The 120,340-nt window shown below is 41.3% G+C and overlaps 5 protein-coding genes across 5 annotated transcripts; 4 read left to right on the top strand and 1 right to left on the bottom strand.

Moving 5' to 3' along the window:
- The first annotated feature begins 38,038 nt into the window (after positions 1-38,038).
- c13h5orf22 (chromosome 13 C5orf22 homolog) lies at positions 38,039-49,784 on the top strand. The gene is made up of 10 exons (XM_061084371.1): positions 38,039-38,287; positions 41,747-41,892; positions 43,681-43,830; positions 43,968-44,101; positions 45,769-46,088; positions 46,451-46,513; positions 46,701-46,822; positions 47,878-47,944; positions 48,603-48,742; positions 48,862-49,784. Exons 1-10 carry the CDS (start codon positions 38,219-38,221, stop codon positions 49,016-49,018), a joined length of 1,368 nt encoding a protein of 455 aa, XP_060940354.1. The 5' UTR covers positions 38,039-38,218; the 3' UTR covers positions 49,019-49,784.
- Positions 49,785-54,564: 4,780 nt separating this feature from the next.
- LOC133017778 (uncharacterized) lies at positions 54,565-61,497 on the top strand. Its single transcript, XM_061083963.1, has 7 exons — positions 54,565-54,715; positions 57,907-58,051; positions 58,154-58,249; positions 58,633-58,777; positions 59,410-59,555; positions 59,716-59,855; positions 60,676-61,497. Exons 1-7 carry the CDS (start codon positions 54,616-54,618, stop codon positions 60,822-60,824), a joined length of 921 nt encoding a protein of 306 aa, XP_060939946.1. The 5' UTR covers positions 54,565-54,615; the 3' UTR covers positions 60,825-61,497.
- A 3,098-nt stretch (positions 61,498-64,595) lies between these two features.
- LOC133017789 (actin-related protein 2/3 complex subunit 5-A-like) lies at positions 64,596-70,333 on the top strand. The gene is made up of 4 exons (XM_061083984.1): positions 64,596-64,841; positions 66,252-66,325; positions 66,731-66,907; positions 69,645-70,333. The coding sequence occupies exons 1-4, from the start codon at positions 64,703-64,705 to the stop codon at positions 69,705-69,707; spliced, it is 453 nt and encodes a 150-aa protein (XP_060939967.1). The 5' UTR covers positions 64,596-64,702; the 3' UTR covers positions 69,708-70,333.
- Positions 70,334-73,672: 3,339 nt separating this feature from the next.
- rnf2 (ring finger protein 2) lies at positions 73,673-83,193 on the bottom strand. Its single transcript, XM_061083823.1, has 9 exons — positions 83,146-83,193; positions 80,789-80,885; positions 80,134-80,294; positions 78,937-79,019; positions 78,668-78,800; positions 78,478-78,577; positions 77,996-78,168; positions 77,465-77,654; positions 73,673-75,470 (listed from the first exon to the last, which is right to left on the bottom strand). Exons 2-9 carry the CDS (start codon positions 80,873-80,875, stop codon positions 75,369-75,371), a joined length of 1,029 nt encoding a protein of 342 aa, XP_060939806.1. The 5' UTR covers positions 80,876-80,885; positions 83,146-83,193; the 3' UTR covers positions 73,673-75,368.
- A 2,543-nt stretch (positions 83,194-85,736) lies between these two features.
- si:ch211-267e7.3 (ADAMTS-like protein 2) lies at positions 85,737-111,200 on the top strand. The gene is made up of 19 exons (XM_061083686.1): positions 85,737-85,829; positions 96,850-96,953; positions 102,440-102,512; positions 102,717-102,819; positions 103,220-103,365; positions 103,560-103,683; positions 104,250-104,330; positions 104,527-104,702; positions 104,834-105,245; positions 105,711-105,779; positions 105,965-106,304; positions 107,163-107,263; positions 107,488-107,614; positions 108,534-108,747; positions 109,653-109,808; positions 109,993-110,163; positions 110,315-110,491; positions 110,703-110,864; positions 111,048-111,200. The coding sequence occupies exons 1-19, from the start codon at positions 85,737-85,739 to the stop codon at positions 111,198-111,200; spliced, it is 2,982 nt and encodes a 993-aa protein (XP_060939669.1).
- The last annotated feature ends 9,140 nt before the right edge of the window (positions 111,201-120,340 follow it).

Genomic DNA, 120,340 nt, shown 5'->3' on the forward strand with positions numbered 1-120,340 from the left:
GCTGCAGTTTGCTCCAGATGTGTTTTGTGACTGTGGTCTGCTCTGAAGGCTTGATACAAAAATGTCCACATATTTTTCTTTTATTGTAATTCATTCTTTTTTGTACCAAATATTTATAGGACACAATAATGACATTCCTGGAGGGAAAAAATCGAAAACAACCTTCAGCTTCACTGTTTTTTCATGTATTTTGGAGGTGTAAAACTTGCTGTAGGCAGTCTACTGTCTGTATATGATGATGTATTATCAAGTTGTTTAATTTTATCAAAATAAACTTTTACAGTTAAAATGTTAGATTTTTCGGGGGATGAATAACAGCCGCAGGAAAGCATTTTCATCCTTCTTACATCTGTCTCCTCTGCTCACCTTGCTCATTAAAATAGTCTGTTTATAAAAAAGAGAAATTAAATCTCCACTGAGAAGAAAAAATATCCCTGTTATGAAGCTTTATGTAAGATTCCTCATGCATCTTCTTAACGCTTTAAAGTGCAATATGTAACGGCCACTAAAACTGGAAGAGAAATTCTGGTTTCCTCTAGATAATATAGTGTCTTAACCAAACAAAAGAAGGGACACACAATAAACCAGGTGGAACTCAATGTTTCCTGTGTCCCTTGGCTCAATATCATCCAGTTAGGCCATTTGTGAGAGATTACATACACAACTCACAGAGAGCAGTGGCAACAGATTGGAGATCTGTTTTAGCAACTTATTTTGTCCACTGAGTGATTTGTGCACATACTTGTATCTCTTCATCCATTTCTCTCCGTGACACTAGAATGTTCTTCTTTTCTTATTTTTGAATAACTATATACTTACCTTTTAAGAGAACAACCCCCAAAACCCCCACCTATGTGGTGACAGGAGAGCCTCCTGCTCCTGGAGCAAACTCTCTCTCCTAAGTCCACACACTCCTCAAGCTGCCTGTGACACAGTGAACCAGAGCTTACTCTCCACCCTCAGAGGAATGACTGTGTCAGTCTCTCTCTGTTCGCATCCCACCTGACAAGTCTCTCTGACTCAGTGACATGAGAAGTAACTACAGGAGTTCCACAAGACTCTGTCCTTTGCCCTCTCCTCTTCTTCCACTACACAATAGAAATTAGTGCTGTCATATACTCTTGTGGCTTCTACCACTGCCTGATGCTGATGACACCGCTATTCTTGTCACCCCTGCTATTCTTGTTGTGGGCAACACAAGGTCCTCTTTTTTCATCCATCTTCACAGCAGGCTCATGTCTTTAAAAAAACCTTAAGCACTTGTATTATAGCACTGAACATGCTTTAATACATTGTAATTTAGCATAATTCAGTTCTGTTCCCATGATGGCTGTCATGCAGCTTTGTTTTGACATTTGTCTAAAGATTATAAAATACAAACACACAAATACGTACAACTACATTCACAATAATGCCAGAATGACTGTGTAGACGGCCTGGTCTACACAGCAGTCTTTTATATTTCTTTAACCACGTCCTTATTGTTGCACAGTTACCTTTAACCAGCTCCACTTCATGCAGCTCAGCCGGCTGCATAGCTAACTTTTGTGCTTACTTGCCTCCACGCAGTATATCCTGAGATAGATCGGCTCGAGGAGGATCATTTAAAAGAAGAACACAATTTTCTGCCGCATTTGATTTGGCCCTAGTTATGCCCCTGTGACGCAAATTGGTCGTCAAATGCAGCACCTGAAGGCTGGGCCCTTGAAATAGGACACAGCTACAATCTCTGTTAACCCAAACACATCTGAAACCCATATCCTATGATTTTAATGTATACTGAACAAGTATATGCTGGTGTAAACAGAAAGTAGATTTTGTCACTGCTTCTGTTCATCCAGACTCAACTTAAACAGAATTCAGCTGAAATAGAATTGAAAGCAAAACAGAGGCTGCAGGGTTTCTAAAGGTCTCCTTGTTAGCAGATGGAAAACCTGAGAAGAGTGGACACCAGGTGAAAACATAGCAACACTTTAAATCTGAAATGAATTAGTCTGATAGTGAGCTGCTGGGACAGTGTTGTTTCATTTATTTTTCTTCTGATGGTATCATCTTTAAAGAGAAGCCTTAGTACTTGCATTCTTAAAAATACATACAAAACTCCACATGAGCATGTTTTTTTCAGTAAATGAAACTGAGAGATGAATAAATAACCAACATGGTTGGATAAAACAGAATCACATGAAAGATTCACTCTTCTTATTCTGAAAAAAAATGTGGTGAAACAGCCAAGGCTCTTGAAAAGACATGGGGTTAGGTTGTTGAGGTCGGGGTCCATTTGAATTTATATACATAATATAAATTATGTAAACAATTTTTTCAATGGCCGGATTTTAAACCTTTATCCCTGTTCTACTCACTGTGTACCGTCTGTATGCAGCCGATGGACAGCAGACTGAGAGGAGAGCCTGTGTGTGTGTGTGTGTGTGTGTGTGTGTGTGTGTGTGTGTGTGTGTGTGTGTGTGTGTGTGTGTGTGTGTGTGTGTGTGTGTGTGTGTGTGTGTGTGTGTGTGTGTGTGTGTGTGTGTGTGTGTGCATGCGTGGGTGGTTACCCAGTAGCAGCGTTAGTGATGACAGCTGTAACTTTACCATGCTACGAGTACACAGCGTGCCTCCATTAGTGCTTCATACATTTCCTCAATGTTAATCTTTGATGGGAATGTCATGCAAGGAGATAGAAAGTGACTGTCAAACTCACAAACCCTGCACGAAGACTACTCCAGGAAACCAGATTGTCTGAGAGGGACGCACGCAGCAAAAGAAGGAGTCAGATCCTCTACAAACCAAGTAACACTGGGACATGACCGTAGACTGCATTCGAAAAATAATTAAAAGTAGGGATTTATAACTTTTGACTTTTTCACTGGGAGAGTGGGCCAGGAATGAGTAGGAGGAAGAAGAAAGAAAGATTTAGTCCAGGAGGACTGGGACACATCATGGTCAAAGCAGGCTGCTGCAGAGGGGTCACAAAGAACCGTGATATCCTGAATAAAAAACCATATGGCCCAGTTTACATCTACTAGGTACTACTAAGTAAATAAGCAAGTAAAAGTTTTCAAAAAGCAGGGTTACAGAGTGCCTCTGTCTTAATGTGATCACAGACTTGACCATCTGCTGCATGGCTCCTTCTTCTTTATGACTCTGGCTCTGTGATTTGGCTCATTGTCCTGCGGCAGAATGAATGTGGCTGAGAAGTCGTCTCCACAAGGGGACTGTGTGATAGACAAGAAAAGTGGCTGAAACTTGTACACTGCATGTTATTTCTGTGGAAACATCATTTTTTAACATATGATTTTTATATGAATGAACAGGAGGAAGAGGTTTAAACATAAAGCCCAATTTTCTTTGAAACTGTCTTCTTGGACATGCCCAGTTAATACAGGCACGATTAAAATGCAGGTCTATATATCTCCCTTAATGATCCTTTTCTTTATTATATTAAAAGATGAAATGTATTTATATAACGTGTTTGTTTTAGGATTGGATCCAGGGTGCGTGTCATTTTCCCAGTCGAAAGGACTAACAGATTAACAGCAGCTTGTGATGTAATTCATTTGGTGAATGATGTAAGATAATGTAATTGTTGTGTTATCCATGCACAATGAGTTTCAGCCTGATTCATTCATTTTTAAATGAAATGTCTTAAAAGAAGATCAGAGATCATCAGCACATCATCTCTGTGAGACTGCAATCCATGTGTGGGTCAAATAAAGAAAACATCAGCATTAGTTAGGGAGGTCAGATATATCTGTCAGCCAATGTGAGTCGGCCTCCCACTGCAAACAATTTATTTACACGTGTACTGATTATGCAAATGTAAAATAGCAACTTTATATGCCTTTCACAGAGCGACAGATACATTTGAGTTACTGAAGGTAGTGGAACAGGAATTGACACAATCTGCTTTTATAACTGTTCGGACCCCTGGGCGTCCGTTTTGAATATGCTGAATTCATCTGTTGTGTCATTTTTCAGCATGCAGAGACAACATATTTTTCTAAAGTGCTACATTTATTAACAGAAGCAGAGTCTACAGGGGGTGGGCCTGGGGGCTTGTGTGTGAAGTTGTGAACAAAGTGCCCCCGTGTCACATCAGAGACTGTCACAGCAGGTTTACATCCACACTGCTGTCTGTGGTTAGGTTGAGACAATGGGCTGTGTGGTCTGTTTGACTTCTACGTCAACCCTCAATTCATCGGCGAAAACTGGAAATGTCTCAGAGTGCCCTGCGTGTCAGAAAATGACAACACCTGATAGCATGCTAATTTGGACAAAATACAAAGTGCAGCTGAGGATGATGGGAATATGTTTCGGTCATAAACCAAAATTACAGTTGATCCAGGGGGAATATGAACCTAATATCATGGAAGATCCTCCGACAATGGTTCAGACCTTTCGGCCCGGGTGAAAGTGGTTCAGTTGTCATGTTGTGTGTAGTGAAGTGTAGTGTATTAAAAAGACTGTCCTAACTTTATGAACACTGCTACAGGTTCGGCTCACTGCAATGATTCCTTGATGCCTTCTTGATGTGTTAAAAATGTAAGTGATTGAAAAAATCCACATCCCTCATCATCCACTGGGCTGGTTTCTTATAAGTTCAACCGTGTAAAATAGAAGTCTGCTAGATATCATTTTGTTTAGACTATGATTAAAGCTCCATCTGCTACATATTTTTAAATGAACAGAGGTCCCGATGCTGACCAGTGTGTTGGACCACACTGATAGATGATAATTATTATCAGACAAAGTCTTGTAGAGATGAATGATGAGGAAATGGAGGAAAAGCTAAAGCAGATGTGATAAAAAATGAAATAGAGGAATAGAAATATTAGACAAAGACAGTATAGTCAAAGCAGAGACGAAGAAGAAGGAATGTGAGATGAAATGACAGACAGATGAGAGAGTAAATCACAACCTTAATCTTATAATTTAAGACTCAATATTTAATCAGACATCTTCTAATTAATAACAAACCTTTTAATAATACTTTCCAATGATTAGAGGATTATCCTTTGCTTTGATTATTATAACCTCCAAACATATACACAATTAGATTTTTCTGATTAATCCCCAGCTCCCTCCTTTGTCTTATTGGGGCTCACACTCAGAGCTTTTCTTAACATGGCATAGTTCAAACACGGAGCTGCAAGTCAATTCAGTACATTGAACACAGCGTTGAGATCTAAAATGGTCACTTAGTCGCCTGTTGTGTGACGCACAGCCTTGGTTCTCCTCACTCACTGGGTACTGAGGCTGCCCCGTAAGTGTCTCATCAGTCAGAACCCCCTTATTCTGGTGGAGTTTGTTGTTCATTATTTGTCAGTCAGTGTGCAGCCACTTCCATGCGCCAAACTGTTCCCTGTTCATGCTGCTCTGCAGGGGGAATTCATTCCACTACATCAGGTCGTCCTGTCTGCTCAGTGCAGACGTGGACCTGGACCCAGGGTGAGGCTGAGTGAGGTGGAGGCAGCTGCCCAGGCAGACTCTGATAACATTGTCAACTGCCTCCTCTTTAGATGTTTGTGCTCTAGATAGCCCACATTGAGTCTGGTGTCAGATAACGTATGTTGTGAGTTTGAGGTGATGAACAGCTCGCAGCAACTTAAAGTGTCATTATCAAGAGCATGTGGCATCAAGCATTTCTTGATTTAAATAGCGTTTGTATTTATATATATATATATATGTCTATAAACTTAATCAAGAGGACTCCTCTGTGCAGATTCATCAACACACAATGTGTCCTGCTGCCTTCAGACGGCTGCTGGGATTTAATGAAGGAGACACTGTTCAACACAACTACTGGCTGAAAATGTAAATTACATTTTAAGCCTTATTTCATAATTGGTGCATATTTACTCGCAGAGTTTTCTGTATTAAATGAAATCAGCACATTTTACAGTGTGACATTGTGCCACTCACAGAAGCCATTTCCATCAAAATATCAACTGCTCTTCTCCCACCTGAGCACCGCCCCCACTCAGATACCAGGGACAGAGGATTCCACGGTCAAGACCAGCCACTTGTCACTAAATCTGCTGCTGTTTGTTGCTGGGCAGAAAGTGAACAGTGAAACCATCATGAGAGCTGTAGAAACAAAGTAGACAACTGTATTCAAATCAATTATAGTCAGTTTCTACATTATCACCAGGAATTTAACAGAGCAAGGGTCACACCTTATAACTTAATTGGTCCCATAGTGAGAACTGTCTTTTGACAGGAAGAAACCTCCAACAGAGCTACATACAAGGATCTATAGAGAGAAAGCATGCAGGCTAAATATACATCAGGTGTTATATGGTATTATGAGTGAGCAATTTGTGATGAGGAGTAGAGACAATCATATGTTGCAAGTACTTAAATTTTGAAATTATTTGCAAGCCAAAAAAAGATTTGTTTAAGCAAACAAAAGCCTATTCTGTACTCAATCAATGTTTGCATGTTTATCATTAACCATATTAAGGTGCAATAATCACCCCTCTCATGCAGTTTTACTTATATACACACACACACTCTTGCTTTATGCACTGTCAGTCCGCTGCACACTCACATAGTCTCTTCCTCCCTCTTGTGCACCCTCAACTTTTCCTGCACACAAGCTTAACCTGGCACTGGGTAACATTTGTGCCATAAAATAAACCCGTCACAGAAGGTAAATTCTGATTCCTCTCTCGTGTCCAATCACAGCTCTTCCACAAAAGGGTGGAGGAATGGGATTAATACATGATAATGTCTCAGCTCCTTTCAGCAATGGAAGCTAAATGGAAGGTGTTGTTTCCTAAAACTAGCAGTGATGTCTGGACTGAATTGTGGAGCTGAAGAGGAAACTGGGTTTGTTCTTGTTTTCTACAGAGCTGGTGATCATTCTCTGTAATTTGGTTAAATCATCTGAAATGCATGCAGTTCTTCATTGGTTCAGTGCACCTCCCTGGAATGTAGGTTCATATCAGACCCTTAACGTGGGTTAATGATTATGCAAATAAAATGGGTAAACTCAATTTGTGTAAGCCCGTCCTCTATGTCCCTGCTCATTAATAATAAGGCAGCTTAATGCACACATAAGCACACAGATTATCACCCAATCACAAACCATCTGCATAACCAAACAGTGGAGTGGAGCGTGGAACTGTTAATCAAAAGACTATCCATGCATCTCCACACCCTCTGATTGAGGGCTCTTCTGGAAGTGGGAGAGAAAAGAGGAAATGAAGGTGAGAAGGGAGGTCGAGGGTGGTGCATACTGGAAGATGGAGATGTAGGGGATGTGTGAGAGTGCGCTGATATTCTCAGTCAATTCCAATAAAGATGTCACAAAGACGACACTTGAAGGGACGCAGGTCTGACACGTTTCCTTTTGTGTGAAATTGTGAAGTTAAGCGTGAAACTGAGGAGACTGTTACAGTGACAGAGCCGTGAAGCTTCTGTTATCATGGGAAAAACAAAACAGACTCTGGATGTGAGCTTCTGTGGCTTGATGTGCATATTGTCACGGGTATGGTGAGGACCCAAATGCAGCACAGGCAGACGAGATCTTAATTGGTAATGAACTTTATTTTTCACTGCAGTCTAAAACAGTTCTTAACAGTGGCAGGGTGAAAAGTCTTTGTTCCCAGTGATCTTCAGCGAGATCCGGCAAGGAGTGAGTCTGGTGTTGCTGAGTGGAGGCAAGGTCCACAGCAGGAGGATTACCTAGATGCAGACAGGTTCAGTGGTGAGCTGTGTAGCAGGCCGGAGCAGGTAGCAAGCAGGTAGCAAGCAGGTGGCAGGCAGGTAGCAGGCAGGTAGCAGGCAGATAGCAGGCAGATAGCAGGTAGGTAGCAGGTAGCAGGCCGGAGCAGGTAGCAGGCAGGTAGCAGGTAGCAGGCCGGAGCAGGTAGCAGGCAGATAACAGGTAGCAGGCCGGAGAGAGAAATGCTGGAGGTCAGGCATTTACGCAAGACAATCTGGCACTGAAGCAGAGACAGGAGCAGGCTTATATGCAGCCAGGGCTGTCACAGGTGTGGAGAGTTGGCCTGATGAGGGGGCGTGGCTAACAGGTAGAGTGGAGCAGAGACAGAGGAGTGGAAAAATACCAGCAGACAGGAGATGAGCAGACTGTGACAGAACCCCCCCCTCAAGGGACGGCTCTCGACGTCCCAAGACGAATGGACCAAACCGGGTGGGAGGCGGGGGCCTGGAGGAGGGCTAATACTCGTCCGAGAGCCCAGTGTCCATCTCCAAGACCCTGGTCCCGGGGAGACTGTCGTCGCTGTCGTTTGGGGACTCCGACGGAGGATGTGGTCTGGGAGGTGGCCTGGTTCTGGACGTCTGGGTGGGGTTGCGTCGATGGAAATCCCTGATGATGGTGCGGTCCAAGATGTTCCTCCCAGGAACCCAGAACCTTTCTTCAGGGCCGTAACCCTCCCAGTCCACCAAGTACTGGAATCCCCTCCCACGCCGGCGAGACTGCAGGATACGACGGACAGTGTAGGCGGGACCTCCATCAATGAGGCGAGGAGGCGGTGGAGGTGGTGTGGCAGGAACCAGGGCGCTCTCTTGGACCGGTTTAACCTTGGAGACATGAAACGTGGGATGAACCCGCATGGATCTAGGGAGTTTGAGCCTCACTGCCACTGGGTTGACGATCTCCTGGATCTCGAACGGGCCGATGAAGCGAGGAGCCAGTTTCTTGGATTCCACCCGGAGGGGAAGATCACGGGTGGAAAGCCAAACTTTCTGACCCGGCTGGTAGTCTGGGGCCTTGGAGCGGTGGCGATTGGCGGCCGCGGTGTAGCGGTCAGCGGCCCGGAGTAGAGCCGCCCTGGCTCGGGTCCAAGTCCTGCGACAACGGCGGATGAAGTCCTGGACAGAGGGGCAGGATGTTTCTTTCTCAAGTGCCGGAAAAAGCGGTGGTTGGAACCCATAGGTGCACTCAAAGGGGGAGAGACCGGTGGCGGAGCTGGTCAAGGTGTTGTGGGCGTATTCTACCCATAGAAGCTGTTCGGACCAAGAAGTAGGGTCTTGAGACGTCATGCAGCGTAGTGCCGTTTCCATCTCCTGATTCTTGCGTTCGGTCTGGCCGTTGGACTGGGGGTGGTACCCCGAGGACAGGCTGACGGTGGCTCCCAGGAGCGAGCAGAACTCCCTCCAGAATACTGAGGCGAACTGGGGACCCCGATCAGAGACCACGTCCACTGGGATGCCATGGAGACGGATGACGTGGAGGAGGAGTAGTTTAGCCGTCTCTTTGGCAGATGGGAGTTTGGGCAGGGGCACGAAATGTGCCATCTTGCTGAACCTATCTACCACCGTCAGGATAGTAGTGTTGCCGCTGGATGGTGGTAGACCGGTGACAAAGTCCAAAGAAATGTGCGACCAGGGACGATGAGGCACAGGCAGAGGATGTAGAAGACCGGCAGGGGCATGATGAGCCGGCTTGTGCTGGTTGCAGGTGGGACAGGCATTGACGAACCCCCGAATGTCCTCATCCAGTGACGTCCACCAGAACCGGCGCCGCACCACGTCCTTGGTCCGTTGGATCCCTGGATGACAGGTAAGTTGAGAGCTGTGGGCCCATTGTAGAACCTCGGACCGGAGGTCAGGCGGGACGAACAGACAGTTGGGAGGGCAAGCACTTGGTCCGGGCTGGTCTTGGGCGGCGACCCTGACCTTCTCCTCTATCTCCCAGGTGAGTGTGGCCACCAGACGGGAAGAAGGCAGGATAGTGTCTGGGTCGGTCCTGTCCCCCTCCTTTTCCGAGAACTGACGGGACAGGGCATCGGGCTTGACGTTGCGGGACCCCGGTCGATAGGAGAGGGAAAAGTTGAAGCGGGTCAGGAAGAGTGCCCATCGAGCCTGGCGGGAGTTCAGTCTTTTGGCGGACTGGAGGTACTCAAGGTTTTTATGGTCAGTCCATACCAGAAACGGCAGTTTAGTCCCCTCGAGCCAGTGTCGCCACTCTTCTAAAGCCAACTTGACGGCGAGGAGCTCTCGGTTTCCAATGTCATAATTCCTCTCTGCCGGGGTCAAACGTCGGGAATAGAATGCGCAGGGGTGCAACCTCTGGTCGGAGGCTGCTCTCTGGGACAAGACAGCCCCCACTCCCGAGTCGGAAGCGTCCACCTCGACCACGAACTGCCGTTCAGGGTCCGGTATTTGGAGGATGGGGGCCGAGGTGAATCGTGTCTTCAGGGCCAGAAAAGAGTCATTGGCGGCCGTGGACCAGAGAAACGGAACCTTGGAGGTGGTAAGAGCTGTGAGGGGGGCCGCCACCGAACTGTAGCCCCTGATGAACTTCCGGTAGAAGTTGGCGAAGCCCAGGAAACGTTGCAGCTGCTTGCGGGAATCAGGGGCGGGCCAAGTGGTGACGGCAGAAACCTTGGCTGAGTCCATCTCCACGGTCCCTCTCCCTACAACGTACCCCAGGAAGGAGACAGACGAGACGTGAAACTCACACTTCTCGGCCTTGATGAACAGGGAGTTTTCCAGCAGACGTTGGAGGACCTTCTGGACGTGATGTACATGTTCCTCTCTGGAGCGGGAGAAGATCAGAATGTCATCAAGGTACACGAAGACGACCTTGTTGAGCATGTCCCTGAGCACGTCGTTGACCAGAGCCTGGAAGACAGCAGGAGCGTTGGTGAGGCCGAAGGGCATCACCAGGTACTCGTAGTGACCAGTGGGGGTATTGAACGCCGTCTTCCACTCGTCCCCCTCGCAGATCCGGACCAGGTGGTAGGCGTTGCGCAGGTCAAGCTTGGTGAATATGGTGGCCCCCTCTAGGAGCTCGAAAGCTGAGGAGATGAGAGGCAGGGGGTACCGGTTCTTGATGGTAATGTCATTCAATCCACGATAATCAATGCAGGGGCGGAGTGTCTTGTCTTTCTTCTCCACGAAGAAGAAACCTGCTCCAGCCGGAGACGAGGAAGGGCGGATGATGCCTGCCGCTAGACCGTCATTGATATATGTCTCCATCGCCCCCCTCTCAGGAACAGACAGGGAATACAGGCGTCCTCTGGGCGGCGTGGCACCGGGCTGGAGGTTGATGGCACAGTCATAGGGCCGATGTGGGGGCAGGGAGGTTGCCTTGGCCTTACTGAAGACCTCCCTGAAGTCCAGATACTCAGCCGGGACCCCCAGCACATCGGTAGAAGAACTGGTCGTGGCAGAAGGTCGTGGTGTGGCGGCTTGCTTGAGGCAGACCTGGTGACACGATGAACTCCACCCCAGGATCGCCCCTGTGGTCCAATCAAGGTGTGGATTGTGACGTCGGAGCCATGGGAACCCCAGAAGGAGAGGATGACGAGGAGAGTGCAGGATGTGAAACTGGAGTGTTTCATGGTGGTTCCCGGAAATTAACATCCGTATAGGCACTGTCAGGTGGGTCACAGTTCCCAGAAGTCGGCCATCCAGAGCGTTGGTGGAAACTGGAGCTGGCAGGGGAATCTGACCGACACCCAGCTGCAGAGCTAGGTTAGAGTCCATAATGTTGGCATCAGAGCCAGAGTCAATGAGGGTGGCGAGGGTCTGGGATCCCTCAGGCAGTAGCAGGCGGACCTGGCACAGGGATCGTGGGCTGGAGGAGGAGCTAGATGTATGACTCACCAGGAACTCCTTCCTTCCTGATGAGCCCGACCTTTTAGCGGGCACCTGGAAATAAAGTGTCCCGCTTGGCCACAATACAGGCAGAGGCTCCCCTCGCGGCGTCTCCTCCTCTCTTCTGGAGTTAGACTGGCCCGACCCACCTGCATGGGTTCAGGCTCCCCTGAATACCGGCAGCCAGAAAGCATCGATACGTCGGAAGCCGCTGGTGAAGGGGCGGGCTGGCGTCGTCCTGCGAGCCCCTGATGTTTCTCCCGCTGTCTCGCTTGAATGCGACGGTCGATGCGGGACGCCAGCTCAATGATGCCGTCGACAGTGGTGGGAAGGTCGTATGAAATCAGTTCGTCTTTAATGTAGTCAGCGAGCCCCATCAGGAATGCGTCGCACTGGGCAGCCTGGTTCCACTCACTGGAGCTAGCCTGGGTGCGGAAGTGGATGGAGTAATCGGCCACTGAACGAGACCCTTGCTTCAGACCCAGAAGCCCTCCAGAAGCGTCCGGACCTCGGGAAGCTTCTCCGAACACTTTGCGGAGCTCAGCGGCGAAGGCTTGGAAAGTGGAGCACGCAGGAGTGCGACGCTCCCACTCGGCTGTTCCCCACAGCCGAGCGCGCCCCGTCAGATGATTCACGGTGAACGCCACCCTGGCGTCTTCCGAAGCGAAGGTGTGGGGCTGGAGGGCAAACAGGATGGAACAGTTCGTGAGGAACGGGCGGCAGCCCTCCGCGTCTCCGGCGTAGCGTTCAGGAACCCCCACACGAGGCTCCGAGGCGGAAGCAGAGGCAGCCGGGACTGGTAGAGGCTGGACTGGTTCTGGAGGCAGAGGGACAGCTTGAGCAAAAGCTGCGGCGAGTTGTTGGACCTGCGAGGCTAGCAAGGTAAACGCCTGCTCCTGCTTAGTCACCGCCAGTCGAACATCTGCTGAGTTCGAAAGCAGCAGCGCCTCGTGGTGCTGGAGCATCGCCTCTACCTTCTCCAGGCGATCCATCGGCGTGTGCGCTGGGTCCATGTCTGGCCAGATTGTACTGTCACGGGTATGGTGAGGACCCAAATGCAGCACAGGCAGACGAGATCTTAATTGGTAATGAACTTTATTTTTCACTGCAGTCTAAAACAGTTCTTAACAGTGGCAGGGTGAAAAGTCTTTGTTCCCAGTGATCTTCAGCGAGATCCGGCAAGGAGTGAGTCTGGTGTTGCTGAGTGGAGGCAAGGTCCACAGCAGGAGGATTACCTAGATGCAGACAGGTTCAGTGGTGAGCTGTGTAGCAGGCCGGAGCAGGTAGCAAGCAGGTAGCAAGCAGGTGGCAGGCAGGTAGCAGGCAGGTAGCAGGCAGATAGCAGGCAGATAGCAGGTAGGTAGCAGGTAGCAGGCCGGAGCAGGTAGCAGGCAGGTAGCAGGTAGCAGGCCGGAGCAGGTAGCAGGCAGATAACAGGTAGCAGGCCGGAGAGAGAAATGCTGGAGGTCAGGCATTTACGCAAGACAATCTGGCACTGAAGCAGAGACAGGAGCAGGCTTATATGCAGCCAGGGCTGTCACAGGTGTGGAGAGTTGGCCTGATGAGGGGGCGTGGCTAACAGGTAGAGTGGAGCAGAGACAGAGGAGTGGAAAAATACCAGCAGACAGGAGATGAGCAGACTGTGACAGATATTCTACCATTATTTACAATAACCCCCCCAATGTATTTGTCATTGCTGCTTCTTTCATCTCTATCAGACATTATCTTTTGTACAAATACTTAAAGCATTGACACACTTTTTCTGCAAATCACTGGTCAGTCAGGAACACTTTGTCATGATTTAACCATTGATGGTACAATGGGAATACAGTTATGCTTTTTGTGGATGGCTCCATTCTTTGGATGTCCCCTAGATTAGCGAAGCAGCATGCTAAGATAAAACATGGAACACGTGCAAAGTCCCCTGGTAGGCATAAGCAGGCGATATACATTTGTTCAAGATGAACATCAATTACCAGAACCATGTTTGGACTGAGTGCTAAAAGGTGGAGACTGGGGTGGTGGAGGCAAGTTGCCGGCAGCATGAGTGGCAGTTTAGCTGAGCAGGGATCAGTAAGGGGGAGGACGTATTTAAAGGAACTGCTTTGTTAAGAGAATGGGATGTGATTGGTGGGTGACTGATGAGCACCCACAAACCTTTCAGAAGCTGACAGCTTACAACAGCTTAGCGCATGACTCTGTGTCCTGCATGAACCGACACGATGCTTTGTTGTAATTACTGTTATTTTGTTGATGGCTCTTTATGAGGTTTCTACGTTCTTTACCCTGTTAAATGTTTTGTTTGTAGTTGTCCCTTAAGACCGGAGCATGCTTCTGCGTTGTCAGGGGCCCGCAAGAACGCAGTTGTAACGCAGGACTCGTTCTCATTCATGGTTTTCCAACCGTTGCGCGTGTTGCCATGCAATTCCCCGCCAGAACACTATGCGGAGTAATGTTTTTTGTCGAAGTCGGCTCTTCTTCGTGTGTTGCACGAAGAGGAGCGATTTATTTACATCGCCACGGCGGCTCCGCAGAGCCTTTTTCTGGCGGAAAAATCCGCCGGTCAGTGATGGGTTATACTAGTGGACATAGTTTCGGATCTCTTCTGCCAAGTGCTCTTCTATTTGGTCCATATTCGTTCTTCTAAATCTTCCGTGGTTTCCGGGCATGAACCGGAAATGCGACTCCGGAAATGATGTAGTCAGCAGACCAATCACAGCCCTTGCGGGCGGGTGATGCTTGCGGGGCTTTGCCGTCTAGTTAGAAAAATTGGCCGACGCACGTAAGAAGGGCTACGATAGCACATAAGGGGCCCGTGAGAGCTCTTGCGCTTCCGGGCCCGTGAAAACGCAGAAGCATGCTCCAGCCTTTACTCTTGTTGAGGATTAACGGCAGAGGATGTCGTATCTTGTTAAGCTCTATGAGACAAATTGTGATTTATGAAAATAGGTTATAAAACCAATAATCTTTGATTGATTGATTGTTGCTCCTGGACTTCCTGGTCCTCGTATTCACCCACAATTATCCAAAGACTGTAAACTCTGATTCCAGTCTCCCTGTTCAACATGCCGAGGTGTCCTTGGGCAAGACACTGAGCTGCAAATTGTCTCTGACAGCTGTGGCGTTCTCATAGAGAAAGTGCTGTACATAGATGTATGAATGTGTGTGACTGGGTGAAATAAAAATGGGTGGCAAAGACTGTACTGTAGCACTTAGAGGCGACCTCAAGACTAGAAAAGCTATATATAAATAAGATAATTTACCATTTTTACCATAAACTACCTCTGAGATCTGTTCCTCTTCACCAAAAATCATTCATTACTTTTTACAACTTCTTAATCTGCGTTTGAACGTAAAAGTTGCCTCAGTGGCTGATTCCAACGTTAGGGTCCAAAGAAAAGAGAATCCAAACAGAACAGCGTACTAAAGCAGTTGCTCTGCGGGGATTTGTCATGAAAATGGTACAGTCCTCCTCCTGACTGCTGAGATTTAAAAAAAACAGGAAGAGGACGATCTGAAGCATAACTTCATAGAAGACTCAGTGGATGGTCGTCTCTCTGGTGAGATCCTTTTTGAATCACATTCACCACAGATGGCGTGAGAGACAGAGCCACTGAGACTGAGGCTGACGAGTCCAGTAAACAGTTAGAACCTGCTGGGTGTATTGGCTCCATCAAAGACCGGTTCTCAGAACAGTATGAAGAGAAGTGTCTCTCATTGCTCATCAAGGTTTTCTTGACTACATGAGCAGAGCTGCTTTGGAGAATATCTTCCAGGATCCAAGTAAACGGATGAGGTAGATTTCAGTACTTTTGGCAAACTGCTCGGGTAAAAGGAAGTATTAGCCATAAGAGAAATAGTTTCTTGCCCACCGTCACTTGGAATGTAGACTGGAGGAGATGGGTATCAAACCTCCGACCTGATAATTTGAAGACGTCCCCACCTCCTTACCCTCTGAATTACAGCTGTGCCCAAAACAGTATGAAGTATGAACACACTGCACCAATAAGTAAAGACAGTATTTTATTAAATTTTTTCTTGCTTGTTGTGTCCGATATAAATGTTATAATTATTGCTTTTATTAGTCAATCAATCAATCAAGTTTATTTGTATAGCCCACATTCACAAATAACAATTCGTCTCATAGGGCTTTAACATTGTGTGACATCCTCTGTCCTTAACCCTCAGCAAGAGTAAGGAAAAACTACTAAAAACCCTTTTCACAGGTAAAAATATGTAGAAACCTCAGAGAGAGCCACAGGTGAGGGATCCCTCTCTCAGGACGGACAGAAGTGCAATAGATGTCAGGTGTAAGAAAACATCATCAGGATTTTTAGCAGCATCGATGAGGGTAAACATTTTTCAATACTATGTGTCAGGCAGTCCCGCTGCAATCACAGTCTCTGGCCAGCAGCCAGCAAGACCACGATCCAGCATCAGGATGGGATCCACTATAATCCACAGTCATTGTCCACCGCCGCCAGTTAGAATCCATTATCAGCTGCCGCCTCTGTCGTGGTCCCTCATCATCCGATGCCAACGCGACAAAGGATCCTCCATTACAACGACGATCAGCTGGCACGATACAGAATCCACCGAACTGGATCCACCATTGCGATCTCTGACGCGCGATCCACAATCATAATCCATGGTGTGGCCACAGCTGTGGCCCTGCATCCGCGGGCGCTAAGGCACAGAAACTCCGGGAAAGGGGTCAAGTTAGTAACATGTACTGATCAGATAAGAATTATCTTGATGTGATAAATATGGAGAAAAGGAAGGAGAAGCAGGAAAGAGAAGCTCCGTGTGTCTTGTGTCATAAATTCCCTGTGCGTCTTAGCATCATCAGGGGTTTTTGCCATTTAATCAATTTTGGAACATCGCACTAATTACCTCTAACTATAAGCTTTATCAAAAAGGAAGGTTTTGAGTCTACTTTTAAACGAACAGAGCGTGTCTGCTTCCCTAACTGAAAGTGAGAGATTATTCCACAGGAGTGGAGCTTGATGGCTAAAAGCTCTGGCTCCTACTCTACTTTTAGAGACTTTAGGGACGACAAGTAAACCGGAGTTCTGGGATCGGAGTGCTCTAGTAGGTTGATATGGAACTAACATCTCTTTAAGGTAAAGAGGTGCCATATCATTAAGGGCCTTGAAGGTGAGGAGGAGAATTTTAAATTCTATTCTTGATTTTACAGGAAGCCAGTGTAGCGATGCTAATACTGGAGAAATGTGCTCTCTTTTCTTAGTTCTCGTCAGGACACGTGCTGCGGCATTTTGGACCAGCTGCAGAGTCTTTAACGACTTACTGCTGGAGCCTGATAATAGTGAATTACAGTAGTCCAGTCTCGATGTAACAAAGGCGTGGACTAGTTTTTCTGCATCTTTTTGCGAAAGAACATGTCTGATTTTTGAGATATTACGCAAGTGGAAAAACGCGGTCCTAGAAATTACTTTTAAGTGACTATTAAAGGACAAATCAGGATCGAAGATCACTCCCAAGTTCCTGACTGTGTCATTGGAAGCAAGGGCAATGTCATCTAGCGCAGCTATATCATTAGATAATGTATCTCTAAGGTGTTTAGGGCCGGGTATTATAACCTCTGTTTTATCTGAGTTTAATAAGAGAAAATTGCGGGTCATCCAGGTTTTTATGTCCTTGAGACATGCTCGAAGTTTAGTTAATTGATTACTTTGATCAGGTTTTATTGACAAATATAACTGGGTGTCATCCGCATAGCAGTGGAAATTTACCGAGTGTGTCCTGATAATGTTTCCTAGTGGAAGCATATTAGTAGTAGTAGAAGCAGTGATCAGGGGATAATCAGAAGAGAGAGAAGTGAGAGGTTCCATTATTAAAGGAGCGTTCACTATCGGTGATTGAGTGAGAAGATATAGAAAAAAAATGTCATCATAATGTAGAACACCAATGTAAAACAGTTCTTTTTTGTTATTGTGTTTTTTTATTGGGGTACTTGGTGAGAAAACTAAATCAAAACATGTCAAAAAAGGGAGAAAAGCTAAACATACTTAACACAACAGATATAAAAGTATTGTCTATAGATATATTATGCAATAAAAAGCAGAGTGGCTTCTTTAGGGAAATAAACAGATGCAGTTGGAGCCTGGAACAAATCTTAAGCATATAGCAAAGTTTCATATCTTCATCTTTTTTTTACTTTACTCAATGACATTTCCGAAACAGGACTTTTATTGTCACCATTGATCAGTGCACACACCCACAGTGCCATGGCCTTCAGTGTAACATCAGTAACTGCTTCTCCCTCTAGCTAATAAATGTCATCACTTTCATTATTGTCAGACCCCTACACAGGGTATGATCATCCACTCTTATCTGCTTGTCTTACTTATTGTTTTTACCAAAGATGTCACATTAAAAGATTTCTGCTATTAACTTGTCAGCATAACTGATAGAAGCAATAATTACAGATTACAGTGGATCATCACTGTCACTGGACAGATAAATAGCTTGGTGCATTAAAGCTCCTCTCATCAGTGACTGAGAGCCTCGACATCCAGCTGTCAGCAGCTGGGAGACACAGCGTGTTACTATGAAAGCTTATTGGAAGATGGCTGAAGAAACACAACCTGGGATGACAACTATGTGGCTGCAGAGCTATAACCGTCATCACCAGTGCTCACAGGCCTGAAGTAAAAACCAGTGACTCCTAATTACAGTCAGAAGAAGCGCCATAGCATCATGCTATAAAGAATCATGGGACTATGAATCTCTGGAGTGTACAAAATTGTTTGAATTTACACAGTCATGACGTTCTTGTGTTTGAAACTTGAAACCTTTAATTTGAACGTCACAGATGTAAGTGAGTTTTTCAATTACACTGACCTTACACACACTTATCTCAGGACAGAGTGGAGCAGCACTGTCGCCCTCTCACACACTTTGACCGCTGCTCTCATTTGAGGGAAATCAAACAACTGTGACTGATTGGAGCGTGGGAGGTGACTGTGGAGCTGGAGCTCAGATGGCTTGTCTGCAGGGCGCAGAGAGGAGAGGGTTCAATACAGCCGCTGTGACTTTCTTTTTGAAGGCAGTAATTACATCTCATCACGTCCACTCCACATCACGCACCTCACTCTGCTAAAACACACCTTTATGCTCCGCTCCAGTCGCCCCATCGATTGAGACCAACTGAACGCGTGTGGCCATCAAAGGCGGAGTGTTGCTGAGCCTAAAAATAGGTTGGTTTTTCTGCACTAATTTGACATCACTTTTAGTGAAATGCGAATGAAGCACACCTACAGTATCAGCCAGAATCAAACAACAGATCTTTCCACTATAAAACAGACTCCTAAATGTGATTATTTCTGTGCCCTCTTACTTCAAAATAAAGATAAATACAGTGCACACAAACCGTGTGTAGATCTGCCAGTGATGCAAAGCAGATCAGAGCAGGTCTTTGTGCTCTGAGCTCATGTGTAAGCCCTCAATCTGATTCTGATACAGGGAAAACAAGATCTGAGGTTTGTAATGGGATAAGATGATCTATTTGAGCCTAAAAGCCAGAACGCCACATGTGATACTTTATTTAGCACCAATTCACACACTGCTGCTAAATTAGATTTGGGATGTACTGTATTCCTGTCGTTCCCTCTATTTGTCTTGGTACCACATGCAAATTAAACCCACAAACATTACGTTCCCAGAATCAGAGATGCAGACAGTTTGTAACTCGTCTCTTTTTCAGGACAAAATCAAAAACAACCGTATCCCTGGTGACACGCTCAGCACGTTCAGTACAAAGACCAAGGACAGTTCTTTATGCTGTCTCTTAAATGGTCTGTATTTAAATAGCACCTTTCTAGTCTTTATGACCATTCAAAGCACTTCACAGTACAGTTTTGCCATTCACCGGTTCACATACACATTCATACAGAGCTTATATGTGCAGCACTTGCACATGAACACGTCTCTATCATCTCCATCACATACTGCTGGCACAGCCATCAGGGGCAATTTGGGGTTCAGTATCTTGCCCAAGGCACGGAGTATGGGGGAGACTGGGATTGAACCACCAAGCTTCTGGTTAGAGGATGACCCGCTCTACATCCTGAGGCCATTTAATAGTACACTGTGGCAAAGGACCATGCCACGGGGCTCTCCCACACACAGCCAGAGACACAACTGGTTCTTTTCAGCATCTTTTATTCTCGACACAGCACACACGAGCAAACCAAAAGTCAAAATTCAACATAAAGCAGCCAGCAGTTTCTGCTGGTGTCTGGCTTTGCCGACCGCTTTGCTGCCCCCCCCACCCAATTTTTTCTGAAATTGTAACAATTCCGGGGGTAACAGAGACTCAAACGCTGTCACTTTAACACTGTGACACTGGAGCAGTTTCAGAAGAGTAAGGGCTTGTCCAAATTCACCCCTACCCCTTTGTTTTCACGTGTGGCCATAAAGGAGTTGTGTTGTACCATTTCTCTATGTGATCTACGGGTAGTGGCCATCTTAGTCTTTCAAACACCCCTATAACCATAGTGTATTCAGACCACCCTCAAAACCAAGGGGTAGACTGAAATTCACTGATGCTTCACAAGCAAAGATACCGAATCAACATGGCACCTGCTACAGGTAAAATGCTCACACATGTCAGTTTGAAAAATTTGCAATATGTCCAGGACTTTTTTTTTATCCACTAGAAATTCAGTGGCAAATGTAAATGCAATTGAATCGCTGTGACAAGAGTCAAAACGAGCACATAAACAGTCTGAGTGAGAGTAACGAGTAACTGTCCTATATAAGAAGTTTGACAAATTGTCAAGTCGCAACTTTTCAGTGCGGGGCAGAAGTTTCAATGGACAGGACTGATGTTACATTGAAATAACCGCTGACTGACCGTATTGATCCATGGATCAATTTGTCCTGTCTGTCCTGCAGGAACTACCTAATGCTTCAAGCTTGTTTCCATCTGCTGCAGGCAGCTGTTTTTTAGAGAAAAAGGCTCTGGTACACCCACTGTGCACTACCTGATCAGCACCACCTAACAAGTTAAAGAGCAGCTGTGGAACATTGTGGAGCATTTGGCAGACATTCTTTTAAGTGGCTGGTGAAGATCAAAACTGAGCCAAAAGACAGTGGATATAAGACTGCAAGTGCCATGCTGCATTATTCACAGTTCTGCCACAATTGAAAATATTAAAATTAAAAAGCTCAACTGAAAAAATCAATATTCTGATCAACTTAAATGTCCCGTGTGTAAGATTTAGGTAAAAGGGATCTATCGGCAGAAATTGAATATAAAATAATTCCTTACCCTAGAATGAGCTCTTAATATTTACATCAGGAGTGGGTCCACTCTTCAGAGGGCCACCATGTTGTTTACATTAGCGCAGTCTGGACAACCTAAACACCAAACTGAAGGCTACCATCAGGTATAGCCTTCAATTTTGGAAGAGGAGGGTGAGGTGAGGTGTATACAGCTGCAACATGCAACTTCACCACTAGATGTCACTAAATCCTACACACTAAACCTTTAACACACCAGAATAAAAGATCACTCTTCTTCACCAGATGATTTGAACTCTTAAATTACTGCTGATGTGCCACATGCAAACACACCTTCTAACTAATTTTAGACACATGTATTAATACTGCTGCCTGCCACAGATAATTCAGGAAGTAAAAGAAAAGAAGCCTATGTTCAGTCTGTTGGTCAGAGAGGGTCAATGTCTCAAACTGTGAGAGCAACGCTGTAATGAGGGAGACACAGTAGATGATCAAGACATTTTCCACAGGAGCTGGAGAGGACAACAAACACAGTGAATGTTTGTTTTTACATTTATCAGGTGGAATCCAAATAGATTGTAAGGTTGCAGTTGTTTGTTTTACTAAATGTGACAACAGGCTTTTCCCTTAAATAAACCCAAACAAAAGTACTTTGTGTAGTGATCAGCAGGAAGAACTGTAAATATAAATATATAAATAATTTTGGAATTTTTTTTCAAACATGTAATTGGTTTTGGTTTAAATTAGTTATTTTATGTGGTTTTCTATGTTTCTGGAATATGTGTTGTTGGGGGAAATTTGTATCAACACATTATTTATTAGATTGGATTTGATTCAACCCAGGTGCATTTGAGGCTCTCTCATCTTGTACTCCTTCTGATTTCCAGGAAAAAAGAGCAATATTACATTCCATTAAATTATGATTTTAAAGCAATTCTTAAAGAAAAACAAGAATGGATTCATCTGATAATTTGCTAATAACACCCCTATCAAAATATGTGAGGCTTGAAGGACTCTGAGGAGAAACACGGGCATTTAAAAGGAAGTCCACAAGCAAGTTGAAAGAGAAAAACAAATCTCTGATTCGAGTGCACCAAATCTGGACTTTAAAGACCAGTAATGGTATCTGCTTTTAGATTCCCCACACTGGAAGACACTGTTTGTGTGTGTGTGTGTGTGTGTGTGTGTGTGTGTGTGTGTGTGTGTGTGTGTGTGTGTGTGTGTGTGTGTGTGTGTGTGTGTGTGTGTGTGTGTGTGTGTGTGTGTGTGTGTGTGTGTGTGTGTGTGTCTGTGTGTGTGTGTGTATGTGTCTGAGGCCAGTGGCTTCCCCTCTTCATGTACCTTTCTGAATTCTTCATACCCCTTTACACTCCCTGTGCTACTGTTAAATAATAGATACCAGCTCCTGCACTGACTGTTCCAACTCTCTCCACAGCTGTTCATCAACACAACCCATTTACTGCTGTGGAGCCTCAGAGTCCTGTTGGGAAACATTTTTTGATGCAAAGCAGCATGTTATGTGCAAAATATAACTGGTGAGCACAAAATGAGGCAGCGCTTGTTGCCTTATTATGCTCAGAGTCTGTAACATCCCTCTTACGACAGAGAACTTCAGACCTCTGAATCCTCTCAACACTTCCTTACTCAGGCTAAATGAAGGAAAGCCTCCTTCAGGGAGACCGAATCAGATGCATTAGTCGGGCAGCTGGTTGCCATCACCAGCCACTCTATTTACCTTGTTTAAACTCGCTGCTTCAATCATTCATTAGTCAACTGCACACTGGAGGAGCTGAGGACCGAACCACCAAACTTCTGGTTACTGTAAGATCCAGTCTACCTCCGGAGTCACAGCATACAGAACAGCTAAGGTTCAATGTATTCTTCATAGACATATTCACAGAGATGTTAGAAAACAAGCCCACAGGTCGGTTGTACAAGCAGCTTTCTGCAACCCATGGTTTACGTTATATTGTTAGATGATCTCCAGTGGCTGCAGCAAAGGAGAAAGTCTGGTGACATTATATAAAGATATTTATGAATATAAGTGCAGTGTCAGCTGAACCTTTCTGTTTGGTATGGGCTATTTGCTTGGCCTGTAGTAGTGCTGGTTTAGGCTGTACTAGGACCCTGATGCTGCTCCAACGCGACTACACCAACAGCTGTTCACCTGTTGATCAGCATTGTGTTTGGCAAGAGCTTGCATGTTTGTAAGTCCTACTTCAGCTGTAAAGAAAATCATTTTAAAAAATAAAAGAAAGTATATTACACAAAAATATACTACTTCTAAAACTAACAACTCAAACAGCAGTATACAAGTAAAATGAAAAGTGTACATCCTCCACACAGCTCTGGATAGTAAAAAAAAACATCCAGTGAGGGATAGATTACCATGTCTCAACATTCAATAAGACAATCAATATTGTCATCAGCCATCAGTAGTTTCACCTGTGTCTTGTTAACTGTGTGTATTTAGTGTCTGTGTTCCCCTTTGTGTTTATCCCTTTGTTTCATTGGATCCGTCCGCGTGTGGCATCTGCATTTGGGCCCTCACCTGTGTTCAACCATAACAGTATGAACTAGTCAACCATGGACCCAGTAGGTGCTTTCCCGAAGGATGAACTTTATTATTTAACATACGCACTTAGTATCTAAGTAGAATACAAGTGGGATTATGGTAAAGAATATAAAAGCTGCTCTGCGTCTATAATCTGTTTACAAGAGAGACGCTCATTGCCTGAATGATGAAAAAAATATATCAGATTCCCTGCCAATCTTCCACTAAACCAACCAAAAGCCCAGTATCTCCAAACCTCCAGCTAGTCTTTGTGTCCAGCCTGATAGCATCCTGCATACTGTTGATCGGACTGTGATCTAAGAACCGGACTTGAATAAGCAGTCAACTTTTTCTGGAGCATGTTTGGTCGACGCTCCCAGACATCTTGGGGATGAAGCCCCTGGAAGAAGGTCTGGGCTACGAAGGAAACAATTCTCCAAGTAACGGCAGCTTTACAGCCGCCAATCATGAGCTCAGCCCCAGGTTTCTTTCAGCCATTCCAAGCTTCAGTCTCAGGTTTCCAGTGCCTATGGTCCAAGCCAAAGTCACAGACTTGCAAGATGATAAATGTTCTGAAGTCTTACATTAACGGGACGGTCTCTATCTCTGTGATATGCAACAACATTCTGTGAAAAATGTAGACAATAACTGATGAGAAGCATTTAAAAAAACAGATGGTGCAGCTGGAGTTATTAAACGTCTTTGTCTGTGAAATTGAGGCAATACCTGAGAACGGTGTACTGAGTGACACACCAACAATACATTGTATTTTAGCGGCCTGCCTCTATTCATACTTTCTACCTTTTATAACGCCTTTATTGACAGTGAGCATTTCCCTGCGTGGAAAAATTGGCATATTGGTCAAAGAAACATGTGACAAAGTGCAACTGAAACAGACTCAGTGATATGGAAGTGAAGTCGCTGAAGTCTCTACTCTGCATTCATATTATAATATTAATTCCATATGTCTATCATGTTCTCTAAATTGTTTGTTCACTGTGAGGTGTGACTGTGTCTATTTGAATTACACAATTTCTTTCAGTGTTTATCACAAACAATTAAAGACTATATAATTGTTCTGGATGTAAATGTAGTAGAAACGTATTTACCAACGATTAACGGTTATCACCTCACACACACAATATAACAGTGGAAAAACATACCTTGGTCCCAGCTACATCCCTAAGTACAAGTTGCTCTGAAGCAAGTACAGACGTGTATCTGAATTAAATGTAAATAGGATGGAGAACTGAGAAATGTAAATGAAACCAGCATAAACTGGACTCCTTCTTATATCCTATTTGTGTAGCTCCTTGATAATAGTGCAGCACTGTGAGGAAAAAGGTGCACAGGGTCTATCTTGTTTTGATGCAATACAGGAGGAAACTGTGACCTTGAAATCCATGTATTTCATCACAACACAGCAGGAAATAAACAGTTCTGAAAGGTAGCATAAAACAAAACCATTAACTGCACTGTATTCTATTTGAGTTCTCCATTAAAGTAATCGATTATTTAATTTAACACAGAGGAATGTTGCTCTATCTGGCAGGTTATTGTGAGACAACAAATGAATTTAATCTTCATCTAATTTTTTGCGTTTCCTCTGTCCTTTCCTCTTTTGATTAACAACTAACCATTCTTTTTATCTGGCCTTATTTTTTCCCCACAGTTTCATTCGGAGAAAAACCTCCGTTCAGCGATATACAGTAAAGCAGACTGAGTAAAAATACTGATTTGCTCATGTTTTTAATGTGCTTCTATTGAGCGTGCTGTACAATAGGAGTCCAAAGTGTAAATCCCAGTAAATAGTGTTCTATTTGCAGCTGTATGAGGTTAATGGGGTTGAGGTGACAAATGATCAAGCAGCAGTGAACTGACTCTTGCTGCTGTCAGACATGCACTCCGCAGATCCTCCGTATCTTCTGTGGAGGAGGTGTATGTGCAGAGAACCTCGTGCTGTGTTGTGCATGTGTGAAAGGCAAACAATGGGTAAACTCCAGTGCCTATTGTGCACATGTCATGTCTGAAAAATGGCTTTTGTTTGTTAAGCAACAAAGTGCATGTCAGGAGGACACAAGTGAAGACACTGTTTCATTTCCCATGTGAATCCCATATTTGATATATTCCACGACTTTGACTATTTGTTTTTTAACCATGGTGACAAAGGTCATTAAGCCTTAAGGAAATACTTATGTTAAATCAAACCACAAGCTTTTCTTAACCCAAATCAATTTTATCCAGGCCATTTTCATTAGTTTGTTTTTAAATGATTATTTTTAACCACAATTCAAAAGCAATGTCGGATTTTTATTAGTTAATTTTCAGTAAATTTTTATTTATTATTACTTTTGTCAGTTTCAAGTTAATTCAGTGACCATTGTGGGTTTTTCTTTTTTTAACGGAAGGGTACCAACAATTTTGTCTTTTTGTCTACATGTGTATATCTGATCAGATCATGGAACGGAGATGATGAGAAAACAGCCAAGAATCACTTCATTTTATTAGGTTATATATAGATAATAGATTAAACTGTATGAATGGAATAGACGGTTGATAGTCAACTAATGTCGTTTCCTTGTTAGAGATGATAGATAACGCTTTATTTCCATTCTTACTACAAGGAGCTGTGTGTGGTACAGCCTTATCTTTGATATGTGCTGCACTTAAGTATCTAGTTGTATAATATCTTTAACTAAAAGGAAGTTGTCTGGCAAAAAAGGCTCCACAAAAGACTGAGCAAAGTAATAAGGGAAGGTAACTCATATTAATATCAATATTTTTAACAACTTCCTCTGAGAGATTCTAGTGATAAAAGTGAGGGGAACAAAAAAATTAATTTTGAAAAGTGAGTGGAAAAGGTCACTGCAAAGCACAGATGTGAATATAGTCAAGGTTTCAATATTCGTCTCACGCTCCCTTTTTATTCTTCACTCAGCCGCCACCCTCACTTTTCATGTGAACTGTGAATAACACTGAAGGCTGCTGAATGCTTGGGAAAGTGTTTGCCATTATCCCCATTTGAACAAGAAATCACATCAAGGATAGACAGAAATGCAAAGGCTAAAACTGACAGAGAGATATCACTGGAGAGAGTTCGTGGATACAACCAGGAAAATGGCAAGTTGTTCATTTATGGCAGTTTGAAACAAAATTTCAGCATCAAGAGAATGAATATGACATTCGCCAGGTGGACAACTAATGTTGCTCTGTTTCTACTGACAAAATCAGTTCATCCAGCATTTATTCAAAAATAAATAAATAAATAGATAGACATGTTAAATTAGATGATGCCACTTGGACCTGCTCAAGGGCAAACATCATTATTTATTGTCCGTTTTCACATTGAACAGGAAGGTTTATGAATAATACTATTTTCTCATTTCAAGTAACTCTAAAAAAAATGTAAGAAAACTTAAATTAAGTTTCCTCCTTTTCTTCTATGTGTTAACTCACTTAACAGTCAAACAACTGCAGGATATTGGTTTTGAACCGTCCATTAGAAGAATTAAGATGTAGGAGTTTGTCCAGTCTTGAAAAAATCATTTTTTGCCATCTACTATTTCATTCACTGCTAAATCAGTAGACAAATGGCTAGAGAAGCTTTGCCAGAACATTCTGACAAAAGTTGTCAATTTTCAAAATCAGCCATCAGTTATAGGTCTGGGTCCGGATCACAGTTCGCCTGTTAGTGAACCCTGCTCTGGTGCATACACACTTCAAATTCAAATCAATCAATAAAGAGCCCATTTTCACAAATCACAGGTTGTCTCAAAGGGCTTAACAAGGTGCGATATCCTCTGTCCTTAACCCTCAGCAAGAGTAAGGAAAAACTAACAGGAAAAAAAGCTTTTAACTGGGGGAAAAAACGTAGAAACCTCAAAGAGCCACATGTGAGGGATCCCTCTCACACGACGGGCAAACGTGCAAAAGATGCCACCTATAGCAGAGCACATCATAATAATAACAATATTAACAAAATGTCGAGGTGTATCAAGGTTTTGTCATCAATGGTAGAATATGTGAGGAGGTTATATTGTAGATCTGGGCAATCCAGTGGTAATCATAATCCACGTTCAGCTGCCACAACAATCAACATTCACTATCTACGATCCATCACGATCACCATCCACAAGTCACCATCATGATATCCACCACCACAATGTACCATCTTCACACCTCAGCCTAAAAACACTTTGGTAGGCCCACTTCCAAACCAAGGCCTGAACATATCTTATCAAGATTTATATTGAAATTCTTTGATAGTCAGGTTTAGCTAAGCCCCTTTGCAAAGATATTTTGATTGATGTTGGCCATGTTTTTTCCCCCAATCATGCTTATCCATGGTAGAGATTCTAAAAGTCTAAATTAAAATCAAGGAAAACATAAAAATGTAGAGCATTGATATTTAATAGCTACACCACACATATCGTATATCCAAAAAATACATCTTACAATCTAATTTTACAGTATCATAATAAATTATGAGTATATAGTGTAAATAATGATACACTCATAGTGTATCGTTATTTACACTCTATATATTTCATTATTTACTGAATATTTGCAGAGATGGCACTGCATCTCTGCAGCATCTTACAGAGGACATTTCTAGAGTCATATTTACCATCATCACCTGTATTCAACACAAGGTGACTGTTCACATAATGCGGCCTTGGCTTCGTCTGTCAAACACGACTAAATTCTACCCATTATCTGACTCAGATCAGAATGTATCAGGAATCAAAGATACCATTGTACCTTGTTAAGTGTCAGGACAACTGAACAAGAGAATAGAAATTATGGAAAATTGTCTACTTTCTAGAGAGCTGTCTGTCAGCACTGTAATCATTAACAACGATAGGTGAATAAAAATGTCTTTGTCCCCTGTGCTTGCTTTTTGTTTGCAGACACTGAAAAGGTTTTCCTTCAGTCCTTGGTCCCCTGAGATCTGTGACACTCTGTTGTCTGACGAGGACTGCTGCTCTCTGAACCACTGGCTAAACACGTTCACACATCCAATGTGCTGTGTTCACAGCTGCTCTGGTGTAGCCACATAGAAAATTGACTCTGATCAGCCAGGCCTGAAAAGGGTGCAGAAGTTGAGATGTGTCCAAAAACGCAGGTCTCCTTGAGGCTGTCTGTCACCATCCAAGCCAAGCTTTTATTGATTTGTGGTATTATCTTTCATGCTTCACCTGGCATCTGTGGGGCATGGTCAAGTGTAAAACACAGAAACTAAAACTGACATACAGACATCCGGACACACGCAGGTCCTCTAACACTTTGAATCCTTATCCTGTCTTTTCAAGCTTCTGGAAGAAGTCTTCATGCTAAATATGGAAACTGCCCTAAAACAAACACAGCCTAATGTCTGTCGCTGCCTAACACAAAGTCTTGACATTGTTATTGGCATAAGAAGCACATATTCACATGCAAACGTATACTCAAAATAATGCACACTATGAATACATATAAAGGCATGTGCAAGGTCAAAGTATACCCCCCAACCTTCCCACCCACACATTGCAGAAACTATTGTGCTAGTAGTGAGTGGGCTGCACAGCCTAAAGCTGTTTGTGCATCCTCAGGCCACAGCCATCCCTAACACTGATAAACCAAACCTCAACTTCAAAAGCACAACCACTGAAACATTCACACAAATGTACTTGGCAAAAAAAAAACACTCATAAAGAAACTTTGAGGAAATGTCCAAGGAATATCTGCATTGGAAATGTTTATTTTGTTATTTTGCTTCACATTCATTCAGTCATCCAGGACATTCTGTCCTCTGCTGCAGGCCACTGAGAAGAAGCACGCTGGGGCTCCGTTTGCAGCCTAATATGATGTTGAGGTTGTAAGAATGAGTTGTTTGGGGAAAGAGTGAGAGCTGGGAATCATTTGAGATGTTTGATTTAAAGTCTTGTGGGCAGTGACTCCTCAGTGCAGCAGTGGTATTTATTGAGTGTGCTTCAGCCAAGACTGTTGAGCTCTTCCTCACACTACAGACCACCTGCATCTCTCCACACCTTTATCTGTGATGTCTGCGATGCCTCACATCACATTCACCACTGACATGAAGTTCAACACACCCAAAACGTTCACTTAGCCTCACATTGGCTGTACCTGTACTACGACGCGGATGTCTCGGATAAGCAGATGAGAGAAGCAATGCAATATCTGTCAGTCAACTTGGGAAAAGTGACCTTCAAAGGGAAATGTAAGTAAAGATCACATAAGTTAAATAAAAAGAAACTGTTGTATTAATGGTTATGTTTAAAACAAGGTTCAGGGTATGATGTGAATAAACAAAAATTGTATTAAGCTTATCATTTTTGTATTAGTCTGATGATGAATTTGATGCAGTTAAGTAATGTCAGTCTGTTCTGTTCAGACTGTGCTGATAAGAGGAGTTGGTGTAGAAGTTATTCTGACTGAAATGTTCTTTTATGATCATGAGACATATTTAACAGGGCTTGTGTCATTTTTTAATAAAAGACATCAGAGGCTTTAGTCTTTATTTCTCCTCATGCTGTTCTGAGTTGTACTGATAGAATAAGTTAAAAGCATCAACACTGTCACAAATGTTGTCACAATCAGGATCAGAATCTTTGATGAAGAGTTCATATGAAGCTATAATAGTTAGCATGTATTTATTTAGTCTGATAAAGTCTCCCTTTGTATGTTAGATGCTCTGATTTAAAACCAAACGTGGACACATGAAAGGTCTGGAACAGTGAAACCATTGCACTCATCTATAAAAATATCTGTTACTCTTTATAGAAAGAGCAGTTTCCCAACTCCACCAGCACATCCAACCATGAGCTCAATGAACCCCTTCAATCCAGTTTCCAACCCAACCACAGCACAGAGACAACCCTCATTAAAATCACCAACGATATCCTCATCGCTGCTGACTGCGGCCACATCAGTATCCTCATCCTCCTTGACCTCTCTGCTAGCTTCAACCCAGTGTCCCATACCATCCTCCTCAACCGCCTATCCAAACACCTCGACCTTACTGGAACAGCTCTCACCTAGTTCCAATCTTACCTCTCCAACAGGAAACAGTTCATCGCCCTCAAAGGTTCTATTGCCACTCCAAGCCCTGGTCAACCAAGGTGTGCCGCAAGGCTCATTGCTGGGCCCCCTTCTTTTCACCATCTACTTGATCCCACTTGGTTGTATCATCCATCAACATGGCCTTAATTTCCACTCCTATGTTGACGACACCCAGCTCTATCTAAGCACTCATCCAACCGCTCAGCTTGGACGTCTGCTCCATCATGCCGTCCCCCGAGGTCCACAACCTGGATGTCATTCGTGACTCCACCTGTAATGGAGCCCTGTCCAGTGTACCAGACACAATCCTGAACAGACTTCAATATGTACGCCTTAATCGACCTGTAAGCCAGTTTGGAATCAAGTTTCCTCAAATCCGCAAGCAGAAAGCTTCAAGACTAGATCTCCTCGTCTGTATTGGACACTCTGTCTGGACCTGAATCATAACCAATATTGGAAGTGATTAAAACTCTTTATTGTCTCTGTCTCCTGGTTTTCATCCTTGTGAGTCCACATGAAAACTATAACCTTAACAATGGCACAACCACACAGATAAAAGTTGCTTGTAATTGTTTTGCTTGTAATTGTTCTTGTCTTATGAAGTTGCAGTGTGTTGAGTTCTAAGGGCCTCTGTACGTATCTGCCAGGCACCCAGACACTCAACACTGCCGTCTAGTTTCAGACAGAAATAAATTCCCTTCATGTTGCTTGCATGCAACACAATCACGTTCCTAGGAGATCTGATGCAGAGGGAATTAAAACTAAGACAACCACTGTGCTTCATCCAGATCAACCTGACTGTTGAGGTTCATCTGCAGCAAAGTGCAGCAAAAGAGATAATATGCATGATATACAATGTCTACACAAGGAGGAATAGCATGAGCAGCATGTTAGCAAAACAGCAGCATTCAGACAACACTGAATAGTAGGTCCCTGGCACTTTTGAAGCCCAGTATTATTTGAGCGTTCACATACTCAGAAGTTCCCCAAGTTGTGAAGTCATTGTTCTGACTCTGATGTGTTCATGTGCTTTGAAGGCAGAATGTGAGGAAAAACATGGAGGCTGTAAACAAAAAGTGTTGTATTTATTTGTTTAGAGCATTTAAACAAATGCCTTGACAGCACCTACCAAAATAAATATATGTAAAGAAATATGATTTTTTTGTGAAAGGCATATAAATAATTTTAATAATTTAAACCTCAGAAAAAGGTCTGTATTGAGTGGTTTTCGGCACTTGTGAGAGATGGTCATGCATTTTGCAAGCGACAGAAAACACTTGTCTAGTTCACATTAGAAGCTGCTATTTTAGAGCTGATTGTAAATTTATGATCATTGGTTTATAGGTGCTGACGTCAGGAACTCACCCACTCAGAATTTTTCACTGACTTTCTAAGTTGTTGTTCCTACTTGAACTGCGGTTCATGTGAATTGTCCATGCTGATTAGTTAGACACCACACAATTCCTAAATGTGTAAAGGGCACAAAAACTAAAAATTGAAACACAAGCTTTTTTGTTGCTTGTGAAGCTGGCTTAATTAATATAGTGTATTTGTGCCATGCGATGGACGACTTAAAAATCCCTTTCTTTGTAGATAGACATAGTCAACACTCACCACTGACACAAAACGTAAAACAAAAGCCATCTTGAGAACTAAAGTTGGATCGTGCCCAACCAGTAATTAAGGCCAGACTGTGATTGTTTTACATATTGCACTCGCTGCTGTATAACTTTGAGAGGAAAACAAATCTTGACATCTTGCAAACCGAAAACATAATTACACACTTCACCTTCATTAATAAGGTCTTGTGCAATCAGTCACAGATCAAATTAATACTCCACACTAAGAGTGGGCAGCCCCAATCCATCTGACCTTATCTTGTTGAACTCATTACTTTATAATTGGATTGGTAAAAACTGCTGGCATCATCAGTAACAGTACAAATAGAAAACAGAAATATACCATCTGCCTTTAAATGTGCAGTAGAGGGGGCATAAAGTTTCCTCCAAGTGGATTGATTCTCCTGTGGAATCATCACCCACTTTCAGTTCGGGAGGCAGACATCATCTGTACGTTTAAGAGTAAGCTTAAAACCTCCCTTTGCGATAAAGCTTATAGTTAGAGCCGGCAATTCACTTTTTTATACTGTAAAAATATCATTTCATAATGAACCTAGCAAATCAGATTGTATTTTTCTATCTATATAAGCTTTAAATATTGTCTATAATAAATAGGAGGCAAGAGATAACTTGTCAAATGTGTTTTTAAACAATGCTTGACGTCATTTTCAGACATTCTGTGACTTCACTTGTTATGTGATGTCAGGTGAAAGGGAATAGTTTTGTGATCAATAAAAGCTTTAAGATTGTGTCTCTAGTCCTATTACTTGCTGAGATATCTTGGAAATGTGTTGTTTGGACAATATTTTGAGATACCCTCCGACCGATATTGGAGAAAATCCATACTTGTTTTGCTAAGATCAACACACACACACACACACACACACACACACACACACACACACACACACACACACACACAGAGAAAGCACTAAGGGTAACTCAGGTTATAGTGTTCAGAGGCTATAGGTCAATTTACACTGCTGCTGTTTGTTTGTAGTGTTCAGTGTTTCAGTTTAGTAGCTGAACAATCACTTATATCGATCATCTTTTTTTATATATATAATTTCAGACATCCATCCATTAATTTATTCATCAAACAACTATTTGCCCATTACTTGTTTTGTATTGTTTTGTCACTTCAGCTATTCCGCACCTCTTTATCAGGGAATGTAATGATTCTGAACCTGGTTGCATATTTACATTAAAACCACACCCAGTTTGTCTCTCCTCGTGTCTCATTGAGATGGGTTGAGACGGCATCTCCAGTGGAGGAAAGTGTCAGAGAGAGTGAGGAGAGCAGAATGTTTCAGAATTCATTGCAATGAATACTGAAACGCAATTTTGCAACGTCACTTTCTCAAGGTCTTAACCATGTGTATCTGTCAATCCTCTCAGTCGCCTCAGCCCCGCCTGTCCAGTTTTAATCGTGGGAGACATTAGAGCAAAGAGGAGAATGATGCTACATTGACAAGTGTGTGTGTGGATTCATCGTCTTCACCCAGCAAGCACCCTCCACCCCCACCCCCACTCACTCTGTTGGAGTTTACTGACCAGATGAAAAAGCTGTCACTGCCGCTGGGCCCCAATGTGCTCCCTGCCCTGCTCTCCTCTAATTCCCCCCCGACCACCCGCAATCTGCCTTCACCAGTTTTGACACAAACGTCACAGGCGTCTCCATGGGGAATTGCTATGCTGGTCAGAATAGAAAAAAAGACTGTGTCAAAAAGCTGAGCCATCCACAGGCCTAACAAATATTCCTGTGTCAAAAAGTCCCGGCACTTCCACACACCAGGACCTGCCATAACTTACCCCGCTTCTTCACTGACAGAATTCAGAAAGACAGACAAGCAGTCAATGCCTCCATATCAGATTTAGAATTATGTTGCGTCTGTGTCCATTTTAAATCAACTGAAGCAGCTTTACACAACTTGATCCCATTAACCAGAACATCTTGGAGGACATTATAGAACATCGGAAATACTCCTTATGAGCCTTGAAAATCTGCCAACAAAAATGATTCTAATTCTGCAGATGACATTCCATTCTGGGGACTACAACCCAGACAAGCTCTGAGATGGCATATTGAAAAATTGGATGTGCCAGAATTGTTTTTTAATTAACCAAAGACAAAACCAAAGTCATTTTTTGGAGACAAGGAAAAAGATTCTTCGATTGGGTTACAAACCACAAACCAAGACAGAAATCTTGTGTTTTCATGCACTCAAACTTACATTTTATCAGACACATTTGCGTAATTGACACAATTATCCTTAAGAACATTTTGAGATTTAAGGGACCTATCTTTCAGCAAGAAAAACCCTTCCATGCTTTTGTCTTCAGTCACCTTCACAACTGTCATGGTGTGTATATAAGTCACCTGAATAAAATTGAACAGTTAATAAGTAAAAAACAAAGCAGTGTGCCTTTTTCCAGAATTCCTGGATCCGCTCCATTAATCAAACCCACCCCGAAGCTTGGATTCTTCCTTGTCCATTTCCCCACCCTTTCACAATGTTTCAATAAAGTCGGTTCAGGAGTTTTTGTGTTATCCTGCAAAAAGACAGACAAGCAGCAATGGAAATATAATCGCCTTGGCAGAGGTAACAGCACAGGGAACGGTACTATAGTGAAATTACTGACTTGTGGATAATTCAGTGAAGCTGCAACATTCAGTGTTTGACTACATTCATAAAGACAGCTGCAAGTGTAAATTTTAATTAAAATAATCAAAATTGATTAAAAAAGCTGCAAGTCTGAGTTTTTCCTCCTTTCTTAATCAAAGGAGTAAATATGTAATGAAATAAATTGTGTCATATTCGAGCTGTGCAGGTCACATTGAACCTAGACCTTAGATTTTCTTATTTGAAAAAACACGTATCCTGGTATGTCTCTCTAACCAGAGGTGACAGCACAAACATTGCACTGGCATACAAAGAGTGAAGCAGCCAAGGACTCCATTGAAATCAGTCCCTTTGAACTCTGATGCCTGATGTTATTTTGTGAGGGAAAAATTATTCAGGAATTTCCAAATCGCTGTCGCTCTATTCACTTCCAATCTAATGCAATCAGCAAAGCCAAGTATATCCCTGCTTTCATCCTTTTGATCAGAAGGAAAAACAATTTACACTTTTTCATTTCAGAGGCAGTGTGAAATGAAAGCAGAATGAAGGAGAGTCAGTGGAAAGGGCAAAAGACAGAGAGAGATTGGAAACAGTGGGGTGTTAGCGAATGGATGAAAAGCACTGAGCAAATTTCATTAAAGTGATCCATCATAAATGTGCTCAATACACACACACACACACACACACACTCATCTACACAGAATTACATGCCTCAAAGAGCTTCTCCAAGAGCAACTAGAAGCTGATAACAGTCAGTTTTAGTTTAGTCGACAGATTAAACATGAGCTTCAAGCCAACAGAGGACATGTAAGTGTCACCATAAAAAATAACTGTTGGGACGCCCCCTGGTGAAGGAGCTCCCTTTGAATTACTTCTATAATTGTATAACCATACCCTGAGGAGTAATAAAGTGCATTTTACAATTTTATAATGATGATGACCACTTGGTAAATCTTAAAAAAAGTTTGTATTCGTTGATTGTGATATACAAAGGGAAATTAATGGCAACAGTTGTTTGGTCATCCAATATTTACCAATTTTATTGCTTATCTTTTTGTCACTTTCTCTTTAATTGTGAGAAGGATCCAAAAATATCCTGCACATCATAAACGTATTTATTGAATCTTTGGGGAAACATTCTGGTCTTGCTACAGCCAGTTTGCTGATTCCATCCATGCACTACTTGAACAATTTCTATAATAAAAGATAATTAAGAACTGGGTGGAGACAGAGACACAAATGCTGACTAATGCAAATACAGCAGGGGAATGAATTTGCAAGGTGGTAGTTTCTACTGAATAAATAATATACATAGTCAAATCTGTATTTTGTGGATTCTTCAGTGAAAATGTGGCATTATTTCTTTATTACAGGATTATTGCTGATGAAGCTTTTCAATGCAGAGAAAAAAAACACATTTAGCACCACTGAATGGTGGAGACAGAAAACACGAAATCTGGGCATATAAAGCTCTAATCAATAGAACTGCTTGACATTGAAGACAGACAATAGAGAAATTAAATCTTATTTTGGAATGCGAAAATACCCAATCATATAGTAAGCATTATTTCTGAGACGAGGTATTTTTCTTACAGTCCTCCTTTCTATTTGCTCCCATTACTATCTTTCTTTCGTCAATAGCAAATTTCCTGTGTTTTTGTTCTTTCTCTTTTGTCTTCCCAATCTCTCTTCCAGCCCTACACCAACTATGTTGCTATACTATTAATCTTTATTTTTTCTCTTTCGTTCCTCCACGCTCCACTCCTTCCCTCTTCTGTCTGTGTTGCTACCTCCACTCATCGTCCTGCTGTCATCTCCTATGGGCTGTGGTCCAAACCGAAAGGATAGGATGGGAGAGATCAAAGCCTCCCGTTGCTCTCAGAGGCCACCAAGATCAAAGGGTGGATATATGAGCAGAGTCTCTCTCACACACATAGATACACACATAATGAATAAATCCCATCAAACATCTATACAGGAACACTGGTCCAACGGATAGAGTTGGTCTGAGGAAAACCTTTTAGGAGCTGAGTCATTTTTGTGTTGGAAGAGTTATTGATAACACAATCTAATAGGAAACTTTTTTTTTTTTTCTAGATTAAAGAAAATATTCACCTAAATTGGATATATTATCAGTAAAATCTCCTCTGTGTTTTTATCATGCAGTGTCACCTTTAGGATGACACATATGAGAATAAATAATTATTTTATTACAAATGTCACCGTTCTGCAGGCATGGTTTCCTGTTTACGATACCAATGCCTAACCATTTGGCCACCAAGTTTTGTTTCCTGTAATTTGCACCAGGAGGAACCCAGGGCCCACTAGACCAACGCAAGGTATTTTAATAGCTCTGAAGATTAGCTAGAAGAAGAAAAGAAATAGCTAACAGCAGTCAGGGTACCGCTAGCTATGACATGAAGGTCTTTGCGACCCTCTAAGAACGTATCTCCAGACCATCATTGACCCACTGACAAACCGGTCATGCTGGATGATGTCACAGGCAGCTTAGGGTTCACCACGGTGACTCCAGACTCTTTCACGCCTGTCACATGTTCTCAGTGTGAACCTGCTCTCATCTGTGAAGAGAACCGGGCACCAGTGGCCGTCCTGCCAATTTTGGTGTTCTCTGGCGAAAGCCAAATGAGCTGCACGGTGCTGCGAGCACAGGTCCCACTAGAGGACGGCAGGCCTCCTGCCACCCTCATGGAGTCTGTCTCTGACAGTTTGGTCAAAAACATGCACACCAGTAAACTGCTGCAGCTCATTTTGTAGAGCTCTGGCAGTGCTCCTCCTGTTCACACAAAAGCAGAGAAGAATCAGGAAGGAAAAGGAGGAGCAATCTCCTGTAGCCATCACTTGTAAAACATTCCCTTGTTTGGGGGTGTCATACTTTTGCCTCTTAATTGCAACTGTTGTCACTTTAATTTGCATCAAAGCAGGGAAAATTGATTCACAATCCCTTGTGCTTTTTTAAAAAAAAAATATATATAAAAAATATACTATATATATATAGTATTACATAAGTAATACTCGTAAACAACATGACTACAAAAAAACGTTTAAATGATGTTGCTTCATCATGCTACATGTATTTTCAGTGTATTTTACAGAGTGATTCATGTACATTTACTGTCTCTAAATCTGTAAATGGTTAAACAGTTTCTATTCTATAATGCGTCAAGCTTTTAAAATAGATGTAATCAACCTTGCGTTATCCATGTATTGTCATCTTTATCATATTAAAGCTTTAACCCGCACGGAATGTTTGTTTTCATTCCGCTCCTTGTTTCTGCACGGATATAAAAACAATCAGTGTCATTTCCGGGGTATGTGTTAGCTCGCTCGTGCAGGTCGCACCGTGTCAGCAGCTGGTTTTATGACCTGTCGCTGTGTGTGTGTGTGTCACCGTGTCTGTCACTCTGTGTGTGTGTGCTGTAGGAGGACATAACACAACCGTTATTACCTGAAGTCACGTGTATCGGTAACATCAGTGTGAGCGGAAGTTCCCTTCTGTCAAAATGAGCCGTGCACCGCTAAAGAGGGTCTACAAGGATCTGCCGGTGTGGATCGTGGAGGACCACAACGACGTAAGACTGCACTGTTGTGTCTGCTGAACATGTACAGCTAGTTGTTTGTCTGTGTGTGTGTGCATACCCAGATTGCTACAACGTTAGCTGAACAAACACATTAAAAACATTCTGTATAGGAAGGTGGATTCCTCTGACCACAAACTACCCAGAGAAACATTCCCACACTGCATGATATTTACCATGATGATGACTTTTGTTATTGATATTATCATGTTGCTACACATCACCTTCAGTGATCCTAATAATCTTTGTTCTGAATAGCACCCTTCATACAAGTGTGTATCTCAAAGTGCTTTGCAAGAAATAAAACACACACAAGTGTTGCACATGGACATAGACTGAATGAACATAAAACATAGAAATACCAGAGCAAAGGTAACACAAGATGCAAAATAAAATATATTATTTAAATGAATAAAGTCAACTAGAAACGGTAGAGCACATACCTCCACAAAGCCAATGTAGCAGTCCCCTTCAATTCAATCAAGCTGCACAAGACTGTTCACACTCAGAGATATCCCTTCTCTAAATACAAATATAAAGTGTACATGTAATGTACAAAATTAAAGAAAAAAATTGCATCATTGCTCAAGTCTGAGGGTATCAGACAAGTCGGAGTGAGTCAAAGGCTGAAGTGAAGAGAGAAGTATTTAGCTTTCTGTTAATTATGTGTAGTGAGCTGACTTCTCTGGTTTCTATAGGCACTGTGACTCTTACTTTTGGTGAGAAACAGACAAAGGCTGCATTCCAGATATGGGAAACTCCAATAAACCAGCCCCAGATGATGAGTAGCTTGCTCTCAGACCCTGAAATCAATTGTAAATGCAACAGGAAACCAGCACAGAGCAGCTCAAGCTTTATGTGCACATTTTCATTTTGCGTTATAATAAGTTGTGCATTATCTTTTGCCTTTGACCAGAATGCTATCCTGTGTTTGGGGTGAGATGATGTCGTGTCGGTTCCTGACACCACTGCTCCTCCTTCATTTCAGCTGTCCCTCAAACTTTAGGTCACATTGCACCACCTGCTTGTCTCTGGAGGTCTGGTTAGGTTCCCCCTTGCTCCCCTAGGTGAATTTAGTTCTCAATATTCTTAATGATTCAAATAAGAAAAGAGATGCAGTAATTATCTGTTGTCCATCCATTCATCAATTAGTTGATTAGGAACCAAAATTAGCAACTACTGAAGGAATTGTTTAATTCAGGTCTTTAATTTAGATTAACCAGCACACCAAACGGGAAGATTTTATTGCCTTTATTTGATTTTTATGTTTAAAAAATATACCTCACATTCTACTCTGGGTACCTGAGATGGCAATTTTCAACATCTCCTGGCGCAATGAATACACGATTAATCAAGAAAAAACGTATCTTAATAATGAAAATAATTGTTAGTGGTGGCCCTGGTGAGGAAGATCCAGATTTCTAATCAGATAAGTTTGAAATAATCACAGTGGTCCTGAGAGTGTTGTGGAAGATAAAAATAATCTGTAACCAACTCATTCTGTGCCAAAAGTCTGCAGCAGTTTGGGCTGTGGGCCAGATTTCTCCTCAAGATCAGAGGTAAATCATCATGGGCCTCCAGTAATCTCTCTGCAGACTTATTTTATCAACCTCTGCAACTAAGTGCCAATATTTGCTCTGGCAAAGTGCAGCTTATATATTGTATTGTTTTCTTTTCTGTGTCTTTGTAGTGCTGGTAACATGGTCATTACTGCTGCACTAACACTATGGTTGGCTGTTTTAACATTTCATCTGTAGCAGTAACAGAAATTGTAAATATTAACAATTGCTATTTGACATTCAAGAATCCCTAATGTATTTTTGACTGGCAGCACTAACGATCCTAATTAAATATATCTACAATTCACTTTTCTTGAAACTTGATAATGACTAGTCAACTTTTACCAGTAACTTCTATTCAGACTCATTTATGGATAACTCTATGCAGAAGGGCACTCCATCAAGGCCCAACAGTTTTTGTTTGGATGTGCACCAAATTGCATACATTCAATATCAGTCCTCTAATCGTGCCTGTTTTTTTCATCAAGATCCATGAATTATTCACTGAGAGATCAACAAAAATGTTTTAAAAAACTCACCTGATCTCACAATGCTTGAGAAAATGAAAAAGTTGGAGTGGCTGTGTTCCTTTTAGATCACAATTACTCTTACATAACAGATATCATCAATTAAATGATGTATCTTTAAAATTCAGCTCTGATTAATCCAAATTTAAATATGAATCAATCAGCACACAATTATTCTGTTTAATACTTTAACTGAAAATGGAATTTCAGACATCCAATTAAATTTCACATCTAGACCTGTATTTCAAAGATATGATAGGGGCACTACTAATAAGTGAAAGTTACATTTTTATTAGTATCTTATATTTATTATCTTCAGTTCTTTTTGGCACTAGTTGTAATTGACTTTTGCATATCAAAAACGACATTTCTGCTCAACTAATATGCAAACAATTGACATAAACACGGGCTTAAAACACGTCGTAAATGACCTTGTTTCAAGTTAAATATGAATGTCGGGGCTTACGGACACTTGGATGACACCATAGGAGCAGTATGGAGACATCTTTTTTTATGTCTGATGATTAGTCCCTAATGTCTTTAGTTGTATTGGATTCAGCTGGTACTCTGTTTACCCCTGAAACTCCAGAAGTGTTTTGTTGACTCATTCACTTCACCCACCCCTCCATCAGCATAGTGGTGAATAGATAATGAGTGAATTATCATTTTTGGGTGAACTATTCCTTTAATATCTGTTAAGCCTGCCCACTGTGTACCCAGCCTCTCAACCAGCGTCAGTTGGGACTGGCTCCAGTTCCCTCTCAAAGGATTCATGTTTTTATCCCATGCTTTGATGGAAAAGTATATGCAATTTAGGGAACATATCCAAAATGGTCTGTTGATATGTCAGATTTTGAAGTTGTTCCTGAAATGGAAATTACATTTAAGCTAGTTACAATCTTCTCACTAGTGAAAAGGGAAGTTGTCATTTAATTTATTTGAATGAATAAGTGAAATATATCTATATTTGTGTATTTGCCCTTCACAACCCTCAAAGGATAAGCATAATGGAATGGTCTATAACATTGTGACTAATAAGTACAGGACATGTGAAGATATATATTGTAATGTGCCTGAATTGCTTTAAGAGATATCTTAATCACATTCCATTTGTGTTAAGAACTTAGTTAGGGCTATTAAGTCCTTCATATTCAATATTAAACAGCTCAACAAAAAGTCAACAAAAGCATAACTTTTGGTTTTGTAAGTATAAAAGTTCTAAATTGACTCATAGTTTGAATGATATTTCTCATTAAATGTCTCCATGAAAAGTTTCGAAGAATAATTTTAATTTAACATATGTATAATCAATGTCGAATAATATAATCAAATTATTTTAATGGCTTATTTCATTGTGTCTTGAATAGGTGGTGTGTCACATCTACCGTGCCATTGCATCGAGGCACCTCCCAGACAAGAACATAAAGATGGTTCATTTGGACTCTCATCCGGATCTACTTATCCCTGTCAACATGCCCGCTGACACAGTCTTTGATAAGGAGAGTCTGCTCAGGTAGGATCAGTTTGGAACATGCTGCATTTAACAATCCATCTCAGTTCATTCTCTCTCACTGCCATGAGCTGTAAAAGAGGGCTACGTGGTTTGGACAGAGCACTCACACTGTGGGCTTGAATTGGAAATAAGTGCATGTTATTTATAGGTCTTCATATACTCAGCTGACTGTGGTGGTTTCCTCTTTGATCATACCTGGCTGTGTTTTCACAAACCAAAGAGCCACTGCTGTTCTCCCTGATCACAGGAACCCCAAGCATCACAATAGATCATCATTCTCTCAAACTAATAATTACTTTCTATGAAGGAAGTGTCTCTCTGAATATGTTTAAGCAAAAGTTTACTGGTTGAAGATGAGATCAGAGAAGGCAGAGCTCAAAGATGAGTGTGGTCCATTGCCAGCTTTGTGCTCATTCACATATTGACTGAATGTTTATGGCTGTGATTGAACAATAACATGTTGTGTTGATGCCTACACAATATTAAATTCTACATTATTACACGGGTACTCAGTAATCACCCATAAAGTATAGAACAAAGACACAACAACTCCTAAAAGTGAGGCCAAATAGTCTTACTTGCCCAAACTGCCTTTCATGAGATCTCTAACCACACACATGCACATGGAAGATGATTCTCAAAATAACTCCTCAGTGGTAGTTTCACTACAGTAGGTAGTGTCTCCAGGACTACATTTTGCCTTGATGACACACGCACACATATACACAACCCAAGCGTGTGTAGCCCCTTACCCTAACCTAGGGTAGCATGGCTGCATCCATACTAACCTAAACCAAGTCTAAACCCTCAAACAGTCCTCTGAAAAAGTGAGGCCCGATCAAATTGTCCTCAATCTGTAATGTCTATGCTTAAAATGGTCCTCACAAAGGTACCGATAACCTTCCTATAACCTATTCATCTGGATATCTTCTTTGCCATAATATAATCATATATAAAAAAAACGACATAGATATAAAGTTACCTTGTGTCCCATGCTCCTCTTAACAGACTGTCCCCTAACCCTAACCCTATATTCAAGTCTTAACCCTTTGAAAGTGGGTCAGTGAGTGAGGACTGTTCCCAAAATGCCCTCGCTCCGTAGGTTCTCGGTTCAAAATGGTCCTAACAAAGATATCTGTACAAGTGCAAACGCGTACACATACAGCTGGAATTGATTTCAATTACTAGGTGAGAATTATAGCTGCTAATAATGTCCTCATAGGGCCAATTCAAGTGTGTTTAGGGGCAACAAATTTTGCCACTGATTGTAGAAAAGATTTCTTTCATGAGCTGTATGTCACAGCCACAGCAACGGCCACAGCTGTAGTGTTAGCTGTGGCTGTGCCGAAAAACAGGCCGCATCAATGGGCCACATTACAAAAAACTACCTTCCTGTGGTTTTTAGAGCCCCAACCTGCTCGTTCCTTTCACCTCAAACAGTGTCTTCTCCTCACGCCTGTCCCCCCGGCTGTGGAGCTACGCCTATCAGTGTGAAAATCCCTAATCCACAATAATGGGTCTCTCTGAACATTTTTCATGTCACTTTTTGTTTTTCCAAGCACCACAAACAAAGTTTCATTCACCTCTGTTGTACATGGTTGTGGGTGGAGAGAGAGATACCTTAAACCTGCAGTATCACAGTTGGACTGCTGTCCTTTATGGCTGTTTGCCTCTCACCAAGTAATTCTAAGACACTACTTGCTCCAGTGTCTTGCAGCAGTGCACAGGTGTGTGTTGGAGCATGACAATTGGCATTTGGTGTAATATTTCCTCTTTTTTCCCCTCCAGTGAGTTGAGTATAGAAAACTGGATAATGCCCATGGTGTATGCCGGCCATCTGTCCTGGGTAGCATGGCTGCATCCATACTGGGCCCAGCAGATCCGAGAGGGAGAGCACAGGATGTCTGTGGGCAGAGACTCATCCACCACCACCATCAGGTAGGGTTACACATCAACACAAACATCCTGGATTTCTTCATAAAGCTGTCATGATTTTACTTTTAGCATAATCTTTATTAACCTTCTCCCCATGTCTGTGTCTCTGTGTCTGTCTTGGTCCTCTCCTGTCTGTGCAGAGTGACCAGTACAGACGACTACTTCCTCAGTGATGGTCTTTATGTTTGTGAGGAGCAGCTGGAAAACTCTAAACCTCTCGGACTGAATGTGGTCAAAGTCAATCCGGTCAAAGCAGGTCATTCATTACTCACAGGTTTGTACCTGGAGTATATTGTGGGAAGATGTACAAGAGATGAGGAGGTGATGTGTTCAATTGATACATTTGATGATTGAGCAGATTTTTGGAAAGTGTTGAATCTCCAACCATTACACTCAAAGGTCCTTTCTTAAATGGACCTTTTTTTAGTTTGTTATGTTATTAAGAGATCACCCGTGGTTGATCACATCAGATTTTCTTTTTGGCTGAATATTCAGATATTTCTAAACCATACATGTCAGTCTCACAGGGACCGGAGTTGTATGTGACACTGTGGTGTCCCCTCTTAATGATTATGAACAGGAGATGCATGTACTCAATAGATTTGGTCCTGTGAAAGACTGAAACCCTTCTGATCAGTGCAGGCTGATAAGTGCTAAATATTGTTTTTGCTAAAAGTAAACGTACACAGCACAATTTCATGTGCGCCCAACTGACAGGTACACAGAGAGGGCAGGTGTTGTGCTGAGGACTGCCCGCCTGCTGAGGACAGTATAAACTTTATGGATTTTTTTGACCACAGAGAGAGAACAACATCAGGGCAAAGAGCGCTGCACACAGGTTTGCAGTGAATCAACGGTATAAACACAAAGTTAGAAATCTTTGATGTTATCCGGAGAGATGTAAAAGAATACATCAGATCATCATGAATCTGGAGGGGGGAACAAAGCAATTTAGGTAATTAATGGGAAATGCTGTTTTTGTTTTTGAATGCCTTTTGCTAAATGAAAGCTGGCCAATGTGCTTCACCTCAAAGTTTGATACACAAGGAAGATATATTTCCTAAAATTTCGTGAGCAATCTGTGAAAACTCCACTCCATGCAACTGAAATAGTGTAGGCTACAGAATTGTTCTATGCTGTTAAAGATATATTCTCACTGTGCATGGTCTTCAGCGTTGAACCGTCCTGTTTTCCAACCCATTCTAAAACAGTGGTAGCTGTTGTCCTCTTTCTTCTCATAGTAAATAAAAGCAATGTGCCTTTATGTCACCCACTCTTATCACTCAGACAATGTGTTACTTTGATTATTTTAAACCCTCTTTTGTGAATCCCAAAATAAAAGCAAAATATTGAGAAAATAAACTATGGTAGCATTTATACTGCATGCATTATATTGTCCAGGTTATTGAGGTGTTATGACCATCCCCTTTATATATATATATTTATAAAAAAAATCTTTGTTATGTATTATTATTCCTTTTTTATCAATTCACTTTTGATTATGCAATTCAATTTTATTTTATAGTGCCAAATCATAAAATGCATTATCTCAATGCACTTTACATAGAGGGTCAAGACCTTAAAAATTATAGAGAAACCCAACAGTTCCCACAATGAGCAGCACTTTGGCGACTCTAGAGAGAAAAAACTGCCTCATTAGCTGAAAAATTGCTCTAGCAGAACCAGTCTCAATGTGGTCAGCCATCTGCCTTGACCGAAATGGGTAAAAGAGGGAAGAGATCAGAGAGAGATAGGCGGGAGAGGAAGGAAGATGGTTACTCTCCTTTTATTTTGATTCTTCCTTATGTTCATCTTTTCTCTTTCTCCCCTGTGTCCTATCATTCCTTTATCATATCTTTGGTTCATCCAGCCCACTAAGGAGGAAGGAAAGGTGTTGATCTTACACAGCCTTATGCTGCCTCTTCTCACCTTTCATTTCAGACAAGAAAACCCAGGAGGACACAGAGGGGTTGTTCATGAAGAGACGAAGGACAGAGTGTAGTAAGACAGGCGAAGCCAGCTCCTCTGAGACCCAGTCGACTGCCACAGTCCTGCCAGCAGAGGGCAGCAACATCGTTACAGAAGTGTCCAGCGCTCGGACACGCTTGGGAGATGATCCTGATGATGATGAAGAGGAAGGATCAACCAGTTATGTTGTCAAGAGAATATCTCCATGTCTAGGTGAGACAGAGCCATACATCCTGGACATTGATTTGGATTTCTTCTCCTGTAAGAATCCCTTCAAGGAAATGTATACACAGGTACGTTGGTTGACTCCACTCTATAATGCATTCCACAGCTCTGCAACATACTTTTTTTGTAGACATGTGTTCAATTGCAGAGAGTTTTTACTGCCACTTTTAATTTTGAAACTTTTTTTAATTAGGTTTGATGAAAGTAACTTTTTTAACAGCGTTACCAGGACACTGGAATTTCAGTTAGAATTGACTTAATAAGGATCTCACACAGGGATGGATCCTGATTCTGTATCACCACAAAACACTTTTGGAGTAATAACAAAAGTGGTCTTATTCTCCCAAGGGCGCGAGGCGAGATCAGCGAGAACTTTATTCTTAATTTGACTTTGTCTGTTTGTCTGACTCTGTCTTGTCCCTGTGTCCAGGAAGAATATGCCATCATGAAGGAGCTCTATCGCTTCACAGGACCCAGCCCTGATGCTGATAAGGTCAGACACGCTTTTATTTCTTAATGGCCACACTCTTTCAGGTGAACACACATTGTACACACATTGTCCTATTTCAGGAACCTTACCACAATGACTGAACAGAAGAATTTTTTTTGTGTTTGTTTAGTGTAGATAATTAACATGAGTTGTATGTGTACAGATATACTGTGTGTGTGTGTGTGTCTAGGAGGAGCTTGATGACTGTGTGTACCGTCGTATACATCAGTTAGAGGATCTGGAAGCAGCATTTGCAGATTTTCTACAGGACGATGGAGAAGAGACAGTTAAATTTTGGGCTGGTAACCCCGGGTAAAGCTTCTCTGGATTCACTTTACTGTTATACCACGCTGCATTATTGAATACTTTGTAATCACAATTAAACACATGTGGAATTGTTTCAAATGTACATAAAATGTACCCTAAATTTGAAGCTAATGTAATTCTTAATAGGTACCCACATCAAATGGGGTTGACCATCATTTGGGGAGTACTCAGCTTGCGAATACAATTGATATCAATATATGGCTTTAAGAGCTGTGTGGGAAAAGGGCTTATGTATAAACACCTCACAGCTTTTCTTACTAACACCTTTTATGTTGAAGAGTCTCCACATTCACCAGATGAGGGGAAACAAACTTTAATTTTGCCATTACATGTCAGACAGTAAAGCTGATGGAATTCAGCAGGAGGAGTCTGCCCTCATGCCTTTCTCACAGGATGTAAAAAAACACAGAGCCCTTATGCAGGAGAAGCACAGACACACATGACATGATTAGTATTGTAAATGTCTATTCACTTTAGACAATAAATGTCAAAGATTTCAGACCTCTGGAAATGTAATTGAGTAGAACACCGTTCAGTTATTAATATTACTAATGACTCCTGTGCTTTGTATCAAAATGTCTGCTGTGAAGAGGGCCTCTATAGTAATCATCTTACGTTTGGGGTGAAAGTCGTCCAGCTCCGACAGCTGCAACAAAAGGAACCAGTGGAAATATGATCTGTTAACACCCATCAAACTAAGTGAAAACGTGTGTGGCTGGATCACGGTGCAGTGGGAGGATTGTGCATTGACTATTCTCTTTGTCTAACAGACACTCAGGTTCCTTGTTCATAATAATGGTTTTCATAAAAAGTAATAATAATAATCATACTAATTTTACATCATAACTCAGTGAGTCATTACTGTCACTCAGTGAGAGCTCAAAGTAGTGCACTTGTAATGGTGGGAATTTCTCAGAGCATTAGGTATATAGATCTTGAAACCATTATAAGAATTCAGTCACTCCGATAAAATGACAGAAGATTGGGGTTGGATTCTGGACGAGGTCAGAGTGTGTGATCTGATTGCTTTGTGTTTTCAGAATGGCTTCATTAGCCCAACTGGTTATCAGTTTGAAGTCAAGAAACCCGAAGCCCGACTACGAGATGGTAAGAATAAGGTCAATGAACTGTTCTGTGATCTGCTCTGTGAAGGTGCAAATGCTGCAGCAGCCACCACGACATATCAAAGTCATAGCTGTAGTATTCTTAAACGATTATGCTGTGTTATTATACTGTGTAAAGGTACAAACACACCCATCAATTGTTTATTTTACCCAATGACATGAGTGTGCTTTCTTTTAAAAAGAAAAAATGTAAACCATTGAAGTCTTTCAGCTGGATCTGATCTTACTGACTAATCCGTTGAGAATGTTTTATTATTTATTTCACTTTTGACCTCAGAAGCACTGTAACTCATATATTTCTGCACGTATATGGTAGAATCTTCAAGCTGCTTTAAAGTGATTTGTTAGCCTTCAATTCTTCATTAATAATTATTATTTATATCATTGTATTTTTTTATTATTATTATTTGTGGTTTGGAGTGAAATATGTTGACAGCTATCGGATGGATTGCAATGAAATTTGCCTAATGATTTTGTTGATCCTCAGGCACACTTCACTATCAGCTCATTATTTATAAGCAGATACATGCAGCATAATAATATTTCCATGTCTTGTTCCTCTACCCTGACTCTCGCTTTTTTCCTCCCTTCCCGTCTGATCTGATCTCCGTCTCCTGTCCACCCCACCTGTTCTCTCTCAGGTCCATCAGGCGGGGTTAACCTGTGACACTGTTGAGCTGCCTCACCACATCAGCACTGAGGAAGAGATCGACAGACTCATCACAGCTGTACAGCTGTTTCTCACACCTCTGCCCAGACCTACACTGGTCACTGTGTCCAGGTAAATGACACCACACACGAGCTATAGTTGGATTTTTTTTAATCAAGCCGATCTTGGAAATAGTTGTAGTTGAGGAAGCGAGGTTAAATGTGTTTGTTTATGTGTGTGTCTGTTTTCAGGTCCAGTCTAGATGAATACTGCCCAGTAGAACAGGTGGATTCAGTCCAGAGCAGAATGCTGGCTGTACTGGAGGCACTGTATGGTCCATTGGACTTACACAAAGACTATAAACACAGCAGCACAGAGACTCAGCACTGCCAACCACAGGCCTCTTAACAAACACAAACCTACACGTGTCACTCTCAGATGTTGTGCATGTTCGTATGATAAAGACAATCACAGGAAAAATGACACATCAGATGCTGCTGCACTGAGTCATACGTGTTGAGATGTGTTTTGTCCAATAGGTGTCACTTTGAGGCACTTTGTAATGTAGTATTATTTGAAGTGGCCAGAGAAGTTGATCATCCTGGATTTAGTTTTTGCAGAACTTATAGTTTCTGTGCACAGAAAAAAACAAATAACTGTGAAAATACATGTTAAAAGATAACTGGTCATATTCTGTTTTTTCCTCATAGTAGACAAATCCCATGTGGAGACCAAAAGCTGCCCTGATCGTTACTACTAACAAGAACTGTGTATGTATCAAAGCCTATTTCATGTTATTCCTCTGTGCCTAGAGCTTCCTTGTTGTGTAAAACATCAGTGCGCGACAATGTTGCACTGGGTAACATGCTCTTTCATCACTGTGAACACAAATACTGTAGTGTATTTTGACACACACAGTCCTGCTGTTGGAAACACTAGCAGCAACATGTATTCATCTGCCATTGAGAATAGTGTCCAACAGATGCTGCATTTCCTCCTGTCTGAGTCAAGTTTGCTAAAAACTGCAGAGCCAGCTGTTAAGGGAAATTACTGAGCCTTTTTACCTTTTAAAACAGGTTTCCAGCTTCATTCATTCATATTTGTCATACCTCTCTGTCTATAACAGTAACGTCTGTGCAGTTTTGTTCTGTTAAACTGTATTAAACTCATTTGAATATGGACCACGGCGATCATCCTTGTTTTCTTTCACTGATGCCGTAGTGATACTCTCCCTGTTCTGCTTCTTTGTTGTGCAAATGTCAAAACAATGATGAGATTCTCCGAAGCAGCCGCGTAAACCAGATTTGTATTCTTCACTGGGAGAAGTGATGGGCTCGAAAACTGGCCCGTTCATTTCTGAATCCTCCTTTAACCTTCTCTAAACTATCACCAGATGTGTGAAGTATTTAAGGCCGAGTTTTATGTGAAGAAATTCCTCAGCTGGCTTTAATATCTCAGGCCACAACTTCAGCTGCAACACAATAAAACACCCCAGCTCTGCTCCATGAGACTGGGGATTTGCCATTGCCACAAGAAATACAATTAATGTAAGTTTTTCCAAACACATTTTAGTTGTCCTACTTTATCAAACATGATTGATATTGATCATCTAGGACAGTAATTTGAGTTCTTCAAAGGGGGGAATATGCACTAAGGGACTTCCTGAAGTAAAAAAGATAAACTAAACAGATGTAACATGTGGTCTACAGTTGTCAGACAGGAGTTAATGGTTAATCCAGTCTGTCCCTGTCTGTTTAAACTGATCTGGTCTGGTTAGTTAACTAGCACATAATCAGTTTGCTATGTAAGCGAAATGGAGATGATCCAAATAGCACAGAAGAAGTCCTGTGGTCTGCAGCCACTGGTTTCACCAAACATCTGGAGACGGCAATGGGAATTCGAGGATGATGATGGTCTCTAGCCCCAATAGAAAGACTAATCTGTTTTTGTTGTGTTTGCCTGCTGTTGATTGAATTAGAAAAAAATTTATGTATATTATAGTTACTTTATTTGGGTTACGGTTCTCTATGAAAAGAAATATGGCGTTTATAAATCAATATGAATGAATGAAATTTCTATGAATAATACACATGTTCTTATTCATTTTCCTTGTCATTGGTGATTAAATCTTTTTTAAAGCATGAAGCAATAGTCCCAGATTACCATGTGACCTGTTGGGATTTTAAATTTTAGCTTGTCTGTGTGTGTGTGTCTGAAAATGTTTATAGAACTGAAACTCTAAACAATAAAGCAGGAGGGGGGGCATGAACAGTTTGGGCCAGATATTACGCCGTCATACAAATGATTTATAAATAATCGTTGCTGCTTGGTGTTAATCATGAATCTTTTACTTTACTCATTTCTAACTTTTGATATTAAAGCGTAATTCCCTTAGCTTCATTCGACATCACAAAGAGTTCAAGCAGCTGATAAGTTCTGGAGGTCGGACAGAGTGACATTGTTGACATTGTTTTGATAAAGCAGGAACACAATATTCTTTACACCAACAACACCACTGGCCCACAATACGTCGGCCGAGTCAAGGCTAGTTTATGAGACACAACATCGAACTGTCATGGTAGGAACAGTTTGCCTAGCAACTATCAGAGGAGGCGGGAGATTTGGAGTGGCTCCTGTTCACTTCCATATTCCAATGCCAAGAAGGGGGGACTACGCCTGCGCACTATCGAGGAAGAACCAAGGAGGACTTCCCCTCGTTACTGACCAATCCTGTTCTATCTACTGTTATAAAATATTACAGACGCCGGCTGTTTGATGCGTTTTTGATGCGACTCGAGACTTCCCCGGGACTGCTAGAGTGCCGGGGTAGTGTGTTGGATGCCCATTGTTTTGCTGTAAACTTGTCATACCTTTTCATTGCTTTTTAATAAATACTTGAATTAGACCAGTCCTTCATAAACGAACACGCAACTACAGACCCAGATTATCAAATTCATTCTTTCTGGCACAAAGAACACCAAAAGCTGTGTCATGTCTCCTCTGAGTACGATATCTCCGATCTTTCTTCTGGTGTTGTAAGAAAACATCTTAAGGATTACAGAAAGGTATAATGTGTTGATCTAATGTGCAAAACAGATATTGGAATAAATCGTAGAAGTCAACTTGCTAAAAGTTCACCCCCTCGTAACAATTTCTCAATTACTAGAGAGCCCTTTATTTATTATTGTAAAATTTCCCACTCAGTACATATGTTGGTAACAGTTATTTTGAATAAAGGGAATCTTTATCAATCCCTTTGTTCATATGATTAATATATACATAGTGATAAAGCTCTCGTCGTTGATATTGGTACTGGCCTCAGAACGGTCTGGGTCAGCCACTACTCAGTGACCACTGAAAACAAATTAGTCTTTGAAACAGAAAGTCAATATGTCAGTGCTGTCCCTATAGCAGGAGAAACATATTCATACTGCCTGTTTCCCAACTAGATCTAACAAGAGCAGAAGTGAGATCTTGTGAAAGTGTGTGTGAACAGGAATGTAATACAAACCAATCACAAGTGCAGTCTCAGTGCTACACTGGAGAAACTAATCTAATTTAATTTAATCTTAATATTGAGCTACTGAGAAAAAATACTGTTCTTTCATTAAAAAACAATATGTTGTGAATGTAATTATGTGACGTCTCTGAATGATCAAAGCTGTTAGTGTAGACTGCTCTTTGTGAAAGCAGAAGACCGCCCAATGGGACTGATGACTACGTCTCGTAAATGTTTTTTTTCCTTTTTTCTTTTTTCCTTTTTAAAGCTTGCTGATGGCGTATCAAGGCAGCAGAGGGAAAAGTTTGGAGCAGATTTATGATCAAAGTGAGGCATGTTGACAAGAATAGCTTTTTGCGAATGCAAGAATGCTCTTTACGTGGAGGCACTGATGGTTTGGCAGCTCCAATGGATTCCGGGAGTAAATTTAAGGAAATCGTGCAGGAACCCATCAACGTAGTCTTGGTTGAGGCCAAAATTATTATACCAACAATTGATCAAATGTTAGAAAAGTTTACAGCTCCCTTCAGCTCTGTGTAGCATTTTAGCTTCTTTTAGCTCTCTGTTGGTCTTTTGGCCTCAGATCAACCCAGTTTGCCGCAGCAGCAGTGTTCTGAAAAACATCTGTGATAAACCCACTGTAGTGCAAACAACTCACCCAACTCCACACAGCAGACAGACAAACGTTAGCGACTATAGCTGGTGGAAATTGTGCAGCATTTAGCCACTTAACACTCATACTGGTGCTAGGAGGAACGTACAAATTGTATTTGATTTCATCAGATGGAAACATGGCTCCATATGAATGCTTATGTTGAATTGTAATGTTGACCACCACAACAACATGTTTCACTTGACTAACTGACTAACTTAATCCAATTTCCCCAAGTGGCCATAAAATCAATTACTGTCACTTTAAGTTAGCGCACATTTCATTAAAAACTATAATTAGACCAAAATATTGTAACAAATGGTGAGACGGTCACTCTGTTTGGACTGTTGTGTTTATGTTAATTGATTTGTGTAGTTTTTACATTTATGTTTTCAGGATAGTTTACATTTTTCAGGATGGTTTTGATTTGAGTTTATATTTTACTTCCAAACAATCCTGTTCAACAGTAAAAAGAAAAGAAAAAAACTCCAGGAGAATCTTATAGAGTATTTGAAGAACAGTCAAGTGTAATCTTTGTGTCTTAAGAGAGAGCGTTTTCATATTAATGCTTTATCTGACTTGTGAAAAAACTGACCTCACATAAGCAATAGACAGAGCAACAGAATTATGAGTCTGTACATGTCGACAACAGAGAGAACGCTGGAAGCTGTAGACTCAGACTGACCTTTCTCTTAGAGGTCACATATAAATGGATGGCAAGACTGTGCTGTGAAGAGCTTTGAGTGGCCATCAAAACTAGAAAAGTGCTACGTAAATACAGATAATTTACAATTACTGTGCTGGATTTCACCTTTTGTTCAATATTTATGCTCCTACAGCCTCATGTAGCTCAAAGCCTTCACATGTTTGGGAGTACTAGTACCCATGATGTGTAAAAACAATAGTGTGTCCCTGTAATATTTGTAGTATTTTAAATTAGTTGCCTTTCCTGCATTTTACTATATAGACTATAGCAAAGAACAGTCCATGGCTGGAAAACAGATACTATTAAACACAAAGTATTTTCTCTGCTGAGAAGTAGTTAGTAACCCCTAACCCTAACCCAACAGTGTGTTAGTTGCTTCTTAACATAAACACATAACTCTGTACTTTTCAGGTCACATTGTTGAGCTACATGGGAGAATTTACAGCTCATGTGTTTGCAATGTAGTTTTTTCATTAAAGGTTCAGTGTGTAGAATTGATTGCCATCTAGTGGTGAAGTGTCATGTTGTATCTGAATAACCCTGAGCTCACCCTCCCCTTCCAAACAGGAAAAGGAACCTGTGGTAGCCTTCAGTTGTCATAAAAACTCAAAAGGTGTTTAGTTTGTCCAGTCTGGGCTACTGTAAAAAAACATGGCGGCCCCACCATAGAGAGGACCCACTCTCTGTAAATATAAAGTATTTCAATTTGAAGGGCCCAATCTAGGAAAACCTCACCAGGATTATTTATATAACATTTCTACCAATAGATCCCTTTCCTAAATCTTACACACTGGACCTTTAGACAAACTGTTTGTATTTTCACAACTTTCCTCCTGAGGGCGCTTGTCCCTGTCCAATACTTTTGCATCAGAACCATAGCCTGTATATAAAAAAGCTCAGAACCTACAACGTATTCAACAGTTTTCCTCCATGTATCGTTGATTATAGTTTGATAAACAACTATGAAAATAAAGAGTTGAGCTGTTGTGAAAACAAATACTTTCTGCCTGGGGGCGTTTACGTAGAGCACGTGAAGGCATCGCTTGGTCAACGTGCGTGTCAGTGTTGCTCCGCCCTCACTGCCACTGACAGTGAGACCGTCACATACAGTCAGTGAAACACAGCAGCGCAGCACGGACGCAGTCACCATGAAGCCCATCAGCCTGTTCAGGATCCTTGTCATTCTCCTGTGTGCGGTGGTTTTTGTCGGAGTTTTGATTGTGAACGCTTTGGCCGGAGCGGGAAAGGGTGAGTTCAATGTCCCTCAGTCAGAACCAGCGTTAACTTCGCTGCTGGGTGTAAAGTTCTTTAAACTCCATTTGAAGGTGTTGAATAAGTCAGCTCGTCGAGCAGGAAGGTTTCCTGTCGGTTGTGGTTATGAAAGCGTGTTTTCACTGAGCGTCACTCCTGTGGGAAAGATGCTCAGCTGCAGGTCATTATGTCACAGCCCATGTTACTCAACAAACAATGTAAACAATGGCCGTTCTTTCCATGGCTGTCCATATGTAAGTCAGCATGGTATCCAGCAGGAACAAGCCACGGTTATAAAAACACGCAGTGGAAAAAGCTGTTTTTGTTTTCGAGCTGACGCGACAACTTTCCCACTTAAATATTCACAAACACATGTTTTCTAACTCCCCTCTCACTATTAGTGTTAATTTAGCAGTATACTATTATTTAAAGTCTACAAACTTTGTTCCTAACGGTTACGTCTGGAGTTTATCCTGCCATGTCTAAAATAAATAAATAAATAAATAAGTAACGGCATCGACTCCAGAAGAAATCACTGTTCGGGTCTTACTGAAAACTTCTTTAAACCAAACACATAGTTCCAGTCAAGTCAGCCGTGGTTCTGTTGTCTCCATAGCCACGGGTGCCCTTTGACAGGAGGAAAAAAACAAACATTTAAAAATGTATTATAAATAGTCTCAATAGGGTGTGGCTCAAAAACCCGTTTCCAAACTGCACTTTCACTGCTTCCCCTCAGTGCCTCAGCTCTGCTGGAGCCACTTCTGCCTTATTCCAGTCTCTTCTCCTGCCACATCGTCCCCACGGTTCCGATGAGTCATTTCCTGTAGGAGCTGCGGTCAGGATAATAGTGTCGCTAATGTGCAACTTAACAGTGGTGGAATCTAACTAAATACTTTTACTCAAGTACAGTAGTCATCCTCATTTTGATATACTTGCACTTTACAAATGTTATCCATTGAATTTTTCCCCCAAACATCTTCTCCACTGCTTCTTAGTTGGAAATATTATCTTGCCGTCTTCCATACATCGTTCAGAATAAGATTTTTTAAAAGTCCACAAAATGGAATTAGATTAGATTAAATTTAGGCTCCCTGTCTTTTTTATTTGTTGCATATTTGTACAAAACAGTTTTTCCCTTCCCACGGTATTCATCCCACCCTTCCTGTGACTCACTGGCTTGGAAACTGCTAGACTAAGCCATATAATTACATATGAGTGTTAACTTTGATACTTTAAACACATTTCTGATCATATTTCTCTCCGTATTCTGCTGTAGGATTTTGAATGAAGGCCTTTAGTTGTAATAGAAAGTTTATTTATAATTTTTTATTTTACTTTTACTCCATTAAATTATCTTTTTGCTACTTTTGATACTATTGTCAGTACTGTTTCTGGAGTGCAGTTTCCCTGGTACATGGTGTCATGGGACCACAGTAATGTTTTGCTTTCTTAATCTCTGCACACAAATGAATAGTGTTTGTTTTTCTCCTCATACCTGCCATTCTCTGTAACAGTGATAACATTGTGTTGTTGATTTCACATTTCACCAACTGAGGAGCCACAACATTGTAGATGATCTGTGTGTTTTTTAATAATGCAGCCATGAAAAATACTTGCAACTACAAAGTAAGAGTTCAGAATGATGACCCTGATCAACCCCAACATTACAGCAGATATCTTAATGTGGCTGATGGCTGTATGGTAACATTGTGCTCTTTAATCCTGCTGAAATAGTTGTCTTCCTTAAATGACACCCCATAATTATTTTTCACAGTTTATGCATAGCTCTTTGTCCCATTCAAAAATCTTAATATAACAGCATACGTCATTTTCTAAATAACTGTGTGCCTGGAACCTTGAAGCAGCAGTTTGTTTGGCTCGTTTCTATGTCAACATGACACACAGCTGTTTTTCTCATTTTGGTGTCCAACACTCATATAGAGATGCACTGGTATGATACTGAGACAACAGCTGATGGGTGTTGTGACAATAAGGCAAATCTGTTCAATACATATCATGTTATTGATTAAATCTCTGACAGTTTGACAGTATCAACTTTATTCCATCAGTTGTTAGTCACTAGCCCGGTGTTAGTTTACAGGATGAGTCCATGGTGAGGAGACAGTTTGCTTGTAAATCCCCAGCATATGTTTATATGAGCGACAATACTAGGACTATCATCCTAATAGGGTTAATATCAGAATATTTGTGTCCATGTACACAAACCCACTGGCCCCAGTGTAACACTGGTCACTCTGTTTTAAACGTAACACATCCATGTAACTCGGTCCATTAAGGTCCTCATCAACAGAAGGACAACTGAACACTGCATCATATCAACCCAGCAGTCACGCAACAACATCACAAGCATTAGAGGCAACGTGCAGCCTTTAATAACCCAATAGAATTAGTCTGATTCACAAAAATCATTCACATCTTGGAGGGAGATAAAAAAAATAGGCTAAGCAGTTATGAAGCCATTTCATGCTTGTTACTACAGCACGGTCTATGGCTACTACTTCTACATGATAAACAATAATTCAGTACATTTATTTATATGCATTTTAACTGTAATATTTTGATAATGCTCCACACATATACAGACCCCAGTCTCTTCCACACAGTGAGGCATGTAGTTTAATTAAACATACGGAAAGGATTTTTAAAACTCATTTTAATATTGCCACTTTTTTGTAAACTGCAACAGCTATAGAAAATAAGCTTTTTTTTATAAATGTCTACACGTCTGCGGTCGGGTTGGACAACCGGGGAGGTCCGACTGAAAGAGCAGGGCTAGGGTTGGTGTATGATCGGGACTAGAACAAAATTATAATGTTGTCATATTATAGTTATCAATCATACAGAAATAAAAATGTGCCTTTCCTCATGGCTATGAATCATCCAAACATCTGTCGGTGTTTCTTTCCCATGACAACCAGACCAAAACAATTTTCGACAGGAGACAGTTGAAACACTACCGCTTTTGTCCACAGGGGCGCCAAAATCAAGAAAAATGAAAGGTTCCTTGTATGAGATTTAAACAATGATACTGTATGAAAGAGCCTGTCTGGTTGTACAGAGCCGTGACCTCATCCCTGTTCAGCTTGTACTAGTTAAACTGGAACGGCAATGGTAAATATTTTCAGACAATGTTAGTGTTCTCTCTAATGCTCATTACTGTTTTCCAGCATTTTTCAGTTCCAATGTTGGTAACGTGTCAGCCCGCTATGAGACAGGAATCACTCCAGCCGGCTGGACCTTCTCCATCTGGGGGGTTATCTATACCTGGCTCACCCTCATGGTCATATACATCACCTGCTATGTCTTCAGAGGGTAAGCTCCCAGCCGGTCACACTCAATATTTACTCATGTTCCCTCAACCTGTGTGATAGGAGCCATCACTCATGAAACTGATCCTGCTCTTTCTGTTAATAGAGCCTGGGCTCAGTGTCTGCTGCCCTATGCCTTCTATTTCTGTTGGCTGTCCAACATGGTGATGAATGTGGCATGGCTGCTGCTGTGGGACAGAGAGTAAGTCTAGTGTTCCTACCTATAAGTTCATTCATTAGCACAGAAACAAAGATTGATTTCAAATATAAGTATTAATGGTGGACTTGGGCGCTGTGTATGCAGGGGGAAGATAAAATGATTCTTAAGACAAAAATATTTTTCAGTATCACATTATTAACGTGTCATCATTAATACAAAACTTTATTTACAAGAATGAATTAAAGTAACTGTTTATTTTTCTTATTTTTACGAAAACAATTGATCTACTTGTATATATCTGACTGTAAGAAGAAGTTAATGAGTATTCCAGGCAGAAATAACTCATTAACATGTTCTGTTGCAATAAACATTTAATATTACACATTTATGGTTCCTCTTTTAGTTTCTCTCTCTTTGTCTTGCAGGCTGATGCTGGCGTCTCTGGTTGTTTTAACCCTGATTTCGATTACCAACTACAGCGCTTTGTTCTTCTGTTGCTTTGCCACTGATTTCTATGGACTCTGGTTAAAGACATACCATCGCAAAGACCTGGCCTGTCTCTACATACTGGTACACACAAATGTGGCTTGAATTCAGATTAGAGTTCTTCACCAACCTGAAAAGACCTGGAAATGTTCTATGGGAACCCGACCCAGACCCATCTATCATTTGAAAGCCGGGAACGTGCATAACTAGAAAACACTCTAACCTGACCAGGGGGACATGGACCCGATGGGCACCAGATCCACTCTGTGATTGCTTTAACAAGTTACCGTCAATTCACAGTGTGTCAAAACCAGACTTTGTGTCTTACCTAGTGTAACGTTATCAGCCTCCTCCCCTGTGCCTGGCCGTGATACATTGAGTATATCCTCCAATGTTTCGTAACATACATCCAGGTCCTCTGTTATTCCTCCTCCGTGATTGAAATGGCAACATGGCGAATTTAATCCTCGTGATTTCAGATTTCAATTTATTGTCACTGTGACGAGCACGGCTCATTTACCATCATCTTTGCGGTTTTGATGCAGTATTATAAAAATAGCTTGGCATTACAAATAATATTAAAGAGACCTGACCGACTACAAAACGTGAATGCGAACTGTAAGGGGTCGGGTCGGTGAAGACTTCTAATTCAGGTATATTGGGTCTGTCTGCTGTGTATATATGTTCACTTTGTGCTTGTAAATGTTTATGTTCAGTGCCAGAATGGTTTGGCTCTGTACACCACATGGACGTGCATCGCCTCTCTGATCAACTTCTCAGTGGTTCTCCAGCTGTGGGGTGTAGACAAGAGCACAGCAGCCTCCGCCTCGCTGTGCCTCCTGTTTGGAGAGGTGGCTGCTTGGTAAGCCTTATTTAGGCGAGAGCATTTCACAAGTCGGAGATGAGAAGAGTGATCACATTTTAATTTACTTCTTTCATTTGATCTTTGAGCATGCATCCATCACATAGATTCTTTTTTTATGTAGATGCTGGATATTAAGAAAAGCTCTGTCTGTGTGTAGGTTCATCCTTGAGAACTGGGTGCTGGACCGTTGGGTGCGTAACATCCTCACAGTGTACCCTGTGGTGATTGTGGCGCTGATCGGAAACATCGTCAAACATTTCAACCCAGTGGATCCCACTATAAATTCTATCTTCATGGGTGAGTTTAACTTTAACATCGAGATTATTCACTTTTCACTCATTCTGGCGGATTCTAACAAGCTCTCCCCTTCCCAGCTGACATGTGTAACAGTCCAGAGTAAACAGATTACAGTCAGACGGGGCAAAAATATAAATCCTTATCCACACCCACCCAATCTTTGTAAGGTGTCTGTAATTAAGCTTGAAAACAGAGAGCACAGACCTCTGCAAAGGCTTAAGCCCGGTTCACACTCGCTGTGCAGCATGTATTGGTTGTGAAATCGTGTTAGAGCAGCCACACTGCCTCACGCTCTCCTAGATAGTCGGAGTCTTGCCATTTTATCTGTGTGCTGCACTCCATTTACCGTAAAATAGATATAATGATCTATCACCAAAGTTTCAGTGTCTATCTGTTGAATATGTCCCAAACATAAATACTTGCAACCGGTACTCAACCTGCTTTTATTCAAGGAAACGCAATAGTCGTACCAGAAACCTAACGTAGCAGCTCCACAGCAGACAAGAGACGAGAAGTATGAGAAGCATGCACCTGCACTTTGTTTGACCATGTTAAAGAAAGTGAAAATGTATTAATGGATCCGTCTTATTAGGACCTGCTATAAAATGTAAAGGGTTATTTCTTGAGTCATGCCCCACCCCTCCACAAAATTCAATGGAAATCTGTTAAGTAGTTTTTACTTTATCCTATTGTCAAAAATAGGATAACGCAAACACACGTGCAACACATCATTTCTGTATTTATACCTAAGGATAACTTGAGTCCTTGTGATCGTCCCAATCACCCTGTGGGTCTTTTTTTTCTCCTTGTGTCCTGTCAGTTATTCTGCTGGTGGTGGTGTGTGTCCTGCTGGTGTCCCGTGTCTTCACAGTCATCTGGAGGAACAGGTGGAGGCCTCTCCACTCCCCAGGCTCAGCACGGGTGATGGTGTCACCTCTCGACAGCAGAAAATTCAGGATCTTCTCTTAAACCAGGAGGACCTGTCCCCCCTGCAGACCCTCAGCTCTCAGCCCAGACACACTGTCTCCTCTCACACAGCTGTGCTTTAAACACTCTAAAATACTAACAAACTACTTTGACTGTTTACCACTTACATTATTATTGTTCATATGCAAAGCACCTTTTACTGAATGACTTAATTACCATGTTTTGTATTGCTATTTGAAGGCAGTCTTATTTTTACATCAATGGCTTTTATAATTTTGTACCTACACAGTGGCTGTCAATATGTTTGTTTTTCGATAGTATAATTTGACTAAGAAGACGCTTTGAATTCAGTCTGATTAACTAAGTAAGACCCTGTTGCTTTATACAACAGGGGACAGACCTGATTTGTCTCCCTCCAACTCATTGTCTGCTTTCATTATGCAGCTTCTCCCATGTGCAATGAGTGCTCTTCATTCCGACGGATTATGAACTGCCTCTTGGTTCCTCACACGGCTTAGCACTTTATTATTATCTTTTCGTTGTCTTGCTGTTTTCTTTGCTTTTATCATATAACATGGATTTTACTCTAAGAGTGTGCATTGTACCCACACTGTTGGTTTTTTTAAGAAGAAGAAATGCTCATGTTCCACATTCTTTTATTTTTATGCTGCAAATAAAATTTCCTCATGAGGGACAATAAAGCTTAAGAACAACACTGATTGTTAAAACTTGCAAAGAAAATGTTGATCTTATGATCTAATCACTCTTACCTGATTGGTGGAGCTTGACCTGGAGCACTGAGTGTTGATTTAACTTCAAGCAGTTATATGGACTTAAATCTAAATGTACCTTTTAAATCTTAACTAACAGATTAACACCTTGAGACTAGAAACCTGTGAGTTTTAAACAGACAACAGCAGTGCAAGGATTCCTCTTCACACTGAGTCTGTTTCAGAGACGCTGCAAGAAAACAGGATCTTAGCCCTGGGCTCCATGGACTCTGCTGAGTCCTGGTCTACAAGACCGAGTGAGACTGAAGTTGTTATGTATTTAATCTCAGCTGTTACTGGAACAAACTTAAGAGATCAAACTTCTGTAATACTTATCTACATTTATATATACAGTATATTCTTATATGCAGATGAGGCAACTAAATGTTTCTCTTCCCAGCAGCATCTGTGTGGGAGTTAAAAATATAGTTTTATTGATTTCATTGCATAGCTGTTAGTGAGCTTCACTCCACATAATGAGGGGCCGTGTTTTACTTGAGTCCACTGTCATTTCACATTATTGTTGTGAGAACTCGGCTCTGGTCTTCAGCTTTGCTGGTGGATTAGACGGAACAACATTCTCTCTCGTTTCTGTTGGTGCGATCTTTGACAAGACCTTACAGCAAATTTCCTGTAGTTGATTTGTCAATGGACACAGGTGTCATATCTCCCTAGTGTTGAGGATGGAGACTGGTAGTGGGCGATTCTCTAGCAAGGGGAGGGAGTAATGATGAAAGAAATGCTGGTGATTCATGTGAGTGAGAGCTGCTCCAGCTCAGTGTGTGTCTTCCTCAGCTCAGTGATCCCAGACCTCGCCTGTTGTTCCAGAATCTGATCTCAGGATAAGGGTATGAAGGATCAGAAGTGCAAAAGTATTAGGCACCTCATTAGTGAATAATAAGTACACAAGAAAAAGTTAACTATAATAAATTTGTTTACAAATCAAATATATTTATGATTTGATATCTTAATGAGTAATAAGAAATTATAAAAAGGAGTACATTTTTTAATGAATCCATCAAATCTAATTAAAAAAGGGATTTACAGCAACAACGGATAACAGCCAATAAGTACATCATTTAAAAAGACAGATAACTGGAGGGAGGAGTGTGTGTGTGTGTGTGTGTGTGTGTGTGTGTGTGTGTGTGTGTGTGTGTGTGTGTGTGTGTGTGTGTGTGTGTGTGTGTGTGTGTGTGTGTGTGTGTGTGTGTGTGTGTGTGTGTGTGTGTGTGTGTGTGTGTGTGTTCGTGTGTGTTCGTGTGTGTTCGTGTGTGTTCGTTCAGTTCTGGAAATAGTATGGCAGGATTGAATGGATTTTTAATTATAGTCGAATGAAAAACAGGACCACCAGATTCACAACGAATGAAAAGCCTGATTCATTCGTGATGAGCCTGAACTGCCACAGGTTGTTAACAACATAAAGTAAGGAGCAGGTAACTAAGACGTTAACTAAAATACGTGGTATTCTTCAAACTAACAATTTATGGTTGAATAAAGCTCGCACCAGTTTGATCTGTTTGACCTATGACTCATCTATCATCACCTTATTACCACCGTCATGGCAACCACTGTTGCAGCCAAACACCGTATGGAACTGACTACGTGTCCGTTTCATTGCTAACGAATACAATTGTTTATAAGAATCAATTATAACCAGAAGGGCCCCTGATCATACTTGGTCAAGTGGCCATCTGCAGGCAGATGTACAATAATGAATGAGCAGCGAGCCGAGGTTTCAAAAGCAAAGAAAAGGTCCATGAACAGGGAGGTGTCATGCAGATGTAGTTCAACAGAAATGAAAGATTTGGCAGGAAAATGTCAACAACTTGTGTTCCTTCTGACCTGCTGTCCTGTTTCTAACTACATTCTGTGGGCTGAGCTTATCTGGTCGGATTGAATTAACATTAACGTTTTCTAAATGTGAGCTTCATTAATGTGTTTTGCATTTGTTCTGTGCTGAAATTGAGTTTAGTGTAAAATTTGTCAAGTCAAGAAGTGTGTGTTATTGTGTCAAGCACATGGGGCTTTCAACACAGTGACACCACCAACAGCTCCAAGTCTTCACAAATGGAGTTTGATTACTTTTGGATTTGAATCCTCGTCAGTGTACTGACACGTACATTCAGGTTGTCTCTTTAATGTGGAGCCCTTTGCGTGCTGATGTGATTTAACACATTATCGTCCTGAGAGAGGGATCCCTCACATGTGGCTCTCTCTGAGGTTTCTACATATTTTTACCTGTGAAAAGGGTTTTTAGTAGTTTTTCCTTACTCTTGTTGAGGGTTAAGGACAGAGGATGTCACACAATGTTAAAGCCCCATGAGACGAATTGTTATTTGTGAATGTGGGCTATACAAATAAAACTTGATTGATTGATTGATTGATCTTTGTTGCTGCTCGTTATTTAGTTTGCTTTGCTTTCCTGCCCTCCAGTGGTCATAACTACTTAATGCAGGTGTCATACCATTTATGTTGTCTATATAAGACTTGTATTGATGAGCATATGGATTTGGCTTTATCCTATACTTTTTTGCTTTTATTTATTTATGATAGTTTGTGCATTATGGAAATGTTGTATTATGTTTGTAGTGGATGTACAGTACAGCTACATATCTTAAAACATCTCAATAGATACAAATATGGTTCAAATCCACCTGATGTTAGCTTTCAACCAAATGAGGAAAGTACAGCCGTGACTTTTGTCGTATGATTAATGGAGTTAGTTAGTCAGATAAATCAGTAAATCACTGCACGTTCAAAATAAGAGTATGAGATAAGAGATTTGTCCCTAATCACTGGATGCATCTTGATCATTTTAAATTGGATATTTTTCCATACTCGAGATTGCTCTGTATGTAAATACCAACAGTGAAAATGCACAGTTACCTTGAAGGAAAACTAGTATTAGTACCAACTCAATACTGTATAACCACAAGTAGACTTTAACAGACTGCACCACTACTCACTCCTCACCAGTAGGTGGCGGTAAAACAGTAGTACCCTGGTTTAGAAACGATCAACGAAGCCGAAGAAGAATCCTCAGAGCAGGAAGTGAAGTAGCGGTAGGTGGACACTGGACAGCTCAGCTGCTAATATCTGCTGTCCTGAAAGCCTGTTTCTCCCCGAATAGCATATCCTTCTGCGTCCATCATGTCCAAAAGTTCACTGTCAGACCGCTTCAGGAAAGTGGACGTGGATGAGTACGACGAGAACAAGTTTGTGGACGAGGAGGAGGGAGGAGAGAACCAGGGCGGCCCGGACGACGCCGAAGTGGACGGTCTGCTCAGACAATATCCTTCTAGTTAGTAGATGTGTTAATGTGCATGAAGCCAGTTTTCCACTCAGGATCAGGACCGGTCTCCTCCCAGTGACTGGGACCGAGCCGCTGGCGTCGTGCAGCCAGCTGGCGGCCCGTAGGAGGCCCGGCGGCCACTGGGCCACTCCGGTGTATTTATGCATATTCTGATACATCGGAGTGACATCCACCATGTGCGGTGAGGTGAGTGAGTCGTGGCTGGAATGTGTTGGATTCACTCTGACCAGGTAGCTGCACATTTCCGTGTTGAACGTGGTTTCCGGGTGTGAGTTGACAGGAGGAGGGTGTGGTCGCTCTGTCGTCAGTGTAGCGAGAGAGTTGTACTCTGAGTTCTTGTACTACACAATGTGTACTGACCTGTGTACTATTATCAATTGTACTATGGTGATCACACATCAGCCCAGTCAGTCAGATCACTCAATTCTAATGAGTTCAAATAAGGTCTATGCACCTTTCCTATTCCTATTAACTATAATGTACTAATACTTTACTATACTGGTGATGCATATTATACTTCATCGTAGGTGTACTTTACAACCTTTTTGCACGTACTGTACTATACTATCAATATATTGTACTAGACTAGTACAATAACTATACTATATTATGAATATATTATAACAGTTTAATATACTAGAGTAATATAACTTTACTATAATGTGACTACTATAATTATAATACACTAACACTATACAGTATGATAACTACTATACTACTACAGTATACCATTCTATCATTCACTACTGTTCTGTAACTATATTATATTGTACTGTCATATCATATTAATCTGCAATATACTATACTATAGTGTATTATACCTCACTAATATACTATATTGTATAATAATATAATTATATCTAACTAAGATTAGATAAAATTATCTTATTTGTTTCACTATGTGGGGGGGGGGCATGTACATAAGTGTAGTAAACATAAACATGAGGAAATATGAAAATTAGAAATAGTACATACTTTGTAAATAAATGTTGTATTAAGTTGAACCTGAGTGTGATATATTAGGTGCTTGTGGTGTATTGGGAACAGAGCAGATTGTACAGCAGCAGGAAGGAACCACCTGTGATATCTCTCCTTCCTCACTGTGGGTGGATCAACCTGTGACTGAGGCAGTTCTCTGTGCTGCTCTCCTCTGTCCCACCACCTCCACTGAGTCCATCACCAGCTTCCCTCCTCTCCACTCTCTCCCTGTTTGCTGTCCAGATGCTGCTACTCCAGCAGACCACTCACAATGTACCAATGTTCCTTCATTCTGCTGTGGCATTGTATAGGGAAACTCTTTATTTTTTTTATTTAGCAGAAAAGGGAAATGCACATGTATCTCACACCTGTGTGTAGAAAGTCTGTAGTCCTTAACTGCTGTTTGCAAGGGGAACATGACTGGTGCTCTCCACGCTGTGCTGAAGAACCCACCAATCAACTCCAAGAACCAGAACGCCAAGGTATCAGTCTTAGTTTTTGCACAGTATCTTTGTGTGTCTACAGCAATACTCTCACTGGGTGATATTAGATGAGGTATTACTTTCTCTGTGATCTGATATTCCTCTCCTCCTCTTCTCTTCCTCCTTGCTGTTCATCAATTAAGCAAACTGAAGTTTTATGAACTTTTACTATGATGAATCAAAGGTTTTTACTGTATAACAAGATGAAATTACCATAATATTAATTTGTATCTTAAAACAAGACTGAAAAGTTTCAGAACACACACACACACAGAATATTTGAAACATCACGTACACAAGCCTGTCTGTCAGCTCTGCAGTCAGCAGAGTTCTTATGTGACTGAAGAGCGAGACAGATGAGTCATTAACCTGTGAGTTGTGTGACTCTGTCCTCCCTCTGTGTAGGACCGAGCTGAGCTGCTGGTGGTCAGAGTTCTGAGCAGTTTCAAGAGCAGTGACATAGAGAAAGCTGTCGCATCACTGGACAAAGCAGGAGTGGACCTGTTGATGAAATACATCTATAGAGGCTTCGAGAAACCCTCTGACAACAGCAGCGCTGTGCTGCTGCAGTGGCACGAAAGGGTATGCAGTTGATATATAATACATTTAAAATGAAATCATGCAGTGAATCAAAATTAATTTCATATTTTGTTGAATTTTTTAAGTGAAATATAATAAATCCACCCCTGCAGAAAACACATTTCAAAATGTCCTTAACACACTCATACTATGTAGATGATAGATAGATGTATACTTTATTAATCCCGTGGGAAATTGAGGTCATCCAGTAGCTTATACACTTATACACCTCACCGCAGGGGCGGCTCCTGGCATAGGCGAAGTAGGCGGTTGCCTAGGGCGCAAAATGCCGAGAGGGCGGCACAAGGGACTGATTTATCATGACGTGACACATGCAATATAAACCAAAACATTCACATCACAACATCATCTTCTAAACCCGGGGACGCACCGGAGATAGAAGCGCAGCGAGGCGCCACGAAAGCTGTCCGCTTCCTTTCCGCGCCCATGTTAAATAATTGGGCTGTTCGCACCGGCAGCGTTGTGCCGGGAAGCTGCGGGCAGCGCCGCGGCCGGCTCGCGATCTGCAGCGATGGTTCCGGGGTCTGTTCTATTTTTTTCGCTCGCTGCGAGCAAATCGGGCCGGAAAACACACTGAAAATTGATATATTTCAAACGATCTATCATGTCACTACAGATATGATGTCGGAAATGGCAACAGAGTTGTAAGTGCTGTTGTGGCGATCTCAGGGTATTCTGCCGTGACTTTAATCCAGGACACCGGCAGAGTTGTTTTCTCAAACATACTTTAAGGCCGCCGTCATTTGCAATCTCGGGCAGCTGATCTTTTCCTTAAACAGACCTGCTGGATTCACCTGGTTTGTTGACAAATGGGTCCGACAAATACCGTGCTGGTTTGTGGTCAGCGAAAAAGTGACGTGACCGAGACGAGCGTCTTGACATGCATAAAGCATGAGTCATAACGCAGAGGATCCGGTAATTTTTCAAAATAAAACGGTTTTATTTTGGAAAAACTACCGGATAATAGATAAAACAGAAAACATTTAAATGTTTATTCTTTCTGTGCGGCCCGGTACCAAATGACCCACAAATGGGCCTGTTGCCCTGTTGATTACAATAAATAGGTCTAAAAAATATATGTATTGTGTTTGACTGTCCAGTACTGTTCATATTCATTACATTTAAAAAGCAGACATAAAGGTAACTTAAAAGTTACTTTCCCTAGTAACTAATTACTTTTGATATACAGTAACTGGTGGGGTAAATCAATTACTTTTAAAAGAAGTGACTAGTAACTGTAACTAATTACTAATTTTCAGTAACTTGCCAAACACTGCTTAATCCACACATTTGTCAGTTGTGTCTAAACAGACAGAAACACACAAGCACATACTCTCTTGTGTGTGTGTGTGGGGAGGCGTGTTAGACTGTGGTAAGAGTTGAAGATGAGTCAAAAAAGGATTAAATTATCAGGTGCACGATTCAGAAAGCGCAGCAAAGTAGGGGAGGAGAAGAAAGAACAATATAGAGGTAGAATCACCCCAATTCATCATTAATGTTTATTTTTGTCGACATGACATGATATGCTGTCAGTACAGCTGAGTTCAGACTTTTTATATTTTTATTATATATTTTTATTATTTTTTATAGCTTACAATTTTGTCTGCCTGTGTGTGCATCTGTATACAGTCCAAAAGTTCTTGGGGATGCATGACAATTTGCGTGTGTATGTTGGGGGGGGCGCCATTCTGAAACCCCGCCTAGGGCGCCAACATTGCCAGGGCCGGCCCTGCCTCACCGACATACATACATAAATCACATATAAATAGGGAGAACATATTACAGTTACAGGAATGGGTCTGACCCTATGGTACAGAATGCAAGGATTGTGTCAGTGTCCAGTATGAAAGTGTTCTTGTGCTGCTGGAGTGGATAGTACAAAAAGTTCTGTGAGAGTTCTGTGTAGTGGGTGGTGGACATTGTCCAAGATAGTCAGCAACCTACTCAGGGTCCTACTCTCCGTCACTGTTGTGAGGCAGTCCAGTATTAAGTCAACTAAAAACCTGGGTCTCATGGTCACAGCTGTTGGCTCAGTAGATGAATGTATGAAATCCAGCATCACAGTGAAATACTTGAGTCTAGCCACAAACAGAAAAAAATCCAGTTTGACAGAGCTCCACTGTGGCCCACATATCTAAAGCAAATTGGTGGTTTGCTCTCCTGAAATTTGCAATGGTCAGTTCATGACCGGTAGATGGTATAAAATCTGTGGGACGACCTCAGAGTTCTGCAGTCTGACCTCTAAGTACATAAATGAGACAGAGGCTCTGTGTGGACAGTCCATCAAAATGATGTGATGTACAGCGGCTGTGGCTGAGGGGTAGAGCGGTTGTCCTTCAACCAGAAGGTCGGCCGTTTAATCCCAGTCCTCCCCACTTCAATGCTCCTCATCCTCATAGAAAGAAAGAAGAAAAAGTGCTGCTAATAGATGCACTGTATGAATTTGTGTGTGAATGGTAAGCTGTAATGTAAATGTAAAGCACTTTGGTCATCAAGAATAGAAAAGCGCTATGTAATATATCAAAATACAATCCATTTCCCATTTACATATACAAGACATTGATTAAATGTAAATCCACAAAGAAAAGGTAAACATGCTTGTCTCTCAGAGAGAAGAACGGTGGTTACCTCGGTGCTTCATCTGTATACAAATACATTTCCCCATTGTTTTTGTTACACTGCATCTAATGTGTGCGCGTGTGTGTGTGTGTGTCCTCAGGCTCTGGCAGTGGGAGGAGTGGGCTCCATAGTCAGAGTGCTGACTGCCAGGAAGACTGTCTGATCTTCCAACATGGTCCATGAGTAAACGGACGTCAAACTGTTGACTGAGACACGTCTCCTCTTTCTCTGCTTTGGGACACGATTAGCCTTTTGTTTTCATACTGGAACGGAGTGTCTTCCTGATCCAGTTCTCTCCTCCTTTTTTCTGCACTCACTATTTTCAGTCACACCTCTGGGGTTTGGATGTGCTGGCAGTCAGACAGGGAGGTGCTGGCACCTCACACTGTCTGTGTCTGCCAGCCGTGCAGAGAGAAGACACAAGTCTGTCCAAAGCAGCGCCTCGCTCCTTTCAAACTGCTTCACAGCTGCTCTGCTGCCTCCGCTGGCTGCTCACTGCAACATCTCCTCCTCATCTCTCCTCCCCTCCTCCCTCTCGGGCCTCTGACTCATCCAGGTTGAGGAAATGGAAAAGACTCTTCTTGGCCGGACTGTCATGGACTGGTGACCTGTCCAGGGCGTTTCCCTGCCTTTTTTGCCCAGTGCATGCTGGGTTGTTTTCCCCCTAACATTCTAACTTCTGAACATCTTTGTTCATTGACTTTTTTTCTACTTAGACCATCTCCACATTGCTTATATTGTTTCTTTTTATACCTGAAATAAAAGACAAAATAATGTACTACATCTAAATTTTGTCTGATTGTATTCTTGTCTGATAATGAGAAAACCTTCCTCTGCCCGCCGTCTCACTTTGTCTCATAATTTGCTACTGACAGAGAAAAGACCAGGTTGGCAGCATGAAATAAATTCATTGAGACAGCAGCTGAAGTATCTGTTGAGTCAGTTTTGATGCTGGCAGGGTGGAAGAGCATTAGAGCAAACACAGTAGCTGTGTGGTTTTAGCTGCTTCAGGTGTACATTTCACATCAGGTCCTGTTGAATCAGTCAGGTTCTTTTAAACCTTGTTGTGGTTGTGAAAAGTGATGGCTTAGTGAACATGATATTAGCAGGGGACGGCTAAAAGCAGTTCTAAAAGACATAACTATACAATACAGTGTTGTAGCAACAGTCAGGAAATGATGAATATGAAAAAGATCCTACAGGAGTCCCTTAAGCCGACTTAAAGTGTGTTACACACAATTTACAAACGCAATGTAACATTTACAAATGTGCTAAATGATTTATGTGTTTCTTGGGGGACTGACGTATGTGTTCCAAGCCACAAATATCAAGCAATAAACACATATAAAACTAGAATGGCACTCAGTGGAGCGCATACCAACGAGACCCTACAGTCTCCTCAAGCTTCACCAAATTTCACACACTCATGGATATCAGTGCCCTCCATGTACCTGATGTTTTTCATAATGGTCCATGGGGAAAATGGGTACTAACGCACCATCTTGCAATGTTAAAGTACAACAAAATCCTTCCAAGTGTTGTGGACATCTGTTCAGCAGTTTGTGCTGTCTTGCTTAAAAACAGCAAGATGGTTATTATTCTACCAACTCATCACACCCTGAGAAAATAGTATTATACGTACAGGTTTTTGAAAAATGATCTTGTATAAGCAAATATCTAAAAGTATTAAAGATGGTTTATGACCGCTCAAGGCGCTCTAGGGTACACACTCATCCAGTATAACACAGGAGGCACTGCACAGGTGTCAGGAGAAATTTGGGGTTGAATATCTTGACAAACGTCACTTGCACGTCACTGGGTTCGAACTCCTGGACAACCCGCTCTTCCTCCTGAGCGACAGCCGGCCCTAAAACAGGTCACATCTGCTACAATTGCAGGTACTCGTGTCCAGCACTCCTTGTAAAGAAAAAGTACCACTAATATCTAAAATTATAATATCTATAATAAGTTAAACTACACATTTATTTCATCACCACACCCATAAAGTCTCATACATATTTTGACCTTTTCCCTCAAGGCCGTGTGTTCATTAGTATGTCTCTTGTGCACACAGCATCTGTGACTGATATTTTCCATGTTTCATTTTGTCTGCAGCTCAGTGCAGTGAACTGAGCCATGTCAGAACTCTCCTGAAGCAATGATCTAAATTTCCTTTAGAACTAAAAGCCTTTAAATGGACTATTTCATAAACCACCACATGCTTCATATTCCATTGTTCATATGATAAATGTTTTCTTCATTTAATTCACTTTACTCTCCTGCTAACAGCTGCTCCTTTTTATCTTTATTCATGTCATATTACAAATTAAGTTCAACATAGAAAAACACAAGAAAAATACAATGGCAAGTTCACTTTTTTACTTAGGGTGATATATGGTGACAGGAATACACAACTCAACACAAAACACAGTAACGCAACAGTTTTTAATCAGTGAAAACACAAGCAACAGCACTGTGTTCAGTGATGAACACACAATTTCAGGTTTAATTTCCAAACAGAAAGATGCAGTGTACAGGTTCCACACATACACAGAGCCAATCACACACACAGCCACAAACACACACAAGTACCAAATAAGAAGAGAGTGAAGGTGCTTCCCACACACCTCTGACTCACCGTCTCCTCCCTGAATCCAGAATCTGGGCAAAACCTTGGGGTTAAATGAGCCATTTACACTGACAGTAAATGGATCAACTGAACATAAATCAAATGTCAATGTACATTTGGGACCAAATCATTATTCAAAGCTATTTATATTATTTTTGTCAAAGTGAAAAACTGAGCTAAATTCATCTGCTGACCAAGACCATAAGATGTGGTGGAAAGCTCTGGGTCTAGTCTTCAGCTGATGTTTGGGTCACAGGAGGTGGTCAGCTAGTATAGTCTCTCAAAAACTGTCTGAACTGTCCCGACTTGAAGCTGCAAAGATTATATTTATAACCGACTCAGAAATCGAATCTCTTAATTTTCACTCCACCCATCAGCTGCTCCGCATGTGTTATGTTACCTACACAATATCTAATATGGAAACAATAAATGCTGCTATTCACACAAAAACTAAACTGGACCTTGGTCCACAGCTGATGTTTACATGGTGCTGCACCAATACACCTGTAAAGGGTTTAGTGGGATGATTGTGGTTTGTCCAATCAGGTTCCTTGTGACCAGAACAATGTACCAAATCAGTTGCAGAATAACAGGTGTTCTATCATGGACACATTTATGGCACAAACTGGGCTTCTCATCCTTTTGGGACATTCAGAGCCCTTCCTTAGTGACAGACAAAAACAAAACAACTTCAATCAAAACATCTCACTGAACCACCACCATGTGTATAAAACAATAAGGAACTGTACTCTTACGTCTTCTGTGATGTCATGTTTTGCCTTGAAGGAGTGCTGATGAGAAAATAACCCTCCTAACGCTGGCAGTCATGTTACACTGCTGAGTCAGCAAGTGGAGTGGGATTGATGAAAAGGTAGGTGGGATGGTGAATACTGTAATGGTCTGACTGGCCACGGTGCTGCAAAAATACCCCACCCACACACCCACACACACCCACCCACCCACCCACCCACCCACCCACCCACCCACCCACCCACCCACCCACCCACCCCCACACACACACACACACACACACACACACACACACACACACACACACACACACACACACACACACACACACACACACACACACACACACACACACACACACACACACACACACACACACACACACACACACACACACACACACACACACACACACACACACACACACACACACACACACACACACACACACGTTACAAAAGACATTTATAAAAAGGATGAGCCATAGAGAGCAGCCACAGATATTAGAAGACAGTTTTTTTCCTACAGGCAACAGATCAAGACAACAGCTGCCAGATTGTACCTCACAGTCACAGTTCAGAGTTTCACTTCAACCCCCAACCTGTCATCACGCACCATGCTGGTGGTGCACCTGGTTTGTTAGCATGCGTTAACACTGGTAGCTGCATTCAGTAGATACTCGCTCTGTCCTGTGTCCTGCTATAGTGATTCAGTTTCCAGACAGCAGGAAAACAGACTGCAGCCATTCAAACTGTCACCATTTTCTGGTTTATTGAAAAACGACAGACATGTCCAAAAAAAGATCTCCAGAGAACATTTGCAACAGTATCAGAAACAAAAACAAACAAAAACACCTATTTGCCTTCTTCATTCTGTGTATCTTCACATGATTGAATGCTGTAGATTGACCTGGATTCCTCAGTGTAAACGCACATTTTACCATCTAGCATTCAAACAGGTGTCTTCTCGTCCCTGTACACTGTGCGATAACAGTACGTCACTGCGCCAGATGGCTCTGAGAAAATCTGTCTTTTATTCAGAGGCATAACTATGCAAACTAAGAAATGTCAAAAATAATTATATGAATTTTATGAGCAACTGAAAACTTGAGGCCAGGTTACACTAGAAAAGTGGTTTATACACATCACAAATCAAATAATTGAAAGCCGCACTCAGGAAGTAGACAGAAGACCAGGGAGACGCAATGTAGCTTACATATGGAGATTAATATTTTGAGACAGTCGGTCATTGACACTTCACTGGACAAATGGTCCGTTTGCTGCGGTAACTCACACATTACCACCACCTGTGTGCGAGTATGTGCTCAAGATCAACAGAACAGGAATCCAGTTATAGAAATACAGCTCCACAGTGCTGGTAGAGGTCTAAACACCCACAGGCACCTTTAACCACCACTGATTACTTAATGTTGAACATTGAAATATGTCTGAATTTATGGAGATGAAATTCCCTCCTAGCAAATGTCAAGTACGTCATTTCAGCTGTCTAATTTCAAATCTATTTGTCTTTTTAGATGAAAATAATCTCATCTGCACAGACACTAATCTGAAATGTCACCACATTAATTCAGACTGGTGGTTTTCAAAGTGTAATATCTCAATGCTTCACATTCAGTGGTTTCTAACTTTCAACATTAAGTATTCAGTAGGTTCAATTCACTATGAAATTCAGATTATTATGGCCTGGTTTTGCTTCCATACATGTCAGATTCTACTATCGTGGACAGGTACAGTTGAAAAGCGTACATGTACATACAGTGTGTATGGGTAATTACAATGTTGGTATCAGCCTGTGTGTGTCATACGACTTTATCTTCTCATTGGTTATTTTGCTGTAGCACAAGTCCGACCTTATCAATGTGCAATGTGATCTTAATCTAAGAACAGCGTTTCCGAACTCAGCCTCTAAAGCTCTGACTGACCTGTTGGAGGCTGTAATTCAAAATGAGATCTAAGACCTCCGTTTCAGCACATTCCTATACCCTCTGGTTGACAAACCAACATCAAACAGTATAAAAGGGGCTGGAAACAAATATGGAATATTACAATTTCTTTAGTTGGAAAACAGCACATTGGTAACTGAGACTGTGAATGGAGCCTGGTTTTCTGAGCTGGAGAGAATCTATAGCCACTGTTAGCAGCAGAGCTTTATCTGTGATTTATCTGCGAGCTGCTGCACTGATCTGCTACCTTCTACTGAGAAAGATAGAAAGAGACACACAAAGATACAGAGAATATAAAACGAGGGTTTTTTTTCTTTTTACAAGAGTCCGTTCAGGGCTTTCACCAACCCTCCTAATCTCCTTCAGACACACACACCTCTCTTGTTTCTGTGTGCGAAGATGTAGCCAAGTCCGTCTGTTTACTTCCAAATGGTGAGTGTGTATGTGGTTATGTGTGTATGCACGTGTGTGTTGTTATGTGTCTACTTGTGTTCTTTAGTAGGGGCAAAGTAGAGCTCCATGGGTTTGTTCACCTTCCAGTACTTTTCGCTGACCAGCTCCAGAGAGAAGGACCCGTTCAGGACCTGCAAACAGAGTGAAAGAGTTCAAGCATCTGGCAGGTTTCCTGCTCTGAGCCTCATGTCTCGCTTCACCTCCAGCCCAGGCCCGTCACTGCATCTTTATTAACACAGCTGGTCTTCCTGCACAAATAACCAGGCTGCTCTCCACCACATCACAAATTCATCGAATGCAATTAGTCTGCTAAGTTACCTCCGACTGCCACTAACAATTCTCTGCTGAAATAATGGCGTGAATGTCTTTGTTACACATTTGATTCTGATTGTTTTGCTGCACATTGCAATTAGGTGAGCAGACTAAAGAGATTTATATGACATTGACTGCTTTATAGACAGGCATGCATTTAACAACGTTGTGTTGTCAATTCGGCAACTGTCCTCAATAACTTGTTTGACTAAAGTACATAGAAATCAGTCTGTTGGAGAAAATGAATGAAAGACAGATTGTGGATTTTCTTTCCTCTGTAATATCAGTATGGTACTACTATCGGCAACATGAAAATTCTTGTTGTTCAAACATTATATCGTTGCAGGCAAAGACTGATAGCTATCCTGAGAGCCACCGCTGCTTCTTTTTCATCTACTCATTTATGCTGTCCTAAAAGGGATTGTTCACCGAAAAATTTAAATTTACTCATTATTTACTCCCCACAATGCCGATGGATTAAGATTAAGATACATTTATTTGTCCCAAACACATGCAAGCACACTGCAATTGTAGGGAAATGTAACCTCTGCTTTTAACCCATCTGGTGCAGGACACACAGAGCAGTGAGCAGCCGTGTACGGCGCCCGGGGAGCAGATGTTGGGGGAGTAAGGTGCCTTGCTCAGGGGCACTAGACAGGGTAGGGAGAATCCTCTTGGGTTTTTGGACAGATCAATCCAGGTTCGTCTTTTTGTTGTTTCTCCGTGGAGTCGAACCAGAGTCTAACCAGAGACCTTTTCTGCCCATAGTCCAAGTTTCTGCCACTAGTCCACCGCCTCTCGAGGGGTGGATGAGGTGTTTGAGTAAATTTTCGCCTTGCAGGCAAATCCTCTCCAATTGAAGTTACTTGAGATTCCTTCTTCAGACATAACAAAACAGAAAAAATAACACATGCCTCCATACTGCTCCTGTGGTGTCATCTAGGTTTTCGTAATGCCCAACATACTTATCGGACTTGAAACGTCATAATTTACACCCTGTTTAAAGACAGTAAGTCCTCTGATATCCTCGGAGCCGCAGGGCTTGAGGACACTTAGTCACTCTGGCTACAATACTGTTTACCCCTGAGACTCCTTAAATGTTTTGTGGACCCCAGCCCTCCATCGGCATAGCAGATAATGAGTGGATTTCCATTTTTCTGTGAACCATCCAGTATTTTCCCCCAGAAAGCCTGAACTATCCAAAAAAGTATTTTTAAACTACCAACTATCAGAACCATGGTTTGATTGTTTGGAGGTAATGCAATATGGTAACAGTCCCTGATTGTATTCAGATATGGAGGACATCATTTAGTCAAACAGTAATTCCACAAGAACCTGAACATATGTAAGAAACACACTCAAGCAGTTGCTATTAGCACTACAAAGACAGTGTGTAGACAGAGGAGTTAAAAACATCGCTTTTCCATGGCTGGTGTAACTTTTACTTTAACCAATAAAAGTGACATTCAGTCAAAGCTTAAAAAAAAAGTTGCCATCTGAATGTAATGTTGACTGCCCTCTGCTAAAATTAGAATTTGGGCCAGCTTGAATAAGAGGTCTCAACCAAGACCCTGGAAATGAAGCAGCTAAATGAAATCAGATTTCTCTCATTCTATTTTTACATTTCAACACTTACACATGTCAAAATATCTTGTGTGAAGAATTCCTATTGGACGATATGTAGGAATAGGGCATTCATGTTCAGTCAACCAAACTGAAAGAATTCTAAAATTGTTAGATTGGGAGTGCATGGGTGTGTAAATGCGTGTGTTTGTGGGTGTGTAAATGCGTGTGTTTGTGGGTGTGTACTCACAGTGAACTGGTTTCCAGCAGTGGGGATGTAGATGGTGTACTGTTTCTCTGAAGCCGCCTCCACATTGACAGGACTGGCCTCAGCGTTTCTTCTCAGTTCCTCCAGAGCCAATCGGACGGCCAGGTATTTAGACAGGTGATCCACTGTTGCATTACCGGACGTCTTAATGTAGCGAGGGACAAACTCCACACTGCAGACACACAGACACACACACACGTTCAAATATGCATATGTAATCAAACAGGTACAACCAGGAACACAACAGAATAGATGTGTTTGAGACTGATATAATTTGTCTTATATAGACACTGCTCCAAAACAACCAGAAGGAATGTTGTTTAAAGCTACAGGTAACATTCAGCACAATGTAAGTAACACTATAGGGTTTGGCTGTATTTTACCATTACTAAACCGTATAACCCTTATAAAACAGGTGGGTGTATGGTCAGTGTTTCCCCTAGGATGGAGTTGTAGCAGCGGAGGTAAAGCGCGTGTGCAGGGGAACGAATATTTGCGTGACACTATGACTACCTGTTGTGACTGTCATCCTTCTCCATCAAGGTGGGATGTGGCCTGAACACCAGTTCTATTTCACTTGCACCACCATCGATCACAGAGTCCCCGCCCCCATTCTCAGCAGCATTGTCCATGTCCAAACCGCTGTCATCGCTCGTCTTGGTGCGTTTGATGCTCGGACCTGCCTCCTGGGAAAACAGATGGTAAAGTCACTGTTAGTATGAAGACCACACACACCAGGAAGACATGTGTTGTGTTGGAAGGCAAAGTTGTCCCTGTGTGTCTGCGATCTAAGCAATAACTACAATTCTTTCAAATGGTGACATCATTACTGTTTATTCTTAGCTGTGTTTTTGAGGTCTGGCACTTTATTTGCTTGATATATGTCATTTAGAATCAAATTGAGCAATACTGTTGTTTTACATGATTGTCAGTTATTGCTAAATCACCTGTACAGGTTTGAAGTGTAATAATATGTTGTGTATATAAGTACATACCTGGTTGCTGTGGACAGAGGCGTTGCTACAGTGGGAGGAGTCTCCATTGTCTTCTGCTCCGCTTCCGTTCTCCACTGTGTGTCTCTTACCACGCTGCAGTCTGGGGAAAACAAAAACTCATCTTATTAGACTAATTGTGTGTGAATCTGCATCACTGTGTGTGCTTTTGTGTTAAAACTGATGTGTTTACCTGGTCATAGCCTGTATCTTCAGCCCCTCCTCTATGCTGTGGGACAAGGCTTGCTGGTTGTTGTGTTTGCTGATGCGGGCCAATACTCTCTCCTGGTGGGCCTCGTACTCGTCGCGGCTGGGATAAATCTTACCTAAAATGGGATGTATGAGTATAAAACACAAGTCTACAATATCTTTACCCGGTATTTTGACTTACTGAACTGTGTCAATATTCCGTTTGAGTAGATATTTTTTTGTATTGGTTATACCTCCTTTGTCGTTACTTACTAATCAGAGCATCAAAATTCGGGTCTGGACGCAGCGACCTCTTAGACACCAGCTTCTTACGACAGGTAGGACATTCTTTATTACTGCAAAGATAAGGAGGAAAGGAGGTGCTATCAGAGGCTTGTGAGAACCAGACACAGCCTGACAATGGTGCAGGGAGGGAGTCTCCCCCTTCTAACCAAACAGTGAAGGCCAGGCCCAGGGCATTGCTTTGGCTAGCTCACAGATAAACGAGCCCCTGTCAGCAGTGGTCTGGTTTGGAGTGGTTTGCTTTAGACTCCGGCTAGCACTACCATGATTTCCAGAATCTGCATTTGGTAGCTTTAATATGACTTTTTTTTTTTTTTTTAACAAAGGAACACACCTAACCCATTAAATGACAGACTTACAATTGCATCTTAAAGTGCTTATATCTAGGTTCAACATAAAAATGTACTTATAGTGCCCGTAAAGGGAAAATAGGGGAACAGATTTTTGTGTACAGTTATTAAAACAGTTATGAATCTCTTTTTTAAACATTAAACATACCGTAAGAATTTGACACAGGGAAAAACTGACTTATACTGATATGACCTGCCATTCGATCGAGAGAGATGATCAGCACCGGCCTAAAATGAGACGTTGCTGCCTGAATTTAGTACCGTCTGACCTTTGCCTTCAATTTATCATTTTCAAGAGTGACAGACCTAGGGATGAGTGGGGCTACATTTTATTAATGCTACTACTTATATAAGTAATTAATCTATCAGATAATTTACTGATGTTTTTGTATGTATATATATACAAAAATATATATATTTAAATGTAATTAAACATTATTGCTTGAGCTACAAAGTAACAATATAAACTCAATAATATCTCCACGACAACTAGTTGCGTGCAAGGGTATCGCAGTCCTACATGTGTACATTAAGAGCCACTGGTGACTGACCACAACCGGTCATTTATGAAGGGACCTTTTTAGGGCAGAATAGATCATAAAGGAACAATAAAAGCGATCAACAGCAACAAGAAAAAATGTAAATCTAACCTCAGGATAAGATATATTTAAACATGATGTATCACCATAGGCATAATATTATCACTATCGACTACCACATGTGATGAGATGGTGATAGGATTGATGATGATTGATTGAGTAATTAAACAAGGGGAAGAAGGGACTCTACTGGTTTCTACTGTGAGGTTCAAACTCACCCAGATCTCAAAGCTGTGATGATACAATCAGCGCAGAAGCGGTGCAGACATTCTTTAGTTGTCATTGTGTTCTTCAGCATGTCCAGACAGATAGGACACATTAGTTCACTGTGCAAGGACCTGGGCGACACCGCTATCTCCAGTCCATCTGTTATAGCTTCCTGTGTCCGTGAGAAACAGATCATCATGTAGGTTAGTACACTCAGATACATTATTTGAGAAATGTTACACACACAACTAATGCAGGTCACAGGTCTGACTGACGTTTTTCTGAAACAAAGAGCCACAGCAGCTGAAAAGTCGTCATTTTAAATAATTCACTGTTTTACTTTCAGGAGCACATAACTGTGTATGTACAGGGACAATTATACCATAAACTCATTTGAACTGATCAAGTGTTCCTGATAATTTCCCATATATAGTGGGTGTTTGTAATAAATCTCTGCGAGAGAGACACATTAAACATTCCATCTCACATTTTTACATGTCTGCCAAACTTGATGATAGCATACGTGGTCTCAATGAGACAATAGAGGTAAATTTTAGAAATGAGCTCTACAACAGAAGCACAAACTTGTGTGGCTGATTAAATCTGTTAACACACAGACAAACATGTCAACAATGTGTATAGATTGAAAGGGTATGAACAGTTCACCTGTGGAGTTCTCTGTAGCTCATACAGACTCAGTTCCCAGGTCTTACTGAGGGGTTGAACCCCGTTGGTCTGAACCGTCTGAGTCATCACTGCAGAACTGAAACATACAAAAACACATTTGCTTTTCAGGTTTTCTGGAAAAAATTAAAGATTGGATATTTGGTTGCATATAAATGATAAATGACCTGCACATAGAAATATTTTTCTAGCTTAGCAGAATAAACCCTCTCATTCACACACTGTGGGGTATAATATATCTCATAGTCACAGCAGCGTGTGGACTGGAGGGATTGAACCCTGCACTTACTGGATGACAGACTCTAGATAAAATGCTTTTTACAAAACTATACACAGATGATTGACTATCCCCTTGGAAACACCCATGTGAATTGTTGTCCTGTTTGTGATATATCTCTTGTAGGTTTCATAAACCAAGAAGTTTAGGAAAATAAATTTGAAAAATACAGCAGCTTGCATTATTGCATAACAACGCACCAAACATATCTTTAATGAAAAACACAATGAACCATTCAGTCATTCATTTCTACAGCTGATGATGGAGGACCAAAAGGATTTATTTACTCATAAAATAACTTAGGGCATAATTTCTGTGTGTCAGTGGGTTTGGCCACTGCCACACTTGTTGTCATTCAACATATTTTGGTATTAAAAATAACAGGTTTTCTTACAGAGCTGTAGACTCAAAACATCACTTCTTACAGTTTCATGCTTTGTACAGCCATTTTGATAACCTCATCCAGATTTCAATATTAATTGTATACAGACTTTTTAATATTTGACTCACTCCACTGTTCTTTTACACAGCTGTTTATTAGCATATTTTGATCCTAATGCACATAGTTTAAGAGGAGAGCCACTATTCAGATACATTTAAATAGACCTAGTTTTGAGCTGTATATATTACCCTTTGATTTTATTTGATTAAAGTAAACATTAAGTACAAGTAAATGTTAATCCCCCAAACATTTAGGCTATTTTCCTATTTGGACCTTGACTAAAAATGCTGTGAGGTCCCTATTAAAAGTATGTTATTGCTCTATATTGTAGTATGCATGTATCTATGCCCCTGGGTGTACCCCTGAAGCATAGCTGATTAGGTAGATTTAAAAAAGTAATCAAATGTTTAGAAATGACCAAATTTGACAGGCATTAAAAATAAGATTTCCATATCAGAAAAACGGATATCTTAAAAAAGGTTCTAAGTGCATAATCTATGCGACAGTGAAATGAGATCTCTATTATTCCACAGGATTAAGTCTGGGTTTTAGGGAGTACCTGTCACCTTGGAAGAGCAAGAAAATAGATTTTATTTTAAATAAAAGAGCGCATTTAGGCTATAAGGAATAACATAACTTTCCATTATGCAAAGAGAAGTCAGTTCATTTCAAAAGACATTTCAGAGCTCTTCAATACACCTGAGCACAGCTTTGATTCAAATAGCTTCCAGTCAACCAGAGGTAAGCCACACACTGGGCCTGAATGGGCTACAATGATTCCTAATAAGATTTACATGAGCAGAAGAAAACTGAGTGACGCTGTCTCATGTCTACTCTCGGATTGCTGCGTTTCCATGAGCATATTGACACACGTGACAGACAAGAGGGGACAGTCGTCCAAATGAAACACACTAGGTTGCTCAATGCAAACCCTTTATGTTTTCACATAAGCTTTAAATTTAAAGATATCCCATGATAACAAACAGCATTTTAACCACAAGATGTGTTTACTTGAAGGAAGCATCCATGTCTTAAACCACTGCCTGGGATTAGATACACATTATCTCTCGTTGATCTCTTCTTTGAATCTTTGCTTTCCACCACAGGACAGGAGGATAAACTGAAGCTTGATTCGCTCCAACGTATCGTTACTAGCTACTGCAGATAATAGTCAGACCCAACGCACAGATTCCAGGTAGAAACTATGGGGATCGGCTAGTGCTAGCTAGCTAGAACACAGGGTAGCTGCTCTTCCTAACGCCAAACATAGAGGCGAAATACGCGTAAAATGTAGCCTGTGTGAAACAATTCAGACGGCAAATAACGTGTAGAAATGTTAAACAGAACCATTGTATCTATTTAAAATGTTATCACAATGGTACAAAGAGCTAATCCCACAAATATTGCGAGGGGGTCGTGAATGTAATTTGTCGCTGTGACAGAGGGAGAAACAACAACAGAGAAAAGAGCCGTCGCACCAGTGAGCTGAGGGGAGCTGAGGGCTTCTCCTGCATTGTTACCCACATTTAAACAGTCGAGCCCCTGGCAGTGAGACACACATACACCCGCGACGGCCCAATACCCCCCAATGTTTCCAGATATTACTGTTTGAGTACTTACATTTTCAGTTGTGGGTAGAAGCCGATCCAGCCAGCGCGTTCAGGCGATGGCAATATGGCGGAATGTACGAGAAGCGATGTCGTCTGGGAAATCGAGGCGCTTTGCCAGAGGGGGGCGGGGGACCCAGAAATGGGGGCGCGGGGTAGACTGGGAACGTGAATTGTCACAGAACAGTGTTCCATCCCAAAATGACCCGTAAGAAAGATTCACGTTGACCCACTGATACATCATTTCCTCACAGCAGGTTCGGAGCCTTGTGGAAACACATGGAGGTGTTGTCTGACTTCAGCAGGGGAAGAAAACTGTCAAACAACAGAAGTTCACATGTAAAGGCTACAAGGGACGTTAGGACGTTGTTGTTGAAATTAATCAAAAAACAAGGGATGAGAGAAGAGGGAAACACTTTTTTTTATTTAGTTATCATGCTTGCAGTCTTTTCCCTCTCATTGTACATCTGTTTAATACCCCCCCCTCCAAAAAATCACACCCATCCATCTTTCCATCCATCCACCTATCCATGAATCCATGAATCCATCCATCCATCTATCCATCCAATCAATCAATCAATCAATCAATCAATCAATCAATCAATCAATCAATCAATCAATCATCCATCCATCCATCCATCCATCCATCCATCCATCCATCATCCATCCATCCATCCATCCATCCAATCAATCAATCAATCATCCATCCATCCATCCGTCCACTCAACCAACTATACATCCAGCCACCTATTTATTTTGTAAACCTCTATGGCGATGTAGTAACTGAGGTAACTGATTACCTAAAAAAAATTAAAAAATTAAGTAACAGAACCATAACTTTTAAGTTAAGTAGTACTTAAAAAATGTACATTTGTCAACTTGAACATTTTAATTCTTTTTTAAAGAAATTTAGTTTATCTGAATCTATTTGGTACATTGCCTAAAAAAAATTAATTTCCACGTGCTCAATCAAATTAAATTAACAATGCTTATTAGATTTACATTGCACTGACTATTCATTTACTAAAAAATTTGATTTTGCACAACTTAAAGGCTAAGGGAAATTAACTTAAAAATTGTGACTGTGCTACACTCCAACACTGATGGAAAGTCACTCAACAAAATTATTATTAGTCAACTTAAAATTTACAAAATTCGCCATTCTTAGTTAGCAATGCTCAAAAGTGTATGTATACAACTCCATTATTACAATTCAAGTTTTTTATAAACTATCAACTTGAAACATTTCCAGCAACTTCACTATTTCATTGAAATATTGGCATTTCTATTAAACAATTAATCATAAATGTCCTTTGTATTGTATTATACACTGACACGCCACTAGAAGACATCAGAGGTCAGTGTTGCTTGTCTGTCCCCCGGTATTCAATGATTTGGTGATTTACAGATCCTCACATTGGTTGTGTGAAAGCATCTGGGCCTTATTGTACACATTCCGCACTCAACATGTTAACAGGATGGAATGGTTCTCTCACAGTGACAGTGATTGCCCAAATGCTAGATGGAGAAATTGGAGGCATTAGTAGATAAAGGATCAAATGTTTGGATTAAATGCATCTTGGCAGACCAGGAGCACACAGTGAAAACATGAGAAGAATCTGATGACAGCTAATACATTTGGAATTGTATTATTATTTATAAATTATAATTGAGAGAAAACATTGACTTTTAAAAGGATACGCGGTATAAATAACGGATGTATTGGTGGATAGACAAAACAGGGATTTAAAAACATGTTTTAAACAGAGTTTGATGCTGTGGGGACCTCATTTGTAGCCATGTCATTCATTTTATTCAAGATCAGTCTTCAGTTGGTTCAAGAGGGTTTCTCTTCTCTGTTCTCAACATTAGTGATAGTTTAGATGATAGTTTTAGGTAATGAGGGTCTGTTGAATTGAGATTCATTGGGATTCATCTACGAACTCCTTAAATGTCTTTCTGTCTGTATAACGCATGGCTCACTTACTGTTCAGCTTATCATCTTCACAGTTGGCTCTTGTATTAGTAAAGGACCAGGGGAATGCAGTGTTAAATCAGGTAGGATTTGACCATGTGATATGTTAGATATTAAAACAATTTGAATAAACAAACAACCAGCGCTCCGTGGGAGTGGGGGGGAGGCAGAGTCCCCTTCAGTCTGTTGTTTATCTGAGGATGTCGAAGATAAACAACAGCAGCTATCAGCAGCTGGGTCTGCACGGGTCATAACCACTGATCACTTGCATTATTTGGTCATTGTAGTTCACCCTACTGGACTGACACAGACATTAACTGGAGTCGTAGGTGCTGATCTTTGTCACCAACAATCAGAGAATCACTGGAATCTAAAACACAACACAAGAGAAATCCAACACTGATTGGACAAGTGGGCAAGAGGTGAAAAGCCCAGTGAGGAGCACCTGGCACATCCAGAGTGGGGGTGTTTGGCGCGCGTGCGTGCGTGTGCGCGCGAGCGACGGCAGAAGAGGGCGTGGCTACACCAGAAGGGGGTCGGAGTGGGAGGGGCCAAGCGGGCAGAGGGGAGCGGAGGGGATCCGGGCCGAGGGGAGGGGGAGAGCGCTCGGTCCATGACATGAATGAACCATGTTCGGTAACGGAGGGTTAGCTCTCCCGGTCTGCTCCTTCCTGCTGCTGCAGCTCCCGCTTCTCCCGCTGGCGAACAACTGGCCCGTTAAGGTAAATAGCTCCCGGAGATGATCCGGTTGCACAACGCGTTGAAGGCATGAGGGGACTCGGTAGTTTGCCCCAATGGAGAACACCTACTTCTCAAGTCTGTCACTCGGATGCTGCCTTGCTTGTCGTACAAGACACTGTCTGGTTTGACCTCTAAGAGCCATTTTATTCCAATTCGGCAAAGAGAAAATGAACACAGCAACCCTGATGTGTGACTGAAACTTAGAAACTAGAGGAGTTCGTGCTTCTTCGAAACACAACATGAAACCAAAGAGTAAGTGTGTGTGTGAAGGTTGACTGACTGTTACCAAATGCAGGAATATCACTGTTGTCTTCAGCAAACCTCTCTCTCTCTCTCTCTCTCTCTCTCTCTCTCTCTCTCTCTCTCTCTCTCTCTCTCTCTTTCTCTCTGTGTGTGTGTGTCTTCAATGAAAAAACATTCAGGTCATTTCTACCGCTGGTGATAGAAGCCTAAAAAGTTGTAATTATTATAAAAGTATGTGTGTGTGTGTGTGTGTGTGTGTGTGTGTGTGTGTGTGTGTGTGTGTGTGTGTGTGTGTGTGTGATGAACTGTAATGACCTGTGGAAGGGGCTGTCTAACATGTGTTTACATCAGACGATAAACAAGGCAGCAGTGAAATGACATAAGTGATGGAAGCTGTAAAAGGAGTTTGTTGTACCCTCCTCTCCAAACCAGTTATAACAGAGTGAGTAAATCAAATCAAACCACATCAAAAGAACGTGACCTGCTGTGTGTGGTTTATCTTAGGCATTAAAATACTTTCAGAGTGGGGTAAGATGTTTGGACTGTCGTACTGCCCCCCCCCAGCCCATTCAACTAAAGCTTAGTAACAGCTGCTTTGTCGAACTTGGACCATTGTCTGCATTGTATGTAAAGAAGCAGTGGTTGCAACTGTAAATCATGTGAATAATATGCTAATTTGAGACCATTCAGTTTCACTTCAAGCTATTTTCTAACGTAGGAGGAATAAATAATTAAGTCCACAGTGTTAAGTCTTAACTTTTCTTACGAGATTCTCTCTTAACCTGGACATTCAGCCAATACGGTGATTTAATTACATCTGAGAGTAATAACAGTTACTTATAGAGATACTTGTTGAGTAATAACACTCTGGGAGTTTATTTTTCATTGATGGTTTTGGTCCACATTCTTTCCTTTGAAGTTATGTTGATGTTATCCTTGCTTATCCCTGAAGGCAGTTATTAAAACTACACAGCTTTCTGTTGTATGGAATGTAAAATAGTCATTCTTTATTTGACCAAGTAATGTGCTTAGTTAGTCTGTCAAATAGATAACAATGGTTCAAAGTGTTGACCACAGCATCCTAGATTTGCTGGATAGGAAACATGCCTTACCATTGGAAAGTCACATAATTTCTGTTTGGCTACTCTGTTCATTGTGGGCATGATGAAGAGTTAGCTGAGTGACAAACAGAACGAGCGTCGGCCTGCCTGACCAGAGGGCTGAGACTCTGACTGTTAGACTGTGTAAAGGAGACAGCATGGTGAGAGAGCCAGCAGCCAACCCATCAGGGTGACTTGGGCTTTCAGGGTTGAAACTCTAAACAGATGCATTGCCAAAGACTGTGCAAACAATTGTTTGCAGACACCAGCTCACAGTTCTTCCTTTAAATGATAAAAAATGGCTCTGTTTCTTTGCTGTGAACAGTCTTGCAGCAGAGATGGTTGATAAAATGTTCCATATTTGTCTTGTAGCATAGATTTTTTTAATTGAGTCCATTCATTCTTGCCAACGAAACAGAAAAAGAAGGTTAACAGCATAGTGAACTGAAAAGTGGCCTGGGTTTTTGATTGTGAAGCGGACCTTTTTTGGAGGAAGTTGACAACACATAAAAGTATTGCCAGCAGTAAAATGGGGAAAAGTTGTGTAGTGCACACAGCAACTGGCATGACATCTAATACACTTTTTTGGCAAGACATCATCTTCTAACAATGCTACAGCAGTCTTTGCTCATTATAACACACCCACACATAATGTACCATAGCGATAGTGAAGTAATGCTTCTATTAACGGGATTGCATTCATTGTGGTAATGTCACTTTGTTTTAACTAGCAGTCGTTATTGGAGAGACTGCTAGATGTGGAGAGACAAATAGCTTAATTCAACAGGAATTCGTTTTTTTTTTTACTTAAACTTGCCACATAAATATTTTGATGAGACCCCTTAAAAGGCCTTTTGTTTATTCACCAATTTATCAGAAATGGTACAAGTTTATTTATTTGTCTTTCTTAAAGTTCGCTTAAAGATGAGACCAATCAAAAAGCAAGAAATCACAATAAAACATGATGGGCTTCCACCTTCTAGTCTCTTTGTTTATCTTCTTAGTTTTTTGCTGTTTTAGTACAAAAACAGGGAGAGGATGTGATGTGAGATGGACAGAGCAATCAGTTTTCAATCGGAGACACTGGAGACACATTAATACTATGGCGTAAATGTAACCAGGTTGAAATAGTATCTCGATATAATCTGGATACAACATTTTTTTTTATGTCTCCTCACTGCTAATTTGTCTTTAAACCCCAATCCTCGTTTGTTCACAGTATTCTATCTATTCTTCAGCGAATAATGTGACATCTGACCTACTGTCATCCTCGGAAAAATCTTTTAGCTTTGATCGTAAGGAACTATTTGTGTGTTTCTGTGCTGAATTAGCCAGAGGGTGATCTGACAGGGTAAAGAGCATGTGTAGGCTTGTTTAGGACGCTGTTGGGACAACACAGTAGTTGCATTTTGACTCTTGATGTGTATGTGTGTTTGTCAGTTGTGGAATTGAAAAAACACCTAACTGACATTGAAGTTGAAGCTAATTATATCTGTGTGACACATGATAAATCAATCTACTTCCAGCACAGCAGAGGGTTTTGCTATGTCCATTTCAAATTTGATTTAATTTCATTTGCACTAATTCCATGTACAAATGGTGTTGAAACACTACAGTCAGTTGCTTGTAATTTACGTCTGGATGTACAAATATGTTTCAATGACCCTCCCATAGTATTCTTACCTAGAACACTTTTGCTGATTTGCAGTTTCATTAATGTTTCCTTTCCAGTGATGATGTTGTAGCTATCCCAAAAAAGAGAAACGTTGTCATGTTGAGTGTTGAGGTGCTTAATGAATAATGAAACAAAAAAACATCATACTGGTTCCTCAGAACATATTTAATTCAGTCTGTTATCAGTTTTAGTTACTTTAAATGAGTAATTGTACCAAATATTAATTTTGAAATTAGTAGTATAAAGGACACCAGTAAACAGGAATTCTGAAACAAACAGAAAAAGTGGAAGTCGACTGTCTCTCTGCATGTAATCAAACCCTGTTATCAGAGTGGATGGTTGGCAGTGAGGAGGGGAGGGTATTTAGGGCCCGAGCACAGACATCAAAGGTGTCTGGTGAGACCCTATTGAAATTGTAAGGATTATTATTATTATTATTATTAGGGCCCGAGCACCGAATGGTGAGAGGCCCTATTGAAATTGTAATGATTATTATTATTATTATTATTATTATTATTTTTCCGGCAAAAGGATGGGCTTTTTGAGGGCTTTAACGTGCTCAAAAAGTTATGAAACTTTGCAGTAAATTAGTTACTGGTGAAAATTTACGTATTCTGGAGTATTTTGAAATGGGCGTGGCAAAATGGCTCAACAGCGCCCCCTGGAACCCAGCCCCTAAGTTTCCACATAACCGATTTTCACCAAAACCGGGCAAAAGATGTTTCGTGACAAATCATGAAAAAAAGTCTCAAGGGGCATTATGAAAAACGCAACAGGAAGCCCGCCATTTTGGATTTAGTGGCCATTTTGACCATTTTGGCCATTTTTGCTTTGACGTACTTGTCCCAGGGCTTTCATCAAATCAAATTTAAATTTAGATGAGTGATATCACAACAAGATGGAGATAAAAAATGATTTAGGGATTGATTTTTCGTCTCACCGTGTGACCGTGGCGTGGCGTCAAAGTTTGATTAAACGCCATCAAAACACGAGCTTCTGTATCTCGCACATACATGATCCAATCAAATCCAAACTAGACACATAAGACAAGGGTCCCGGCCTGATGACATCTGCACTGAAATCATGACTTAATATCACAGCGCCCCCTGGTGGCAACAGGAAATGTCTTTTTTTTTGCATGTCTTACACTTGGATGTATTTCTCCTCATCCACTGACCTCAACCATGTCAAACTCTATCAAATGGGTCTCAAGACATTGATAATGAAGATATAAGATTACTGTGACTTTTCGTCAAACACAGTATTAATGGCGTGGCATCAAAGTTCATCAGCTCGCCGTGAAACACGAAATTGCTGTAACTTCCATGTTCATGGTTCCATCTCACTCAAACTACATGTATGTATTAACAGCCCCCCCCTGAAGATATTCATATGGTTTTAGGCAACGGGCGTGGCAAAAAAACTGACTAGCGCCCCCTAAAGGGCAGCCCCGGCGCTACGATTGGCCGACTTGTACAAAAAATGATTAGGGCATGTGTCTTTTCATTACAAACAAATAAGTCTCTTGGATCAATATGTTAGATCAAACAGGAAGTCCGCCATTTTGGATTTAGTGGCCATTTTGACCATTTTGGCCATTTTTGCTTTGACGTACTTGTCCCAGGGCTTTCATCAAATCAAATTTAAATTTAGATGAGTGATATCACAACAAGATGGAGATAAAAAATGATTTAGGGATTGATTTTTCGTCTCACCGTGTGACCGTGGCGTGGCGTCAAAGTTTGATTAAACGCCATCAAAACACGAGCTTCTGTATCTCGCACATACATGATCCAATCAAATCCAAACTAGACACATAAGACAAGGGTCCCGGCCTGATGACATCTGCACTGAAATCATGACTTAATATCACAGCGCCCCCTGGTGGCAACAGGAAATGTCTTTTTTTTTGCATGTCTTACACTTGGATGTATTTCTCCTCATCCACTGACCTCAACCATGTCAAACTCTATCAAATGGGTCTCAAGACATTGATAATGAAGATATAAGATTACTGTGACTTTTCGTCAAACACAGTATTAATGGCGTGACATCAAAGTTCATCAGCTCGCCGTGAAACACGAAATTGCTATAACTTCGGTGTTCAAGGTTCAATCTCCCTCAAACTACATGTGTGTATCAACAGCCCCCCCCTGAAGATATTAATAGGGTTTTAAGAAATGGGCGTGGCCAAAAAAATGACTAGCGCCACCTAAAGGGCAGCCCCGGCACTACGATTGACCGACATGTACAAAAATCCATTTTGGCATGTGTCTTTTCATAACAAACAAATAAGTCTCTTGGATCGATATGTTAGATCAAACAGGAAGTCCGCCATTTTGAATTTAGTGGCCATTTTGACCATATTCACCATTTTTACTTTGATGTACTTGTCCCAGGGCTTTTATCAGTTCATCTTTAAATTCAGATGAGTGTCATCACAACAAGATGGAGATAAAAAATGACTTAGGGATTGTTTTTTCGTCACACCGTGTGACCATGGCGTGGCGTCAAAGTTCATCAACTCGCCGTGAAACACAAAATGCTGTAACTTCAGTGTTCATGGTTCTATCTCACTCAAACTACATGTGTGTATCAACAGCCCCCCCCCCCTGAAGATTTTCATATGGTTTCAAGTCCGTGTGACCGTGGCGTCGAAGTTTGATTACACGCCATCAAAACACGAGGCTCTGTATCTCGGACATATATTGTCCAATTAAGTCCAAACTAGACATGTAAGACAAGAGTCCCGGCCTGATGACATCTACAAAGAAATCATGACTTTAAATCACAGCGCCCCCTGGTGGCTACAGGAAGTGAAGCGTTTATTGTCCAATTGAGTCCAAACTAGACATGTAAGACTAGAGTCCCAGCCTGATGACATCTACACAGAAGTCATGAATTTAAATCACAGCGCCCCCTGGTGGCTACAGGAAGTGAAGCGTTTATTGTCCAATTGAGTCCAAACTAGACATGTAAGACTAGAGTCCCAGCCTGATGACATCTACACAGAAGTCATGACTTTAAATCACAGCGCCCCCTGGTGGCTACAGGAAGTGAAGCGTTTATTGTCCAATCGAGTCCAAACTAGACATGTAAGACTAGAGTTCCGGCCTGATGACATCTACACAGAAATTATGACTTGAAATCACAGCGCCCCCTGGTGGCTACAGGAAGTGAAGCGTTTATCCTTGCCACAGAGAGGAAAACTCATCCAACGCGGAGACGTGCGCTTGGTCATCGACCGCTCTCTCCCCCGACCGCAACAGGCTTCAACGTGCAGGTGCTCGGGCCCGCAAGTGCTACAACGTAGCCCTAGTTATTAGGGCCCGAGCACAGACATCAAAGGTGTCTGGTGAGACCCTATTGAAATTGTAAGGATTATTATTATTATTATTATTATTATTATTCAGGCAAATGAATTGGCTTTTTGAGGGCTTTAACATGCTCAACTTCTTACCAAAATTTGCAGAAAGTTAGAAAGTGGTGAAAATTTACGTATTCTGAAGGAATTTTCAATGGGCGTCGCAAAATGACTCAACGGTGCCCCCCGAGACAGCCCGAGACCCCCGGAAGGTGTTCCCATTGACCTATCTTCACAAAAATCGATATACAGGTGTATCATGACCAGACAAACAAAAAAGTCTCTTGGTGCAATTGGAAAAACACAACAGGAAGCCTGCTATTTTGCATTTAGTGGCCATTTTGGCCATATTCCACATTTTTTCTTTGATACACTTGTACCAGGGTTTTCATCGGATCAACTTCAAATTGAAATGAGTGTCATCAAAACAAGATGGAGATAAAAACTGACTGACGGATTTTTTTTTAATCACACGGTGTGACCGTGGCGTGGCGTCAAAGTTTGATTACACGCCATTAAAACACGATGTTCTGTAACGCGGACATACATGGACCATGAATCCTTTGATTTCAGTCTTCCTAGTTATTATTATTATTATTATTATTCAGGCAAATGAATTGGCTTTTTGAGGGCTTTAACATGCTCAACTTCTTACCAAAATTTGCAGAAAGTCAGAAAGTGGTGAAAATTTACGTATTCTGAAGGAATTTTCAATGGGCGTCGCAAAATGGCTCAACGGTGCCCCCCGAGACCCCCCGAGACCCCCGGAAGGTGTTCCCATTGACCTATCTTCACAAAAATCGATATACAGGTGTATCATGACCAAACAAACAAAAAAGTCTCTGGGTGCAATTGTAAAAACAAAACAGGAAGCCTGATATTTTGTATTTAGTGGCCATTTTGGCCATATTCCACATTTTTCTTTGATACACTTGTACCAGGGTTTTCATCGGATTAACTTCAAATTGAGATGAGTGTCATCACAACAAGATGGAGACAAAAACTGACTGACGGATTTTTTTTTAATCACACGGTGTGACCGTGGCGTGGCGTCAAAATTTGATTACACGCCATTAAAACACGATGTTCTGTAACGCGGACATACATGGACCATGAATCCTTTGATTTCAGTCTTCCTAGATCAAAGGAAACTTTATGTCTTGCAAAGGTCACGTCTCTTTCTCTCTCAGAACTGGTTATTTTTGTTTTTTCAGACAAAAAGCATGCAACGCTTCAAAATGGATGTGCTCGGGCCCACCCAGTGCTGCTTTGCAGCCCTAAAAATTTTAGTTATTATTATTTATTATTATTATTATTATTATTATTATTATTATTCAGGCAAATGAATTGGCTTTTTGAGGGCTTTAACATGCTCAACTTCTTACCAAAATTTGCAGAAAGTTAGAAAGTGGTGAAAATTTACGTATTCTGAAGGAATTTTCAATGGGCGTCGCAAAAATGGCTCAACGGTGCCCCCCGAGACAGCCCGAGACCCCCGGAAGGTGTTCCCATTGACCTATCTTCACAAAAATCGATATACAGGTGTATCATGACCAGACAAACAAAAAAGTCTCTGGGTGCAATTGGAAAAACACAACAGGAAGCCTGCTATATTGCATTTAGTGGCCATTTTGGCCATATTCCACATTTTGTCTTTGATACACTTGTACTTATCTTTAGGTTTTAGAGATGGATTTCTCATTATTATTATTATTATTATTATTATTCAGGCAAATGAATTGGCTTTTTGAGGGCTTTAACATGCTCAACTTCTTACCAAAATTTGCAGAAAGTTAGAAAGTGGTGAAAATTTACGTATTCTGAAGGAATTTTCAATGGGCGTCGCAAAATGGCTCAACGGTGCCCCCCGAGACCCCCCGAGACCCCCGGAAGGTGTTCCCATTGACCTATCTTCACAAAAATCGATATATAGGTGTATCATGACCAAACAAACAAAAAAGTCTCTGGGTGCAATTGTAAAAACAAATCAGGAAGCCTGATATTTTGTATTTAGTGGCCATTTTGGCCATATTCCACATTTTTTCTTTGATGCACTTGTACCAGGGTTTTCATCGGATCAACTTAAAATTGAGATGAGTGTCATCACAACAAGATGGAGATAAAAACTGACTGACGGATTTTTTTTTAATCACACGGTGTGACCGTGGCGTGGCGTCAAAGTTTGATTACACGCCATTAAAACACGATGTTCTGTAACGCGGACATACATGGACCATGAATCCTTTGATTTCAGTCTTCCTAGATCAAAGGAAACTTTATGTCTTGCAAAGGTCACGTCTCTTTCTCTCTCAGAACTGGTTATTTTTGTTTTTTCAGACAAAAAGCATGCAACGCTTCAAAATGGATGTGCTCTGGCCCACCCAGTGCTGCTTTGCAGCCCTAAAAATTTTAGTTAATATTAATGTTGTATTGTCTTCTTTTCTCCATCGCTTCTTATCTTCCTTCCTTGTTTCCTCCTTTTTCGCTTCCTTTCTTTTTATTCAAATTTCAATTAAATGCAACAAAACCAAACTGAAGTTTTCCTCCGTATATTTGTATATTTATTAGGGCCCGAGCACAGACATCAAAGGTGTCTGGTGAGACCCTATTGAAATTGTAAGGATTATTATTATAATTATTATTATTATTATTATTATTCAGGCAAATGAATTGGCTTTTTGAGGGCTTTAATTATTATTATTATTATTAGTATTATTATTATTATTATTATTATTATTCAGGCAAATGAATTGGCTTTTTGAGGGCTTTAACATGCTCAACTTCTTACCAAAATTTGCAGAAAGTTAGAAAGTGGTGAAAATTTACGTATTCTGAAGGAATTTTTAATTGAATTTGATTCAGCTGCCTAGTGAAGAACATATGAGGCTTTAAGTATTGGAATAGAACAAGGTAGAAGAGCTGCAGAAGAGATGAGCCTGAACAGTCTTTCCAGGTTCCACATTACAGATGACATTTAGTGTCTGTCATTTAGACACCAATTAATGAATGATTGCCTATTCTACATCTTCATGAGAAAAATGTCCCAGTGCTTCCGGAAAAATATCTCAACACAATCAGTGTGAGTTCAGCTTCTTATTTGCTAATTTTGCTCAGAGATTTTTTATTTGAAGATTCTCAAAATAAAAACATGTCATAGACTAGATTTTTCTTTTTCTTAAGTCAGATAGTTCAGAAGTAGGTCATTACAAGGGACCATACAAGGGACCAAATATCTCGTACAGATGCAGACATTAGGAACTTAACATGAATCCACAACTTTTAAAAATAAGTGAACCTTTACGAAATATGGTTCATGAGCATAGATTGATATCATTTTAACTAAATGACAAGTGAATCTACTGCGAGTGGAAAAAGAGGTGACACTTACCAGAAGAGTCTGTCTGAGTTGTGAGCTCCTCCTGATCGAACTGACAAACTGCCCACCGCACAGGAAACCGTGACGAGTGTGAGCTGTGAAACGTTGTTTCGCCAAGAACATGCTGTTTCTGAGGATGTCAAAGATCTGTGGTGATTTTCTGGCAAACATAGACCATACAAGAGTTTCTGTTTTTCTTTGCGGTATCAGATAGTGGGTATAATATTCAACAGCTACAGATCGCTCTGTTATAATTATTATTATTATTCAGGCAAATGAATTGGCTTTTTGAGGGCTTTAATTATTAGTTTAAAGTTATTATTCTAACATAAGTCTCAGAAAGATCTTTACAAACAAAAATGCAGTTAAAAATCTTATTAAAAACAGTTACAGCTGTAGAGAAATGTGATCTGACCAAGGGTTTTACTAATTTGGTACCTGCTTGGTAGTTAACATACTGGCAAACAGTGCACCTGTGATATGTTGTTATTAGTTAACTGTTTAAGTTAAAGTGTCTTCTGTCTAGAACGTTGAAAATTAATAGAAATGTTTTTGGTCAAACCCAAAACTCAGACTTCACTTTAAACTGTGAGACAAAAACAGTTCTAGCGTGCAGGTTTAGAAGAACTTGTAATCACTGAGAACGCATTGATTAGCCAATCACAACTCGAGGTTATTGCAGAGACATTCCAGGGTAGTGGTGGGCAGTTAGAACTTGTAGATTTTCAAGAGAGGTTACTTTCACCTGTTAATTCAACAATATAGTTGAGATTAAATACACTCCAATACTCCTATACACTGGTGCACATGTTCCAAGTTCATGTATATGTGTGTGTGTGTATGTGGTGTGTGTCTGCCAGGACAGAAGTGAAGGGAGGGTGGAGCAGCATCACATCCATCTACAATCACACAGCCATGGAGGTTTGATCAGCAAACAGTCAAGCAACAAGGTATAGCAGCTATACATACACTCCGTCTCATCTGTTTCATCATCCCACTTCTAGGATGTCAATGTTTCTTGTGTCTCACTGTAAATGTATTTATGACCCCGGTAGTTAAGGCCATTGTAACTGAGACCAACAGCTTCATACGCTGTTTGTTCCTATGGTTTTCAGTAAGCCCAATCAATTATCAGTGCTCTCTTGTCTCAGTGATGAAGGCTTGTTAATATTTTTGAATCACACCTCTCCCTATCACCCTATTGCTCAGGTTGTTTTTTTTTGTGTGTATTTTTTTCTCCTAGGAGGAGGTGTTTCAATGGTGGGGGGAGTGGTCCAGTTGGTCTTCTTGTTCCAGGAGCTGTGGAGGAGGAGTGAGGAGTCAGGAAAGACACTGTCTCATACAGAGGTAGCGTTTATATCCGCACACATTAGTAATTTGTGCAACTGCTGGGTTTGCACGGGCCGGAAAATAAGGCTTTAGAGTCTTTAGAAGGTACGAAAGATATAACTAGTTTGAATATTTGATAAGACATAAGGACATATATATTAATACTGCATATATATATATATATATATAAGGTACAATGTACACTACACACTGTGGAAGAGTGGGCAGAGACGTGGCCATATACAGAGGGAAGATAGGTAGAGTGTTGACAGAATGTGTGTGTTCGTAGCCATCTCGTGACCTTTGACCTTCCCCTGTCAGACTTGCGGAAGTTCCTGTCAACCAAGATTAACACCACTCTGCCCTCACTGTTGGCCCTCAGTCTCCCCCTTCTTCCCCTTTCTTTCCCCTGGCTTTGTTCCTTTCCTTCGCATACTCTCCTCTCACGTCAACCCCTTTTACACCTCTTTCTATTTATTGTTGCCCTTTTTTGCCTTTTTCCCGATCCTTGCACACACTCTTCCCTTCATTTTTATTCCTTCTCAGTTAATTCACCTCCTCCACATTTCTCCTCTCTTTCTGCTTTTCTTCTCAACCCTCTTCGTCTCCTGTCCTCCCCTCATCACCCTCTACCAATTAGATGTGACACTTTCACATAGTGACCTCCCACTCACCTCGTCCTGCTGTCTCTCCCACTTTACCTTCTAAACAGTGTAGGAGGACGGGCTGAAGAAAGATACAGCGACAGATACAGAGGAGGTGTGTGTGTGTGTTGGGGTGGGGGGTTAACATGGTAATGAAAGACAGATGCATTTACTCCATGTTGGAGTTCTTTAGGTCCACAACACACTCATGCAGAATTAAAATCATATTGAACATAAACTACAGCACTCTTCTTGGTACAACTGGTGCAGACACATGTTACTTATTGCGAAATATTGTAAACTTCTGAAGTACTGAGACCCTTGAGATGCATTTCCAACAGCTGGTTTCAAGCCAATAGAGAGATCTCTACTCCTTTACTGTTTAAAAAATCCAAGTTGTTCCTGTTCCTCAGAATCAGCTCATGTTGATAACGTTTCAGGTTCCCTCTTAAGACATAGATGTATGGACCTGTAAGTATAAGGTCATTTTAGACATGTCTAGCGGAAAACCAGAAAGAATTGGGTCCAGACTTTCTCCACAGTCTGCCGTTCACACATGCACAGCGCAGCAGGGGGTGCTCTGCTCAGACGCGTTCACAACAGCAAAAAATTCTCCGCAGGACTCAGACGAGGGTTGGAGCAGCAGAGGCAGGATGTTACGCATTCATTTCGCTGTGGCCCTTATCACCACAGACTCTTGACATCTTCATCAGTTTCTTCTACGTTTATTGCACTGCTTTTTTTTCTTTTTTTGCATCTGTCGTGTGTTAGAATTGTCATTGTCCCCCCCCCCCCCCCCACTCCCTTGTGGTAAATCGAGCAGGGATCCCCTGCTGTGTTCTCACATCGGATTCTGTGGACTTTCTGCAGATTTTATACAAGGAGGCCAGCCTGAGAAACTGCGGAGGCTCCCACTCTGACATTTGTGTTAACACATACACCTTCTCTGGAAAAAATGCGGACGATCCCACGGTGTTCAGTTTATGTCTGAAAGCAGCTTTAGTCACACATTCACAGAGGAAACTAAACCCAGAAGCAATAGTAGACATTTTCTACTGTGGCACAGCGTTTTTGTGTGAGTGAACTGGAGCATATGGTGCATGTCGGTGATTTTTGAATAAAGGCTAGATGAGGAAAAAATAATCTTGTAATTAAAAAAAATAGGTGCTGGAAGTTCATGAGATTCTATCTTGGGCCATAAAATCAAAAACAAAGTTCCAAAAGAGGCAGCTTTATATCTGCCTAAAAGAGAACTTGAAATAAGAATATTAATGAATGCATTTTTGACTCCATGTATTTGTTAAATTCTTTATAGATGAGCGGTGGATTATAGGTGGGCAAAGTTAAATCGTTGAAGGAAATAAGAAAAACTTATCTAGCATCAATATTTACAGGTTTTGAGGTTCTAAGGGTAATATTGATGATGCAATTGCGCAACAATTTATTGAGGTCACCTGAGCCGTGTACCATAACAGCTGCCTTTATGGTAAGCAGAAGTGGAATTCCTTCCTTCACTGAGGAAAAATTGCTGCTCAATGAAGTTGTAAATGTTTACCACAATAAAAATAAATTGTTTAGGACTGGAACAACTGATGGTGCTTAATCTGGCAGTTGGTGTGTATATGATGGAGGATTGTATTGAGCATAATTTCACCATCGGACAGTAAGCATTTAAAATGTCTTGGCATTGGCAGCTACTCTTTACAGAAACAAGCTAACTTGTCATTATGAGCACTAGTGAATCACTGTTTATTCCACAGGGAACAATTTTTTGTTATAGTAGGCGAGTTGTCTCATAAGCTGTGTGTAGCCACAATAGACTTTAAACTAGATGAAAGGTTTCAGGAAATTATGGTTGATCTTTCTGTGCTTTTCTTCCTTCTGTTTACATCCAAACTCCCACTGAGACACAGCAATTTAGCCGAGGGGCTCAGCCCTCGGGTTTGTAATTTACAGACACTTTGATTCCTTCAAGTCACTAACAAATCCGTAATTCATTGGCCAGTCCATAGAGATAGACTGGCAGGAAAACCCAACAGAGTTGTTTTTAGTTTAGTTCCTTGACAAAGATTGACAGAGAGGGACGAGAGAGAATGTTTGGGAAACTGTTTAGAACAGGGGTCTTCAACGTTTTTCAGGCCAAGGACCCCCAAACTGGTGGAGAGATGGAGCAGGGACCTCCTACTATATATATTGTATAAAATTGTGTTTTATATTACACTGGGCCTAGTGCCATGTATAAACATAACTACCCTGTTATTGTGCAGTCAATACTAAGCTATTCAAATATTACATGGGTTCATATATTCATGTTTTTAATTTAAACATGTGCAAGGTACAGGGTGGCCATGCCACTGCCATTGCATACACAACACTGAGCTATTAAAGTAATTCACAGATTCATGTTTTTATTTTAAACATACATGTAGAAGAGACAGTGAATCCTCAAGCCATCTGTGGATGGCACACATACTCCCACATTAGTGAGATGTCGGACCCTGATGGGTAGAACACAACTTATCTAACCTTGGATGGATGGAGTTTGTCAGGCAGAGGGTCAAATCAGCCTCACAATATGTTGGATGCATGTTAATGTGTATTTAAAGGCATTTAAATTTGTGGGAAATAAATTGGTTCAAAAATAAATAAAAAATTATAAAAAATTTAACAAATTGTCTAATAAACCAGAGATTTCGAGAGACCCCTGCAGTACCTCCGCGGATCCCCTAGGGGTCCGGGACCCCCATATGAAGAATATTCAGTTATTGCTCACATTTCTAAAAAATACAGGCAAAGAGGCTGAATGAATCCTGACCTCATCTCAAATTGTATCAATTGCATACTTTTCTTATCTCCTCCAATGTGCTATCTGAATGATTACTGCACGTAACACTCACACCTATCATCATAAATTGCTGCTAGAGGCTGTTCCTGCAGTCCAGTATTTCCGTCAGACTTGATCCTTCCAGTTTGCTCCAACCGCTCCACTGAAAAATGCTGGAACATCTGTCCTCCAATGTCCCTACTGGAAAAAAAAGACGTTATGTCTGACAATGAAGCTGAGACAGCCAGGCCCAAACACCTTCCCCTGAAAGTGGGTCTTAGACTTTATAAGATGCAGTCAGTCCAGATCAGCAGGTACAGCTCCATCAGGAGGACCACAGTGAGTACGGGCACTGTCCAGGACTGTGTAGTTAGACCACATCAACAACAAAAGCTGAAGGAAGTGGACCTGCCGATAGAGTGGATTAGCAACATCTTCCTAAACAAAGACTGAGATCATCCAGCCCATCTGATTCTCTGTGTAGTCTAGATACTACAAAGTATGTGATAATAAACCTTACAGTAAAGAGTTAATACATCAGAAAAGAGCCTCAGTGCTGCTATTGCCCCCAAAAACAAATCCATGCGGCACCCACTAGACCTTCAGCAGTTAGAACACGCCACCCACCCCAGCCATCGGCCTCTTATCCCCTTACCATCCAGGCAACGGGGCCAGAGTATCAATACCTCTTCTGCCTGGATAAACTAAAGCTTTTTACCTCAAGCTGTGAGGACACTCAACAGCTTGAGGGCCAACTAGTCCGTGAGACATGATATTTTGTTTATACAAATGACATCAATAAAAGCTGGAACTTTAACATTGTGTTGCTGTCGGACACTCTCCAAATTCTCCTATAGGTTTTCAATTACTTTGAGGTCTTGTGACTTTGAAGGCCAAAGCATATGATTCACATTATTTTCACACTCATGGAACCGATCAGTGAGCCTTCATCTCACACATTGAAGTGTGTGGTTTTTGCTTTGCAACTAGTCCATTATGTCAATGCTGTGTCCATTAGCTTGCTGCCCTGCTGTTAGATATGTCAGTGAAACCATCAGCAAACTCAGACCAACAGTGACCTGAAGTGGCACAAAAACAGTTGTTATGGCATCTTCATTTCCAGCTTGATTAAAGCTTTGCATGCACCTCACTTTGCTTGACTTACTTGTTCACAAACACACATAAAAGGAGCTCAGGTTTTAAGCAGAGAGGAGTGATAAAACAATAACTGCCTGCTCCTGCCTAATGTGACTTTAAGGCCAACAGGCTTGTGTCAAATACAAAATATATATATATATATATATATATTACTCCAAAACCCAAAAATATTCCTTCCTATTCCACTCACTTATCGTTCATTTCAGAAACTCTATTAAAATTAAAAACTTTGAACCTCAATTGGAAAAATGTCAGGTATTCATGTTCTCACTGACAATGTGTCATAATTTCCAAAATATATATGTCGGTTATATATATATATATATATATACATGTTAAGAGTTTTGTTTTTGGCAGGGAAGACAGGTAGAACATTTTCAGAACAACTCACATATACATTTAGGAAATTATGACACATTGTCATATATATATATATATATATATATATATATATATATATATATATATATATATATATATATATATATATAAACAGATTGCTATGGTACTTGGAGATCATTTCAGCAGATTTTCCCAATTTGGCGTTGTTTTTAGGATAGTTATTTTGGGTTAATGTAATATGTCAGTAAAATGCTTCCAAGCAGCCAGCAGCACAGTTTCTGCTTTTCCAGATCCCATCTATCCCATAACAACTTCTTCAAAAAAGTACTTACAAGTGAAGTGCTTTTGATTACCAGACCTTTAGGTTGGTATGTACTGTTGGTATGTTGTAACTGGTAGCCAGATTATGTACTTGACATAGTGTGACATAATGAGTTTTGTGCTGTAAATATTCTCTATTTATATTTTATTTACTGCTTAAATTGTTTCCATTTAATACAGGTGATTAATAATATTGTATCTCGTCTCTACCTCAGGCTGTCAACCACACAGAACAACAGCTCATACTGTGTTGGCTCTCCTAAACAGTACCAGCTCTGTCCAAACCAGGTATGATGCAACATATATATATATTCAAAGGTTAACTCAAAGAAATTGCATTTTCCTGTAAAATGTTTTTTTTGTGTGTGTGTGTGTGTGTGTGTGTGTGTGTGTGTGTGTGTGTGTGTGTGTGTGTGTGTGTGTGTGTGTGTGTGTGTACGTGTGTGTGTGTGTGTGTGTGTGTGTGTGTGTGTTGCTGTGTTGTGCTTTCAGCCCTGTCCCAGCCCCAGTGTTAGCTTCAAACAGCACCAGTGTTCCCAATTTAACTCCAAAGCCTTTGGAAGAAGATACTACCACTGGGTACCTCTTTACCCAGGTATAGTGTCTTCCTTTACTCTGCCTCTCTGTACTCACTGGCCTTAGTATGGCCTCTCTTCATACTTGTCTACCTCACAATACTTAAAATAAACATCGAAATGTGCATGAATGCTTGTGCTTCATTAATGAAAGTCAATTATTGGAAATTGTTTGATTGTGAATGTAATGTAAATAATTTGCTTTCACTGCTGACATGGTTTATTTAAGTCTTACTAACTTTAGCAGTTGTGCGTTTTTCAGTCTGCTCTCTTTAATCATAGGTGCAACTTTGCACTTGGGTGATCCCAAATGATCACCACATGTAACTTACTGAATGTTATAGATTTTGTTACTCAGTAATTGTATATTGTAACAGCAATAAAGTAAACATATTTTACAATATGTAATTTCCTGTGTAGCTGATTACATCAGCATCTCCAATAAGCCATGTGACCTGCAGTGTACAACCATCAGTGGTGAGCGACAGCTCCTAGTTCCTGCCCATGATGGTACATTCTGCCGGGATACTAAATACCATGGCGTCTGTATAGAGGGAATATGTCAGGTAATCCAACCAAGGATTTTTTTTTAACCTTAACCCTACTGCATTAAGTGTATTCAGTAACATGCAAAACATACTAAGTTTATACTCTCATTTAAAACAAATGTTTTGTCTATTAGATTAGATCTCTTTCTCAACCAGTGAAGCCTCTGAATAACCGAACTCTCTTGCATGATTTACCTTCTCTTCTCCTGCAGCCTGTAGGATGTGATGGGGAGCTGTACAGCAGTAAGGCAGTGGATAGATGTGGAGTGTGTGGAGGCAACGGGGCGTCATGCCAGCGCATCTCTGGATCATACAGGACGGCACTCACACAGTTAGGTAACACACACACACAAACACACATGCAGACAGAAGTAGCCACAAGTATAAAATATGCTCCATTTTCATCATAGTCAATTGATGAAAGAGAGAAATTGGTTAAACTGGTCACATTCATATTTATTCACAGTTTTCAACTTGATTTCCTGTCTTGAGGTATCTATCCATGTTTATTTAATTTGATTAATTAATTCATTGGTTAAATTCATTAAATTTCCTTGATAGATTTGGAAAAAAATGGACAGACATAATCTAGCACCATCATTAGGTGAACACTGGTTTATGACTAGATACCTCCAAAACTAATGGCATTCCCGTCTGCCTTGTTAGCTTGTTAGCATGCTAAACTTAGATGGTAAAAATGGTAAACATGGTTAACCTGCAAGGTAAGCATTTTAGCATGCTGAAAATTAGCAATTTAGCTCAGTACAGCTTCTCAGCCACGAGCAGGTCTGCAGACTCTGAAGTCTTGTTAATGCTTGCACGCTTTGGTATCACTGTTTACTGATAACAGTTAACATCAGACAGTATTTCCTGTGGTTTAAAGTAGGCATCTCTTCCATCAGGCTATGTGTTCATCACCAATATCCCCGCTGGAGCCACTGACATTCAGATCATAGAGAGACACAAGACTGAGAACATCCTGGGTGAGAACCTACAACTTCTTTAAGGTCAATATACTGAGTATGAAATCACCAGATTTAGATCATTTCAAACAAAAAAGTACCTCTGTGGCAGGTACCACTCTCTTGAAATCTCTCTTCTCATATTATATGAGGAAAAAATATACAAATAAAATTTGATTGAATTTGATTGATTGATTATGTCTCCCGTCATATCCAGCCCTGTCGGACGAACACGGACATTTCTTCTTTAATGGAAAGACATTGTTTGACAACCCACAAAACTTCCGTGTGGCAGGAACAGTGTTCAAATACAGACGTCCAAGCAATGTGTTCTCTGATGGGCTGGAGTACATCATTGCACAGGGACCAACACTGCAGGGTCTCAATGTTATGGTAGTGCATGCATGCACGCACACACACACACACACACACACACACACACACACACACACACACACACACATTTTGCTATGAGTGTGTCACATTTGTGCTTAAAAAACAAAACTGATTTATTGTGTGTGCAGTACTACAACTTGAATGGGAAGCTCCCCCACATCACCTACGAGTACACCATCCCCCTCGAGTCTTATGACATCACTGCTGCAGAGGGTGCCACTACAAGCCCTGGCCACTCCCACCTTAACTTCACCTATAATGAGGTAAGTGAGGACATAGGTGGGCATCATATTAAGAACCACAGCAGGGCGTTTGTGACATCTCACCATCCCTACAACGCCCAGCTGGGAGCTGATGACCAATCAGATATACAGCTGTCGGAAGAAGAAGAGGAGGAGGAGGAAGTCGTGTGGGAAATCAGGACGCCCAGCCCTCCACCGCCAGCGGCCATGTTGGTCTACAGACCAGCCGATCTCACCAGTCATGTGTTCACCCACAATGATGTGGAAGAGCAGGGACCCCCTGCGCCATCGGGTTACCGTGAGTCAGACACTAATCTGGTGTCTAATAAATAATAAGCCTTTTACATTTAAATGAATGACAAATACTTGCATAGAAGCTCCCCTTAGGCAGGGCTTCAGATGACATTAATTAGTTTTCATAATGAAATAACTGTTTTTCAATGAAGTAAAAAAAAAATGTCACACCCATGCACTGTGTCTCTATCCTCTATCCATCTTCTCTGTCCATTTAACAGACTTGGGAAGTTAGAAATTGCCCTCACCCTTCTCAAAGGTTTTAAGACTAATGAATTTGTGGACTATCAAAACACCTCATTTTATATATAAATGTAACCTATAGATTCCTTCACATCAGTAAAATGATCGGTCATTCCTTCTGCTCATTCTCATAGTGTTGCAGGCTTACCTGTCAATATATCCGTCATTAATAAACTGTATCGATCTATTTGACTCGTTGTCTGTTTTTATCTTTCTGCTCATTCAGGGAGTTCCTCCAATTCAATTGATGAGCCGTCCACTGTGGAGGAAAACAAACTGGTGCTCTCTTTTCCAGGTAGGATACGCTTTTTTCTAGAGTACAGATTTTCTATCTATAGTTTTACAGTTTGTGAATAATACTTTATAAATACTAGAGTTTACAAATATCACCAATATTACTATAGTAATAGAATAGTCTCAATTTCCGAATAATCTGTCACTGGTAATAATTAATTAATGTGTTTTTCTGTTCATCCACAGGTAGTGTTCATTCAGCAGCTCTGCCTGAAGAAGCCCCGTATCTGCTGCTGGAGGAGCTACAATACAACCAGACCCACTCAAACACACACACCCTCACACAGTCAAACAAATACTCTGTGACACACACTCTCCCTGAGCCTCATTCACCAGCAGAAACACAAGCGGATACATTGTCTTCCGCAGACTCAGAAACACACACAGACACACAGCTGGAAAAACACTCAGACCCACACTCGGTTACGCACACAGAAACAGAACTTGTCCCACACTCGGACTCACACACTGCCATCTTGGTGCAGCTGCAGCAGGTGTCTGCAGTCCAGGCAGCCAACACAGAGAGGTATGAGAGAACAGCTGTTCACGTCTCATTAATGCCACATAATGTTCAGCAGCTTGAATCTTTAGTACTTATTGTATTTCACACTCACTATTCCGATCAGCGTTAATTTACTCTGTGCCTATTATTTGTTAACTGATTTAACATGCACTCAAGGGACCAGGTTAAAGTTGTTGTTTTTTCCAGTAAGCTGAAGACTTCAGTGTAATAGACCTGCTTTGTGTAACCACAGATTTCTCTGCCATGTAAACAATTAGTGAGGATTCTAATCTGCATTAAGAACTGACGTGTACTTGACAAAATACTGAGGACCAGTGAAGTGGCTGAATAATGCTCAATGTGTCATTGCTTAAAAAACCTCAATCTTAAGTCTAACTACAAAGGAAACTAATTATAAAGACTGTCAAAGTCTTTATAATGCTGAACGTTGACAGTGTTGGACTCAGACACACTTGTGCTGTGAGGCTCTGCTCCATCTACCTGGGCTCTCACTGCACTGTCAGGCTGCTCGGACACTCAGAGCAAAACCAAAGTCAGAACTGAGACAGCAGCTTCTATTATTACTTCAGGTCAAATAAGTTATAGGACAGTGGAGTAAAATGATAACTGACCTGCTGCAAGAACACACAGATTCACAGTAATCTAGTTGTTTGCTGTGCATGTAAACACAATCTCCAACTACCCATTCGTCCTCTGTTCAGAAATGAGGACCTTATAAATGAGTGACTTATTTAACATACTTTCCCTTCTCCTCTGTAAGCACAACAGCTGGCAGATGAGTGTGTTTTTTATTACAAAAATAATTAAATGTGAAAAACCAGGTTTCAAACTGTACCTGTGTGTCTCTATCTTTCTCTTTAGCAATGACTTTGATGTGGGTCTAGATCCAGATATTAGTCTGGCAGACATGTATCGCTGGAAGGTTTCTGCTTATGCTCCGTGCAGCTCAACCTGTACAACAGGTAAACTCAAACTTACAAAATGTCACATGACAATACGCACATCTATCAAATGAGTAACCATAGTGACAATTTTAACAGAGCCTGTCTGTTTATTCTTTGCTTACTATTAGCATTATGATAATGGTCTGGTGTTCTGCATTATACTGCACATAGACAGTATATTGTTGATCTCTATCTGCACAATGTTTACACTGTTGACACTGTGCTTCTGTGTGTATTACCAGGTATCACCACTAGTTATGCCCTGTGTGTCCGTTATGATGGAACTGAAGTGGACGACAGTTACTGTGACTCTCTGACTAGGCCAGAGCCCACCCATGAGTTCTGCACCGGGAAGGAATGTCCTCCAAGGTGCTGCCTTTACTGTTTTGACTCTGATAACCGACACAAACTGCACAGCATGAGGTCTGCTTAAGTCTTCATAGTTTAGCAACGCCTCATTTACAAATGCTAAATAAGTGTTGACTGTCTGTTAAAAGAAAAGAAAATACATTTCAGACAGTCTGAATACAGTCATACAGTCTATGATGATATAGAATTTTCAGCAAATGAAAAAAATGTAATAATTTTCATAATGATAATGTTATTAGTCAACTGAATTCAAAACAGATTTGTTGATATCGGGATATCCTGAAAGCCCTAAATTAAGCATGTTTGAATCAAACATAACACTGATGTACCCAACTCAAGAGAGTATTAAGAGAAAACTAATAAAACCAATCAAATACAAATTAATGATTAGGGCTGATATTTGTATCCTCTCCATTTGTTTATATTTTATAAAGATCTATAGCCGGCAAGTGAATTGATTAAGATTATGTATTTTAGATCGATTTAGATTTTGTCTCCCTTATTTGTACCTTCTATTGGCAGCTTTATTATGAATTATTTTCACTTAACTATATTTTTAAATTTTCCTGTTAAATTAATAAGGATTTCTATGCTTTAAAAAGTGGAGTGAAAAGTAGGGGTAAAAAAGAGACACTGGAACAACAGGAATGCTCAACAGTTCTCACCATACTGCAACGGAAGTAACACAAAGCTGAATGGGCTGAACATTCGGAAGACTAAATTTCACTGGCGTTGTCTTGATTTTCTTCAATCAAGAACCTATGCCATAACAAAAAATAATTACTACACATAATGGCTTTAAAATGTCCCCATAGATTCAAACAAGAAGGAGAGACATCCCATAATGTGACTATGACTAAATATCTCTGAAACTTTATGAGACCTTTCAAGCAACACCTTCTCACCTCTTTCTCTTCAGGTGGGAGACCAGTGGTTGGAGCGAGTGCTCTCGAACCTGTGGCGAGGGAGTGCAGTACCGCACTGTGCGCTGCTGGAAGATGCTGTCGCCAGGTCTCGACTCCTCCGTCTATGATTCACTGTGTCTGGCACAGGACCTGCACAAACCTGCTAACAGAAAGGTCTGCCTCGGCCAGAGCTGTGGACCACAGTGGGAGGTGTCTGACTGGTCACAGGTAATACAGAAAGCAAGGGCAATTATAGTGCTGTTGTGACATCATTGAACAAGGTTATTTGTTCCCAATATTCTGTTATGGATACATCTTGACAGAAACAATGTCCAAGAACTGCCGGTATGCATTCTATCATTGCTGAGGTGGATTCTCGACCTCAAGTCCAAGTCAGAGTCCAGAGAGTGCATGTTTCTGGACGTCTTCTCAAGCATCTTAGCACTGACAGTTTGCCTGTGAATCTGCACTTGAAATTAAATAAACACAAATCCATAATTATACTGGCCTGTTACATAAAAACAACGGGAAATGTTTGAGTCCTCGTCCCTAACTACGTCTAAATAGTCTAAAGGCTTGAGTACAAGCTGAGTCACATAATAATTAAATCATTATTAATGATAATTGATAATCCTGCAGAACTGAAGAGAAATGAAGAACTGACCTAATGTCTTTGGAGACTTTCCTGTTTGATTGCACAACAGGGACGTGCAATCCCTCAACACATACTGTGTGTCAGGAAGCAGATTTGTCAGATACTTCTCCTGAGACAAATTTCTCCTCCCTAGAGCCTAGTTACAGCACTGCCTCCTGGGCCACTGAGAAAGACAAACCCCTCCTCCATGTCACTAATACTGAAAAATAAAAATGTGTCCCCCAAGGATTTGCAGTTTCCAGTCATGATATTGGTCAAAAAGCTCAAATAAACAAAGCCTTTCTCCCTCAATTTTCAGTGTGTTTTGGAGTCGGTTTCACACACTGACATTGAGGAAAAAAGGTTTGGTTTATTTGAATTTGAATTTTCATGCTATGATCGGCTCAATAAATGCGTAGTTATATATGAAGAATTTAAGGACCATAACAAATTATTAAGAATTATTTGGAGTTTAATACTTGTATTTGCTTGTGTTTAGTGCTCGGCACGTTGTGGCTCCCGTGGTGTTCGGACCCGGGAGGTTCGATGCTCCATGGAGATGAGACTATGTAACAAATCCTCTCAGCCAATAGAAAATCAGGAGTGTGAGGGCCCGCCCTGTGACAGAAGATGGACAGTTTCCGACTGGGGACCTGTGAGTTTAACAACATACACACACAAACACGTGGTCACATGCACACGCACACAGCATCAGCATGGTGTACATACACAATGAAATACACCAGACCAGGCAATAACACTTCTCATTTCATATTTACCTAATGTAAATGATAACATCAGTTTTACATTTGATTTAAATGTTTGTGTATATGTGTCAGTGCTCAGGTGTGTGTGGAGAGGGAAGGATGGTGCGTGCAGTGACGTGTCGTTCGTCAGGTGGGGTAGTGATGTCAGAGGAGCAGTGCGACCAATCACTACGTCCACTGGCCATCTATCCCTGTGGGGACAGAAACTGCGCCCCACACTGGGTGGAACAAGAATGGCAGCAGGTAAACGTTGCAGTCAGTGTCCTTCACCTTTGAGAGATCTTCTGCCGAGCATGATTTGTGTGTGTGTTTAAGATCGGTGAAAATCAGAATCAGCCCTGACAATGTGTTTATATGTGTGTTTGTTTCATGTTCATGTTCATGGCTGTGTCAGTGTAACGCCACCTGTGGCCGGGGTGTGCGGCAGCGTCAGGTGGTGTGTGCTGGCCTGGAAGGTGGTGTGTTCAAAGAGTTTCCAGACAGTAGCTGTGACCAAAATAACAAACCAGATACCAGCTCCTCCTGCTTCCAGAGACCCTGCTCCAAATGGTTCACCACATCCTGGTCCCAGGTACCTCCCAGTCTGAGTTTATGCAAACCTTCTGATCTAATACACTACCACAGTTATGTAAACCCAGGGCTGTTAGTTTGTATATAACTACAGTACCTCCATAAATGTCAGTCTGTCTCAGTTTGTATGTCATGCTGTATAAGAACTATGTCTGTAGGTCATTAGGTCATATTATCATTAACAAAAGTCCTGCTCCCTCACGGCCTCTCAGTGCAGTAAGACCTGTGGGAGTGGTGTCCAGGTACGTGAAGTCAAGTGTTACCAGGGGGAGGAGCTGGTAACCAGGGGCCACAGCTGCGACTCAGCCCTCAAGCCAGAAGCCAGACAGAGCTGTGAGATCCAGAGCTGTCCGACAGACGCCCCAGGTACAAAAACAAACACAGTGTGTGCTTTTACTGGAGCTGATGCAACATGTCAGCACACTTTCAGCTTGCACATAAATCTGCTCCCAGATGCGTCACTGTGACTGTTTTTCTGCAGTCTCCTAACGAATTAAGTGGAACATGTACCGGTAGTCATTGTCATGCCTTAATTTTTATGTCTTTCCTGTTTTCACCCAGCAGCGGCTCCAGTAGCATCTGTAGCGGTAGACGACTCCTGCCAAGATAAGCCAACAGCCAACTGTGCCCTCGTCCTCAAAGTGAAACTTTGCTCCCATTGGTACTACAGAAAGGCCTGCTGCCAGTCCTGTAAGGCACCAAGACCCTGAGGTGTCAACTGTAACCTCCCTCCTTGACCCCTCAACACCAACCACTGGTCACACCACATCCTTTTTGGTGCTACACGAAAGCCTGCTGCTAGCAATGTACGGCCTGAGGACATCAACATTTACCATATTAATGTTAGCCTACCACTGATGTCAAAGGTCAATCTGTGGTCACTGCCTTTTACTTGTCAATGTTATTCCTTTACTCTTCTTCCCTCAGTCTCCTAGAAGTGAATCCTTTGTTTGAGGGAGCATCATCACTACTAAGAATAATGCAATCATAATGACTCCTAGTGCAAACACTACTACAGTAAAGTAGTTTGAATACAGAGCACTGTAGCAATATTTTACAACTTAAAATGTACAGACAACAGACAAGCTCCTCAGACAGAGGCCCTGACCACCTCCTACCCAGACAATGTGAAGATAGACTGGCTTTAGACACACTGGGATGTCTGTTCATCTGTTTACTCACCTCCACAACAGCACATGCAAATCAGCCGTTTAAAAATAACCTTCCTCCAGTGTTTCCAGTGCTTTATTTTTGGTCTCACTATTTTAAGGGATAAAATCCCTTACGAACTCTTGTTCTGTTTGTCACTCCAAGTATGTCCCCTCAAGTTCTGTTTAGTAAATGTCTATAATCTATCATTACCTCACTCCTTTCTTTAAGGTGCTATGTTCCATGAAGAAATGGTGGATCCAAAGTTCATGAAAGACCTAATGCAGCTTTGTTGTTAGTGTGGCATCTGGCCAGGACAGACAAGACCAGGGAAACATTGTGACTGGGGGGTTCTCATTGTTTAGTCCTGTCCTGCTTTACATACACAGCCTCATACAGACTGTTGGGTTTGGCTTTACTGCTGGTGCATTGGTGATTTGTAAATATGCTCTTTTTCTGCCACTGTCCATTTTGACTACAAAACAACAAGCTGGAGCTTTGTCCTGCATCCAGCAGGCGCTCCAAACGAACTTTGAGACAACTGCAACATGAAGACAGTCATCATTAATTCAACTCACTGCAACATGAGCTGACATAGGAAATCCCATTCATTCATTCAATGCATAATACTTAAAAAATCTATGATAAACACACTCCTATAGATTCTGACACTACACTACAACAACAAAACTCACTGACTCTGGTGTCATTCAGAAACAATGATGAGGATGTGTCCTTTATACCAGCAAGTACCAGTCTAGCTTTAGTCTAAACCAACCGCTTAGTGTTTTACGTAAAAAGTTGGACTTTTGAGGCAATTTGTTTATAAGAAATCGTTTATGGTCCAATCCAGACTCCGATGAGAATCATCCTCATCAGCTTCATCCCTGTCGGTCTTCAGTTGATGTAAGTTCAGTATGTTTTGAGCCTTGCTTAGCACAAAGCCTGGGGGTAGTTAGAAACCACTGGCATACTGTATATAACAAACCTATCTGTCGGTAATGAAACAAATCTTCACACAACTCTTCAGCTGTTATTTAAGCATTTTTTCAAGCCTTTGTCGTGTGTCATTCTAAAGGAGCATTCTTTGGACAGTTAGAAACGGTATTACTATCCAATACTGGAAACAATTGAGTCAATGAAAGTGATGTGAAAAGCAGCATCTGCAAGTCCATGAATTCTGAAGAACCTGGGTACTTTCATGTCAACGTAACACATGTGACGGCTCGAGGAGAAACTAAATGGAACTGCATTACTGTTGAGTTACTGTACAAACAGAGCAGAAACAGCTGAGGAACAGGAATGTGGTGCTGCAGACTGCTGGGGCCAAACTCATCTATCCAAAACACTGTGCGAACATGACTGTCAGTGTCGCTCAGTCCCAGAGTGTTGTTTACCTATTGTTACACTGCCCACAGAGCTGCTGTTGTTTTTGTTTACTGTATTACACATAAAGAATAAAAGAGCAGCTGTTTTTGGACAAGCATCTGTGTCTGGCCTGTGAATGCTGCTCCTCCTGGTGGACTTACACTGGACTGAACACAGACTTTGACCACTCGCCCATTTCTGTGATTCCCACTTCTCTGAGATGGGATTATATCCTCACCATCGGGATTCTGAGTAACTGGAGACAGTATTTTTGTTTGACTTCACGTAGATCGTACAGCCTCTAATTGTTTAAAATGTAAACTTTATAGAGCTTTTTATCATTTACACTGCTCACTGTTTACTGGTATTCGTTGAGAGGCCAGTCTTGCCCGGTCTAATATAGTAACGACTAAGACCTATTATCCAACTGCTAATGTTGCGCCTACGTATACATGTTTATGTGCATGTAGAGAACCCACTACCTCCTGAAGTAAGAAAGCTTCAGGTTGTGGTGTAAAGAATCTGGAGGCAGACTATTGAATAACAAAGGAAAGAGATGTACAAATGTACAGCTCAATGGTTACCAGCTTAAAAACCTGGTAATTCTAGGCGAGAACCTAACAGAAGAGGTTATGGGTAAGTGCTGTTTGAATGAATAAGCACTAAAGGAGCTATTAAACATGACCTTCTCCCTGTGCTGTGTATGGGAAAGCATCATAATTGACCAATGTGTTGTTTAAAGCACTTAACCCCCCCCCCCCTTATCTTAAACAATTATCATTGTCATGGTTACAAGAGATGAGATCCCAGTGGATCACTCCCAGGTGAAACTAAATCACACACATGAGCGCACACCAATTACTTGTGTGTACTTGTCTCGACAAAAGCCACTTTGGACTACAGACAGCAAGGAAGAGGAGCTACGGCTGATTTCATTTCATTTTCACATTCAGAAACAGTTCAAGTGGTTTCATTGTGGCTGTGTAGGATTCCTTACAAATCTTAGTGTCTGTGTGCAGGAGAAGAGCAGCAGCTCCAGAAAGAAGGTGAGCATGTCCACATCACATCACAGCTGATGTTCAGTGAGGGCAGCTGAGGGACACTCTATGTAAGAGACAGGGTTTCATTTCCACACTTCAGTTATGTTGGTTAAATCAAAACTGGAGTAAAGTTAACATTCAGGATCATCAGTTTAAATAACAACAACACAACTACAACTCCTGTCATTGTTTCTACTCAAGTTGCATTTTTTTTCACCTGATTCGAAATGGCAGCCTGCCTATCCCACGAGTGTTGTTCGAGTCGTATTAGCAAACTGTATATCAAAATTACAACAATTTTATTAAAAGCAATATTTTTGATTTATGTGTATTTTAATTGAGGGATATTAAATATTAATACAAGGAAGCTCGAAGTCAACCGGAGTTATTAAAATGTAATTATTGAAAAGTGTATGGACTCTCTGTATGCCTTATGTGTGTGAGTCAGTTACACACAGTTTTTTTTACGTTCAAGAATTTGAATTTAAAATGTTTTACTAGTTGACAGGAAAATGCAGTCAGACGTGTAGACAACTTCTTCACATTTCAGAGGTAGTGATAGAGTCAATCAATCAATCAATCTTTGTTTGTATCGCCCACTTTCACAGATCACAACACAGGGCTTAACAATCTCTACAAGGCAAGTCCTTGATCCTCAGTCAGAGGGGAGAAATTACACTTATTAAAACAGGGGAAAGTGAAATTTTTTTTTTTTTTGTATAAATGGTTCAAATCCAAAAACAGAAACACTAAAGGCCACGTTATTGAATCATTATTATTTGTCACATTGTCAAATGTTCTTGCAGTCATAATTTTTAACCCACTGAGATGAAGTGTTTGTTAAATTTTTTCATAAAAGTAGCTGAAAGTGGTCAGAAGTAGCATTAGCATAGCTTAAGTTAACTTTGTTAAAACTCTCTTTTTGTCCTCCTGAAACGACTAAAATCCATCAGTTTTTCCTCTGTGCCACAGAGCTCCATTGTGGTGTGATAACTATTAAAACCTCATAAGTGAGACAGTGTTTATTTCATGCAAAAGTAAAATCACATTTATATTATTAAATGTATCAAAGGTCACAGGTTTGAGGTTTAAAGTTGTTCAGTCTATAGTGCTTTTCAGGACAGGGGTCTGGCTCCTGGTGATGATCAACACAATGGAACTGGACTAATGCAAATATAGAATACAAACAGAGTGACCCTCTAATCACTTCCAGTGCTGACTGAGGCCGAGTTTAATGAGCTTTCAGAACCAGAGCGGAGTTGTGCAGCATTTGATGTTATCAACTCTCTGGGAACAAAACCATCGCCTGCTCAATAAAACCCAGATGGGGCTGAATGTCTATGAACCTCTGAATGTGCATTTCCAAGAGTTATTACATTCTTGAGAAGTGATTACATTATTTGTTCTCAACAAAGCCCATTGCAGCGCTGCGAGTTTCTCGTTTCAGTTGTGTCCCTGTTTGCTCTTTTCTTCGTGTTACTGCTGTTACCTTGATCATTTACTGTTGTCCAAGGGCCTAAAATGAACATCAGAATCTTAAAGTGGAAGTGGTGTCAAATGTATGTTAGGAGTGAGGATTGCTGGGACACTCCTTGGAGCCATGAATCCAACATGATGTGAAACTAACACCTGACTCCGTCGTCTCCTGTCTGTTGCAGATGCCTCCTACAGCCTCAGTGTGTCTACTCATATTCATGTGTGTGTGCTGCGTGGAAGAATGTGTGGGTTTCCCAAATGGCTCGGTGGCATTTTCCTGTGGCAACATGATGCCAGTACACCCTCCATACAGCCCCTCCACCAGTAACCCTCCATTCACTCTGTCCACATCTAGCGCCACCTACACGCCTGGTGGAGTCATTACAGGTTTGAATGCTGCAATATTCCTACTCATCAGTTCCTTTATGTGTCAGATGTCAGGTGCTCCACTGTATATCTATCAGGAAGGATATCAGAAATAGGGAACATATGGTTCAGATATATGATATATTATAAGTCAGCATGCTGAACAGCTCTGGTCACTCACTGGTCTGTAAGCATCCAGTTGGCTGCTCAGAGGCCATATTATTGCTTTGGGTCAGTGATCATCAGCAGCACTCACTCCCAGCAGGAAACCATGCTCGGTGGCAGAGTAAACAAACAGCACCTTCAAATAACTCAGTTCAATTAGTTATTTCCAGTGTTGGGGAGTAACGGAATACATGTAACGGCGTTACGTATTTAGAATACAAATTATGAGTAACTGTATTCCGTTACAGTTACAAATTAAATAGATGGTATTCAGAATACAGTTACATTGTTGAAATCAGTGGATTACATGACGGTACTTCTCGAGTTTATTCACTCTCTCGTAAATCCACCGGCGGCAAAGCCCCCAGGAAGCAGCTGGAGACCAGGGCTGCCGTAAGAGCGCCCGGACCCCGGCGGCGTGAAGGAGCCTCACCGCTACCGGCTCGGGACACAGGCCCGGGACCGAGGCTCTGAGAGAGTTCCGTCGCTACCAGAAATCTACGGAGCTGCTGATCCGCAAGCTGCCCTTCCAGCACCTGGTGAGAGAAGACCGACCTGCGCTTCCGGAGCTCCGCTGTCATGGCTCTGCAGGAGGCCAGCGAGGCACGCCGGGTTCACACCGGACGCTGAAGCGCCGGGCAGCGCTAATAATATCACCCGTTGACCCAGTAGCATATGGTCACTTGTTTCTCCAACATTAACTGCAACAGCGTCCCAATTTAATTTCATCCATCTTCAAGAGCTTCTCCGCTGTTTGCTCCGTTCATTGTCGGGTGTCGAGGGTAAATTACGTATTCTCCGCCTCCCCCCCCCCTCTCTTTTTATCTTTATGACTGCTTGTGTGTCTGTAGTGGATGGGCAGAGGGGGGCATTTAATAATGTGATCGGTAAAATTGGTAAAATTAAAACTCCAGGACAACAGAAGGGGAATACAAACTATGGGATGCATACTTTATCATTTATATCATATAATATGTCATCAATATCGTTTAAAATAATTTTTCAGTGTGTTTCATGGAGCGATACGCTCGCGTCAAGCGCAAAAATAGACTCGACGCCGAAACGATGCTGCATGGCGCGAGGCAGCCTTGGCGCAGGGGGGGGGGGGGGGTTCAGCCTCCGGTGGGACCCGCACAGAGGTGGGAGAGGATGGGAGCCGGACATCCAGCTGCCCTGCCGCATCTTGCGGAGAGAGAGTTTAAACTGCTGCTGCTCCACTGACTATAACAACGCCGCAATCATACAATTAAAAAATGCAATACAAACCGGAAGTATTCCAAGTATTCAGAATACGTTACTCAGATTAGTTAATGTAATGGAATACGTTACAGATTACATTTTTGGGCATGTATTCTGTATTCTGTAACGGAATACGTTTTGAAAGTATCCTTCCCAACACTGGTTATTTCTAACAAATAAGGGAAAAAAGGTTCAATTCAAAACCTCACGTAGCTAAGATGAGGTGGAGTTAAACACTTAATAGTTTTCTTCTCAGATGTGTAAATCAATGTTGCTGTCTATGATTCATTTCATGTGAGGAATCAGAAAGTCACCAAACTCATTATTAACAGATCATTTTGGGTTTGTCAGATTGGGTTAATCTACCAGGGGCAGAGAGAAAGAACAGGAATTTAAATTTTAGTCCATGCAATGTATTTGCTGTGTCGTGTCCATCTCCACTCTTTCCTCATCTTTTCCTCTATTATCGGTCTCCTTTCTTCACTCCTCTTCACCCTCCTGCTTCTCCCATATTCACTTTCTGCTCCCCTCTAATTCTCCTTGACCCCGCCCTCTGTCCCGGGGTTGGTGTTTGGTAATAGATCAGAGGTCAGAGGTCACGTTTGGAGGAACTCACTTTGACTGCAGTCCTTAACACAACTTTTTTTTTGGAGTACTTGCACTTACAGTATTAAATGGCCTCAGATGCAAAGAAATTCTAAATTTCCCTTTTCTCCCGTCTCCGCCCTTTTCTTTCCACTAACACACATTTCTCTCATTTTACCCATAAGGCCCTTTCTGTATGCTATGGGGGGATTCTCCCTGCAGCGTCTGCAGTTGGCCTGTCTCATGTTTCAAAGAACCCCTCCCCACTCTCACCTCCATATTTCTGTCCCTGCAGTGACGGTGGAGGTGGTGAAGAACAGCTCCACTGAGTTCCAGGGTTTCCTGTTACAGGCCAGGAGCAGACAGGGAAATGGTACAGAAAGGACAATAAACAAGACTTGTTTCTTAGCTTTGTCAGTTAGGCAACATTATGAACCGTGTGTGTGGATATGTATATGTGTTTCTTGTGTGCCTTAAAATCAAGATTAGGATCATTATAATTTTTTGCCCTATGTATTTTGGAAAGTTTCTAAGGATTCAGGTTGTGTCCCTTCACAAGTACAGAGTGAGCTACTATTCTTCTGCTTCTAGCTCTGCTGTGGCCTGTAGGAAAGTTCACCAACATTGACACCAGCCTATTTACGGCACTCACCTGTCAAAACATGAAGGTATGTGTGTGAGTGTGACATCACGCTGGTTCTTCACTGATTGAACATGACAACATCCTGAGGCGGTCCTCAGACCTTGATATTTAGCATGATTGCTACGTGCATTGATATTGACTAGGTTAGGTTATTGTAGACTTAAAATGGTCTGTAGGTGTGCTTGTTTGTCATTTGTTTGTCATAAGAATGATTCTGTTATATCTGCAGAATTGCTGCTGTTTGCTTTTGTTGATAAAATCACCAATTAGCAGATCCTCTCTTCATAATCGACTAAATTAATATACATTTTATAATAAATACAACATTTTCTTTTGAATATATCAACTTGAACAAAGTGTGTGTGTGTGTGTGTGTGTGTGTGTGTGTGTGTGTGTGTGTGTGTGTGTGTGTCTGCAGAACTCAACTGTTAGTCAGGCATCAGCAGCCAAAAAGAAGAAGGTCCAGCTGACATGGGAGGCTCCTCGCAACAGTGGCTCTGGCGATATCTACTTCAGGTAGACCATGTTACACTCACGCACACACACACAGAGGATTGATGATACAGTTTCCTCATCCAAACAATAATCTGATTCTCATTCAGTTTCATGTTGTTGTTGTCCACATGGCTGCAGTGCCACTCTGGTTCAGGACTACACAACATTCTGGGTTCAACTCAACAGCAGCTCTCTGAGACTGGACAGCAGTGGAAACTCTGCAGCTGGAGTAAGTTCTGACTGACTGACTGACTGACTAACTCACTCACTGAGTCACTGAGTCACTGAGTCACTGACTGACTGACTGACTGACTGACTGACTGACTGACTGACTGACTGACTGACTGACTCACTCACTCACTCACTGACTGACTGACTCAGTGAATGACTGACCCACTGACTCACTCACTCACTGACTGACTCAGTGAATTACTCACTGACTCACTTACTGACTGACCCACTGACTCACTCACTCACTTACTGACTCACTGACCCACTGACCCACTGACTCACTGACTCACTGACTGACTGACTCAGTGAATGACTCACTAGCTGACTGACTGACTCACTGACTGACTGACTCAGTCAATGACTGACTCACTGACTGACTGACTGACTCAGTGAATGACTCACTCACTGACTGACTGACTGACTCAGTGAATGACTCACTCACTCACTGACTGACTGACTGACTGACTGACTGACTGACTGACTCACTGACCCCCTCACGCACTATCTTACTGACCTACTGACTGACTGACTGGCTGACCTACTGACTGACTGCTGGTGTGTTTCTCTCCCCTCAGGTCATCTCATCCTCAGCTCTTCTCTTCATCAACCTGTTGAGTCTATCTGCCTACTGCTGACACACACACACACACACACACACACACACACACACACACACACACACACACACACACACACACACACACACACACACAATCCAGTAAAAAGTCTTCTTGTGAAAACAAATCATGGCTGCCCATCATGACCAATAAAAGGTTTCTTTGTCAAGCTGTAGAGTTTCAGTTTATTTTCAATTGTCCAGAAGATTTGAAGGTGCAGATCAGCTGTCTCAGTTCAGGGGATTCATCCAGGAGGCGTCATCCTGGAGGCTGCATTTACTGTGTTTGAAGACAGATGCATCAGAGCACTAAAAATCCTTTCTTGAGATTTCCAGCAACCACAAATTAGGTTTTTATTGAACAGAACATTTTAAAATAGCTTTTGTCTTTTTCTTATTTGATTTGAATTCTTTAACCATGTGTTACTATATGATAAAATAATGTATAATTGTGTCACTTGATAATGAAAATATTTT

This window comes from Limanda limanda, chromosome 13, assembly GCF_963576545.1.
Source record: "Limanda limanda chromosome 13, fLimLim1.1, whole genome shotgun sequence".
Classification (NCBI taxonomy): Eukaryota; Metazoa; Chordata; class Actinopteri; order Pleuronectiformes; family Pleuronectidae; genus Limanda; species Limanda limanda.

Bases quoted from the DNA above. Each gene is read 5' to 3' on its own strand.
- si:ch211-267e7.3 (XM_061083686.1), top strand. From the start codon at position 85,737: ATGTTCGGTAACGGAGGGTTAGCTCTCCCGGTCTGCTCCTTCCTGCTG. The intron at 102,820-103,219 runs GTATAGTGTCTT...TTTCCTGTGTAG, and splicing joins CTGGGTACCTCTTTACCCAG to CTGATTACATCAGCATCTCC. The intron at 110,492-110,702 runs GTACCTCCCAGT...ACGGCCTCTCAG, and splicing joins TCACCACATCCTGGTCCCAG to TGCAGTAAGACCTGTGGGAG.
- c13h5orf22 (XM_061084371.1), top strand. From the start codon at position 38,219: ATGAGCCGTGCACCGCTAAAGAGGGTCTACAAGGATCTGCCGGTGTGG. The intron at 46,089-46,450 runs GTACGTTGGTTG...CCCTGTGTCCAG, and splicing joins TCAAGGAAATGTATACACAG to GAAGAATATGCCATCATGAA. The intron at 46,514-46,700 runs GTCAGACACGCT...GTGTGTGTCTAG, and splicing joins CCAGCCCTGATGCTGATAAG to GAGGAGCTTGATGACTGTGT.
- rnf2 (XM_061083823.1), bottom strand. From the start codon at position 80,875: ATGACTCAGACGGTTCAGACCAACGGGGTTCAACCCCTCAGTAAGACC. The intron at 79,020-80,133 runs GTGAGTTTGAAC...TTATCTTTGCAG, and splicing joins ATCACAGCTTTGAGATCTGG to TAATAAAGAATGTCCTACCT. The intron at 78,169-78,477 runs GTATGTACTTAT...CTGTTTTCCCAG, and splicing joins CCTCTGTCCACAGCAACCAG to GAGGCAGGTCCGAGCATCAA.
- LOC133017778 (XM_061083963.1), top strand. From the start codon at position 54,616: ATGAAGCCCATCAGCCTGTTCAGGATCCTTGTCATTCTCCTGTGTGCG. The intron at 58,052-58,153 runs GTAAGCTCCCAG...TTCTGTTAATAG, and splicing joins ACCTGCTATGTCTTCAGAGG to AGCCTGGGCTCAGTGTCTGC. The intron at 58,778-59,409 runs GTACACACAAAT...GTTTATGTTCAG, and splicing joins TGGCCTGTCTCTACATACTG to TGCCAGAATGGTTTGGCTCT.
- LOC133017789 (XM_061083984.1), top strand. From the start codon at position 64,703: ATGTCCAAAAGTTCACTGTCAGACCGCTTCAGGAAAGTGGACGTGGAT. The intron at 66,326-66,730 runs GTATCAGTCTTA...CCCTCTGTGTAG, and splicing joins CCAAGAACCAGAACGCCAAG to GACCGAGCTGAGCTGCTGGT. The intron at 66,908-69,644 runs GTATGCAGTTGA...GTGTGTCCTCAG, and splicing joins TGCTGCAGTGGCACGAAAGG to GCTCTGGCAGTGGGAGGAGT.